The 144,179-nt window shown below is 42.0% G+C and overlaps 4 protein-coding genes across 4 annotated transcripts; 1 reads left to right on the forward strand and 3 right to left on the reverse strand.

Annotated features, from left to right (window-relative positions):
- Positions 1-12,593: 12,593 nt before the first annotated feature.
- On the forward strand, positions 12,594-20,633 carry tecrl2a (trans-2,3-enoyl-CoA reductase-like 2a; the record flags this gene model as incomplete). The annotated part of the gene is made up of 13 exons (XM_079292170.1): positions 12,594-12,632; positions 14,877-14,927; positions 15,267-15,318; positions 15,861-15,905; positions 16,991-17,094; positions 17,433-17,548; positions 18,712-18,817; positions 19,152-19,224; positions 19,336-19,379; positions 19,467-19,524; positions 20,186-20,274; positions 20,370-20,415; positions 20,506-20,633. Exons 1-13 carry the CDS (start codon positions 12,609-12,611, stop codon positions 20,631-20,633), a joined length of 936 nt encoding a protein of 311 aa, XP_079148296.1. The 5' UTR covers positions 12,594-12,608.
- A 1,916-nt stretch (positions 20,634-22,549) lies between these two features.
- Positions 22,550-69,384, reverse strand: LOC306794289 (retinal-specific phospholipid-transporting ATPase ABCA4-like; the record flags this gene model as incomplete). The annotated part of the gene is given in 50 exon segments (XM_079292328.1): positions 22,550-22,669; positions 23,472-23,721; positions 23,878-23,970; positions 24,053-24,156; positions 24,293-24,427; positions 24,918-25,059; positions 25,171-25,277; positions 25,375-25,437; positions 25,542-25,662; positions 25,842-25,971; positions 28,427-28,550; positions 28,638-28,785; positions 34,323-34,438; positions 34,559-34,736; positions 34,922-35,091; positions 35,240-35,251; positions 35,253-35,318; positions 35,450-35,555; positions 35,767-35,799; positions 36,134-36,228; positions 36,445-36,634; positions 36,729-36,827; positions 36,946-37,070; positions 37,351-37,526; positions 38,755-38,809; positions 39,217-39,422; positions 40,081-40,183; positions 40,426-40,604; positions 41,611-41,748; positions 41,912-42,051; positions 42,169-42,300; positions 42,401-42,578; positions 43,177-43,230; positions 43,375-43,452; positions 43,541-43,745; positions 44,183-44,404; positions 45,509-45,731; positions 45,980-46,156; positions 46,236-46,441; positions 52,366-52,563; positions 53,654-53,770; positions 55,852-55,991; positions 56,386-56,620; positions 57,713-57,802; positions 60,718-60,915; positions 61,312-61,439; positions 68,078-68,217; positions 68,466-68,607; positions 68,723-68,816; positions 69,319-69,384. Coding segments are annotated over 50 exon segments (6,747 nt in total).
- Positions 69,385-70,355: 971 nt separating this feature from the next.
- Positions 70,356-103,546, reverse strand: arhgap29a (Rho GTPase activating protein 29a). Its single transcript, XM_079292506.1, has 23 exons — positions 103,416-103,546; positions 101,757-102,154; positions 88,546-88,689; positions 85,433-85,529; positions 84,594-84,666; positions 84,053-84,113; positions 83,482-83,628; positions 81,937-82,001; positions 81,721-81,831; positions 81,532-81,612; positions 80,726-80,935; positions 79,768-79,905; positions 79,415-79,605; positions 77,575-77,744; positions 76,861-76,989; positions 75,702-75,800; positions 75,416-75,579; positions 74,382-74,570; positions 73,721-73,858; positions 73,168-73,403; positions 72,661-72,964; positions 72,421-72,529; positions 70,356-72,287 (listed from the first exon to the last, which is right to left on the reverse strand). The coding sequence occupies exons 2-23, from the start codon at positions 102,052-102,054 to the stop codon at positions 71,350-71,352; spliced, it is 4,092 nt and encodes a 1,363-aa protein (XP_079148632.1). The 5' UTR covers positions 102,055-102,154; positions 103,416-103,546; the 3' UTR covers positions 70,356-71,349.
- Positions 103,547-115,405: 11,859 nt separating this feature from the next.
- Positions 115,406-117,960, reverse strand: LOC306794290 (uncharacterized protein; the record flags this gene model as incomplete). Its single annotated transcript, XM_079292329.1, has 4 exons — positions 115,406-115,426; positions 116,978-117,121; positions 117,395-117,488; positions 117,899-117,960. The coding sequence occupies 4 exons, from the start codon at positions 117,958-117,960 to the stop codon at positions 115,406-115,408; spliced, it is 321 nt and encodes a 106-aa protein (XP_079148455.1).
- Positions 117,961-144,179: the final 26,219 nt, after the last annotated feature.

Raw genomic sequence — 144,179 nt, forward strand, 5'->3', positions numbered from 1 at the left:
ACACTGAGATATTCAGCCATCCGTTCGGACGACATCTGTAACTCCCCTCCAGCATTTTAACAAGTATCATTATTATTAGTATTATTATAGTTATTGTGCTGTTAATAATACAACTGGATTTACAACAATTTTTGTCCTTTCAATTTTCCTTCCAATAGCTGACAATATTTCTGGGCGGCTTTGCTTGCAGAGAGACTTCTTCTATTTTTGATTCATCCAGTTTTTCCTTCAATTGTTTCTCAGTTGTTCTTTACTGTCGACTACAATCTCGTCTGTGAACAATTGATAAATTGTATCTGGGAATTGTCTTTTTCTTCAATACGTTGTCCTTGTCTTGCCTTGTCTTGTGTTTCTCCTCTAAAATAATTCTGAAGTTATCTTCTACGATACTCTTGTTATCTGATGTCTCTTGCTGCCTCTTTCTCTGCCTTCACATGTGCTTCACTCTTTCTCCAAATCTGCTTCAATAAGTGGCATGTTATTCTCTCTCAGCTCTCTGTTACCTTTCTATTTGCTTGACATAATGACGAGTTTTCAGTTTCTGCTTTCTCCGTGTGCCTGAACATCGTGTGACAGTGGCTTTTCCCATTTCCGTCTTTGCTGTTCCATTTTCCTGCTCACCTGATTCTGACCTTTACCACATGCAGCGGTTTATTGCCCGGAAGGCCGTTTCTATTTCCTCATTTTGATTATTTTCTTGCAGTTTAAAGCCGATAGATTTCCTTCCAGGTTGCTCTGTTAACAAGGCAGTCAGAGGATCTCATGGCCTGCTAACAAGCCCGTAGGTCAAAGTCTTGGATTTGATCTTATCTCAAAGTCCCACTGAGCATTCTGAAGCATTGTGTTGTGTGACTATGTTGTTAAGCCTGAGTGACTGAAAAATATATGTATTTGATTTAAATTAATTTAATTATTACTGTACTGACTTTTCAAATATGGTTTCTGTTTTTCTTTCATTTTCATTTCATTTTTTAAAACCTGCGATTACCAACTATTTGAAGTGATAGTTGTTGTTTACGTCGATGGCATAGACAGATTAGTGCTGTTATTTGCTTCACATGGTATTTTATGATATTGTACAGCTTGCTAAAAACTTGCTATCAGCATGAGCAGCCACACATCTGTGCCTTGTTCTGAAAAGAATGAAGAATATCCTGCTGTTTGAACAGGCTGTCATTAAGATGCACCTGTTATTGAGCAAAAATTGGCAGGGATCCCTTCAGGAACATTTGAAAACAGTTAAAACTGTTTAATGATCTCTATTTAACCATTTGATGTATTTAGTTAATACTGCGCTCATCAATATGTCTACATTAACAATGGAAAAATGATTATGAGTAATGTCTGAGCCACAGATAAACATTACCCGACTTTGCAGTTTCCTCAGCTCTCAATGTCATTTAGCTCATTTTTTGGGTTTCTGCAACTTTGCTGTTTATTGATTACTCTATTTAAAGTATACATGTTCTATATTAAGTCTGTGACACAATAATTCAGAATCTCTATGTTCTGTCTTCTGTTCTGCTGCTAGTTGGCCATGACACCCCTGTAACACAGATTCATCTCGGTGAGGTGCGTTCCTGTTAAACACAAGTCATACATAGTAATCTAATGTAAATCCTCTGTGTGAGGCAGGTTCAGTGAGGATGTGGAGTTTATGAATGGACATAAATAATACATTTTTTTGCAGGTTTCATAAAGATTCATTGTTCCTCTCATCACCCTGGTAATCTTAGTTTTTTAAAAGGTGAACCAGGTCCAAGATGAACTCACCTATTTAGTCTGGGCTCTTAACCCTGTAAGATCACAAACTGATGAACGTAATATGTGTTCATTTATATTTAGGTGTGTGTAATCTGAGTGTTGGCATCCATCCTTTTGTTGTCTTTGTTTCTAATCCTGTCCCACTGTAATAAAGACAGATTCATGAGGTACCAACCCTTTTTATGAAGCTCAGCTTAAGTTCAGTCAGGGAGACTCTCTTTACACTTCTTTTCTTTCATAGTCTCTGTCTCTCTCCCTGTGACTGTTATATCAGCTGATTGTGGGCGCTCACCAGTTAACCAAATGTTCTCCCTGCTGCTGTCAGTTGTCGTTGCAGCACAATCGAATGCGACCCTCCTCCAGTCGGCATCACAGTCATGCTCCTCATTCATCATCGGATTGCAGAAACTCCCTTCATGACCACCACCACCAGTGTCTGGACTCCAGGGGGATGATGCATTATGTGACCTCAGCATCCCTACCCCTCTATTATACTACTTCACGATGGAGTCCAATCACCACAGACTTTTCACTATTCATTTATTGTGCATGTGTAATACATTATTGTTTATCCAAATGAAGTCTCTCCTGATTGAAATGGCAAATGTTGATAGAACAGCATAAAATGACATCGTGTTGGGAATAAATATACTGCTTTATGTCTCCCAGGAGAGGTTTCTGTCTCTTGCATTGGTACTGTACCTTTCATGGATCAACAGGATCATCTTTCTTTTGAAAGGAGTCCCCAGCTGCCATGCTTGTATACATTGCAGTATCTAGGCTGTAGTCTCAAAATGAAATCTAATGAAAACATTTTTCACCTATTTTAAACAGGTTTGCCTATTTATGTATAATTTATACATAAATGACTGTATTTCCCATGTCCTGTGCAATTTCCTGGATACCCTAAAATGTACCATGTAATGTCCATTTTTGCTGTGTATGTACATAGATCTAACATTTGCTGATTTTCTTTATTCTAATCTAAGCTAATTGCCGGGCTCTATCTTCATACATGACGTTCAGACATATGAGTGGTATTGAATGTTAAACTATTCCTTCAGTTGAATCGTCAGTCCCCTCTGAAATAAAAGCTGGCCCCATATGGCCCCTTTGGTTTGAATGGGCCACAACTGCCTGTGACACACAAACAGAGTGCAGTAACTAATCATAACCCTGAGAGAACAGACAAAAAATCAGTTTGCCTCTGAATGTAGACACAGTTGTGACAAATATCAGGTCATCAGCCAGTTTGCTCCAGAGAGCATGAAAGAAAGATGAAAAGACTATCTTCCTCCAAAACCTCAAATACCTTGAGGACCCATAGCAAGGAATCAAACTGATCTGGGAGCAGTGCCAGCCATTGAAAGTCACGCTAGGGGAGGCTCCTCCTCACACCTGGCTGACTATGGGTCTGATGGAGGATGTTGAGATTGCCTTAATGGCCTGCAGCCTCATAGCCATAGAGATCATAAACCTTCTCAAAGCCTACTGTGTGCATTGCTGCGGACACTCTATATAACCTTAACATCCCCATCAAAAGAGAAGAAATGTAGGCAAAAGGAAAGTCAAAGGAGCTGAAGATGTGTCTGCAGTAGAAGAAAGCAGAAGCTATCGGGAGAAGGTTTCTCTACAGAGATTGTTACAGAGCAACCAGCAGCAGAGCCTGAAGGGAAAAAGAAGAAGTAGAAGGAAATACTCCCTTGGTTCTATAAAGCAGACAGGTGGAGGAAGACACAAAGGCAGCAACCCAAAGCATCCAGAGCTTTCCACACATTAATAAACATGTTTATAGTCAAAAAGTGCATTAAATACGTTGATTCTGATTTGCACTGGGAGCTAATGACTTGATTGAAGCTCTGGAGTAATATGATCAGATTTGCAGTGACATACACATAATATCACTTCAACAGAAGATTAAAGATGTCGATACTTCCTACACTGATTAGATGTTGATAGGTACTGAAAGCTAATTGTTTCAAAGACATGAATTATTAAGTTGAAACGCTTTAAATTGATATATTTATGAAGGTTTACAGCTTCACTCGTCAATATGTATTTGTAGGTTATGGATCAAATGCATAGTGTGCAATTCCCTCAGCTCTGCAAAGCGTTGTATCATCTTCTAGCTCATTGAAACATGACTCCAAATGAATTCATCACAATCCCTTTGTGAGGTGATATCATGTCAGACTGTGTTTATCGGTTGTTATATTGCACCAAAGGGGCCAAAAAAACAATCATTGCTGGTTTAAGAAATCATTTTAGAGTGCAAACAGTCAGCTCTACTGGTTATCATGTGAAACATGTCACTACACTCAGCCATTCATTCATTCATCTACATATATTTAGTCTAACCCACTTGCCTCCAACATGATAATTGGGAGAGGTCTGGAAAAATCAGCATTCTATCTCATGGCTGACACATGTCTTACATGTACCGGTACATGGACACACCAGAAACTCACCTAACCAACATGTCTTTGGACTGGAGCACCTGAGGGAAGAGCACACAAACTTCAAACTGAAAGGCCCCAGTTGAGACTTGAGCTGAGTTGTTTTGTAGCGTAGACAGCTTTCTCAGTTGCTTTGACTGGAATAGAGGAAATGGGATGCGATAATATTAACAATGTTAGTAGTATTACGATGCCAAATGAATACTTATGTCTTGTACTGCAGCTCTTACTGTAAGTATACATCAATTATGCACGCAATCATACGCAGCTGTTTTACATGATGTAATTATTGTTGTGTATTGGATTTGATTCAGCCAGAATATACCTCAGCAACAAACTTATCAGAATCTGTGGTGTAATGGTCTGCGCATTTCTCCACATATTTGTTTTTTCTGTTGGTGATTTCAATTACTGATTAAAGTTTCCATTGAACCTTTAATAATTTAGAGAATGTAAACAACATGAGAACAGCAACAACAAAACAATATCAATTGAACTCCTGTACACTACGTTTTAGTGATTACACACTACCAGTAGAGCTAATCATTGTTATTGAGGTACATGGAGGTACTTCAGAGAGTCATAATTACAGTAAGAATTACAGTTGTCAATGTAACAATTGACCAAAACCTCATTTTGACTTTACCAGTGTAGGTGTAGTTATTGGTTCAAGGGAGAACAGCTCACAAGAAGAAGGAAAGCAGGCATAATAGGTTTATTATTATTGGCTCAAATCTTGTAAAAGCTGCAGACAAAGAGTCCGACAAAAAAGGTCAGCGCTAATGTGTCTCCCCTTCAGATTGGCATGTGCAAAAAGTAGACTCATCGACTGACATACTGATCTCAGCTCTGCCTAGAAATCAGAAACAATATCCGTCTTGCTGCTGCAGATGTCACAGATCATTTTAGTCCTGTTGAATAATTTAAACTCTTACTCATCCCAGTAATATGACATGCACACATGGCTAGTGCCTGTAAAGGTAATTAAGGAACTGCTGTATCTATACATTCCTGGTCGTTGTCTTGGCTTATAAAGTGAAAGTCACAGACCACTAACCAGACTCAGGCAAGCTAGCAAGTTAATATTACCCCAGAGCTCTATGAAAATTGTCGTAAAAGTTGTAATACTTACTGGCAATACCGTTTTGTCATTTACTTTCTTTTCCTTGAAAATGGAGTGGAGCTCCATTGTTGAACGGTTGAAAATGCTGAATAAAATGAAGAAAGAATCCCCCAAAACAAAGTCAGAATTCTATCAAACCCACACATACATATTATGATCACTTTGTACGGTAAAAATCATATTTACTTTTACTGAAATTGGAATTATTAAGGATAAACATGAAGAAGTGTAGATAGTGCCATTTACGCTGCCGTAGCTGCTGAAGTGCATGAAGTGCTTCACTTGCACTGATGCAGTCACTTGACTGGCTCCAAGCTCAAATACTGGGAAAGAAAACAGCCTAGACATTAAAGTGCTGGATTTCTGGCTCTTCCGTCTCTCATCTTCTGCTCCCTTCTGTCTTAATAGTGTACACTTATTAAAGATAATATGATTTGATTTTATCTCAAGCAGAAATTGTTTGAAATGAATCAAGACCAAATAAATAAATCAAGCATTCAGTACCACACCGCTGTATTCTTGACAGCATGGCAAGAGCTCTGAAAATGCATTAATACCATTGGTAGGTTGGAAGTCTAGGAAGTTTCCTGGACATAAATACAGTTTGTAGTCTTGTACTAAGTACAGGTAAATAGTGACAATGTTCTGAGACAGGTCTTTCACTGTGAGCTAGAGACTGAATTTATAAGCTGTTGATTTAGTATATTGGACGGTGTAAATTATATAGTCAAATAAATCTTGCAAAAAATGCAACCGAACATGTAAGCAAATTTACCAAATAATGTAGGAACAATCCAAATAGTAAAGAATGGGACTGACTCACAACCTCTGTATGTAGCCATTCTGGAGATCATCTCCATTTTATCCAAAGCAAGTTCATTACTCAGTTAAAGAAGATAGAAATTTAAACATTTCTTTATCTAATATCAAAAATAATGATCCTGGGGTCCAGAGGCTGTCAGGTGCTTTGTCCTATCGATTCTTCAGCATCCACATAATCAACGAACACATCCATAGATGTGTACTGAAATCCACTCTCGTGTGGCAAAAACATAAAGACCTCTTTAAAAATAGAGGGGCTGGAGAAGTTGCGCGGTCACTCACACTCTACTCACTTTACTTACTAATCTACCAAAGAAACAGAAACGACGCTGGTTCTTCTCCTCCACAGTCTGGGGGCTGCAATAACACGTTCATAAGGGCTGCCACTGCAACTGATTACTTTACCATGTGTCTGGAAAATGAAGATGACATTACGGGAGTAAAACAAATGAAAACAATGATGTGTGAGTTTGCAGTGACACGTCGTAATATGTCGACTGATTACTTGGGATCTCTTGCGCGGCAACAGTAATATCTTTTCCCTGTAGCTCTCACAAGACAACAAAAAGCAGCGACAACATCCCTCCTTATGCAAGCCTCATATCTGCAGTTAATGTGGCGAAACATTTACTTTGCCTTTGTTGTGAATGCAGACTTCAGTGAGCAACAGACAATATCGTCACAGACTCTCTTGTTTACCCAGTGCAACCTTCTCCTGGTGATTATTTGTAATATTAGAGAGTATGTTTTTCATTTTGTACATTTGATGGAGTCAAATTGTATCAAAAACAATGCATATACAGTGGATGAGCAAACGTAAAGCAGCAGCTAGCAGTGATATTTGCAAAGTATCAAACATATTAAATAATGACCTCTGCATCACCTCTTACTTATTGTGAGATCAGGTCAGATTAGCTCAGGTTCGTGTGTGTATTCTTTTTGGCTGATATGGAATTGATTTAGTCTGCATTAGATGGTGTTGGATCAGGGTACTTTAATTATTTTCATCTGCGGACTTTCATCTTTTGCAGACTGAACACAAATGAATCACTCTGACATTGCAGGGATTGATTTACGTTGATATTTTCCATGCAAATGGATTTTGATGAAGGGTATTTCACAGATTTATTTTTAACAACCCATTAGCTTTCTAAAAACTTGAATGAAAGGTTGCTTTTACATTAATGTCTTGCCACTTCATTTAGTTGCTACGCTGTGGAAACAAGAAAATATTTAAATACTTTCAAAATGTTCTACTTCAATTCTACATATAATCCAAGCTCCTTTGATGATAGATATTCTTGATTTTTTTATTTTACCTCCTTATTTATGCATTACTAATGTATGCATTGATGGAGTCAAAACTACAATGTTTACACTTCACACTTGACTGTTTTGCATCTTTATTCTAATACCCACATGTGACATTCCTTCTAAGACAGACATTAGTAATTACTATTAAAAAATACAGATAAAAACAAGGCATCATTTATTTCATCATGTATTATTCTCTCTTGGTATGTTTTCTTTTGGTATATTATTCACTTGTATTTTGTGTAATGATGCGATGTATTCATTACTCTTCGGTGTACTTGGTTCATGGCAGCCAAAGTGGGAATTCTCCTCTAGTAATAATCAAGTCTCATCCTGATCAAATTCACTTTCACCTACTGCAGACATTTCACTTCAGTTCACTTTACTCAATCTAAACATTAAGAACAGAAGAAAAAGGTTGGCAGAATAGTTGCCCTCGCGAGTTAGATACCTTATGAAAGATGATCAAACAGAAGTACATGAAAGAGAGCAATTTAAGAATTTAAGAGATCCCTGGTCTATCCAATAACTGATTCTGCAGGACACCTGTACTGGCTAGTGCTAGGTTACCATCTCCCCCTACTGGTGAAACACCATTTGTACTTGAGAACACAATCAAATAATGTGCAGTGGACCATGCAAGACTAATATATAGTCTCTCTACTGTAGATTACTTTATCGATTGCAATTTGCAGCAGGCACACTGCAGTGTAAAGAGGTTGAACAGCTAAATTGTTGGACAATACAATTTATAAATAAATGACTTCAAGTTTGCACCAGTTTTAATGCGATACAGACTGTTACAAGTCAGGCATGGCAACTATACCGGGTTCATTTGTATTCCAGTCCATGCCTCTGTAACCCTTCAAGCACTGGCATATGAAGCTCACATGGGGACCAGGTGGGATAACTGCTGCTGGGCCTCTCACCTTTCTCACAAAGTGGGTGGACTGCAATCCAGTTAAGGAATAAGTTACAGATTTTGAATCATTAATGTTTCCTGGGAATACTAATTGAAACTTGTAAGACTATAATTATTAAGGGAGGAGAGGGGAGCTAATGATGTGAAGGATATGATTTCTATTTAAATATCTTATTTTTTCCTTTGCTATACATTTAATAGTGACAGAATCAAAAAGACTTCTTTGGTTCATGAAGGTGCTCTTAGCCATAGGCAGATGGCAATAGTTCTGTGTCTGTGCTGAATCAGGGTTTTTATATTGAGTGCATTGGTTGTGCACATTAGGAGGTCCATTGAGATATTAAGTCCCTAATTTGATTCGTCTCCATGGTGGCAAGCCCATGGTGCAGTTGCACCGCTTGTAAATTAGAGTGGTGCCTTCATGAACCCTTGAGGGATAAATGTAAAACACTTAAAAGGTTTCCACTCTAATACCTTGTACGTAAACATCAATGCACACACACACATCTCATACACAGTGCATTTTCTTCAAGCATCACAACAGTCTCCCCTCTCTTCTTCCTGAATAACCTCAGAGCTCGGCAGGGAAAGTGAAAGGAGACATCTCGGCAGCCAATATCACACCCCTTTACCCAGAACCCCTGCTGTGTGCAGATTGTATTTAGCGATAGCTTCCAGTCCTCTTTTTTTCCAAACTCCACATCATGATACCATACTGTGGGTTGCTCATTTAGAGGGCCTCCCAAACTACAATGAGATGGCATCCACAGAGGTAGGATGGCAGTGCAGGCTGAGGGGGAAGTCAATGACGACCCACCGGACCAGCAGGCGGAATGCCCTGGCTGTTGACTGCAACTTCTGCTCATAGAAGGCAACTGAGCTGTAAACTGCTGAGAAACATTAAGGCTGGATCACACAAATGTTTCCCTGAAAGGTTCTCCTCATTTACAAAGTTATTAATCCACAAAGCTATAAGAATATTACATTTCAACTATATTAAAGGACACAACAATCTTTAAAGATCACAAAATCCCTGCTGATTGAATTGCATATTTAAAAATACCAAAAACTGACAATAAAAAGGCATAGACATGATTGCGGTGACTTTATTGTAAAGATTTATGCATTTGCCTTGAAAGCAACCCAAAAATGAATCATCCCAGCACTTGTCATTAGCTTAGTGGCTTAAGCTTTTATGTGATTGCAAATAGGAAGTATACAGTGGTAGATAATGATCAGTGGTACTGGTCCTACTGACCAGCAGAGGACAGTGTCAACGCACAGGGTGGCAACCTGTGCGCACGTTTGAGGGTGGAGGTGTATCTAATATGTTTTGTATCTGGAGTTAACCTCCATTACTGTATCGATTTTCCTGACACTCTCACGCCATGCAAGGAATGCACATGGAATCTGAAATGGACATGTTTGATCCTCTGGGAAGCCTAAATGTGCTCAACAGGTTTTATGACAGGCTGCCTGTTGGGTTTTGATATTTGTCATGATTGTGTTGCTGGAGGAAAGGTCAGGGCTCATTCCAGATACCTTGTCATAGAAGGAACCGTTGGTCAACTTAACTTTGACCTGATGGTGGTGTGAGACAAAAGATCAAACAGGCCACTGCATAGATTTAACCATAGCCAGACAGTCAGAATCGACATTCCTTTAGCAGTCGCTCATGTGCGAGTGTCCTGAAAGAGTTAACAGCTTATTACACAGTCATTAACGACTCAGTCGCAAACGCAAAGCAAAAGCTTTCTTGGATCAATCTTTTATGATCTATAATTAGAAGTACAATGTGTACATAATATTATCATAGAATCCAGATAGCTACCTTAGCCATGCCATTTCAAAGTCATTTGTCATCCATCAAAGCGCCACAAAGCTACAGCTACGTGTACCAATTAACTGCTATCATGCTTTTTCAAAGTGGTCTCATTTTAAAAGGGAATGGTCTCTAATTTACAAGCGCGCCTGCAATATAATGTTGATTCATTTCACACAGAGTCCACAGAAAGATATCTTTTTGCTGTTTGAAATTGCATATGCGGCTGCCTGTCATTGAGGTGTTTTTAGTTGAGGCTGCACAAGAGGATGAAAATGTCTGCATGTTTTGCCTTCCTTTTTCTCACATACATATGTCACAGAGATGTATCCAAGGAATCTTCCTCCTCTATCCTGACAATGTCTACATTCACCAACACATGTCTCCTTGCTGTCAGTCTCTCCGACTCATCTTTCACGGTATCCTGCCTGCTTTACCTTTGCCTGAGGCCTTCAGGTCCAGCTCCGTATCTACCCTTTTTCCTACAAATTGAATCCCCTCAGGCAGCACAACGACAGAATGAATACATGCTGAACTTGATTTTCATGGTATGAATCCACCTTTGAAGGGGACAAGTGGAGAAAAATGTGTTGGTGTCTACTCATATCTTAGCTCTAAATACATCGAATATAAAGTCATTCGACCATAAACACTCCGTCAACACAGGTTCAGCCTGGTTCGAGCTGTGTATACACACACATAATGTTTAGAACAGACACTTCAAGTTGTTTCACTGTAACAATCATCTTGTTGCCACCCTCACTGTTTTGGGTGGCCTCAAAGTAAAGTCCAAATGTGCATTAAGCTGATAAAGCTTGTACCTTTCTTAAGTTAAATGCACTGAGATGGAGATAGAGGCGACTGAAAATGTACTTTAGTCTCTCACATTGAAGAACCATCAGTTATGTATCTATCCCAAGTGCAATTGTAGGCTACAAATCCCACCTCTTCTTTTATTCAGTCCAAACAAAAAATGTATTGAACACATTGCATCAAACAGCAAGTATAATAAGCTCCTGTTAAACCTGCTAAAAAATATCTAAACCCACACAATCTATTAATAAATGCTCGCTTTCCAGGTGAAACGCTACACACATGAGAAAACAGTAGAAATAAAACCAACACAGAGGGCCATCGCTGGAATGAGAAATGATGGAATATGTGATCCACCCTGAGGTACACAAAACACCAGCAGGCTTTCTCCCATTTCTTACATTTTACAACGACAGAAGAAAACATGAACTAGAGTGTCCAAATACAATGTGTTAGAAACACCTGCTTCTCTAAACTACATTAAAGGAACAACTGAGCACTGAAGAACAAAGAAGAATGCTGTCGGGTTCATGTTCCACAACAATGGCTCGCAAATGCTATCAAATTCCATCAAATTTGCAGTATTCATGATTCCCATAGAAAGTAAATTATAGAGCTGTAGGTGACTCCCATGACAGGATTATTAAGCTAATGGTCAGCTTATCATTAAATTCCCTGAGTGCCTTCTCATGAGCCACAGACTTCAGTCTTGTAATCCTGTTAATATAAGAAAATTGATGTCCTTGTTGTTTACAGCGCAGTTCACCGTCTTTCATAAACTGCATACCGCAACTTTAACTTCATGCATGCTTATGCAAAGTATACATTTCCCTTTTAGAGTACAGTTTGACCCCCAGTAGTTCCACCTCTCTTGTGTGGGGTGTTTTAGTGCTCAGTCCAGCCCTGGTGGGCTCATCTTCTGCTGACACAACTAAGCACTGCAGCTGAGGACGAAGGTGGTTCACGGTCCAGGATTACATTCATGCAATTTACAATATATTAAATGTTTGGTTTTTTGCATTTTTCACAAGTGGATTTAAACAAGGAATCCATCTGCCACACTTGTGTTCGTGCACTTTTTTATTGGGGTAGTGTTCCTAAAGACATTTTAAACTTGTGTGTCATCTATCATCTACTGTTCTTCCACTCTTCAGCTGCCTCAATTTCAGGTACGTATCTGCTTACTTGAGCTGAGTTGGACTCTGCCAAGTGCTTTTCTCCAAAGATACAAACAGAAAAAAAGAGATAGCAGGAAGCAGCAGGAAAGACAAGCAGGGGGGAGAGCATGTGCAGGGTTTCTGGATTGCCTCTAGTGATTCTGTGTCCCTGCACTATCGAGAGAGAGAGAGAGAGAGAGCGAGAGAGAGAGAGAGAGAGAGAGAGAGAGAGAGAGAGAGGAAAGGAGGCAGGGAAGAATAAGGGGTCAGTCCAGGGATTGTCCTCGATAGGAGAGGAACTACTTCTGAATGTGTGTGAGGAATGAGTTTCTGTGTGTGCGTGTGGTGTTTGCGTACTGATGTTTAAGGTCATTTTTCACCCTGTACACAGAGGATATAATAATAATCCACCGCCATGAGCCGGACCACCTTTTTTGAGGTAAGTCTAAATGTAAGGTATAAAGTTTCGTGCCGTAGAATGCATTTTAAATGAACTGAAACTTTTAATTGCCACTTTCCGATAGATGATTTAAAGTTTGAGCTTACTTTGCTTCACAAGGCCTCACTCAAGTATGACAGTCACTCTGAGCAATATTTGGTATGGGAGATCAAGCAGAATTTGGGAAATCATTAATAAGGTTGCATTTATAATTAAGGTGGGGCTTTTCTTGCACACACTGTTCTGTCAGGTAAACTCAGACATTTGCTTGCGGAGCATGATATTGTTTTTTGTTAATGAATGCCTGTCCAGCTGACAAACTACCACATGTTGACTCTCATCTGATCTGAGGACAACACATACTCAGAGTAAACAAAACTGAGCTGGGGCCCTTTTCATGATACATCTATTGTCTTTTAGTCTTGTCACACAAGGCCTTATGAGCAGCCTAGTAATGGAGAAGTAGACAAGAGGCCTTTGAATTCAAGTTCATTTACAACATGCTCTGGGATGTGTGCCATGCTCTCAGTAACTGTCACATAAAGGCTGCATGCCAAATTTGCAAATATTTAGATTAAGATATAGATTTACAGTATTTTTCCACAGTTTAAATGAGAAAATGGAGACCATTCATGTCTGATCTTCTCATCGAACTCTCCAATGAATGTGAACGTGAACGTTAAATCCCACTCACCGACACAAAACCCTCACGAGCACGTACACACGTTCTGTAATGAGCGGTGATGTTATATGCTGTCAGCGGTGCCCTGTGTTCCCAAGGGAGTCTGATAATCACATTTACAAGGGCACAGCACAAACGAGTGCGCACCGTTTTACAGCACACAGCCCTAATGACACCCTTGATGCTCTCCGGGAACACGCAGATGCATCAACATGTGCCTCTAGAATGCAGTTGGGAAGGTTAGCGGATGGAGAGCAAAACAAACCCGTCTCCCAGGATGCCCTCATGAGACGTCAGCATGCCCTGCTCAGATCCTGCAAAGTATGAACATGCACCGCAAAGAGTGACAAGATGTCATACTCATACTATAAATCTATGGGCGCATTGCAGGGTATTTTTCAGAAGCAAGAAATAATGAATGAATGTTGTAAAATAACTCCTGGCACAAGATTAAATGACTTACCAAAATTGTGTTTTTTGCAATGCAAAACAGCAGATGGTGTAGATCTCTTTCTCTCCCATTCTCATTCTCTCTTTCTCAACTGTGCACTCAGCAAATCTTTAGGTATCCATTAGCGGGTTATTACACTGTCCAGTAAGGGAACCAATTTAGCGAGGACAGCTCTGCTGAGCAGCACAGTATGGAGTGCTTTCAGGGCAAATTGTGGGCCGCCACCCACCATCCTCCTTGCATATGCTGTACATCACCACTGACGTGGTCTAATTAAGATGAAAAAGATGTGCGCAAGAGAGCAGCCGGACAACACAAATCCTTTTTTTCCTTCCAGACTCAAACAGCCTCATCATTCATAGTGAGATGACTGTACTTGGTCAGGGAAACTGGACACACTTGGCAGTAGGGCCACTGAGAACAGTGTCAGCTGTGCTTAGCCATTTCATATTTCATTCATATTTCTTTGGTTGATTCGAGAATAGTGAGGAATCGTATTGCTTTTAGAAACAGGTATTTCATGCAGGGACCAATTATTTTTTTCAATTGTCCATATTATGTTCATAGGGGCTGTGATTCGATTTAGAGTTTTTTAAATTGAGACCACGTTTCCTACAATCCCTATTGCTTGTTCTTGCAAAAGTAGCAATCTAAAGTCAGTCAATATGTCAATATGTAGTTCAAACCGTGTATAAGTGATACAATTAATAGATTTTTAATTAAATATTTGTGTATGGAGGCTTTATAAGAGAAGATAAAGTGTTGGATGGCTTATGAGAAAAAGTGATTGTATAAATCAGCAACGGTGTATATATATATTGTGTGATAGAGATGCATATAGAATCAACTTCTTTACATATTATATAAATGTATATTTCCAGCCTTCCAGTAATGGATAGGCCCACTCTTTACAACTTATTCTGAGAGCCAGGTGAAAGGAAGTCAAACGTTTACTGCCTGTGGCTTTTTTGCTGAGGTGGCATGTAGAGTATACAGACCATCATTCTATTTAGCACATTCTGAATGTTCAGTGAATGAAATTCTCTCAAATGTTTGTGTGAAATCTACCTGTTGTGCTTTCTAAAGGCGATGCATCTTGTGTTTTCTTCAGGTGAGGGTCCTGGATGCCAAGACCAAAGAGCAGCTTTGTTTTTTAGATAAGGTATGCTGACATATTGTCATTGCTACACGTTTACCCTTTGGTTTCTCCTCGGGTAGCCTTAAGGTTGGAAAAATAATTTACGACAATATATGTTCTGTATCAGCTTGCAAATCTCAATAAAACGATATTACGTTTACACTGAGTGAAGTATTCCATCCCCAGATTAATATTTTCTGGCATCATTTGAGATACATTTCTGCACATTTCAGCCTGACATATGTCGTATTGTTGGAAACCTTGTGATCTCCACTAGAATTTGAAATAAAACTATTTGGGTTGGAACAGTTTTCGGCTTCAGTGATAACACAACAAGGGTTTAATATTTGGTACCCCGTTTAGGTGGATCCCCATTCAACAATAGGAGACATCAAGAGCCTCTTTCACAAATCATGTGAGTGTTCATGTGTAGTTCTGTAATATATTGTTCAGTGTTTTGTTTTTTTGTTGGTTGCCTTATGTTTTATCTTGATCCCTGATAGTGAGAATAAAAATATCTTGTAAAGTACTCATTTGTATAGAACTTGCCGGATTTTAAAAGTTAGCTCATTCAGTATCCGAGATATCAATTTGAATTGATATCTTACTGTATTGTTTGTTTGCTTTTTTATTGCACATTTACTCTAAACTACAACTTCAATATGGTTCATACAATATATCATATCACACCACCCGAGAGAGAGAGGCCCTCTTAAAAACTATTTCTTAAAAAACGTCTTCCTCTGAAGCCTCCAGTGTGTGTCTGGTCAGAAAAGTCACCAAATGTTTGCCAAAGCCTGAGGCCATCAGAGCAGCCGAGCTCAACGTTATTCCGTCGTGATCAATTATTATTGGGCTTGAGGCCAAAATCTGTGTGTGCAATGCCAGCTCTATCCAACCCTGTATCTGTGTGTGTGTGTGTGTGTGTGTGCGCGCACATGTTTTTGTTCTGCTCAGATCCTCACTGGTATCCAGCAAGACAGGCCCTGCTGCTTGATGCCAGTAAGTAGCCATATTGTGTTCATTTAGTATATTTGTTTGTATTAGTGTCGCATAAACAACATTGAAGCTGCACTTGGCAACTAGTCTCCAAATTGCAGTGGGTGGTAGCTATTTATGTTTAATACTGAACAATTGAGACTTCATCAGCCACAAATACTTCATGGTGGTTCTTGCTACTAGAGTATAGTTTATGTTTTGTCTGTCGACTTTTATTTATTTCACCAGGACAATCTATTGTGTGGGAATATGATGCTGTTGTAGTCCCATAATGTGATTTAGCATCATGATTCCAAGATCTTGTTTATAGTATTTAGTGTGTTTATACTTTGACTTAAAAGCAATATATTTTTCTGCAAAACGCAGCTATAAATGTCTTGTGTAACACAAAACTTGTTTCTATGCAGCTGTAATAATCATTAGAGAGCAAAGTAAGCACAGGCATGAAGTTGTTTAGAATACAGATGGACAAGGGACAGTTACGCTTGTGTTGTTTGTAAAGAGTCGACTGTGAAAAAGGTGTTCTTCCTTTAGTTGCACTGTAAAAGGTAGACTGCTTGATGTTAATCATTTTTTCATTAATTTTAACCTCATTCAAACAGTGAAGGCAAATGCAGCACATTAAGTACATAAAGAGAGACCTAACATGAGGTAGGTAACGTTGCAGGGCTTTGAATGGACTATGAGGGTTATCTTGTCAATAAAAAGCACAGACTTTGGTTAAAAGCCATCTGGGCCAGTTCCCCCCCTGATGATATTCTAAAAATGTCATCCAATTAGCACAATATATTATCTGTGGCCGTGCCCCTGTGAGCTGCAGGTAGAAAGAACGTGTGCTGAAACACTGATCACACATTCAGCCACTGTGCTTTGCACTCGACTGCTGAAATGTGCATATTCATAATGAAACTCAGTATGACTGCTTTTGGAATTCTGTAAATATGGTGATATCTTAATTCCACAAAGCTCGATAGTCTAAAGACAATGTTTTCCACCGGAGAGCAGAACTATTTATAGTACAATTTCTGTTAAAGTTGAATTTGTACAGCCAATATTTGCCAGTGGTTTTTTTTCTTCCTTCTTTTTAGAGGAAAAATCACTCAGAGACGAGGAAGTCTTGCAGAATCTACCTGTTGGGACTACTGCCACGATGTACTTCAGAGATCTTGGTCCACAGTTAGGTTGGACCATGGTAGGAAGAGTACACCCAAATATTACTGATGTAACAGTGCTGAGAAAGCTGAACAAAGAGTTGAGTGTCTGGAACTGCAAGTGTATATACTTAGAGTCGGCTGATAGAATATAATGGGGTAGTTTATTCTGGGAGCAGCTGGCTGATTTCTTGTTTGTAATGACAAGACTATGTCAATCAAGTGATTCATCATTGGTTCAAGATATCTCAAGGTTTAAAAATGTTTAAAAAGTAGAGAGCCCGGAAAGTGTCATGGAGAGAATATGTATATATATATATGGGCTCCACAGTAGTAAGATAGTATGAAGTGTTAACTTTTTATCTGCTCTTGTTTCCAGGTGTTTCTTACAGAGTGCATCGGGCCACTTCTCACCTACCTCCTCTTCTATTTTCGAGTAGCGTGCATTTACTCATGCAAGTATGCCTTTACCTCCAGTCCTCATCCCGTTGTCAGGTAAGTGGACCAAAATAGACTTCCAACTACAGCGCAGGTTTTTACAGGCTGTGGGTTTCAACCTGCAGACAGTAGGCAAGTCTACTTGGATTTCATTTTTTCGAACAATGACCACATTTAAAAGGAATAGTTCCATGTGTTTAGAAAATATGCAAATTCACTTTCTTGTCAGGACAGATGAGAAGATTGATACCCCTCTTGTAGCCGGTTAGCGTAGTTTAAGCTTAGCAGAAAGATTGGAAAAAAGGGTCAAGCGCTAGCCAGGCTAGCCATCAACTAGTCCGGTACATGACCAGCATAGAACCGCAACACTTTCTTGTGCATATTAAATAGAGCCACAGAGCCAGGGTATCTGTCTCTCCCTCTTTCCAGTTGTTGTGCTAAGCCAAGCTAATTGGCTACTTGCTCTAGCTTCATATTTATCATACAGACATAAAAGTGCTATTAATCTTCTCATCTAATTCTCAAAAGGGGTATAATTAGTATTCATTAAGTCTTTGATGTTGTGTTTTTCACTGCATGCTTCACTACATATGGAATTACATCTATTGTGGAGTAAAGGTCTCTGTACAATGAAATCAGCATCTGACAACTAACTGCATTATCTCCTGTCAGTGTGCCACACTGACAGGAGATAATATGACTTTTGAAAACAAAATCTATATTTGATGCTGCTGTTACAGGATGGTTTGGACAATCTCTTCTATTCACGTTGATGTGCTTATCGATCTACACTCTCTCCCTGAGGGTTTGTCATTTTATTGTAGTAGCCTACCTCAAGGAAACCTTACATAAAAGGAGTTTAAATATTGCCATCCATTTTTGTTTGTTTTGACATCTTTTATACTGTGTCAACTCCTCAGTCATTTTCACAAATGTTCTCGACATTATAGTCTTGAATCGAGCTGCGCATGTTTCTATTATTCCAGTGTGTTCTATTATTTAATGTAGGTTGCACTTTCTTTGCTGAATCACAAAAGTGTTGTTGCAACAGTGACCCACTTTGTCACTCATGGATGATTTGAATTTAATCTTTACTCATTTCAACTTTTAAATCTGCTGGATACAATAGTGTGGTTGAAGTCGCACACTACAACAAGAATGTAAGCGCCTGAGTTAAATGTACATACTTACTACCTCATCCTCACCTCTCTGTCTCTCAGACTAGCCTTTGCCTGTCACACCTTCCACTATATGAAGAGGTTGATAGAGACTATCTTTGTGCATCGTTTCTCCCATGGGACCATGCCTCTCAGGACAATAGTCAGGGTGAGGACATGACTACCCTTGAAAAGAAGAGCCTCTGATAATGTGCTCAACTCTTTCTCAATGTGTAGCCCCTTTCCCCTGTCCCATGCAAGCTGTTGTGGTACTGATTTTAGCCTCAGGACAACCTCTGATACAGAATGCTGCTCACAACAGTCTCAGTGCAGTGTCCTGATAAGGAGAGTTACTATTGAGCTTCTATTGTTTGTCTTAGTCATTGAAAAATAGAAATTCTATCAAAGTAAGAACATGTTAATTTCAATTGACAGGTTCATTGTACATCATATAATGTATTTCTTTTTCATATATTCATACGTCTGTTTGTTTCCTCTCTCAGAATTGTGTCTATTACTGGGGTTTCTCAGCTTGGTTGGCCTACTATATCAACCACCCTCTTTACACACCTCCATGTAAGTCAGCCCATGCACACACACACACACACACACACACCCCTACACACACACACACACACACACACAATTGTCTGCAGCTTTTCAACAGCCGTCTATCTCTCTTCACAGCATATGGAGAACTACAAGTCAACTATGCATTAGTCATATTTGTGGTACGTATAGCGGTATTCACTCAAGACCAACTTACATTAAGTGCACATGTATGACAGTAAGGTGTGAAATGCTTATTTCTGATCCAGATGTGTGAGCTGGGAAACTTCTCCATTCACTTGACTCTTAATAATCTCAGAGGAGAGGGTAAGTTGTTATTCTGTTTACTTCCACACTACTTAAAGGCAAGGCAAGGCAAGTTTATTTGTATAGCACATTTCAACAACAAGGTAATTCAAAGTGCTTCACATAAAACCATTAAAAGCATCAAAACATAAGGCAAAAGAAAAGGAGATTTAAAAACAATTAAGAACATTCATTAAAACATTAAAAAACAGTGCAAGAAATAAAATGCAGTAGTAAAATGCAGAAATGCAGGAAATTGATTAATATATCAATTGAATGTGGTTCAATTAAAGGCAGCAGCAAACAGAAAAGTCTTCAGTCTTGATTTAAATGAGCTGAGGGTCTCAGCAGACCTGCAGCTTTCTGGGACTTTGTTCCAGATATGTGGAGCAGAAAAACTGAACGCTGCTTCTCCATGTTTAGTTCTGACTCTGGGAACAGAAAGTAGACCGGTCCCAGATGAAAGGAGGAATTCACCAAGTTTTGAAGACATTGTCCAATCCTGCAGTTTATAACATAAAATTACTAAAACCATCTTAAACCATTTGTTCCCATTTGATCATTTGCTCAGTACTCCATGCCAACACTATTTTGGTTGATCCATCATGGAACATGGATATGGGTTATTATATAAGTTATATTATTAACTTAATCATACATTTTTCACAAAACCATTTCTCAGGATCCAGGGGCAGACGGTTTCCTGAGCCAACAAAGAACCCCTTCACATGGCTATTTTTCTTTGTATCCTGTCCAAATTACACATATGAGGTAATAGAAAGCATTTATAGTCATTCATCAATGAATGTCAACCATACTTGTGTGTTTACCTCTCTGCCTGCCTGTTTATTTGACACATACCGTAGGTTGGAGCTTGGGTGGGCTTTTCCATTATGACCCAGTGTCTGCCAGGTATGTACAGCACATTACGTTCTGTTGATATAAATCCACTTACTGCACCAAAATGTGTTTGTTTTCATACTTCAATGGTTTGTATTCCAGTGGCGTTTTACACATTGCTGGGCTTCATTCAGATGACCATCTGGGCCAAAGGGAAGCACAGAGCCTACAGCAGAGAGTTCAAGGACTATCCCAGCCTCCGGATGGCCATTATCCCCCTGATGCTGTGATAGAGATCAAAACAGGAACTATTGTAGCATATACCGCGTGTATAGTCACTCGCCACAAGTGTTTTTCACTAAAACAAAGAAGTTTGCTGCTGCTGAGGCCAGCATTATGCAAGTTTTTTATATCTATAAGGACTAGGAGTGGAAATGGGAGCAATATACTGGAGTATTTAAACATAGCTGGGGTCATTTGTTTATTTGAAACAATGGGTTTTAGTTTCTTCATGAGAGTTTGATTTGGCATTGTGATTTGAAGTTAATGATATTAGATATATAGTATATACTGTATCTTCAATGCTGCCATAGACTATTTTGTGTTAACATTGGTTACACCATGTTTTTTATATTTGGCTCTTAAGGACGTGACTTAAGGTTGAAAATGGCACCTCGGCATTTTAGCAACCCTTATTCAAACAAGTGAATAGTTCTCATTGCAAGCTGACGTATTCATCTGCAGGTTGTGCCACTTCTTTTCAATTATGAATGCTTACAGCACTGATAAACTTTTCAGGCTAAGTGAAAGAAATAAAACATACTCTAGGTCATAATGAAGTGCCTGTCCGAGCAATCTAACAGATTAGAATTTAAAAGTCATGGCATCCAATTGAAAGTGCAACATCACTTTTAAGCTCTCAGGAGGTAAGCTGATAAAGCAGACATTTAATTATGCAAATATTAAGCCACCATACATCTCAGATTGTGTTCTTCAGAGAAAAGGAAACTATACTGTAGAAGTGTAACTTCTGTCATTAATGTGTAGAGGGCTTATCAAAGAATCTGTGATAATTGCTGTTGTTCTTCGGCCCTTACTGTCTAATCTCAGGTTTTATTAAACTGTCAAAAACTGTTTTGTACAAATGTGAATGTGAGTAATCTCAAGCAATTTTCCTGTAAAAGAAATCAAACAGAAAGTCTTAAGAAAAAAGGCCCACATCGTCCGGAAAATATTTACTTTATTTGACGTGATGCTCCTCTCAGAAACATCACTTTTGTGCAATGACACCAGGTGTTGGTGGAATGCAGATCAAGGCTAAAACATATACATGATAAAGCGCATTGACTCAAAAGACATTGGTGGCAAGAAAATATCACACAATATCAAAATGATTGCATAGCAGGAGGACTTTGTCAAAATCATTAGTTGTATTGCACTAGCAGAACATCTTCGTAAGAATTATGAAGCTTCAGTTAAAGCTGCCTCAATAAAGTGCTTTGACTATGCTTCTCTGAGTGCTTATTACACCCATCTACAGAAGGCAACAATTATCTTGCTTGGCAACTGAAGCAAAAAACACACAGGACCTATGCTTTCTTCACATTCCCATTAAAACCCAATATGTAACTTTTATGAGATGTCATCAATCAAAGTCATGGTCGTAAATCTCGAGCTGTTTCATTTAGTTTGCAAGGCCAACAAGGTGAGCAGAATGTGGAACATATAGCAGGCACACAAATGCTCCACACTTTCCAAGTTCAAAGCCCACTAACCCCAGTTACTAGAAAAGCAAAGTATTGCCACATGTCGAATCATCAGTCAGACATGACATGTGTCATGTCCCATTTGCTGCCTCATTCACAGACTGCCTTTCAAGGCCTAACACCACACAATAGATCAACAAAGACTGACCCATTCCAAAGGCTCCTCCAAATGCAGATGAGAAAACCTGTTCATCCTCTGGGTTTTTAGGATCCCCAAACTGATCATGCACTAGTCGCTTGTCTCTACCAGGCAGGACATCATGATGACACTGTCGAGAATCTTCTACTTTGTTTCATTTGAGGAGAAAGTTTTGCCAACTAACTTTCAGTCCTTGGAAGCACACATACATACTGCGTCAGGCGCATTCTTTCAACAGAGCGGCTTCTAAAATGAATTGAAAACCAAAGAAAGTCTTCCAATTGGGCTCATTGAGATAAGTTCACTTCTCCAAAGACTTGAAGGGTGTGGCTTCTATATATCGCTGTGCTCCAGCAGCTTTTGGATGCAACACAATGGTGTCATCCTCTCTTGACTGTTGCTTGGCGAAATTCACAAACACCTACAAGTAAGTACAGAGAAACATTAGGATCAAGCTATACTATAATATTTGTATGATATACTATATTATGACATTGTTTATGAAATACTATACTATGACGTTTTTATGATATGACTTTTTAATGATTTTTTATTATTATTTACATTAACATTATTAACAATTTGATAACATCAAATATAGTACGGCAGTTTTATGACACTTTAAATTGGTATTTTATGACATAACTACTGTACCTAATACCATATTGAGGGCTTTGAAGCTTCAGTGAGAAATATTCAAAGATATTCAAGCCTTTGTTTACTTTAGTTGTTTGGCTTCACAGTGGCCTTTGACCAACCAAATGTAATCAGTTCATCCTCGAGTCCAGGTGGATGTTTGTGCCAAATTTGAAGAAGTTCCACTTATTCTCAGATATTATGTTAACGGGACAAGACCGGACGGACAACCCCAAAACATAATGCGTCCGGTCATGCCTGTTGCCGACGTAGCAAGATTTGTTTGAACGAAGTTGGAAGATGACGTATAATGAGAAATTCTCAATATCTATCAAGTAAAAGAGCTAATCAAAAAACAAGTGGATCTGTGAGGCTGTATTTCGGCATAGCTGTGTTTCAGCTAAATGCGTAGAGCCAGGTTAGCCCGGCTAAAAGTAAAGAAATAGTGAGTTATTCACAATTTGACTAATTTGACTGGTTTTAAACTTAGCCATCTGATCATCCTGAAATAAGTGTGAAAGGAATAAATGTAAACCCCTGTTCAATTCCCATTTCATAATCCGTCATGTTTTCCTATATGTATTTACCTGGTCAAGGGTGGTCTGTGACACTGAGTAGTCCTCTATCTTGAGCTTGTCTTTGTTAGCAAGGACCATTTGAAAGACCCTCCCGAGGGAGGAGGAGGGGATCTTGTACTGTAGAGTATTGTAGTGTTTCTCTCTCTGGATGCAGCCAGGGAAGGTGCTCTCCATGAAGGCTTCACCAGGGTTCAGATCTGGAGCACACCCGGGCTTAGCTGCCCTGATCTTCATGGTCACCACGTAGCCATCACCAAACCTACGTTGACATTGATGTGACACAAAAGAAAAAATCAAAAATCGGCAATTTTGTAGAATGCTAATATGATTGGATTTGTGTTTAATTGTTTCATGAATGTTACAGAAATTTAAATATATTTAGAAATTTGATACGTGATGAAGTCAAATCACTTACTTGTACTTAAGCTGCTGAATGCTTCCCAAACACTTAAAGGATCCATTAACCATAATTGCTAAGCGGGTACACAGCGCCTCACATTCCTCCATACTGTAAAGACAGATGGCGAAATTAGAGCTCATAAATGTGCATGCACACACACACAGTCAAACACCCACACCAGAGAGTTTACCTGTGTGAGGTGAGAACCACAGCTCGCCTATCCTGGATAACACTCATGATGGAGTTCCACAGAAAGCGTCTGGACAGAGGGTCCATACCTGTTGTGGGCTCATCCTAATACACAGTAATAGTAACAACAAATGCATTAACTTACACACAGAAACATCTAGCATCTTGTCTATCACCTATCCCCGTTCCCCATCCTAAACCTCAAATCCAAACCAAGCACTGTCATAAGGGTGCGCCTCACCAGCAGCACCAGTGCAGGGCAGCCTATCATGGCGATGGCTGTGGAGAGTTTCCTCCTGTTGCCTCCACTGTAGGTTCCAGCACTTTGGCCTACATACTCTGACAGACCCAGCTTCCGGATGGCCCACTCTGCAACCTGAGCATGAGGAGGATACTGTAAGTGCCTCCTGTTGCACAAACCAAATGTGTCAGATGTATGGATTTAGACGACACTATGCACACTATGTCGTTTCCAAATACACAAGATTTCTACCGGGACTTGTTGCATTCTTTGAACGACAGTATTACATTATGACGAGCTGATCATAATGGCTGATTGCTGGTATCTCTCCTCTGTCCAAATCTAGGCATTATTGAAATTATATTGCTGCTTTAATGCCCCCCCCGACGCTCCTCTCTTTATCAGACCGGCTAATTTTTTCTGAATGCTTACAGTGAAAGGATGTGCTACTTTACTCTGCCTGCAATGCAAATAAAAATATCACCTGTTGTATTCGTCTTTTTGATTGACATAATCACAAGGGGTGCCCAATAGTTAACAAGTCATCACATTAATCAAGTCATCACATTAATCATTTCACAGTGCTCTGTACAACTGGTATATCCTGGCAAAAGCTGCATCTCACCTGGCTGATCTCCGACTCAGGAACTCCACGGAGGCGGGCGTAGAGGTGCAGATGTTCTCTACCTGTCAGCAGCTCATCTATGGCATCAAACTGTGGACAGTATCCCATGTTCTGGTGGACGTCAAGGATGTTGGATAAAATGCTGAAGATTTAGTGGAAAACACTTGCAGTAAACAAAGAGAATGCTGATTACAAGCATCAAAATGTCTATCAATTTGTTAGTTGCTATATGTAAAAATAATATATTACTAACCTGTGACCAGCAACTGATGCGGCTCCTGAGGTGACATCAATGTCTCCAGTCAACATTTTAAATGTTGTGGTCTTCCCTGCTCCATTCACCCAAAGTAGACCAAAACACTGCAGAGGGTTAAGAGAGAAAACATGATAGATGAATAATGAAGTGACCAGAATGCTTCCTCTGTGGAGTAAATTGCAGCGGTTTAACCACACAAACCTCTCCAGGTGATACTGCAACACAGATTTGGTCCACTGCAGGGATGATTGTTCCTATGTATGTCTAGTAAGGCGAGATGAAAAGAAAAAATGCAAGTCTATTCTTTGGTGTGAAATCTTTTTTTTGATCATACATTTTAGCATTTTGTCCAAAGACAAATGTCTCACCTTAGATAGGTCTCGTATGCGAAAAATGTCATTTGTTTTTTCACTCCTATGGAGTCGCTCTCTTTCCTCTGCCACATCTACATCTTCGTCCACAATAGGAGGCTTTGGGCGATCTGATATCCTGCCAATAGAAGAATTAAAGTCCAGTGAATCAACTTCAAGTCATTCTATGCAGCAGTCACATCACAATTAGAATGTGTTATCTTGGAATTTTATTACACACATTGTAATTTTGAAGGAGCAATTACTTAAGTACATCTGGCAAATGTTGTTTCTTAATCCAAGCACTACTACACTTAACAGTGATCCATGAAGAAGCGATACTGGAACAAAATGTTGAGGATGAAATAGACAAATCCCTCAACAGCCATGCAAAATAGGTTCTTCCCAATAAAGTCCCAGTTATAGGGGTCTGGACTGTAGTCCTCACCTGATGAAACTGTTGGGAACTAAAGGAGCGTGTTTGGGTTATCAGCATTTAAGAAACTGAATTCTTGACATCAATAGAATTATTGATGTATGTAACAATTATTAATGATTATTAATATAAACGGGGCACCACCCTGCGAACAGGGACCAATAACCAAACGATAAAACTAAGTCTCATAATTAGTAGTCACTCATAATGTCAATAGTCTGCGTATGACTATACATTCAGTGACAGTGAAGGGTTTTAAGTTCGAGCACAGGCTACTACATACAGTCTTATCAAATACATATGCACAAGTAATCACAGACGACTGCTCCTGAAAGTATAACAGAGTTTATTGAATCAAAATAATAAATGATCAAATCAATTAATATTGCAACCAACAAACGTTATCATACAATTTTATATGCCTAAACTAAAGAATGAATAAAATGGATGAGGGTGTATGTCTGTGTGTATGTGTATGTGTGTGTGTGGGTCTGTGGGTGAACAGGAAGGAGTCTTACAGCTACGCTAAAGACTACAAAGATGGCGGTGTCGAGTGACGCTGGCCAAAGGGGAGGGGCCTTAAGAACTACAGCTAAAAACTACAAAGATGGCGGAGTCGAGTGACGCGGACCAAAATGGCAGTTAGGCTGCTGTATGTAATTCACGTGTGCCTGGGCAGCACGTGATGTGAGGCTCGTTTGAACGAGGTTCCCCAGGGGTAGAACTAGGAGCTGTGTGTGTGTGTGTTTCGTGAAAGGAGGAAAGAGAAAAAAGGAGCAAGAACTCGAAGTGAATCACGCTTCGGCGTGCGATGTGGTAGGGAGCCTGCTTGCTGGTTCTATCATGCATAAATATACCGCTGTCGTCTTTGAACTGCCGGTAACTTATGCCGTGATAAACCACGCACCTCAGCTCACTCACCGAGTCGAGTTAATGAAAAGAGAACTTCCACCCGGAGTGGAAGACAATGAATGAAAATAAATCAAATAAAGAAACAGTCATAGTTGATACACAAATACAGCGGAGCTTCTCTGCTCCGTAATGATTGCGTAATACCTCAATATCACGCGACAGTCTTAAACACACAAAATCACGGGAATATCAACATATAAATGAATGGCCTGAATTAAACTTAAGTTAATTTAAGCTAAGCTATGCCCAAATGCCAAGAATCTTACTTGTAGATGCTTCGTTGCAACGTTGAAGGGTTCGTGAGCAAAGTGGTCCGTCTTCCTCGTCGGGAAGGGGGACAGGGGGGGAGCTGCTTGCAGCGCGGCTTTGCAGCGGGCGCTGTGTGTCGCACGGCGTTTGCTGGTGCGGCTTCGGTCCGTTGGCGTGGCTCTGGAGCAAACGCAGGTCCGGTCTGTACTCGCTGCAGGGAGAACAGTTAACTTCGGATGAGACGACGTGTCTGCGCGTCTTGCCGGGAATCCTCGGTCACGAGAGGAGCGAGGCTTCGTCGGGCTCCTCTGTGCCGGTTTGTGCACAAAATAAAAAGAAAAGCGGAGAACGGATCGCTGATGCGGGTTCGTCTCGCGGGCTGGTGGAGCCGTACTCAAAGTGGAACACTGTCGTTTCGTCCAGCAAAACGGCTCGTGACCTGACAGGGTTTGAGGGTTTGAGGGCCGTTGTTTCCTCGTGGCCAGCGTTGCGCTGGCGGGGAAAGTTGGTCCTTCTGTGGCCTGGACGGGGGGTGTCCGAGCGAAGAGAGCGTGGTGTGCTCCCTGTTCGACGGAGGTCGACGGGAAAAGCTGGATTCTCTGTGGCCTGGACAGGGGGGGGGTCCGGGCGAAGAGAGCGGTGTGTGCTCCCTAACTCAACCGAGGTCGAAGGGGGAAAAGCATAGAAGTGTGAACTAAAAACAGTTTTATAGAACATCGGCTGAACCACAGGGGTCCTGGGGTCTCCTGGCCTTCGGCCAATGAGACTGCAGCGGTTACCATGGTTTTTTGGGGGGGAGGGGGAATTCACACCTGAGTGTGAAATTTCACCCAGAGGAGGCTTGTTCTCATCAAACTACAAGTCAGGATGAGACCTGTGCTTGAAACAGTGAAGGCCCGATTCTCTTTGTCCACAGCACATGTTTAAGCCATAGGCCAGAGCCCAACAAAACACATAACATACCTTTCAGTCACGCTTTCACACTTTTTCATTTACATAATGACGTTTCAATACAATCTTAGAATAGTTTATCTTGAATATATCTTTCAGTCAAATTGGTGATTGTAATTGTATTGTAGTAATTCATATCTAGTCCTTTCAACTTCCAAGAGTTATTCTTCACCGTTACATAATCTGTTGCAGAGCGTTTGGTGCAAAAGTGGAGTCTTGAGTGCGACAACTCTGCAGTTGTACGCAATCAGATTTGTGATGCAGCCAGTGACCCAACATTCATTCACAGTGTTGAGATGGTGGCGGACAGCTGGAGGCTGGTCTGTGAGGTGTAAAAGTAGCTGTGCGTACTTACCAAAACGAGCGTAGATATCAGTAACAGCCTGGTTCATGGCCATGTCTATGAGACCTCGGCCCAGGCAGTAATGGGGGAAGATGAGCAGCACAGCCTTTAACAGCTGGTTCAACTTGTACAGAGCCTGAACAGAAATCCAAATTAGGATGATGTGGTGATATGGAAGAGGCATGGGAGATGGGATTTACAGAGACACGCCCTGTGGTCTTACTGTGGTGCTCTCAAAAAGGTCCAGGATGAAGGTGAGGGCACTGCTGTTGATGCCAATGAAGAGGTTGATACATGACAAAGAGACGTAGGCTGTGCTGGGGACACTGAATATGAAGGACATCGGGTACATCATGGGTGTCACAGACCATCTAAAAGAGAAAGAGATCAAAAAGAACATCAGTTAAGCACAATGAACATCATGATCTAAAACCAGACACCAGTTATTCCCTACACAATATACTAGACACACTTGTTTTTTGCAAACCAGCTTTGAGCATGACTGTAAAAGAAATTTTAAAAAACAGGATGCAAATTTTCTACCATGTAAACATATGCATGTGCAGTGTAAAAGTATAGATTTTATAGCATATATCAAAGCTGATATTTTGACTGTTGCAGGCACTGGGCTGGGTGTGTCGGTAGCTATCGTGAGCTTTGGTGTAAACGTGACCCAATGGAGTGTAACTGTGACGAAGGACGACCTCAGACGGGTTGCGGAGAAGCAGCGGAGCAGGAACCGCACAACGCCCGTTGCGGAAGAGTCAGCTGCTCGCGGACTATTATTAACGGCGTGAAGGAAGTGAAAAGGCTTGAACGAGCCAGGCGGCGCGAAATGACGGCCGTGTCTGTAAATAGATTCGTTTATGTTGCTGTTCGGAGTTTGACTCTCAAGACTGTGTGCGTGCAAACAACCAGTAAGTAGATGTAAAGTTTGGTGTTCGTCTAATGTAGTTATAAGTGTTATATTGTAGGGAACGACCGAATTCACGGGGCGTAACCCTGGTGACAGGGGGGGTTAAAGGGTGGCAGGAAGTGAATGTGTGGATGTTTTTTATGGATGGAAGCGGCGGTGTGGTTCGCCCAAACTGAGGCACAGTTCGCCCTCAGAGACATTTCAGCGGACGCGACGAAATATTATTATGTTGTGGCGGCTCTCGGCAGTTCGACAGCAAGCAGAGTGGTGAGCATTCTGGAAAATCCTCCAGAGAAGGATAAGTACAATACCCTGAAAGACCGGCTGTTGAACATTTTCGGGCTTTCGGACTCTGAGTGGGCTCGCCGGTTGCTTGCTCTGAATGGCCTCGGCGACAGCAAGCCGTCGGAGCTAATGGACAAAATGTTAGCTCTGCTAGGTAAACACGAGCCGGAGTTCCTGTTTACGGAACTTTTCTGCAGCAGCTCCCGCTGCAGGTGCGGGCCGCTTTAGCCAACACCAGGATTACCGATTGTCGGGAGTTGGCCGAGGAGGCCGATAAGTTCTTTCTGGCGGGCCAACAAAGCTACACGGCCGCGGTGAGGCCGGCCCAAGCCACGGCGTGGCCGGGGGAGACAACGATTGTCCCCGCAGCAGCAGCAGCAGCAGCGAGCCAACGGCAGGGAGCTACTGGCCTGTGCTATTACCATGCAAGGTTTGGGCCACAAGGTGGCGTTCACCATGCAGTTTCGGCAGGACAGGAAATTCCAGGGCCGGCGCTCAGTGACTGCCATGAGCGTCGGTTGGGAAGGCAGGCTGCTGTTCATCAGGGACGACGTTTCCGGGCGGCACTTTCTCTGCGACACGGAGGCGCAGAGGAGCATTGTGCCTGCATCGCGGGTGGACATGCTGACAAACGGGCAGGGCCCCCCACTGGAAGCCACGAACGGTACCCCCATACGCACTTTTGGGACACGGTGCCTGGAGCTGTGTTTTATGGGGCAGCGTTTCAGCTGGGACTTTGTTACTGCCAAAATTGCCATTCCCCTGCTTGGCGCGGATTTCCTATGCGCTTATGGACTATTGGTGGACGTCAAGGGCCGCCGCCTGATAAATGCTGTGACTTTTTGCTCTTACCCATGTACACTAAGTGGAGCTGGCTCTACCAGGTTGACTAACATGCTTGCAGCGGCTGATGAGTTTCTGCGTCTGCTGGCCAAGTTCCCAGACCTCTCGCAGCCCACCTTCTCCTCCTCCACGGTCAAGCATGGGGTGGAGCATCACATCTCTACCACCGGCCCACCGGTACATGCCCGGGCCCGGCGCCTAGATCCAGCAAAGCTCACCATCGCCAAGATAGAGTTGGAAAACATGGAGCGCCTGGGCATCATTCGCCGCTCCGACAGTCCCTGGGCTTCACCCCTGCACATGGCCCGAAGCCAGGGGGCGGGTGGCACCCGTGTGGAGATTAGCGCCGGCTCAACGATGCAACGATCCCGGACCGCTATCCGGTTCCACATATTCAAGACTTTTCTACCCACTTGTCGGATAGTGTGGTGTTTTCGAAAGTGGACCTGGTACGAGGTTACCATCAAGTGCCCGTTCACCCGCTGGACATTCCCAAGACTGCGTTGATCACTCCATTCGGCCTGTTTGAGTTCTTGAGGATGCCGTTTGGCCTAAAAAATGCAGCGCAGACGTTCCAGCGTCTAATGGACACGGTGCTGAGGGACCTGCCTTTCCTGTTCGTCTACCGGGATGACATCCTGGTGGCCAGTTCATCAAGAGCGGAGCATAGGTCTCACCTCCGGACTCTATTTGAGCGACTCAGCCAGCACGGGTTGATCATCAACCCGGCTAAGTGCCAGTTTGGGTTGACCACCATTGACTTTCTGGGACACCGCATCACAAAGGACGGGGCGCTTCCCCTCCCGGCAAAGGTGGAGGCAGTGACTAACTTTACACGCCCACTCACGGTGAGGGCCCTGCAGGAGTTTTTAGGCATGGTGAACTTTTACCATCGCTTTATTCCCCGAGCAGCGCAAGTGATGCGGCCCCTGTACGAAGCCCTGAAAGGCAAGGCTATCAAACTGCTTGTGGACTGGACTGAAGAGAGGGAACTTGCGTTTTTTGATGCGAAAACAGCTCTGGCAAATGCAACAATGCTGGCACACCCATCACCTAAGGCTCCGATTGCCATCACCACGGACGCTTCGGACTATGCGGTGGGCGTGGTGCACGAGCAGTGGGTGAAAGGGGCGTGGCAACCGCTGGCTTTTTTCAGTCGACAGTTGCGGCCTAATGAGCGGAAATACAGCACGTGCGATCGGGAGCTCCTCGGCCTCTTTCTGGCCATTCGGCATTTCCGGTTCCTGCTGGAGGCTCGGCCGTTCACTGCGTTTGTGGATCACAAGCCACTGACGTTTGCCATGAGTAAGAGCACCGAACCATGGTCTGCGCGCCAGCAGCGGCAGCTCTCCTTCAGAGTTTACCACGGATCTACAGCATGTAGTAGGCAAGGAAAACCTGGTCGCAGACTGTCTCTCCAGGGCTGTCACAGGGGCTGTCCAGTTAGGCTTGGACTATAACAAGATGGCAGAGGATCAAATTACAGACCCGGGCGTCCAGGAGTTGAGGACGGCAGTTACGGGACTGCGGTTGGAGGAGGTTCCGTTTGGCGAAACTGGCGTTACGCTCCTGTGTGACGTCTCCACAGGCCAGACATGGCCGGTTGTTCCCGATGAATGGAGACAGCAGGTTTTTGGTGCTATTCATGGCCTGTCGCACCCCGGCAAGAGGGCGTCGCAGAAGTTGGTCTCAGCAAAGTTCGTCTGGCATGGGCTGAAGAAAGATATACGGAAGTGGGCCGGGACTTGTGTGGTGTTCCAGTGCTCCAAGGTGCACCGTCACATAAAGACCACTTTAGCACAGTTTTCGGTTCCAGAAAGGAGGTTCGATCACGTAAATGTGGACTTGGTAGGACCTTTGCCCCCATCCCGTGGTTTCACACATCTCCTCACGATGGTAGACCGAACCACTCGTTGGCCAGAAGCTATCCCGTTGTCATCAACAACGGCGGATGAGGTGGCTCGGGCGTTTATTCAGGCTTGGGTCGCGAGGTTCGGAGCCCCAGCTGACGTTTCCTCGGACCGAGGCCCACAGTTTACATCAGAGCTGTGGAATGCAGTGGCAGGAAGCCTAGGGGTGAAGCTCCACCACACTACCGCCTACCACCCGCAGGCTAATGGTTAATGCGAGCGGTTCCACTGGTCGATGAAAGCTGCTCTCCGTGCCAGCCTCAAAGACAGCAGTTGGGTGGACAGGCTTCCGTGGGTCATGTTGGGGCTTAGGACAGCCCCCAAAGACGATCTGCAAGCTTCATCGGCTGAGCTGGTTTATGGACAGCCACTGCGGGTCCCGGGGGAGTTTATCCCCAAAATCACAGGCCCCTGATCTGCGACCCAGCAGCGGGAAACGCTCCTGGAAAAAGCCAGGCTGTTCAAACCAGTGCCCACGTCACAGCACGGCCTTCCACAGTCATACGTCCTGTCCAGCCTCAGGTCAGCAGAGTATGTGTTCGTTCGCCAGGACGGCCACCGTGGACCCTTTCAACCCCCCTACGTCGGGCCGTTTCAGGTGCTGGAGACCGGAGACAAAACCTGCAAGGTCGACATGGGCGGCAAGCTGGAATACGTGTCGGTTGACCGCCTTAAACCAGCACATCTGGACCTGGACCAACCGGTACGGTTGGCTGAACCCCCACGGCGGGGGCGGCCTCGGGCCCTCCCACCTCAGCACGATAAGACCCGGAGGGGGCCTTCAACGGTGGTCCTGCCTCAGGCCCCAGAGACACGGAGTCGGGCTGGTCGGTTGATCCGGGCCCCGAGACGTTAATGGTTGGGACTAATCTCGGGAGTTAGTGAATTCTGGGGGGGCGCATGTAGGGAACAACCAAATTCACGGGGCCCCTTTAAGGAAAGAGGCGTAACCCTGGTGACAGGGGGGGTTAAAGGGTGGCAGGAAGTGAATGTGTGGATGTTTTTTATGGATGGAAATAAACGGCCACATGGTGCAGCCAAAGGGAATACTCGCCTCCTTGTTTGTTTCCACGCACCTACAATATTGTGTCATTTGCACGGCAATCTATTCTGATAGTTAGTCGCTCGTTCCTTGTTTGCTAATTGGTGGCTGTAGGAGTCCCGGACCTGTTTATCACGGCCTGTATTCTGTCCCTGTATGTCCTAATTAGAAACCAATGTTGTATAGAGGTATTTACTAATTATTATTTCATGTATGTCTGTTTCAGAACCACACACAATTGCTTGTTTGACTATCGTCAGTAAACCTCTCAAAAGGAACATCTTGTCTGGAGTGCATTCTGATCGATGCCCCCTGGTGGCCACAACTTTTAATGAACCACAGTATAAATATACAGTCCTTTCCCAGTCAATACAACAGTAACAAAAATCCGGCGATGACATTAGCTCACATTAAGGCTGGATGGTGAAAAATATGTGTTTAAGAGAGGCATCTGAAAATATCCATGCGTCCAGAACCAATCAAGCCAGTCAAACAACTGATCATTGTGGGAACAGAAAGAAAAAAGGTAGTAAATCCTGTATTACCTCGTTGTAAAAATCAGCCAGTTGTTGCAGAATCAATTCAAGCATTCGGCTTTAAATTTAATTTAAATGGAAAGATCATTTGTTCTTGATTTTTGACAATATTTCTAAATAGAACAGACCCAGTAAAGCTAACAGAGGAAAATGCTGAAGCTTAGAGACATTTAATTATGTTGCTTTTCTAAATGACAAGAATGTGAAAATATTGCACATTGGCACAAAATATGCAATATTTATTGACAAAGGTTATCGACAGTGTAAACATAGAAGCAAGGCTAGGATATTTTAATTCAGCTTTATAGTTTGGCCCCATTGTACATCCTTTTGACTGAACAAATACAGTTAGAGCTTTCGAAAGACAAATACCTACCCATAAAGCATAAGCAGGGAAATAAGTGGTTGGAGATTGGTTGGAGAGGTGTAGCACTTCTTATCAAAAAAGATGAATATTTCCACCACCATCGCTGCACTGATGGAGTAATTCAACTGGAGAAACAACAATAAAAACAACGCTCATGAAGAGCAGAAAGCCTTTTGACATGTGGGTGTCTTTACCTTGGTTGTTCTTATAAAACATCATTGTTTCATGTAATAGGGTCACTGTACCATGTCCCAGAGGAAGTTGGCCATCCAGTAAACCAATGGACTGACACCACTGACAAACTGCAGGTGTTTGGCCTGGGTGACCCTCTCCTGAATTAAATAGAGGACAAAGCTGGCTGGAACGAAGGACATGGCAAAGATGACACAGATGGCCACCACTGCATCCACTGAGGTGGTCAGGCTGGGGGGAAAGGACAGAGGACAATTTCTTTTTTTAAACTGACTGGATCACTCTGAGCTAATCTATAGGTGTCACACCCATGTGACACTACTTATTAGAAACTCCTTACTTTTCCTTGCAATCTCCTGGAAAAGTTTCAGATTTTGAAATGTAATTGGATACATGTCCAGCCATTGGTCACTTACACAGTGATCTCAGAGAGCTGCTCCTTGGTGAGGTTGAGAGGGTGGTTGATGGCAGTGATTCCATATTCGTCCAGGTTAGCTCCTTTGGGCAGGTTTGTACGGAGGATGGCGTTGTTGGCCACGTTCATGAAAGAAACCATGGCATGCCAGCCCTTATTGTTGTACCAGACCTGTTGAAAGATGAAATAAATGTATGATGTTAATAACACAGACATTAACTATATCATTTACTTTTGAGAAAATGATGAACAGTCAATGAGGCAGATGGATCACAGTGATGCAGGTTTCATCCTGATGGTGAGGCTTTATTGGACTGACCTTGACTGGACTGGTCTTGAGTCTCCATGTACCGGAGGAATACCCCTATGTCCTTCAACGTTTGTTTGGAGCAATTACCCTGCAACCAACAATTGAAGGCCCAATTCCAAAATCAAATCACAGAAAAGCCAGGTGATGAACACAGAGAGACCAGGATAAAAGTGCACAAAGACATACGCATACAGATCATTTTGCATTTTAAAGCCATACCCCAGTAACATTGAGCAGTCGTCCCAGCTGTGCTGCTAGATCCTGGATGGTCTTTGGCTGCAGCTCTAAAACAGGAAGCCGTCCTCCCACTGATATACCTCCATACCTGGACATCACAGAGCAAACCCTGCTGACATCTACAGCTACAGCTACTCAAGCCCAAAGCTGTACCAGACTATAACAACCACTGGAGGGAGCACTGAACCACCACACATAACACATCTGTCCATGTAATATATTTCAAAATGCTTATAAAATATCCCTATTTGGACCCAACTGTAATCAGACAATAAAGCTAGATAAAAACGTGAAATTACCTTTGTTCGTTCACCCAATATTTGCTCTTCAAGCTGAAAGAGATAAACATTTCAACTTTACAAAAATACTTTAACTACTGAAATGAAGACTTTTGTTTCACATTAACAATACTGTACATTTTTCTTACATAGTCACATCTTGGATAAACCTTTGATGTCATAGAATGATAGTTTTTCTCTTTTTATGCGACTATAAATTATTTCAACATTCTAAGAGTTAAGATCAATATGGAGGAGAGAATGTATAGTAAATATGTGATTTGTGATAAAGTATTGACATGCATTTCATCTCAGTTTGCATTCAGTATTTACTTTTTGGACAAGAGAGTAAGTTCTTCCTTTTGAATCGGTGAGCAGAATCTCATACCTTGTTCTGATGAGGCTGGGGTATGTCTTCACCAGGTAGTCAGAGATGTTTCTGCCTGTTAGGTCCATGAGAACATCTCCTGTTGACTGGATCCTCTAATACACCAAATAACGCTCAATGTATATTTAATATGAGAAACTCATCAGCAATGGTGGACCTCCAAATGTATGATTCCCGATACAGAGGTTCAATGCACAATACAGAATGTAATAGTGCACTGCAAGGTTTGATAGTGTGTGTCTGTGTGTATGTGTGTGTCTGTATATACGTTTATTGTGGCCGTTTTCAATATTAGTGAGCCAACCACCTACCTGTGGAGGTGGCAGGCCTCCAGCTCCTGCAGGACACACGGGGAGCATGGTGAGTTTCCTGGGTGTGCTGCACTGACAGTTTGGAGATGGTCGGAGGAAGTTCCATTTTGGGCTGGCCAGCATATCTATTAGGACAGGGTTTATCAGGGGCATCTCCCACTCCGTGGTGATGTTGTTACATGGGAAATCTCTACCAGTGGGAGAAAATGACTGATGTAGTTAAACAAGACAGCAAAGAGCATAGTCTGGGTAAAACATGATCTAAAGTTATGAGGGATACTCACTCCAGTGGTTCATCCGCCATGCAACGAGTCCCAAAGCCAGGATTGTTCAACAGCACCTCACCAAAGTATCTCATCTGAGCATCCGTAGGACGCTCATTACTGCAATGGACAAAATCAGAAGGTGTATCTGGAAACATTTTTGTCCAATTCAATAGAAAGTATTGTCTCCTCATAACAGCTAAATAGTGCTAGGTGACCTCATGTCCATTATTCCCACCTGAAGAAGGTATACTGTCTCCCATACATCCAGGGACTGAGAGTCAGACTTTGATACTCTCCGAAAGGTGGAACGATCAGCGTGAAGGTCAGTGCCAGGAAAACAAAACTGGCTGGTAGCACAATCTACCAACGACAGATGCATAACCGCCATAAAAAACAGACAAAATATGCAACTCTGATTAGGATCAAGGCCCTGGTAGTTGAATATTCAACTCAAACTGAACAAAATATAATACGGCAAGTAACTATGCTTATACACCATTACCAGCCTATTTTTTCAAATTTAGATATTATTCCAGTAAATACAAGTACAACATCCCATATAGCAACTCTTAAAACATGAAATGCTATCAAGATTACTTACAGTGCTGGACCATGGTTTGATCAATTATAGTAAGGTTACCTGGGCAAAGAAGTCTTTGTAGGAGCGTGTTGCGTGATGCAACCTCTTGATCAGCAGAGCAAAGAACTGTTTGATGGTGAGACACAGGCCTCTGACGTGGTGGGATCCCCTGCCTGCAGTACCTTCTGGGACATCACACGGGCCCTGGCCATTGGTGTGCAAAGCCCCATCTGTCTCTGGAATATAGAGCTCAAGTCAAGTTGCAGTCTTACTTGCACAGGGATTGTACATGCTATATTAAAGAGGCCAGCCAGCAAGCCAAGCACGACTTGTGTGACTAGTGATCAAAAAGCATTCACCAGCAGTGTTCTACTAACCTCAGGGATGCGGTTCATCATCTTAACATGTTACAAGTGTGCCAGCGAACGCTCCGGAACTAAATATATATTTATGATGAATAGCCTACATCACCAAGCATAAGTTATCTGCATTACACTGTTGTCAGGAAAAACACATTTGTCAAAACATGTTTTCAGGAATGAATTAAAGAATGTTTAAAAGCAATAGTTTGACATTTTGGGAAATATGCTCATTCATTTTCTTGCGGTGGGTTCGATGAAAAGATTGATTGCACATTGTGTTTGTACAATAGATATGAAGCTAGTGCCAGCAGTCGGTTATCTTAGCTTAGCACAAAGACTGGAAGCAGGAGAAAACAGCTGGCCGTGCTCTATTGAAAGGTAATCCCAAAAAACTGCCTGCCAGCAGCTCTTACTCATTTTGTTATATTGCGTTTGTCAAATGCATTCAACAACAACAAAAAGAAGTGCAGAACCGTTACGTTGTACCTTTACAGGGTGCATTTTTTGGGAATAATAACTTTACAATACATAACCAGTTTTATGCTGAGATTAAGGAAAGAACTATACCAGCTAACAGTCGGTGGCTAAACTAAGCAGCTACTGGCTGTATCATCATATTTACTGCAAAGACATGCGAGTGCTATCAATCTTCTGATCGAACACTTGCAAGTTGAAATTAGAGGGCATTTGCAAAAGTGAAAAATTCTAAATTGACCTTCACTTTTTCTTGTTTTTCAACGAAGGAAGGTTGAATGGTTTCATTTTATGATACATTATGTTCTGTAAACCCTCTTCAATCACGTATATCAATTTGCTTTTCCCACAACAGCATTTGTCCAGAGCTGTTAGCTAAAAGCTGAATGTCACCTTTTGGTGGTTCCATATCAACTGCCACTCTGTTGAATCCACAGAGACTAGCTCGACAGATCTGTCGCAATGATTTCTTGTCTAAGAAAGTTCGAGAATGGAAAACAAAGGATGTAGTCCACATTAGGGGGCTACGAGAGCTACACCTATACATTCAGACACACAAATCAACAGCACGAGAAAGACAACTTAAGGAAAAGTGCTACAAAAACTTTGAAGATTTTTTTTTTTTTACCTGGTATACATTTCCTGTTGGTTGCATTCCCATTACCAGTGACCTTTAGGAAAATCTACAAAGAAATAGCTTATTTTAGTTGTCAGGATCCAAGATTAACAGATGCTCTTCACTACAAAGCCTCATGTAACGGAACCTAATCACTGTAAAGGTGAATGTCAGGAAGTATGACAGATTGTCCCAATAAAACTCTCCTTGCTATCAAATTGCCGTTAAGCAGAAAAAATACATAATAGTTTGTATTTGTAATATAAATCATAATCTGTGTTATTCAGGGGCAGTAATTGTCAGTTTGATCTATTGCCTCGTTTTTTTTATTCCTGGGACTAAAGTGTAAAAGTTATAAACATTAATAACCTTTTTTCATTTTCCTAATGAATCACAATTGCATGTAGTTTTTAAATACAACGCAGTGTGATTACTACAGCTGCTCCCATTTCATTTGTTATTATTTGCATGCACCTCCTCCAGCGATGTGTCAGACACACCAAAGCTGCTGAGGCCAATGTCCACCAGTGTTTCCTCCAGCTCCCTGAAGAGGCTAGCGTAGGCCCTGGGCTGGAAGTTTCGGTTTGGCAGCAAGTAGGTCAGCTCCTGGCCAATGGCCTCGATGAGACGAGCCTCTGGCACGTGATGGTGGATCAGGGCTGTGATGTTTTCCATGTTACCTGGAGATGAGAGGTAGGGAATGATTTTGCTGAACTTCAACTTCCATGACACATTAATGGCTTTGATTGTTGAGTTTAATATCTTATTGCCTGCCCTTTACCTCTCTTATAATGAAAATGTTAAGCAGGCCGCACCAACACTGTTAGTAAAAAGATGCAACTAAGAAAACAGAATATCTGACAACTGACAGGTGACGAGTAAAAATGTGGTGTGAGAAAATGAAGTGTCCAAAATCACAGCAGTGAATGAAGAAAAACCCATTACATTATTAATAATAATAATAATTATAATAACTTTATTTCAATAGCACCTTTGTTGTGCTATTTTCCCATAACACCTTTAAAAAGAGAGTTCACAAAGTGCTTTGACAGACAAAGCAGCAAAAACAATACAGCATTGGTTGAGCAAAACTGATGTTGAGCTTTAAAAGGTCTACAGTAGTACATTGAGTACAGTCAGTAGGTGTTTCTAGGTATGACGACAGCAGTTACAGTAAGTAGACTGACTACAATCCAGTGCAAAAGAGACAAAGGAGTAGGATTGTTGCACAATTCATTTAGAAGTTGTCAAGACTAAAAACAGGTTTAAGGAGATTGACATCAACTTGGCATAACACAGTGATCTCTACAATTACAAAAACAAAATAATTGAACCTACCATCCATCTGTCTGTCTTGAGGCTGGCTCTCTTCCTGGTCCACTTTAAACTTTGAACACTTTGAACATGTACAGGCGCAATCATCTGTACGATCACAGCTGGCCTGCAGGACCAAATGGTATCAGAAACCATAATATATTGTATATACTCATGTATTTCTGGACTCATTAACATACAAATCACTAAATGCTGTTTCATATACTCTTCTAGCCAAATAATAATTAAATTCTAGCACTATAATAACTACATCGTCAACCCAAATGCATCATTCTACTTCTAAAGCTACCACTCTGGACCATTTAAAACCTAATGCACAAAAACACACACAAAGCTCCAAGCTCGCACCTTTGGAGTATTGTCTTTTATTCGTCGTACAAGAGTGAGGTAGAAGCCAGCGCCAAAACAGTTCTTGAGAAAGATGGGGGAACCGCAGCAGTAGAGGCGGCCCTGAGACATGATAGCCACCCTGTCACTGAGCAGGTCAGCTTCATCCATGTGGTGGGTGGACATGATCACTGTGCGCCCTGCAACATGAGACAGAGAGGGATGATGAGGAACGGGTAAATAGAGACACATGAAAGAAGGATAGATGTTTGATGATTCTGATTTTGGACAATCTTTCTTTTTTAGCTCAATCCAGATCATCAAGATTAAAGGCAGCTGAGCTGGCCTGAATGTAGTATCTTAAATTCAGACCAGGCCAAAGAATATATGACATAATTGCTATAGTTCAACTGAACGCATCTTTCACAATTTTAAGACAGAGTATTTTATTGTGTACGTAACAGATTAAGTTCAGAACATTTTTAGAGATCAGTTTTAGTGGAAGAGCTGTCAGACATGTTGTCGACAGTGTCATCAATGATGCGATGTTCAGTGCATGACCCAGGTTGAACTATTTTTGGCCTGACTAGACAAACCTGTCAGGTTTGTTCATCATCTCAGCTCAACATGTTATGTAATATAGCATGGAAAGCTACACTGCTACTTTGTTGATAATTATTTTCACCCCAGATCTCTTCTAATCGGTTTATATGCAAGGTTTAAAAGTAGTCGGCAAGGAAACCTGATAATGCCACCTAATTCATAATCAGAAGGTAAGAATATTATACTAATATCGAAGAAATGACAATCACTTAATTATCTATTTTCCTGCCAGACACCATTTAGCCATTTATTTCAGATACACCATTGTGTTAATGGGACAAAAATGAACTCAAACTTTTGAAAATATTTTAAATAATCCAAATAACACAATAGCATTATGAACTGCAACCTATTTTTAAAAGATGGATGGTGTCCATGGCAAGTCACAACACATTTGGCATCTAACTGTAAGTGCATAATGATTTCATATAGAGCATAATATAAGACAGTTAAAGTTGGCGATTTTAAGGAAAAACTGAAACAGTTTTTTGTCTTTTGGGATTGGAAAACACTTGTGTGTGTCTATCTGAGGGGGCAAGGCCTCCACAGCACCATGACATTAGGGTTCTATACCTTCTTCTAGCCAGCAAGGATCAGTCTTACCTGCACGGTATTTGAGCAGCAGGTCCCAAATGGAGCGCCTGGAGTATGGGTCCACCCCTGAAGTGGGCTCATCCAGGATCACCACCTTGGCCCCACCAACAAACGCCAAGGCAACAGATAACTTCCTCTGCATGCCCCCTGAATTAGAACATCATAAAGTACTAACAGCGCTCATATCATTGTGTGTGTGTGTGGTTTGCGTGGTAGTCAGCATGAATACATTTGTACATACAACTGTTCATACACCAGCATCCTGCACATCAGGATGCAGCTGTTTTGATGAAGAAGCATCTTTACAGACCTGAGAGGTTCTGGGTCAGTTCATCTCTCTTGTGGGGAAGACCCAGATCCTGCAGCATGTTCTGCACTTCCTCCTGGGCCTCTGCTATTGGACGGCCTTTCAACAGCGAGTAGAAGAGGATATGTTCTGCTACAGTCATGCTGACAGAAAACAAATGAAAGATGGGCAAATAATAATTCAGTTACAACAATAGAATTGTGTAAACGACACACAGCAAGCATGTTTTTTTTTATCACAATGTGTTGAGAGTTACATACTGCTGAAAAAGGATGTTGTATTGAGGGCACATTCCCAGAGACAGACGGATGTTGTCCATGTCTGTGCGGATGTCCTTGCCATAGATGGTGGCTGTCCCTAAGGTGGGAGGGAACATACCGGTCAAGATGGACCTAGGATGAGGAGACAGAAAGAGAGAAGTAAATGAAGACTACTTTAAAAATGTTCAGCTCTTACAGTTATTGTCTGCGAGTATGCATATGTGTGACATACATGGTGGTGGTCTTCCCAGCACCATTTTGGCCCAGAATGGCAGTAATCTGGCTCTCATAAAAGCTGATGCTAAGGCCATCCACGGCCAGTGTGGAGCTACCGCCGAACACCTTGACCAGGTTCTGGATACAGACACCCTTCACCAGGTCAGCTGGCTCTGCTTCAAAGAATGGCTGACCTGCATAAAGCAAAGACAACCAGATAACCGACCACAACCAAACCATATTGCAAAAAGTGACAATCGCGTCTACATATCATAGGTCTTTCCCTTTTGTGAAAGTTTAAAAAAATCGAATTTGATCTCACAAATGTTTATGAAAGACACAAATGAGATCAGGGGACTGGAATGCCATAACAGTTAAAAGAAAAGTTTCAATCACTTATTAACGAAGCATGAATCTGAGAAGTTAACAGTATGTGTGTTCACATATACCAGCAAGTGCAAACACACACACAAGGACACTGAGTTCCCACACAATGACTCTGACTGGCAGAGAGGGAAAGTGAGAGCAAACAGAGAGAGGGCTTCAATCCCAAGTGAGATAAAGTGTTTGCTTGGAGAGATATTACATCTACATAATCAATACATTATGTAATGAATTATATATGGAAGAATGCTGTAATTGCTTTTTCAGAATCAAGCAGAGATGCTGATAGGCAATAAAATGCAGCTGTAATGTGCAATAATGAAATTGTGATATAACTGTGCATCTATTCTACCCTGGGGTACAATGCAGCTCTCACAGGAAGTGATGTGGTTATGAATTTAACAGCACCAGCTTTGTACACACCGTCTTTGTTCTGGTTCTGGTTCTCCAGTTTGCTGTTGTCTTTGGAGACAAAATAAAGGATTTTAAAACTGACAGGATAGATATCGGTACATTATGTCACAAGATAACAGTCTCTCCTCTAAGCATACATATTTTATTATGCACAGTACCTGAACAGGAAAAATGGTAAGCAAGTAAGCTTACCTGAAGCAGGAGCCACACTGTTGAGCCAATAACAGGGCAGGAGGGGGAAGTAAAATGGTCGACCAATTCCATACTGGCCTGTAATAAAAAAATATATATAATACATGAGCTACAGTAAATAAATCTAAATAGTATCAAACCCTTCATTTTTCTCTTATACACTGACCAGGGAAGACATTGTCCAGGTACCAGGCCAGCGCAGCATACAGCACTGTATCCAGGCCCATCATGCAGATGGAGGTGAGAAAGGAGAACTCGTCCCCCTCTAGAGGGCTGGTCTGGATGTTGTCCCACTGCAGACCCAGGCCCTGCTCTTCGTACCGCGACAGGTACTCCGTCCCAAAGCCAAACGCCACTTGGGACAACAGACTCTGCGAGGAGAGGAAATGGTAAACTCGTCTTTTTTCTACATTTAAGGCTCGTACTTCTACCAACTGTCTAAAAATGTATTCATTCTGTGTTTAATCGAAGACTATGACCAAGAAGTTTAGACTGTGTGAATGTGTGATGGGCCTCTAAATCACATTTAGTCTCGAGTGTGGCATAGGTATAATGCCTTGGGATCTAATAAATCTGTGATAAGGAACAACAATTAGTTATGTTTTAAAATGTTGTGGTACAATCCAAAGATCAGTTCCTACTAATACACTAATACACGTAGAAGAGTCAAGAATTGAAGATTCTGAGCAGTTAAATCCTGTGCTGTAGCTGAAATTGATTAATTACTGTATATATGGTATTTTTGGTACATTTTTTCAACTGAAGCATGTTCCTTTTATCGTGAGAGATGCTGAGATGGGACACCCACCACCAAGATCTTCATGTCCTTGGTGATGTGGTCTTGCCAGGCGAAGCAGAAGACGTGCGGGAGGTAGAGTGCAAAGTAAATGATGCCGCAGCAGGCAGCTGCTAGGTTGGCCTGGTTGAAGAAGACACTGAGGAGGAAGCATTGCATGATGGTAGCCGTGGTGAAGGTGAGCAAAAAAAGGAAGAGGATGACGCCATTGCTGTAGTTCAGTACCCTTCCTCCCTATAGGCCGGAGACGGAGAGAAATAGGGTTTTCAGTTGCAATTCCCTGAATCTGCATCGGAATTATACCAAACATACATACTCTGGATGTATTTGAAGGCATAGGGATTCATGTTGGGAACCACACATTAAAGCTGTCTTCATATATAACTGATTGGTTGTTCAACATTGATTTTCAAAACAGAAGATTGTCCACACTGTATGACAATGTAACATATTATGTGAAATATGTTGTTATTATTATGTACAAAACTGAGTGAAATATACCAGTCCAGGAAATCATGTTTTGCAATCAATGTGGAATAATCTACAGTGTTCAAATGGCTTTTGCATAATCACTTAGAATCAAACTCATTTTTGTTCATAGTCTATTTTAAATATATAGAAACCGTGTAATGTTTAACAGCATTGTAAAAGTAGTTGCCATGTGAAATCAGGGCTAATACATACCATATTGGTCACACACAACTATACATGATTTGGGTAAACTTAAAACATTGCTGAACACATATCGTCCGCCAGAGGTCAGAATAGCCCATCTTACAACAATATGTCAGATGAGTCACTGGCTGGCAACAAGAGATGACTTGTGACTCTTACAACATAGAGGAGTTAATTATTGACGAGTACATTCCTCCAAAGCTGGTGACATAATTCCCATGATGTCATGGTGTTCACAGTTTTTCCATCAATGATTTACATGTATGCAATCAGTAAGCCACCATCGTTATTATTTCAAGGAAAAAGATATTGTAATGCCTCAGAGTAAAACTGGGTGATAGTTCTCATGATGATGCTGAATTTTTTATTTTAACAGACTGATTAGCTTCACAGAAAAAAATAGGTGTTTCTGACAAAAGATGGATTGTAGTTCAAAATGGTATAGCAAAAATGGCAACTAAATGTAATTTAAGTGAAAATGGTAATCAGAAATGTGACAGGACATAATAGAGCATAGCCTGCACTCTAGGAGCTCCATTCATATACTGTTTACTTTGCATTATCAGTCTTCTACCTACAGTGGCATCAGGTATTCTGCCCAAACAAATTCGATGGCGCAGGAATGAGGATCTTTAGAAGCTTTTTGGGAAAATTCTTCCTCACCATGATTATGGCGGTGAGGAGAGCGGTGCTAGTTCCCATCATAAGGAAGCTGTCAATAAACCAGGTGGACCAGATGACGCTGTTGGTGACCCCCATGGCCTTCATGGTCTCCTTCAATCGGAGTTCCTTCTCCAGCACAATACTCTTGACAATCATGGACACAGAGTAGACCCAGGCCAGTACCATAAAGATGGGGAAACAGCGGTTCAATGTCAGCATGAAGCTGGATGAAGAAGGGGAAGGAGAAATAAGATGATGGAGAGGGGCACAATTACTGAGTTGAGGAACCAGAAATGTGTGATTCTCAAAATCGATCAGGTTCAGTAGTAGTTTACTAAGTGGTGTAATGCTAAGTTGTGACTGTACCTTGAAAATCAAAAACTAGAAGAAAGTCAACAAAACATCAGCAATGGCTGTTAAATCTGATTGAATTTTGTTTAAATTGACTAAATGATCAACTTTTCCACTTACAGATCATCGACATAACAAGGGTAGGGCATCTGCTGTAGGTAAACACCTAGTGGCCACTCCTTTCCCGTCTGAGTCTTGATGATCCCATGTTCTATTATGTCCTGGAGGTAAGCAAAGCCGCCCCAAACATAGCGGAAGTCATCCATAGGATCAGCTCTGGGGCCAGGATCCCAATACCTGAGCAATACACACATAATTAGTCTTTACGCTTATCATTATACTAAACCCATCATTTCCATTTGACCTTGATTCTAACCTGTCTTTGACCTTATTGGTGCGCTCCACTGCATCAATATCTATACGGATCTTGAACTTAACATGAGGTGGGACATTGGTGGTCCAAGGGTGCATATTTACAAAGACAAGGCCTGCCCAGAACTTGCTGTCCTTCAACAAGTCCAAGGCCCAGTAAGTGACGGTGTCTTCGTCAGGCACAGCCACAAACTTATCCAGGAGCACACACTGAGTGAGGGAGAAGGAAGAAGACAGAGACAGTCATATCTGTTGAACAGAATATTGGATTTTACTTAAAAAGAACACAAAATCAGTTTCCCTTTAGATCACTTACTTGAGTCTTTCATACACTGTATCAAAATTGTAGCCATGAAGGTCAACAATCCAGCAATCAAAAGCTATTTTTAGGGATTTTTAGAAACATGTCTAACCTTGATAAATCAAACGTATTAACAATTAAATTAACTTTTAAAAATGTACAGTGTTAACTGTAAACTGATGTGATTACATGTGAAACAAGAGTTAAAGAAAGAAGACCTCAAAATGCCCTCAGTGGTCAATTCTTTGGTTGTAGAATATAGCTAAACCATGGTTATTGGGAATTGTCTTAACAGCCATGCTAGCACCTTTGTGAGGCTGTACTTATTGTAGGCACAGAGGAGCTTTGAGCTAAATGCTAATTCAGCATGATAACAAACTGACAATGACAACATGTACCAGATTTTATATTATTTATGCATCAGACAGTTGCCAAAATATTTCAAGAACACCAAAGTCAATAGAAACTAGAAAAAGCATTTCCTGCTGAAAATGCGTTGGAATGCTGAAAACTGAAATTAATCGCAAAAACATTGCTGAAAATAGATATTAAATTCAAAAACAAATTGCAAAAACCTTAATAATTCAAAGAGTTTAAAGATTACAAATATGAAAAGTCATATCACACCTCTCCTGAAAGAGCTGAACATTTTGATATTTGAACAGTTTCCGTGGCTTAAAAAAATTCATCAGTGGTGATATTTGTAGTAGTATAAGTTTTAGTATAAGTATTATTCATAGAAGTATTAGTAGCATTTGAATAAGTACTAGTAGTAGTGATATTTGTAGTCGTAGTAGAAGTTGTAGTTGTAGTAGAAGTATTATTAGAAGTAGAAGTATTAGTAATTAGAAGAAGTAGTAGAAGACGTAGTATCAGTAGTCATAATAACAGCTGTAGTATTGGTCGTAGTATTTAATATCACAGTAGTAGTAGTAGTAGTAGTAATAGTAATGGCAGTAGAAGATGTAGCAGTAGTAGTAGTACTAGTAGCAGTCGTACTAATAGCTGTGGTAGTATTACTACTTTTAGTAGCATGAATAGCAGTAGTAGTAGTAGCAGTTGTCATATAAGTAATAGTAGTAGTGGTAGTAATAGCAGTAGTGGTAGTAATAATGTTGATGGTAGCAGTAGTAGCAGTAATAGTAGCAACAGCAAAAGTTATAGTCGAAGTAGTAATACTATATTAGCAGCAGCAGTAGTAGTTGTCGCAGTATTAGTAAGAGCATTCATTTTTTTAACAAAAAAGCCTAATTTTGAGCTTGTTTAAATACAGTTAATCCATGGGGCTTTTATTTTGAAAGGGTGGTGCTGGGTAGGGGAGAGGATACATAATCATAATGTCTGACACACATAAACAGAGGTTATTAAATGCCTGGCTTCATCACAAGCATTTCAATTAGAATTCACTCTTTGGGGCTTTTATTTTGAAATGGGGTGTGTGTGTGTGGGGGGGGGTCCTCTAAAAGTCTCTAAGACCTGAATGACTGTATGAGAGAGAGACAGACAGGGAGAGAGAGAGAGAAGAAAGAATTAGTGAGAGAGAGAGAGAGAGAGAGAGAGAGAGAGAGAGAGAGAGAGAGAGAGAGAGAGAGAGAGAGAGAGAGAGAGAGAAGAAAGAATTTGTGAGAGAGAGAGAGAGAGAGAGAGAGAGAGAGAGAGAGAGAGAGAGAGAGAGAGAGAGAGAGAGAAGAAAGAATTTGTGAGAGAGAGAGAGAGAGAGAGAGAAGAAAGAATTTGTGAGAGAGAGAGAAGAAAGAATTTGTTAGAGAGAGAGCGAGAGAGAAGAATTTGTGAGAGAGAGAATAAAGAATTTGTGAGAGAGAGAGAGAGAGAAAGAATTTGTGAGAGAGAGCGAGAAGAAAGAATTTGTGTGAGAGAGAGAGAAGAAAGAATTTGTGAGAGAGAGAGAAGAAAGAATTTGTGAGAGAGAGAGAGAGAGAGAGAGAGAGAGAGAGAGAGAGAGAGAGAGAGAGAGAAGAAAGAATTTGTGAGAGAGAGAGAAGAAAGAATTTGTGAGAGAGAGAGAGAAGAAAGAATTTGTGAGAGAGAGAGAGAAGAAAGAATTTGTGAGAGAGAGAGAGAAGAAAGAATTTGTGAGAGAGAGAGAGAGAGAGAGAGAGAGAGAGAGAGAGAGAGAGAGAGAGAGAGAGAGAGAAGAAAGAATTTGTGAGAGAGAGCGAGAGAGAGAGAGAGCGAGAGAGAGAGAGAGAAGAAAGAATTTGTGAGAGAGAGAGACAGAAGAAAGAATTTGTGAGCGAGAGAGAGAGAGAGAAAAGAATGAGTGAGTAAGTGAGTGAGAGAGAGAGACCTCTAAAGATCCCTAAGACCTGAATGACTGTATGAGAGACACAGAGAGAGAGAGGGAGAGGAGTGTATGTGCGCGTGTGTCTGTGAGTATGTGTGTTTATCAACATCACTAATTGGCTCAATCGTGAACACCTGTGTGCCTGAAGCCATTTGAAAATATTCTCCATAGAGATCCTATTGAAAAAATAAAAAGCTTAATAATTCAAAAAGTTTAAAGGTTAGAAATATTAAAAGTCATAGCAGACCTCTGGTGAAAGAGCTGAACATTTTAATAGTTGAACGGTTTCTGTAGCTTAAAAAATGGAGGAGAAGCGGTGCGACGGAAGAAATAGAAGTTGAACTAGAAAATGCATTTCCTGCTGAAAATGCGTTGGAATGCTGAAAGCTGAACTGAATCTCAAAAACATTGCTGAAAATAGATATCCAATTTAAAAAAAATTGCAAAAAGCTGAATAATTCAAAAAGTTGAAAGATTACAAATATGAAGTTATATCACCCCTCTCCTGAAAGAGCTGAACATTTTGATATTCAAACGGTTTCTGTAGCTTAAAAGAATTCCAGCAGTCGTGATATTTGTTGTAGTAGTAGTAGTAGAAGTATTTTTCGCAGTATAAGTATGAGTAGCATTTCAATAAGTACTAGTTGTAGCAGTAGTGATATTTGTAGTAGCAGTAGTAGTAGAAGTTGTTGTCAAAGTATTTGTAATTAGAAGAAGTAGTAGAAGTAGTCGTATCAGCAGTCGTACTAATAGCTGTAGTAGTATTAGTACTGGTTATTAGTACTGGTAGTAGCAGGAATAGCAGTATTAGCAGTCGTGGTAGTAATAATATTTATGGGAGCAGTAATAGCAGTATCAGTAGTAGTAATAGTAGCAACAGCAAAAGTTGTAGTAGTAGTGGTAATATTATAAATATTAGCAGTAGTAGTAGTTGTCGCAGTATTAGTAAGAACATTCATTATTTCAACAAAAAAGCCTAATTTTGAGCGAAACGTTTAAATACAGTGAATCCATGAGGCTTTTATTTTGAAAGGGTGGGACTGGGTGGTGGAGGGAGGGGGAGAGGATACATAATCATCATGTTTGACACATAAACAGAGGTTATTAAATGGCAGGCTCATCACAAGCATTTCAGTTAGGATTCATTCTGTGGGGCTTTTATTTTAAAATGGCGTGTGTGTGTGGGGGGGGGAGGAGGGGGGAAAGACCTCTAAAGATCCCTAAGACCTGAATGACTGTATGAGAGACACAGAGAGAGAGAGAGAGAGAGAGAGAGAGAGAGAGAGAGAGAGAGAGAGAGAGAGAGAGAGAGAGAGAGAGAGAGAGGAGTGAAAAGTAATTTCAACAAAAAAGCCAAATTTTGAGCTTGTTTAAATACAGTTAATCCATGGGTCTTTTATTTTGAAAGGGTGGTGCTGGGTGGGGGGGAGGAGACATAATCATCATGTTTGACACACAAACAGAGGTTATTAAATGCCTGGCTTCATCACAAGCATTTCAATTAGAATTCACTCTTTGGAGCTTTTATTTTGAAATGGGGTGTGTGTGTGGGGAGGGGGGGTCCTCTAAAAGTCTCTAAGACCTGAATGACTGTATGAGACAGAGACATAGACAGGGAGAGAGAGAGAGAGAAGAAAGAATTTGTGTGTGAGAGAGAGAGGAAAGAATTTGTGAGAGAGAGAGAGAAGAAAGAATTTGTGTGAGAGAGAGAGAGGCAGAGAGAGAGAGCAAGAGAGAGGCTCTGATATCTCTGGCAAACTTTCTCATTTGGAGATTGTCCGATGTTTTATCTTTTACAGCTTACATGACTGTTGTCCTGCTCTGCCATGTCTTTCCTCACCTCTCCCTCTTGTGTCGCGGTGTGTGTAAATGTCACTCGAATCAGGAAACTTATCAGAATACTCATGTCTGATTGGCCGAGATTCAACACGTAACTGCTGCAACAAATCATGTGTGTGCGGCTTTTATTTTAAAATGGGGTGTGTGTGTGTGTGTGGGGGGGGGGGGTGGAGGAGGTGCGAAAGACCTCTGAAGATCCCTAAGACCTGAAATTGACTTGAAAAGTGGAAATTGACTTGCTGGTGGTGGTACAGAAAGTTCAGGTGATCACTAAAGCCATCATGGATTCATTATCTGGGAACCACGAATGTTTGTACAGAATTAAATGGCAATCTATTTAATAGTTAGATATATTAAAGTCTCTCTTACAGTGGCGGACTAATGTTTCCATTGATAGTAGAGCCATGTTGCTGGCGTGGCTAAAAAGGTGAAACGCTGAGAACTGCCAGTGTTGGCTCGAGTCACTGTGATCTCCACTCCAAATCCACATTTGCAAAGAAACTTCAGCAGTGATTGTCTCTTCCCTGCAAAGCGTGTCTGATATAGCCATTCACTGTAGCCTAATGCAAATCGGGAGGGTCGTGATCCAAAAAGAAACACTCCAAACAACAATTCACCCCCTTGAGATTCCATGGACAACTACCCACCAAAACCAAAACACACATTTGCTTTGAAAGAACAGACATATATGCATGCATCCAAAATGCATGCATATATGCATTCACAGACACGATATACACTAAACACACCCAACTAATTATTCAAATCTCAAACACTGCCCCTTAATTTGCCCAAGCATTCACCTACTAACACTGCAGCCCCACTGTGTGGTGTGTTACGCATGCATACCACCAACGTGCAGCCAACCAGCCATCAAGCCCACGGTCATTGTTGTCGCTTTATAATGGATGGTGGTTGGAGTGACAGCTGTAGCTAATCGGCCTCAATCGTTCCCACTCTCCCTGTCACACTCAAGTGCTGTAAGCTTCAACTTGGACAAAAACAAAGAGCACCAACCATCCACCCAGCAATGCCCCAAGGTGCCCCCCATGTCACCCCCCAGTGTGATAGGCCCCTCATCCCGATTAGCCTCTACAAGGAAAGGAGTGATTTAAACTTTGTTTCAAATGCATTGGTCCACTAAATGTGGAGGGCACTCACAAGAGAAGGTGTATGATGTTTTTCTGTTGTTTTTTTTAAATCCTCCACTCCATCAGCAAACAAAAGAGACTCGACAGCTAGTTTGCTGCTCTGGCTCTCGCCCACCTGGGTCGATTTCCCAGTCTCTGAGCGGGCAGACAAATTGCAGAGCCCCAAGACAGCTCATCTAAATGCTTACATAACATCAAGACTTGTATTGAGCACAGTGGTTCGCCAACCAGGGTATTGAAATCAACAAGTGACAAGACTTGGCTTCATTGGATTATTTCATGAATAGGCCTGTCCTAAATCTTGACATCTCAGGTGGAGTGAAATGTGGAAAAACAGCCCACATTCTTGCCTTCAGAGCCCAATGGGAGAAGTTGGCAAAAACAATCCTGACACCTTATTCTCATCTGGAAATGTGGAGCCGGTAGGATTCTGCATTCTGACACATTCCTCAAAATCTAGGCAGCGTTATTTTAAAGAGGCAAGTAATGCCTACTGCAAGACAAGGAAATGCTAAAACGATAGATGTGTTTTACTCACATCCCCATATTGATTGAGCATCCGAATGAACCGGTCAGTGAGGTTGAAGATGTCTCGCCAGTCAAAATCAGGCACGTCGGCCGGACGGTCCTCTGGTGAGCCATTGTACAGGAAGTTGAGGATGTGTTTGGAGGAGAACGGGGCCTCCTCTAGACTCCTGTCAATAAAATCCATCACCGATGGATTGCGGATAGTGTCCTAAACACAAAAGGAGGTAGGGGAATAGGCTTTATTTCCCCTGGGTTTTTTTCCATTAAGAGCAAGATTTTTTTTGAAGGATGATTTTTCTGAGACACCAGTACAAACACAACAAACATTTCACAAGAGCTAAACCAAGAGAAAAAGTGAAAGAAAAAACAGCATTAATGAAACAAAAATGAACTTATTCAAGGGTCTGAGAATAGGTCTGAGATTTTTCTTTCACAAAGGAAAGGGGGTTAAGAGAAGGGTAACTGATTAAAATAATGAATACAAAATGTATAGTTAATGTGAGGGAAGCGAATACGGACAGTCGATGGGGTTTACAGGGAGATCGAAAGGAGAAAATAAGAGGAGTGATAGACACTTAAAGAGAGGCAGATAGATGGAAGGGGGAAAGAGATGGCATATTTGGGTAAGATAAGGTTCTATATTTCAGCAGGAAACTTTGTGAATGATGAGACCTCAGCAAAAAATTTCAGTGAGGAAACGATCAGGATAAAATAACAACATCATCAATCACCGTATTCAAAGGGAAAATTGTTTGGCAATGGTGTCAGCTGTCTCTAGGTAAAAACAATCTGCCTGGAGGCCTGCAGAATTACAAGTGAATCCCTTTGCAGTTTAAGTAAATGGGGACGATATTGTTGATTGTCATAGTCTTCAACCAATCAGATCTTTAGTTTGACATGTTGGGCGTATTCATTGACGTGCCAGAGCCTTCTAGCCAGCCTACAAGTATGTCAGCATTAACGTGCGGCTTGATTGGTCAGTGGGCTAGCATGACTGTTGTGAAACTAGCTAGCAGAAATTTGTAACAGCAAGAGTTAAAGTTTAAAGATATGTAACACATTTTTACGTGACTTTACATTGTCATTGTGTTAATTACATTGATTTTGACTGTATGCATTGCCCGTTAATTAATGACGAAGCATCCCGTCATGCTGCGTCATAATGAGGTTATTAGGAGGTGGTTCAACTGTAGTAGGACAGCCCTGAATGCTCAGGTATAAACAACAGGGCCCGCCACAGGTCCTCATTTCATGTTGCCGTGTTTAAACGATTCAGTCACATTATATTGCGGTCCTACCCGGATCATGTTGATTTGGACTCCATCTTGGAAAAAAGCCCAGATCTGAGGAGCCACTTCCTCCCAGGCCTTCCCCATCGTCCTCAGCCTCTCCAGCTCCTCAAATGTTGTGTTTGCCTGCAGGAGAGATAGAAAAGTGTGTGTGCATGGGTGTGTGTATGTGAGTGTCTCAACATTGGAAGGACAGGAAATTGTTATCAAAAATAAACATGCACACACAACTGGTCTCACAAATGCTCGTATCTGGGTGCACAAAATTCTGAAATATGGGAACACGTCAATAAAAACAAAACGTTTTGCACACATGTATCGAACATGTTGGGAGGGGGAACTTAAAATCCCCTTGTGTATACGCTTGCACGTGTAGGCCTACACAGCATTTAGAAACTCAAAAACACACATTGTCACTGTTCTCCTAATCTCCTGCTACATACCATTCCCACATTAAACTCTCTGTGAAAACAGGCTTTGCAAAGACAACACACACATTCTCACACAAATAATTCCCGCGGGCCTGCTCAGATAACCAGCAACTGTGCAACAAATGTACTCTGTGCCAAATCGTCAAATATTTACTGCACGCTTATCATTAAAACCCTGGATGTGTGTGGGTACAGTGCCTTGTGTAGAAATACCAAAGGCTGGCTATTTCAGTATTCAGTCATGTGCAGTGGGGGATGAAAGCGCTCAAGAGTACACCCAATTAAACGCCTTCCTCTTGTGTGTGTCTGATTTTGGGTGACAATGGGGACAATGGAGCCAGGGTGACAATGGAGGCTGTTGGTGACAACTGGCCGAATGCATTCAGCCTGCCCAGTGAATCCCAGTCAGTTTCCCACAAGTGAGTGCCTTCTCATTCCCCGGGGCAGTTTAAAACAGCAAGCAAAAGCAGGAGGACTGAGGTTTCCTTGAGGTGACTTCTTAAAAGGGGCAGTGGGCCAAGATGTGTGGTATTTTCTGCCTGTATTTTGTACCTAACTTATATAGCTACCTACAGTACATACATATGGTGCAACAAAGTGAGCACTTGTGGAAAGTTTAGTTTAGTTAAGTATTATCTACTAAACTCAATGAAATACCCTGACACACACACACACACACACACACACACACACACACACACTACTAAACAGATGTATCACACCAACATTACACTATGTTAGGCCACTGTTGCCTTAAAGTTTGTACCACATATATATTTTGGTTTTCATTCCGAAAATGTTCAATGTTTTAACTGTACTGTGAAGAAATATCAAGCTTGGTGCATTTATGCAAATCTCAATGATACGGCCTTTGTGTGCCTCCACTGCTTGTTAAAAGTAAAATATCAGTGATGGCAGACCTGCAGAGCTCATCATCACACAAGAGCAGTGAAAAGCATGAAAACACACGTTTAAATGCTTCACTTGGAGTTTCTTCTGAACCAAACCGATGCATGACTGTGTTAAAAGGAAGATAACAAAGAGCTTGTAGAGGCCATGTTTTTGGTCTCGTAAAGTCATGGATGAACCCCTTAGTCGTTACTTTCTAAGTGCAATTAAGATCCCAATCTGAGGGAAGAGGAAAACAAAGAGGGCATTAAAGGTCAGGAAAGAGGAAACACAAGTGTGTGTGTCTCTCTTTGTGTGCGTGATCGCACGTCTTTAAGGACAGACTCTTTCTGCTTACATAACACTGAAAAAGCTGTGGCGCCAGTGGACTGTGTGGTAGCCGATCAGTCCGTGCTCTTCCATTGCAACCAAGCCATCCATGACTGCTGCCCCCCTGAAGGGCTTTGACCAACACGTATCTACATCTCGATACAAAGGGCTGGACATGACATGAGGAAAGCTGATCCCCTTTTGAGGGTAATGCATTGTTTACTGCAGTAGGCTTGCTTGCGCACAAAAAAATCAAAGATACGGATGTCATGGAGTAACAGACATCATATAAAAGGTTGTAATCTGGGGAATCTGTATCTATCTTTATACATTTTTTATTTATTTGCTCAATAATACCAACAACTATCTAGTTCTTCCACCATCTATTGAAAATAATACCCAAAAATGAAAATGCATGTCTTCATCAGAAATTTCAGCAATAGAAAATCAATAATTTGAGGCCTGCAGAATCCTGCCAAAATGAGTTAAGTGTATGAAACCATGGTTCTACACCATGCTTGGGAAAAATGCATCCACAGAGTGGCCAATGCTGATTACATTTCGTATGATGTGCCGGACGGCCTGCGAGTCAGGAGCGTAGAGGATCCGTCCCATCAGCATCGGCTTGACAGAGTTCCACACAATCTTGGTGGCAGGGTTGGACTCCAGCTCTTTCATCAGATCATTGCAGAAAGGAGCTGCAGGGAAAGGTTATGCATTATATAATTAATACATTCTATTGAAAGAGAATATGGGAAGTGGATGAATCATTTTATGCTCATCCAAATATACTATAATTATGTATCATCATTGGCAGTGTGAAGATCGGATGAATAAAGTGTCTCTGAAAAAATACTGATAGTCGTCAATCTTGAAAGAAGGAATAAAGAAAAAAGACAAAACGTTTATTCCTATAAAACACACATTTCAGGAGGGGGCCACGATGATTGGAGCCATAATAAGATGCAGAAATGCCCTCATCGTGATTCTACTTGATCTTTGTTTTGCATATAGGTAACCTTACACTAAATTACCAATTGCTACTCTGACATCTGTCATACTAACATACTAGTAATATATGTGTCTACTCACTGGTGCTGTTGTCATATGTGTAGTGGCCCTGTGCCCTGTGGCTGCTGATGCCCATGAAAGCTTTGTAGTTATTGTCCTCGTACCAGTTAAAGGAGGTGACTCGGGAGAAAGTGCCCTCAGTGTAGCCACATACCAGGCTGGAGGCGGTGGCCATCACCTCCCTGAAGGACAGACTGTTCTGGAAGAGAGGAGTCATGACCTGGAGAAGCTCCCTGGAGCTATTCCTCTGGTACAACTGTGGAGGGATAAGAAAGTAAAACAGAGCGTAAATAACAAAAGAGAAATGTTAAAGATGTGTTAAGAAGCCATCCCAGTGGATTGATCGATACAGAAAATAAGCAACTGTGTGGACAAAAATCTGGTTCATTGATAAAAAGCCAATTTGTCACGGCTCCTTTTAGCACCTCTGGCTGATCACAGAACACACTTGTATATTTGCATGACTACCTGTTTGCCAGATAAAGGAATACAATGTATGCATAGGAATGGGGACAAAGACAGGGGGGTCACCCTGATGCTATGCTTTTTTTTTATTTACATTTTTAGATGAACTGAAGCATGACATGTTCCATTATAAGTTATGAAAAGCCTTAACCTCACTTAATTCCTTACTACACCCCACTTATCGGAAAAACACATAGTCATAAAGCTGAAAATGATGCTGTTGTTGTTGTTGTTGACGACACTATGGAACCTTAAATACAATTATGTAAATATTGTTTTGGTCTTGATCGGTCACACAGTTTCACGTCGTCTGTCTCTGCTATAGACAGTCTGTGGTCAAGACAAAGACAAGTGTCGTGCCAGCAGGATGTCAGACTGTCAGCTACACTAACTATCCCATGGAAACATCCACAACAAACAAAACAACTTATATGGATACAACTACACATATATATACTATATATATATATACTATATTTATATAGTATATATATATATATATATATATATATATATATATATATATATATATATATATATATATATATATATACACATACACACACGATATATATATATATATATACACACACACACACTCACAAACAGAACTCTCAAACACCTTTGACGTTTAACCTTTTCCATGTATAGAGGCTTCACCTGTTCTTGCAGCCACAGTTCTTTCCATCGGGATGGTCCCATAATGATGATGAATCTGTTTTTTTAGGCTTTTCTGGATTTAGCCTTCCTATTAAGCACTAAATGATATCCCCCTACTGTCTGTTTGCACATGAAAAGGCAGGGAGGGGAAGCGACTGTTTCCTGACAGCTAAAATTAGCAGGCGGTGAACTTAGAATGGTACTAGACTGAACCATGCCTTACCTCTCGCAGTTTGTCCGAGACAGCAGAGATGACCTGTACCCAGATTTGAATTTCAATGCCTTCAGAGTGATTATCCAGCACAAGAGGAAGCTGAAGAGAAACGCAAATGCATTCTTTTAATACGAGTACTTTTCTGTTTCTCAAAAGTACTCATTTCTCCTAAACACAATTTCTTCCTGACACAGAGGAAGTGACTAATATCCTGTCTCCTTGGCGTCACTTTGTTTGTTTTCAAGATCAAACAGGAAAGGATGATACCGGCCCTTGATGACAGACGATTTGCAGTCTGAAGTATTCGGCTACATAGTGTTATTAAAATTAAGTTCTGTCTTGCAAATCAATTGAAACTGATGCAGTGAAGAGACATATTTATCTCAGTGACGATCTTGTTTCTTCTATGTCAAATGTCATTAAAATGTGTCATGATTGATGTCAAAACACTTTTTTATAAAAAACGGATTTATACACAAACTATTTTATTAGAATAGGTGAAATTAGGTGATGGAATATGTAGTGACATAAACATGTTTTAGTGGACCAGAGAAAAACACCGGGATCTTCATTATTCATATGTTATATCTGCTGAGCATTGCTTTCTCTTGAGGATCTGCTGGTTTGCCCAGAGATCTTCCCGCCAACTCACAACACAATAGGCTAAAAATTCCAGGAAGCAGCATGAGGCCAAGACACAAAACTGCCAGAGGAGACATCCTCCACGATTACATAGAATCAGAGAGCAGTGAGCATAGACATTCACAACTTTTAAACTCTTTCCAATCCAGCAACAAAAACAAACAATACCAGCAAGTCCCACAAAGCTTACTTTCAGGGATGTCTTTAGTTTTCAGTAGTATTCACGTTATCAATATACTGAAACGTCCCTGCGGTCTGTTGTATATCAGCTAAACTAAACAAGCTCTTAAATTGAGAAGTGCCAAGCATAAAACTAAGCACTAAGGATCTTGAGTATGTGTTCGCACGTCATTATGAACGCAAATCATGGATCGGTCTCTACCCTGAAAATCTGGGGTATTGAAAAGACGTCCTCATCTGCTTTGGGGAGGGGACATTGCAAACAAACTGTTTCCACAGAGAAAGCTATTGGATTTATACACTGAACACAGATCACCCACATAGATTAAATGAGGAAATGCATTTATATTGGGATAGAAGATGGCATTGTATGACGGCAAAATGCATTTTAGCCTTTCGCTGCTGTAGCAGAAGACAGAGACAGACAGAAGACTAAACATATTTGACCCAGTCCCATGTGATTGTGCCTGGATGAAGCTGAGACAGAGGTCAGCCATTGTTGCTGTCTGTCTCATTGTGGCCTGTGTTTACTTAAAGTGCCCTGTGATTACTAAAGAGAGGCGTGTCTCTTCACTCAGTTAATTACAGACAGAAGCCCCGTGTGCCTGCTCAGCTTATGCTCACGGCTGTTTCATACCACGCGTACCTGTTTGAAGCATGTTGGCAGAACTTCAGCAGTCTTAATTAAGCCACTTGATGATGTGATAAGGTCTTCACGGCAATGTATTCTACAAAGTGATGTTAATTCAATCATTTTTGGAGGTCATTTTTTAATGTTTGAAGATTGAAATCACAGGTAAACAACTGAGTTTGACCTGCACACAGTCCCTAAATTATTATTGCTGTTAATATTTCGATAGATCGAAGTTTTTTCATTTTAAGTTCCCACATAGTGTTTTTTATTTGTAGTAAAAGATTATGGCTGTGTATTTTACGTTTTATATTGTTATAACCACTTTGGATATAATCCTTTCGATACAACAACCTGCAGCATCTTAATGCAGGGTGATATCAATATTTTTAAATATTCCAGCGTTTTTTAAATATTAAAATATTGTCACTTGAAATGCATATTTCATGCTTATCTGTAATGTACACATGTGGGTTCTTGTACTGCAAAGTTCTTTGACATTCCTGGAGCATAGTAGACCTTATTTACTTAATACGCATGCCAACTTGCTTTTCTCTGAGAACTATTTGTCCCACCCTGTGAGTCAGAGTCCTTGTGAAAAGATTACCAGCTGTTTATCAACTAGGACTCCTGAACATAATAGCAGTATGATAGGCCTGTGTGGACTTGTTCGGTTTCGTTTCAGGAGTGATTTGACCTCAAACTGCCAGTGTGAAGTCAGACATAAACTAAGCTAATCCCTGAATGTACTAAATATGAGCGACATTTTCTGATACGGAGTTAAAGCTGTGTGACAAAGCAAAAAGGGATATCGTTAAATTATGACGACTCTAAAATAGTAGGTGTACATCTTTAAAACCATCGCTTTAAAATGCGGACGATGAAAGTATTATGTTGTCAATAAGGAATCTAAACTGTTTTCCTGTTTTACATGATGCATTTTCAATTTCCAACATGGGGATGTGATTTATATTCATGGCTCTGCTCCATCACTTCAAAAACAAATACTCCATTAACTTGTCATCAAGATTAATTCATAAATTAGACACATAGGTTTACAAGGCACTGCTTGATAAATATTTTGCAAATGTCATATTCTGCCCAATACTATATTGCCTTATGACGGCTTACTGTAACCTCAAGTCATTCAGCCAGCAGTTGGCTCAGTCTTCGGTGAATAGCCATTGAAAATCTTTGCAAATAAGCTAAAAAAACATGGTAATAGCCCAGATGGAACTCGTCCAACCACTATACTGGCCCTATTGATTCATAAACTAAATGGATACTTATGTCAAAATGTATGCATTGCACTCATTTTAAATGATGTTTCTATGAACTGCATACAGTCAAGACCACGGTGGATGGCTGTGACTGTTGTGAGCAGTGTGTAAATGTGGAAAAAGGGCTCCCAATTAAATGTTGGCAGAATTGAGTTTTTGATTGTACAGCTATTTTTCAGAGCTTAAGTTAGTAAAAATGGTAAACCAATAAATAACTGCATGTAGCTTTTAGCTATAAGCTTTGGCACATAATATATTTTGGTATCACAGCCAACACTGACCAGTCTGAAGAGCTTGAAAAAGTCAACATTAGCATAGAATTTGTCCTCAATGATCTGTAGCCGTTGAGGGGTAAGGATGCACATGGCATTGCGAACAGCGTAGAGCCCTCGGCGGCTGGGGAAGAGGAGGAATCGCTCCAGCAGGGTCAGGCTGCAGGTAATGTCCTTTAAATGCAAGGCTGGAACCCCAAAGACAAACTGCAAAAACGTTGTAAGTGGACAGGACACGTGCATTAGTTTACTTTGCAAGGACTGAAGCATATAATTCTGAAACAAAGAGGACAGCACATGGGTGTTGAACATGGCATATTCAATTCATACAGAACTGCTTCAGACAGCATTACTGACACCATTGAATCAGAGAGGACATGATCCCAGAGGCACTACAAAGGGAGCAAGTCTTCACCTGTAGAAGACTTTCTAGTCATAAGAATTGTCTATCGTGTGGTGTGTAAGATAAAATGTTGGGTGAAGGCTGGCAGATGGTGACAGTCTTCTCTTCATCAGTTGTGTTTACAACTGATGTTGTACAATAATGTTGACACATGTATCCTGAGTTACCGAACCCTGTGGTGCGTGTGCGTGCCTGTGTACCTGTTCAGGCCTGATTTGGGCATTGACTAGCTGATACACTACGGACTCTGTCAGAGGAATGTCTCCAAGCAGGAATGATGTCAGAGTCTCATCGTCCTTCAGGATAGTCTTCACCTTTACTCCTCGGCCTACAAAGAGAGACAGAGGGGGTTCATGTGAATGAAAATGCTCCAATTAGAATGACAGGAGACCAGTCACAACTATAAGAATTTACTACTAGAACAATTTACCCAAACTCTTGTTGTCTGTGCTCGACAAAAGCAAACTCTATTATCAGGCAGTGGATACTGGATAACTTGAAAAAAATCTGGATAGTTAGTGGCACAAGTGGCAAGTTTTGACAAATCTGTTGTATTACAAGGTTACAACATAGGATGAGGACACTCTACCTCTGCACCGCCTCATTATTCCGTGGCCTGTCTGTGCATGAACAAACTTTGCTCTGTGATGCAAAGTGCTGGTGTGGCCTGCATCCAGGTTCAGCCCTAGATAGACTCTAGTTTCTGTTGAAGTTTTCATTCACCCACTTGAAACCACAAAGAAACCAAAAAGCCAAAGGGAGAGGAAATAGAGTGAACATTGATTTCAAACGCCCTAAAGAATTAAAAAAAAATGTACCTGGATACATTTTTTAAATGCTACAGTCCTGTTCCTGTCCAAGAGGTGGTGGGACAAAATTACCTGACAGACCAGTTTGCCAACACGACAAAGTACAAAATGATACCTTCTCTGTTGACGGTAACTTGTTTTTGTGGTGAGGTTGCGCACACCAAGTGAAAATGTATCACGCACGGATAACTAAAACAAAAGTCTCTTTACTGTCATTTGTACACTTTGATTCTTATGTGGATTAAACAAACAAGATAAAACATGTTAATTAGTGAACTTACCAGGTGCTGGCCGGCTAGCTGTTTCCCCCTGCTTCCAGTCTTTGTGCTAAGCTAAGCTTCATATTTATGGGACAAAGTGGTTATTGTTACTGTCATCCAACTCTCTGCCAGAAAGCAAATAAGTGTACTTCGAAAAAAATATATTTCTTGAACAATATCCAAAGTGCCATCACTGGCCATCAGACAGCATGCCTTTCTTTAGGGATAGATAATTATGGGGAATATAACAATAGACGCATGGACAAAGGTGCATGTACAAATAAATTGAACATGTACACCCACACACACACACACACCTGCTCACAATCAGGGGCCTTGCACATAAAACACACATGTTCTTATGGGTATTCTTTCAACAGTTACACAACTTTGTTCTCAACCAAATTAAATTGTCCTTCCTGGGCCTCATGGGAACTTGTGTGGAATGTGGATCCATATCTCTGTTAGGCCATCTACATATTTCTCTGTGAGAGTGGCAGCATAGGGCGCAACCAGACGCAATCATTCACAGGCTGGAATGCACTCAGCCTCATTCCAATCCCATCATAATGGTTGATTTTGCTGGGAAACATACTGTATATAGACAGTGTAGATGTATGTATGTTATATGATGTACCAGTTGTTAGATCCTGGGTACTTCTGGCCCGATACGGGGCTAATTACTGACTCAGCTCTCTATTAAAAGATTCTCGAGCTGGTGTTCTGGCGAGGGAACTCGCCTGGCTCCGCTAACTGCCGTTACTCCCGACGTCTACCCTGCTTCCTCCGGTCAGAGCGCGCTCGGCCGAGAGACCAGTCCTGGCCCCGGGCGCTCCCACCAGTCGCGTCGGTTATGGCAGCTTCCCTCTTATGGATCCGCGCTCTTGGTAAATGCCAGGTTAGGTTTTAACGGCTAGGATTAATTCTTGCTAAAACCGTAAGGGATTGTTAAGTGGATTCTGTCACTAGGATAACCTTTCAGAACTCAGTTGTTAGACATACAATAGCTTTAACTTTTTACTGTCACGAGGAACTCATTACTACTTCGGCAAATTAATGCACTTGAGGATTTCACTTTAAATGCAGATTAGATATTTATTGCAGGTTATATTAGTTAGTTTTGCAAGGGTTACAGCTACAGCTCACATAAAATGTCACTACACATGATTAGTCAATTTAATTATCTTCTTCGATTATACTCATTAGTTTTAGTCGCCGAGACGGCGCGGTTGGAGCTGGATGTCCAATGGTGCGATGAAAAGAGTTCTTTTGGAGTTGTTAGGAGCGAAGGGCCGGCCGGACCCTCGATCCTCCCGCTCCGCAACGGAGCCCGTTCAGCAGTCCCCAAAACTCAGTACAAAGTCTTTCTCAGGCAGCTGCGGCTTCTCCGTTTGTCCAGATGTTAAGAGGCGAGCGGTGGGGAGAGTTAGAACCTTCGTCTTTGAATCTCAATGTCCACGAACAGAGGTCTCTTTTCCGTGAACAGAGACGAAGCCCTCAATACATCAGCTGCAGGCTTCAGTATCTTCTTCCGATGCGCTTGGACGGCATCCGCGATGAAATCCCAGCTTGCAGCAAGCAAACCACTTCTTTTATTCATCATTTGGGCTGTTAGCCCCCCTCCTGCTCAATACATGCTCTCATCCCCCCCACCCTCTGGAAAGGATGTTGGGTTCGAACATGTCCATATAAGTCCAGGCTTCCTGCCTCTGACTCATCTCTTGCAACAGTCTTCTCCTAATTTCTGCAAGTCATCCTGACAAGCACTTTTCTTACATCGCAGCTCCGGTCACACAGAACATTTGTTAATCAGTTTTTACATTTGTTAAATCGGTTTGGTTAGTACACATTTGCTTATAAAATGATTATTGATCTCATCCTTCATCATTATTGTGCTTTGTGTCTTTTCTTCTCAACCATCATTATTTCCCCATCCCTTGAAGCCAACACCCTGCTTACTTCCTCTTTCTCCGTACTTTCTACACTCAGACTGCACTATACTCAGATACACATATTATTATCAGGTTTACATTTGTTAAATCACTCTATGTATTAAACATTTGTTATGTAACGATCATACACTTTATCTTTAGATTACACTTTAACTATTGATTTCTGATTATATGCTTTTTATATCCTGACCTTCCCCTGATCGTGTATGCATGTTTTCGAGGCAGCTCTGTGGGCTCAACTCTTCTTGACATCCCCTTCTTGAGGTCACAGGCTGCCTCGCCTTAGCTAGTAGGAATCTCACAGGAAGCTTTCGTCGGCCGGGGCAGTGATGACGAGCACGTCGTCCTCTGGTGAAGACGGTCCTGATGCCTGCTCCCAGCTGTCGAGCACCACTAGGTGATGAAGGTTAACCTTGTTAACTTCTCCACACGGCATGTACCGCATATGCATGCATCCATAACCTTCACCGGTTTATGGCGCATGCGGTTAAACTCTTTTCTTTTTCCTGTGACCCGGAGTGGTTTCTGGTCTCCGGGTCCCTGCCATGCAACGGCTAGGGTGGTCGGCAGCAGGCAGACCACACAGTCATTCTTAATTTCTCTCCATTGCAACACTTCTTTTTTCTCCGGAGAGAAATCACTTCTTGCACAACCCAACTTCCTCAGGGCTCTTCCTGCCCAGAGCCCCGTAGTACTCCTTCTCATGTTAACCACCCCTTTGACATTGGCCACTCTGACGTAGGGTGGTAAATCTTGTATGTTGGTGGCCATTCTTGAGTTCCTGGTTTTCTCCTAATGCGGAACTGGCTTCAGCTGCCCTACTCCTTGGATTCCTCTTTTCTTAATGGTGAGTCCTCCCCTCCCTTTGTCCTCTCCTTCCTGCGTTGTATCGACCACACAACTCACAGTTTTTTTAGGATTCTGCGGACTTCTTTTTCCGGAATCCAGAGTCGCTGCTTTTCCAGTTCCCTTTGCGTTGGAACGGTGCCTGCATATCCTAGTGCGCCATGCACTGCCTGCACCACCTCCTCCACGCTCTCTTCTGGGACTACCCTTCCTTTGGGCAATTCTTCCCACTTCTCGATCCCAACAAAGACAATTTGTGTCATCTGGACGAAACGATCCACTTCTTCGTTTCCTTGCCAGTGAATTTCTTCTCGCGTGTGGGCCCTCTGGTGCACCACTTCGAGCTCCAGCGCCGTCCTCCTCCTGGTCCGCGCTGCCGTCTGCTGCCGGGTCCTGGGTCGATGTCGCTGGCACGTCCTGCTGAGTCGTCGTCGTCTGCGGGCTGCCTTCGTCGCCATCGGGTCCTCTCTGCCATCCGGTGGCGATTCCTTCATCTGGGCCGCTGGCTCGTCCCGCTGGGTCGCCTCCGTCTGCCGGCCGGTCCCTGGAACATCTGGTCCGTTCTGCTGCACTTGCATCTTGGACTTTGTCTTTGTCTTTGTTGTCTCGAGTCGCCTTCCTCCCAAAGCCTCTCGTCGCGCGTTGAGGAAGGGATGGGATCAGGCTCTGGCCCCTCTACAGGTCGGGCGAGTCTGGTCGATGCTCCCCGTCGCCTGCGGCTTCTCCTGTGCTGGCTTGTAAATACCACACACAGCTTCGATGCGTGGATGTCTCGCCATCGGACTTCTTCGTGGCTTGGGCAGCTTTGCTCCCTACCCCAACGCCTCACCTCAGGTCTTTTCGTACACGAACGACAGCCTCTCTTAGCTGCCGGGGTTCTTCTTTTGGACTCAACGTACTCCTTTTCCGTCGAGCCCCACGTTATGGGCGCCACGTGTTAGATCCGGGGGTTCTCTGGCCCGATACGGGGCTAATTACTGACTCAGCTCTCTATTAAAAGATTCTCGAGCTGGTGTTCTGGCGAGGGAACTCGCCTGGCTCCGCTAACTGCCGTTACTCCCGACGTCTACCCTGCTTCCTCCGGTCAGAGCGCGCTCGGCCGAGAGACCAGTCCTGGCCCCGGGCGCTCCCACCAGTCGCGTCGGTTATGGCAGCTTCCCTCTTATGGATCCGCGCTCTTGGTAAATGCCAGGTTAGGTTTTAACGGCTAGGATTAATTCTTGCTAAAACCGTAAGGGATTGTTAAGTGGATTCTGTCACTAGGATAACCTTTCAGAACTCAGTTGTTAGACATACAATAGCTTTAACTTTTTACTGTCACGAGGAACTCATTACTACTTCGGCAAATTAATGCACTTGAGGATTTCACTTTAAATGCAGATTAGATATTTATTGCAGGTTATATTAGTTAGTTTTGCAAGGGTTACAGCTACAGCTCACATAAAATGTCACTACACATGATTAGTCAATTTAATTATCTTCTTCGATTATACTCATTAGTTTTAGTCGCCGAGACGGCGCGGTTGGAGCTGGATGTCCAATGGTGCGATGAAAAGAGTTCTTTTGGAGTTGTTAGGAGCGAAGGGCCGGCCGGACCCTCGATCCTCCCGCTCCGCAACGGAGCCCGTTCAGCAGTCCCCAAAACTCAGTACAAAGTCTTTCTCAGGCAGCTGCGGCTTCTCCGTTTGTCCAGATGTTAAGAGGCGAGCGGTGGGGAGAGTTAGAACCTTCGTCTTTGAATCTCAATGTCCACGAACAGAGGTCTCTTTTCCGTGAACAGAGACGAAGCCCTCAATACATCAGCTGCAGGCTTCAGTATCTTCTTCCGATGCGCTTGGACGGCATCCGCGATGAAATCCCAGCTTGCAGCAAGCAAACCACTTCTTTTATTCATCATTTGGGCTGTTAGCCCCCCTCCTGCTCAATACATGCTCTCATCCCCCCCACCCTCTGGAAAGGATGTTGGGTTCGAACATGTCCATATAAGTCCAGGCTTCCTGCCTCTGACTCATCTCTTGCAACAGTCTTCTCCTAATTTCTGCAAGTCATCCTGACAAGCACTTTTCTTACATCGCAGCTCCGGTCACACAGAACATTTGTTAATCAGTTTTTACATTTGTTAAATCGGTTTGGTTAGTACACATTTGCTTATAAAATGATTATTGATCTCATCCTTCATCATTATTGTGCTTTGTGTCTTTTCTTCTCAACCATCATTATTTCCCCATCCCTTGAAGCCAACACCCTGCTTACTTCCTCTTTCTCCGTACTTTCTACACTCAGACTGCACTATACTCAGATACACATATTATTATCAGGTTTACATTTGTTAAATCACTCTATGTATTAAACATTTGTTATGTAACGATCATACACTTTATCTTTAGATTACACTTTAACTATTGATTTCTGATTATATGCTTTTTATATCCTGACCTTCCCCTGATCGTGTATGCATGTTTTCGAGGCAGCTCTGTGGGCTCAACTCTTCTTGACACAGTATATATGATATGTTGACATGAACAGAATTGTTTGCATGGTGCATCTGTGTTTTTTCATGGTGAGAGGAGCGTAAGATTGAGGGCGTGTGAATTGCTTTCCCACCAAATAAACAACACATTGGTGGTGAAAGTAAGCGGTTACATTAGGAACCTTTCTTTAACCCATGTTATGTGATCCTGCTACAGGCTTCACAGCTGACTGATGGGAAAATGTGTAAAATATGATATAGACTGTGATGCTGCTTTTGACCAGATGCTTCCATGACTTAACATTTATTTGTCCATTCTCCTCACCATTAGCCCACAAAAGAACCCTATAAGTTTTATGATATCAAAGCCAAACTCTTCATATGTTCTTCCAGGAGGAGGAGACTAAGAATGGCTTGCAATGCTGAGTCATGCTGTAAATTTAGATTTGTACAAACTTCCAACTGAAAAAATTTAGATTTATACAAACTTCCAACTGAAAAAAAAACCTTACTGGGTAATCCAGAAGTCACATCTGCTCCAGTGAAACAACGAACCAGAATGACGTTGGGTTTGTCTCTACAGACAATGATCTTTTTGCAATTTGTTGATGAAAGGCTGGACCACTGACCTGAGATCTGTTCAGGATGGGTGCGCAGGGTGTCCATGAAGTTACTCATAGCATTCAGTTCTTTCCAGAGGCGCCCGAGCTGCAGAAACTCTGGGTCACTAAAAAGAAGCTCCTGGGCATCCGTGTAGAAACGAGCCAATCTGAGGTCAATAACAAATCACCCACATTATTCTTGTTGGACAGCAGATTAACAGCAGATACCGTCATATGATTGTATGCACACACAGATGCTTTGAAAGACCTAGATCATAATCCAGAGACATTTAAACATATTCTCATTGACTTCATTACATAATTCTGCCCTTTCATCTCAGATCAAATGTTGGATAGGAATTCAACACCTCGGGTTTAAAACAACCTCCCTCTACCAGCCCAGGGTGACGCTCACATGGAGTTGTTGTAGTTGGACACCAGGCCGGGAGATTCACCCCGGGTGGGGTATTGAAAACAAGGGTTGTTGGCATTACAGAAGATTCCCTGGATCCATGGCAGGACACCTGTGGAGGGCATGGCCTTGTTGGGGAAGTGGCCTGGGGTAGAGGAGATACTATTGGCTTTCAGTCGTTTACACAAGTCATTTATGAATATTTGTGAATAAGACTTCAATTATTTTTGTTATTTTCTGGTAAAAAGACGTTTGCATACATTCATGTTGACGGTGGAGTGGATTCACTCCTCTTAGCCACACTAGCACCATGAACAGCATAACGGGCCACATAATCTCCATGAAGAAACGCATCTGGTCGGAGAGTACAACATAAACTTTGTAAAACTGCATCTTTTTCTAAATGTTGTTTGAAGGTAGTCAAACAGATGTTTAAGTGTTTGTTGGATGAACAAAAGCAAAATGCATAGATATATCTAGGCCTATAGTTTAATAATTAGTAAACTGGTCCGATTGGCCAACAATGCTCCAGCACTAAGAAATAGCTGAAAAAATAAAACAAGCTCCGATGAGTAGCTACAGTAGAAAGTATGCTACATGATATGATGAAAAGCAACAAAATAATAATAAATCACCACAGTAATGTGTAGGTCTATGAGATATTTTCACGTCACATACATTTTGGAAGCCAAATATTGCTGTCGTCAGTTTTCATTTTAACAAAAAAAAGACACATTAAAAAGGATTTGTGGCCTTTAAAACATATCCAAGAAGTACTTCCTATAGTTCAAGCATTTCAGCTGCAACCCCCAGAGGGATAAATGGAGTGTATAATTGATGGTGGAGTGGATTTTACCCTCTGCCTCCTGCGGATGGTCAAATTCTTCCACAGCAGGAGTTTGACCTCTTTTCCTGCCCCCATGGTCGCTCTTTTTCTACCCCCTCAGGGGCTGGCACCAGCCAACAAACCTGTATTCAACCAGTCCACATTACTCTTACGAGCTTAATGAAGCTACCTCAAGTTCTACAAAAACATTTAGGACTTAAAAAATGATTTGTATTTGGAAAGCTAGATTTTGTGGATGAAGTCCTGTGTCCGTCCATTCGTGCTGTGAGTGCGCCATGCTAGCAAAAGCTCTGCAAAAGCTCTGTAATGAGGTTAATGAGCTCAAGACACTTCACATGGTCAGCATAACAAGAATAAACCTTTCTATTGCTCTGAACGTCCTCTCAGTACTATTCATGGTTAAAGTCACGACACTGAATATCGCACAGTCCCGGTACGTGTAACAAAATTAACTTTAATCTCGGTCAGGAACAACTGTTGTTCAATATTATGGCTACCACATTACTAATTAAATATACATTGAATAAATCACAAAGCATGGCTATAGCCCAGAATGACATAGCACTTACCTCAGAAGAACACTTGCACCATAGAGCGATACCCAATACATAAAGTGTAACACTGCATATTCTACACAGAGTGCTCCTTAGGGTTGCTACACACCTAATCCATGAATGAATTGTTAAGCAGATTGATTTTAATCTTCTCTCTCAGTGCTGGGAGACTACAAACAGATGAGTATTAGCAGAGGCCTACATGACCTAACCACCTGGCCTACGTTATACAGCATAATCCCACCTGTTATAATCCCACAACTGGTAAACAATTAATATGAAACTTTTAATTGCAATTTAACAAATAGTAGCACCTCTCTAGATCCACAGGCTGCCATGCGCTTGGTAAATCAATCAGTTTACTGTATAACATACAATACGATTGCCTAACTTCTAGTAAACATGGAATTAATTATTCTTGGTTAAATAAAGTTGCTGCAAGTTTTACATTTCTGAAGGAAAAAGACAGACTATCATGGAATTTGTCAGATATAGTTTAATAAGTTACAAAAGGGTGTTTCATGTACCTGCTTTTTTTTGTTTGTTTGTTTTTTTACACTGAACCTTTCAACACTCTGTCAATCTTGTACATTACCATGAAAAACAGATACCATTTACCGGTAAATAAATGATGCACTTCCTGTTACAGAGAAGCTGTAAGGTTTAGGTTACTGATAAAACTAATTCAGTTGTAAAAAGAAAAAAACAGCTTTGGCTATTAAGAAATGTAAAAGTTATATCAAAATAAGAACGATAATACCATTGTACAATCCAGTGGCATTTCTAAAAGCTTTTCAGATCAGTGTATGTTGACGCCATACAAGTTCAACAGTATAAAAACAAGTGGATGTATACCCTTTGCAACTGGTGCTTCATAACATCACCAAATGTCAATGCAGATACCCAGTACAGCATTTAACAAAGGTCATTATATTGCTTCATACACAAGATTTGCAACATTATTAATTACAACCCAAATGTAACAGTTCAAAAGACATTCTGACTCCAAGTAGGTAGAAACATTACTTTAAAGATTGGTGGAAGAGTGCCGATAAGTGCACCAAACCTATTTTCAGTGTTGTGGCTACATGCACTATTGTAACAATTCAAACATAGATTTTTTTTGGTATATAAACATACATAGTGAGCCTGTAAGGACTTGGTACAAAATATTCAAATAAAAATGTAATTGCACAGTTTAAAGTTTTTTTAAAATAAATATTCTGACCAGGTGCCAGAGTATACTGGGCAAGGGATTGGTAAATGAAATATCGGTGAATCATGTTGAAGAATATACAACATTGTAAGTGCATCTCGTCTGTTGAGGACCGAAGGTAGATTTAATTGTCCTAACATTGTCCACCATCAAAGCAAATTGCAAAGTCAATTGCAGATGTGTGTTACTCTTTGTATATTAGAATATGGCACACATTGTTAACCTACACATCCTGGGAGCAGTGTTTTGTTTTTTTATATCTCTGATGACTCACACAAAATGAGCCTCTCGACGTTCTACCTCTTGGAGGCGCCTGGGCCTTAGTCTCTGGTACACTGGCTTGGCCTGGTCCGGGCTCAGTTCCTCAGGGCTAGAGCTGGGAGACTGTGACATGGCTCCCTGCTCGGCCTCATCGTCTTCCTCAAGAGGCTCATCTACAGAGACCTCTATCTCAATCCCCAACTCCTCCTCCTCATCATCTTCCTCCTCATCTTCTTCTTCTGCGCTGTTAGCTAATGCACAGTTCTGCAGCGCTTTTACTTTGCTCCCCGACGGGGGCTTGTAGAAGGTCCCTGGGGGGGGCTGTAGAGTTCTGGGAGCCCTGAAAACTGTTGAGACAGGATCGTACTTGATTACATTGTCCTCCCTTCTTAAAGTCCTGCTAGGTCGCACTGCAACAGTGTAAGGCCCGTTCGGGAAGATGGTGCTAATGCGCCTAGTAGTTCCAAGGGAGAAAGATGATGAAGATACGGGTACAGAAGGCGATACGTTGCTGGCATCCACTGCTGTACTCTCTGTGGGAGAACTGGCGACAATTCTGACTATCCTGGAAGCAACATCATGCTTGTACTGTTTGTCCCAAGTTCTGCGTAACGTCTGGGTGTCAATAAATGTACCCCGGTAATGTGTACCCGCTCGCAATTTTGTATTCTCAGTTTCGTCCACCTCTTCAATGGATTGGTCGAGACCACCTCCCTTCCTGTCATCTTGGTCGGTGCTGTTCCGCGTGTTATTCTCGTCTACTTGGCCTCGGTTGAGTATCCGTTCAGCCGGCAGGCTCACTGGCCGGGAGGAGAGTTTGTTGCGAGGGTTTCGAAGCTGGACCCTGGCGACGACGCTATGCTGAGAACGACAGAGGCCAGGTTTCGGGACCTCTGGGACGACTGATGACAAAACCCCATTGAAGGCCTCAAAATCCACTTCATCAACTTTGAATAGAGAGATCAACAATAGGTTAAACATAAACATATCAAGTAAAATGCTGTGGACATATAGACAATATCCAGCAGCCGGTGTCAAAAAAAAGAATTATTGAGTTACCTATCGTTGTACAATACTGACCAGGTTCAAAGTCACTTCCATTGAGGCGGGGCATGGTCTTCTGAACCTCAGACAATAAGTGGGAGGAAGGAATTATCGAAGATTGCCTCTTATACACCTTAGAGCTCTGCTGTAATGGTAAGACAGACAAGAATAAGGACAGAAAACAAAGCGTTAATCTATCATTTAATGTTTAAAGACGAATTGACAAATGTGCTGTATAGGATGTTGATACATGCTACACGCACAAAAACAAATTACCTCCTTAATGTCCCCCAGCGACTTTGAGTGTCTGCTCAGCTGCTGCTCCTTCTCCTGGTGGGCGTGGCGGGGTTGAGCGTCAGCCTCTGTAGGCGAGGTGCGACTCAGTGGACTGAGGGGGGTGTCAAAGATCATCTGGTAGTGTCTGATCAGAAGTTCAACAACGAGCGCCTGATACGGGTAATCCACCAGTGAGGAGAGGGAGACTTCGGCGTCCGCCTGCCTTGGTTTGATCAGGGTTGGGCCAAAGATGATACCCAGGTTGCTGGCTGTCATCTTATTCTCCTCCGATTGCTCCGTCACCCTGGAGAGAGGATGGGACATTGCTTTCACATTATATTTTTTAAATTCTGACCTGTTCAAAGTCATCTTTTCTCTATTGAATGACTTATTACATATTGAGATCTTTAAGCTTAAAATTCACATCCTTACTTGTAAAATGACCGATTAAATAAATGCATTTATCAAAAACGTGATTTATGGGTTATGTGACTGAGGCTGCTGTACCGATGCAGATGCTCAATCATGAACTGCAGTGTCTTGTAATGAACTGGTGGCAGCTGCCTCAGTAGGTCCTTGATCTTGAAGAGGACCCGGTTGAGGTCCACGCTGACCTGGGCCGGGGTCACTGGGGTGGGACTGAGTCTCAAAGCTTCCAGTTCCTCCACAATGATACTCTGACTTTCCTTGGCCAGGCCGATAAAGTCGTTATAATATCGGAACAGGATGAGCGGCTCTGGAAGCTGCAGAGGAAAGTATGAGAGGAAGAAAAACAAATGAAACAAGGAAGTTAATAATAAACAGAGACAATTGAATCATTTGAGTAAATAGACAAGTGGGACAGAATTAGAAAAGAGATAAGCAATTGGGGGATGAGAGGGGGAGTTATGTACCAAAAATAAACACAGACAAATAAACACCACTGCAGTGGTTTTGTTCTGTAAAGCACACATTTAACCAACTCGTATCCTCATTTGGATGACCCTGTTTGCGGGTGTAAGTAAATTTACAACAACCCAATATTTATTCTGCAAAGGATAAGGTTTCAAAGGCAGCCCACCTGTCTCAGATAAAGTTTGAGTACGTTGCTGATGTCGTGGGGATAAAGTTCGGAGAGCTCCACCAGGTCCTTTCCATTCTCAAAGGCCTGGCAAAGCTTCTCTACCCGAGACTTGGCACCATTCACTCGGTAGATACCCTTCACAGCACAAAAACAAAAGCCATTCAACGCAGGAAAATTAGACGCAATTTTTTAGGATCACCACGGCACAACTGGGTTATCTACTGCGGCTTATTATTAATATGATACACTGTACATTATTCAGTTTATGGATTTACAGCAAATGGGAGCAAACTTCAGGTTCAAGAATGCAATGTGGGTCAAAGAATTGTTCAAAATAATTTGAATTTTCAGTTTTAACAAGGAAGCTCATTAGCATTCATTTGGTGCAAACAGCAATCTGGTGCCAGGATTTGCAAATGTAACTAGTACGTCATTATTCCTGAGAAAACAACATTCATCTTGAAGCATTATAATAATCATTGACATTAACACTGACAGCCTCTACCGACCCAACCACTGCATTATATACATTTGTCACAGTATCCTTTTCAGGGACGCCAAAGAGAAACCATTAGAAGAAGCAACATCCTAACAACAGGATTTTAACAGTGAACAATGTCATCACACGTTATTATCTCTCATATTTCACTGAAACTACCTTTAGGTTGAGAGCTCGGTTCTCAATTTCTGATGTACACTTCCTTATGATGAAGGGGATGCAGTCCCGACTGTTCTTAGCTGCCTGAGTGAAGTCAATGCCGAAGAGATGGAGCTTCCCCTGGAGCTTCTTATGGCCGCACTGGATGGCCAGGGTCTCCAGACACTTCTTATGGCAGACTAAGGAACACTGCAAACATGTTGAAAAGTATCTTGGGTTTAAAAGTGGAAGACTTTTTCACACTGCTGACAGGCAGAGATGAAAATAGATGGTGGAACTTAAGTTTGATCATTATAGTAGGAAAAGCAATAGGATAAAACCAGGATAAAGTTTTAAGTTATTAGTTACACAACCATATCTACTCTTTACAGCTTGGGCACAAAGATGTGCACTCAAAAGTAGTTTCGTTGTGAACTACGCCTTAAAATGAAAACAAGGAAAGCTTCATGTCTGGTAACCCATTGAACCAATGCCATGGAAGAATTCCAGAAAACTGCAGAGCCATATTCTTACGTTTTGTCAATGTGTCTACCACCATTACATAACCCATTTAAAAAAAAAAGACGTTTCCAGTAACCGTTCTGTTATGGTCTTTTGTATCATCAGTGTATCTAGTAAATATGGAAAGAAACTGGATCTAAAATAAACAGGGGGGCACAGGGGAGATGGAGGCGACCCCTTTCGAAAAGGAACAAAAAGTCTTCAGTTTCCACTGCCCCGACCCCGACTGAGACCAGTTGGTGGATTTGGTCTCTGAGGAGAGCCTGTGGCCACTTTCAAATGTTTCCCTTCATTCAAAAGTTTTGATGAGGGACGAGGTGGTCTTGCTCTTTTGTTTTTGTTAGATTTTTGCTCACCATGAGTGATAAAGACGCCATTGTGAAACTTTGGCAATGTTCATGTTGAATTTGAAATACTCTGAATGCTGTGGACTCACTACATTTAGTGACGGTCCAAATAGGGGCTCATGGTTGGTGTTTTGTTCCATTAGTTCTAAAAAAAAAAACTAAAAAAAAAACAAAAAACAAGGTTACCTCCTCACACTCTGCTCCATGAAACACCACCAGGCCGTCGCACTCTCGACACTTGGATGGCGCTCGAAGCTTCCTCAGCTTGTGGGTTTGAGCCGCCTTGGACATCTGGGTGTTTCTAAAGGGACCTGGGGAGCTGGCTGTTTCGATTGCCATTTCACTCAAACCTGCAGAGTGGAGGGAGAGAAAGAACAAATCATTAGAAGCCAAGTTCCTTTCTTCTCGTATTTAGTGGAGGAACACGTTTAAATCCCACTGAGAAAGTTTCCAGTTTTCCGTTTTGACTCACCGTTATCAGAGGGTGAAGGAGGCTCTCTATCATCCAGGTCATCAGCAGACGACATGGTGCCGGTGGAGGGGGTTCTGGGTAATCTCCTCTTGAAGTCTCCTGAGCAGTAAGGCAGGACACACCAGTAAGTCACCATCGCCACTGTTATAGAAAGACAATTCTACTTGTTTCTGTCTCATGTGGTCTACGCTGCAGTGGTGGGACTGGGAGTGAGAACTACTGAGAGCTGGACTGGGCCAACTTTCCTGAATTTAAAGTGCCAAGAGAAAAGGCGTGGTCAACTTCATGTTGTTGATAATCAAATTACCAGTGGGGGATGGTTGGCGATTCACACCTCCATGGATTGGTCAGTCATTTCCAAAAGGCTCCATTTTAATAATGTGGTTGATTTTCTAATGAGCCCAATAAGAAGGCTCATCAGGGATTCTTGATGTATTGCTAATTTACTCATTTAATATTTAATCAGTGGAATTTGTGTATCTTTAAGTGTCAGCTGTAAAAGCCCACCTGATAAGGGAACACAATATAAAACTCAACCTGCACCAAAACTACCATTTCATGTGTTTGCGTGCGTTGTAGACCAGCAGAGTTGCTGTTCAACAAAGAGGCACCATTGTCAGTAGTTGCTAAGCCACTTGACTCTGACATAACAAAGTTGGTGAACATCGAGTTCATAGAAAAAGAAATGTTTGCAAGCCCCAGGGGCAATTTCAGACAGTCAGCGCTGAGGAATGCCCGTCCTGTCTATCTCCTGCAATGTGTGGTGTCTTTGGCAATGACACAAGGCCGACACTACCTTACAATTTAGAAATAGGTGTTGTGCAACAACCGGGGTAAACCAAGTGATTTGGCTTTCTTGACTGGGCGGTAAATGTGTTTTTTTTGTCACCTCAAATGTAACAGCATGTAAAGATTTATGCAGAAGATCAATGCAGTTATATAATTAGTCTCTTCATAAGCTATCAAGAAAAACAAACCCCAATTACAACATAGTGTATGCAAATGTGGTTGAAGCCAATAATCAATTCATAAATTACAAACATACTAGTTTTAGTCATTTAAAAAAAGCTAAATTGAACTTATAGGTAGACAAAAATGATAGTTTGAGGTGAACTTTGGGTAACTCTTAAATTAAAGCTGCCGTCCTGAATAACCCTACCTGGGCTTGCAGTGGGTGAGTCCATAGACCGGGATTCACTGCTCCCTCCAACACTTTCCGAGTCGCTGCACATACCTCCACCCTGGCTGGCCGAGGCCCAGGGACGAAACGAGGCCTGAACCCGGAGTCCTGGATGAAGACAAATTTAAACGCTGTAAACACGATATTACAGCCCACTCGTGTTGTAAAAATGTAACTTTTGCATTTCTTCCTTCATTGCAGACAAAACATAAATGTTACTGAAATCTTGGTTTTTATACAAATAAATGACTTATGACCCTTGAAATATAAGTCATAACTGGACTTGTTTTAGTGGGTATGCAATGTGCATATCTCTGTTTTTATTGATTGTGTTTTCTGGTTACAGGCCTACATAGAGTTCCTCAATTTCTTTCATTTGATCAGAGTGTTGCATCTCTAAAACAACACCTAAATGACCAATAAGCCTCCAGAGTGCGATCGCCAATTGTCAGTAGTTTACTTCTGCTATCTTTTCACTTAAAATTGGCCTATTTCAAAATGTTTGCAAGTTACTCATAAAGCAAATTGTCTAGTCTAGTACATGGCTGCACAACATGTTGGGCAATGTAGAAGATATGATCTCTGTCTGTTCTTCAATAGTCTCTCTAAACTAAAACAACAGGTACTTGCTTAACAGATTACAAGACACTATATAAGAACAGGAGCTATGAGGCTAAATGTAAACCTGCGTACCTTGGATGTCAATGCTACTGTTGGAGTGCCTTTCGGCAATCTTGGCATGCTGGGCAGTGATAGGACTCTCCATGTCATCTGCACCGAGGAGGTCAGAGGTCACAGATGCCTGTGACAGGTTACTGTGAGACGAGTGGCTGCCACTTAGCAAGCGCTTGTTGAATAGCATCCTTGGGAGGAAAATGATGGAATGAAAATAATTATTTAACTATATTCTTTGGGACATTCTACCCTATAATAAAAAACAGGTTAAGTCAATTTGGACAATATAGAATAAAATAATAAATGTGTCACAGAGGGCTTTACATAACATATACATCAACTTAACAGAACAAAGTAAACAAAAGTACAATTCCATTTAATCAAATTTCTTACTGTTTTGTGTCAAAGTATATGACATTTCACAGCATTCACATTTGAGCGCAGCAATAATACAGTCTAGAATTGTTGTCTTACAATTACATCCCTCTCTAGATTAATTTAAATTAGAACTGTATCTGTATATACCTATACACCTATACTGCGGGATCAAATCACCGAGCATATTTCCTAATTCCGTCAGTACTGAACAGAGCACTGAATAACGATGATATCCTGAGATCAGCCCCACCTCAATACCAAAGACAGCCGTTAATGTGTGTTTAACGATGATTAGCTGATAGGCGTGTAAATGGCCGATGTGCAATCCAGGCCAGTCATTGTTACCAAAGTATCCCAATGTTTCTCACAATATAGAGTATGTAGGTCAGCGGTCTATAATTAACCTTTTGAAAAACAATGCTGTGGATGCATGCGAGCATGTGTGTGTCTGAGTTTCATTTTCTCTCACCCAAGCTGAATTCTTTTGATCAGAGGGATCAGAGTTGAGGGGTGAGGGGAGAAAACTAACTAAGAACAAAGCACTCTCTCATTTCCATCAGTCTGTGTGTGCGTGTGTGTGTGTGTGTGTGTGTGTGTGTGTGTGTGTGTGTGTGTGTGTGCATGACAGACAGAGAGAGAGACCACAAATCGGTGTCAACTCACTCAAAGGGGGAAACACTGCTATTTTTAACCACGTACCACAAGAACTGGGTACTGAACAACACCCAAATGTAAAATGACCACCATGTTTTCCATGGTGGTCAGAAACAACGTTGTGTATTTAACTTGAAAGCTCCAGAAAACGAGAGGTGGTCACAGGAGTGAAGCGAAACTGATGATAAGTCCACCGCAGTCATTTCCGCAGGAAGCCCTGGCCACCCCAATTGTTTTACGCTTTCCAAAACAAGCGCTCTCACTCAATCACTCAGCTCTCACCTACAGGGCTACAGTGTCACAGGCTATTACAGTTATTTGACTGTATCTACAACCACTTGTTTACCATGTTCAACTTTGAACTTTCCCACAGAATCCTAAGATGCAAGCTTTAAGCTGTTGATATAAAAAACATGACTGAAAATCTTTTTAAATTGATAGAACATTTCAAATGAATTAAATTAGATTGAAATAAACTGTTAAGCCCTCTGTGAGCCACCAATGTATCTGTCTCACACAAATAACTAAGTCCTCTATAATCAGAGAAAGTAAATATAAACACTGATAACTAAGAGGGCTTACTTATAAGCATCCAATATTATTATGTTCATTATTGTATACCTACCTACTTTGTAATATGATGGACTGTGATTAGGTTTACACATATACGTTCTCAAAGTGAAAGATTCATTTTACTGCACAGTTTAACTTTTAGGAACAGAAAAAAACAATCTGAGTTTAGTATCTGCTTAAATGGCCTGTAAACCCCACAATGATAACACGAGCCACTGAACACGTGTGTTGCAGCAGCGTCTCGATGTCTCACCCTGTGCTTTGTGTGACGGCAGAATCAAACGAGTGGGACTCCAGGCGAGGCCCATCAGTGGGTAGACCCCTGACAAAGTCGATGTAGCGCTGGCCCGGCTCGTACAGTTTGGCATTTTCACACAGACTCTGGTGGTTGACAGGAAGGGACACAACCTGCGCCTGCTGGAGCTGGAACCAATTGACCGTCATCTGAAACAAGGACCATGCAACATTAACCTGTGCCTAAGGCATTGAGTGCCACCTCCTTAGTCTGTCCAAGATTAAGTATGTCATTTCTGTTATTCAAGTTGGTCTACAATTTTAAAAACAACATTTGTGACAAACATTTTCAGTAAACAAATCGGAACTTACGGCCTTGAGGGTGAGGTCGCACTGGGAGACCATCTCTCGGATCTGAGTGATGATCTCACTCTTGGTGTTGGCCAGATCGACTCTCTTGTCCCCAACATCAATCTGACATGCTTTGCAGTGCTCCCTGGCCTCATCAGCCTTCAACAGAAAGGAGACAAATCATTAAATGCTCAACTCTATGACTGATCACATTTATATGATTTGACTTGAGCCAGTTTAGTTCCAACTGCTGTAAGTCACATGGTCTAAAGTTGATGAAACAAATAAATGACTAAAGATCTTGAGAATGAACTTCTATCTTTAGTGTCACAGGAGAACAATTCCTTTAAGTCCGATAGTTTGCAGACCAGACAGATCCATTTGTCTAAACTCCAATGTCTGTTTTTTTCTTTGTCTTCAAAAAAACAGAAAACTGAGAGCTGATAATGAGGTCATAACGAATGCAACAGCTTGTATAAACTCTGACCTGGCTAGCAACAGTTTAATTGGCATTATGTAATTGAATAGTGCAACTGGGATAGTCCCTGTGGTCTGGGGAGCCTGATTTGTGGCAATGGCATTAAATGTTGGAGCTTGGCCCAGAATCCTCGTTATGACTTTCCACCTTTTTCTGTCTCTCTGTACTTTCAATGTCGAATACATTTCAACAAAGAACAGCAAAACATGAACGTGTGAGTCGTACTTGGGTTCCTATTTTATGCGTTTAGTTTCTGTCAAGTTGTTGTTAGCAGCTCTACCGGCCACATCACTATGCTTCTGAGTAAAATGGACTTTTGAAATGCCAAACAATGCTACTTAGGTCGAATCATATCATTAAAACCAACTTCAACAAACAAAAACGTCATTCATCAGAAACAACATTTTTAAAGAAGCCTACAAGATTAACTCAGGGGCCATTAGAAATCTACAATGTACGACATTAACAGGGCCACGGGGCAAGCAGGGAGAGGTGCTGTACCTTCTGCTGGGCCTCCTCCTCCAGCCTGCGCCTCTTCTCTAGCTGTTTGACCGCCGCCGCCGCCGCCGCCGCCGCTGCTCCTCCTCCTCCTCCTCCTCCTCCGATCTGCTCCTCCTCAAGGCGGCTGGTGGACACCTTGGCCTTCTCATACTCCTCCTGCCGCTGGACCTGCAGCAGCCGCACCTTCTTCAGAGCACCGTCTGCCTCGTTCTGGAGACACACACAAATTAAGTTAAAACACAGATGGACAAACAGAACTATATCTCTGCCTCCGGATCCGTCCAATAAAACAGAATCCACTACTAGTCAAACAACGCTAACAAAAAAAAATATATGTCAAAAATATGTCTTTTAAGTTTATATCCTCTTTTAAGTTAATAATAATCTGTAATAATTACTTAACAACCATTGAAACAGTTCAATTTTATCCAGAACCATTGAAATGTATACAGTATTACATACAGTACGCAACAATAGTTCAATGATTGGTTTTATTTTGGAATGACAAGTGTGGGCGCTGAACTAATTAAATGTTTAATTTAATTGAATTAGTTAAATGCTAACCATTTACAATTGTAGAGTGTTATTAGCTTAGTTAATGATGCTTGTTCTGTCATATGTGGAATGGAGTGATTGTCTGGCAGGCTGCATGACTATCGGGCAAACCAAAAGCTTTTGCTTTTGCATACGTTAGGTTCAGGCATTTCTAGAGCTACCTTGGACCGAGCCCCCGGGTCAGGGAAAGATTCTGTGTGCATTTGTGTGTGGCCCTCTACAGAATAAAGCCTTCATGGCAATCGACTTACCATTTTCTTTTGCCCTCTCTGCCACTGCTCTTTGACCTCTTTTCGTAGTTTGTCCAGCTCATTCTTTCTGGCCAGGAGAGGCTGGAAAGAAAGACACCACACACAGTCAGTCTGTCCTCTTGTTTCCATTGTACAACCCCAACAAGTGTCCGTTCAGAAATGCAGCTGGAGTTTGCTTTGCTGGATTACCTGCATGTATTTGTTGCTTTGGAGTACTGCTGCAGTGTGAAGTACCAGCTGGCTGTATTCAATGTCATTTTTGAAGGCGGCCGTGTAGATCTCACGAAAAGGCATGAATTCCTTAAATGAGAAGAAGAAAGTCGAAACGTTAATCCCTGACAGCGAGAAGGCGGCAGCAAAGCTGTGATGTCGGTGCAAGTCAAATTACCTGCATCATCAACTTACCTGTTGACTTGCAAGTGTCTTGGCAGATTCTGCCATTTTGGCGTAACTCTTTGCATACTCAACATCTGCAAATAGACCACACAAGTTTAGTTGAATTTCCCAACATATACAGCACTCTCTACTGGCATACAAACGGTCAATTATGTGTGTGCATATATTTGCAGTGTGCCAAAGTTCCGTTATTGTATCAACTCGTGGAGCTTCCTTAAAAACGACTACCTGAAAATGATTTAAGCATTTGCAGATTAAAGCACACAATGTCCTGGAGTCATGATACAAATTGATATAATTAATCAGTACATAAACCATGAACCAATGTTGATGTCTTTAAACAAACAGCAGGTATGTTTGCCCGATAACAAATGTTCTGTACGGCTTGACTGAGTGCTTTGTGACATTGTGTTGACTGGCCAACTGACTAAGTATGAGACTGAGAGCATTCATTAACCGGAGAGCCGAACAAAAGCCCTCACACTTCACACTCAACCTTGAGCCTTGAGCCTTGATAAGACTTCTAAGTCCAGCTCAGGTGATCGAGAAACATTTCTCAGGAAGTTGGCCCCTAATTAAACTCCACATTTGTGGTTCTGGCTAGTTTAAAGGGATAGTTGGGATTTTTCGAAGTGGGGTTGTACGAGGTATTTATCCATCGTCAGTGTATTGCGGTTGGCATAACCCTAATTTAGAGAAGTATTCAGGAGTAGCAGCAAAGTTATAATTAGAATATTTTCACCCCTTTATCTTGCAGACAGCCCTTTCAGACGGGGAACATAAGTCACTAACTATGCTCTAGTCAAAGCCGCCAGACAAAGGTGGTACAAAAACAGTAATTTCACCTCACAGAACACGGGAGATGCTGGTATAATGCTGCCTCGATGGGTTAGTTGTTTTTTGTTATTTTGTGACTTCAGTGAATCACCTACTGTAGGTAGTAATACACCGATTATGGATAAGTACCTGATGCAACCTCTCTTGAAAAAAATCAATGAGCAATGCTCGCGACTAACTGAACAAATGAACCAAAAACAGCTGAAAAGTAAACGTCTCTGAAATTGAACAAAGCTTAAAAAGAATAACAACATTTTAATATTTTAGATGAATCCAAAATTGGGTTTCATTACTGAAAGTAAACACGTAAACTGCCGGTAAAAACAACTCCAAACTCAAAGCACAAAGATGTGCTTTGCTTATTGTTCCGTCACTTGGATGTTTGAGCTTCACGGTGCAGAATGCTGTACTTGCAGTTTGAAACTAGAAGGATGTTTTTATCTCTAAAAACACATCTGTAAGGTGTCCCATTAGTCCCAACAATGAGAAACCTCTTATTACTTTTACTGTAGTGTTTAAGATGTTGTGCATGACCTACACATGAAAACATCTCGTAAAGATTCCCTGACGTGACTACCCAGACTTATATAATGACGTACTAAAGTTAAGTACATGGTCCATGACACTAACACATGACAGCTGACTTTTGATCAGTGTGATAGCCGCTACTTCACTGTTGCCTCCCTTACATGTCAGAAATGCTGTGCCCCAACTCACCTATGCTGAGACGCTTCTCCACCCACGCCAGCAGCTCTTTGGTGTACTTGGACCAGGCCTTGGCGTAGAGCAGCGCCGACTCCACCCCGCTGTCCTGCCGCTGCAGCATCCCGTCCACCTCCTCTGCCCGAACCGGCTGTGACGGCCCTGTGAAAACCACAGCGACCCCCACCAAGGATGTTGTAAAAACCTGGGCTTAAGCATGACGGTCAGCGACCAACGCTCATGCAACTATCACCACTGCTGCATCCGTGTCAGCGAGTCACCTTGGGTGAGCGCGATATGAGCTAATACCATCTGAGGATAATTAATGCTGACAGGACTCTGACTGCTGGATGTATTCATAAGTGATTGAGGTGGCTGGAAATTAAGACTTGAGAGTTAATTCTGCTCTTACCCCAGATAACCCCACAACACTTCAGTGAAAGTGAAACAGCCCAAACAACACAGAATGATGAAGCAGAAACAGCAGATCAACGAATTGCATTTGCCAGGATTACATTCTTCCCCCCCTCCCTCCCCCGCCCAACACTTTCGTAGAGCAGTGCCAGAGTATAGAGATCTGTCTTACCTGGCGGATCATCTTTCTCAGGGCCGGATCCTCCAGATTCCGCAGAGAGATTCTCAAAAGACTGAAAGGAAGACGGATAAAAATCAATCAACAATGAGGAGGATTAATTTCCCACTCAAAGCACGATACGCTCTGCTAACATACTTTAAACAACTCTTATCAGAACAATGACCTCTCCTTAGAGATGTTATGAAACCTACAACAGGAAAACAACAATTCAAAGCATCAATTCATCATTTCCAGCTAGACCATTTTGGAAACATGCGTCAGCCAGCAAGCGTTCACTTAACCCCTAAACTCTGAACTCTGAGGCAGTAGGCCACATCCTGGAGTTCATGGGATATTGAATGAACTAACAATAAACGTATGTTTAAGTATGACGGCAATATGAATATACTATTATCAGCCTTTGAGTTGTGATGCCAAGTAGAGTTCTGGTGGGGGTTAGTGACAATTTGATACCTCACTTGTGCTGAATTAGTAGACCGTTTGTTTGGGGGTGATGGACAGAACTACACAACATATATTGTACTTTTCTTACCCTGCTTCTCTTAGTTAGGGGGAGCCCCAACACCGATCCATTCTCTACATCTCCCATAAGGAAGTCAGACACTCTGAAGGAAAACAGAGACACAAATCAATAAACTGAGTTGAGAAAGTATGAAATTGATTAAACATAAAGATTTCCAGAAACCATTTACGTTTTAGTTTAAAGGTGGACTCTATTGATCTTCGATAAAGTAGGTGGACTCACATAAGAGGTTAAAAATGGTCTAAATAGATTCGGCAGAGGCTGAGATATGCTGACTTTTAGTCTCTAGCATACACAAGCCCCCAAAAACATGGGATCCTACAGTTCCCATAATGCCACTCAGCAGCATGTTTCTTTAGACCTTCCCTGCATTCTAAATGCCAACTTTTTTTTCAAACTCTTGCAGTTTGTAATGAAAGACTTATGATTAAAAATGTAAAGCTTTAAGCCCAATCCAAAATGACATGGGTTCATTTTCTTAACTTTGAAAAGCGTAAAATCGTTGGAGTGCCACTTTAATTCTGAAATGAAGAAACATGCAACATATTCATTAGCCTGGTATTTACACAGAAATAGTTGTAGTTCATTCATTCACTAAATGTTATGACTATTGTGTATTAAATATTTGTGCTTTTATGTAACCCGTTTACTGTCTTGCTCTGGATTGTTTACAATGAGCTATATGAATGCAAATGTACCTAAATTATGAATGCAATTGAGAGGGAACAAATACATTTGGAACATTAACAATAAAAGTACAACTTGTCTGCAGTTTGATTGCATAAGAAAGCCCACAGAAGTGAAGTAAGCAATGGTAACTGCAATCCCAGTTATGACATAATACTTACACATTGCCAAAGGTGAACGCCAATGTGTCAATAGCAGCGTAGATCTCTCCGAAAAGCTTGTGTTTGTTCTCCTCGTTCACCTCCTTATAATTCACCCCTGTCAAATAGTGAATAAGTAGGGTTGAGCAGGTGGAAACCTGAACCATACATTCAGAAGACATCTTGCACTGGCACCTCTGATAGAGCTGTGTTGCAGGTATGAATCTCATGTTTCATGACTCAACAACCTGTGCATGACGTCAACATGCACAGGTTGGAGTCAACACAAATATGTTCTTCAAATCATGCTAAGATCTCCATATCTCAAATGTGCAGACATTTTAAAATTGAAAATCCCTCAGAGACATCCCAAAACAAATTGTGCCTTAATTCAGAAAAGATAAGCAAAGATAGGCAAGTGTATATATTCAGCTGTAATCGGGAGAGGCAGTAGTTTCCTGCTGTAAGTCTAAACACAGTGATGACTGAAGACAGAATGGGGGAAAAACACCAGTATAAATACGGCTGTAATCAGTCTTCACAATAAACTTCCTGTCCTGACTGAGCAGAGAGAAAATAAACTGGGAGAGAGATGCTCAGAAAATGCGTCCAAACACCGAGCAATAAATCAGTGACGTCACTGACCACTCTGCTGCCTCCATGATTTCCTCAGCCTTTCCTTTCCAATAGAACAATGGAGATGTCTAGAGTTCAAAGACCCACAGAGTAGACATTTTAAATACAAAACCAGCTGTCTTCAGTTAGCTTAGCTTTGACCTGTTTGGAAAGTATCTTGTCTTTGTAACGGAGGCAGAAAAAAGGAATCAGTTGAGAAACCTCAAGCTGGGATGAGTCCACCTCCAACTTATCTTGAATAGTTTCTCGAATATCTAAGGAAGACTGCTCCCAACAGCATCAGCGCTTAAAATCTTCACTCTTTAGCAGAGTCCTTGAAAGTTGAAGAGCACCTGCCTACCAACGCCTATCGAATGATAAGATGCTTCCTCAGGAGCCTAAACGCATCGAATACAAGTCTTTCGGAAAGAGTTTTATGTTGTGCTACAAATGACAAAACTACCAATTACCCACCTCAAAACTTTCTTCAGCATTACTTCTGTTTAACAGAAACAAGACACCTTGATAATTACAGTAACCAATACTTCCAGGTGATTTTTCTGTCCAAACACTTTAAACACGCCACCAAACAAGTTATTTTTCTTTACGGGAATCCAAAAAGTTGTCTGTTCCTCTATCCATCAAAAGGAGCACTCGACAGAAATAAATCCAATGTATAAATTATTCACTCAGAGGCACAGGAAGTGTTAAGATTATGTCGGAAGGGTGCAAAAAGGATCCAAAAAGGAGGTCCAGTGTCCATGTGGCCCCCAGTCCAGCTACGGTAGCCACCACCATTCAAAGCACACAACTCTCTTGTGCGGTTACATCTCCTCCTCTTCTATCCAACCCCTACCCCCAACAGGACATCCTGAGGCCTGCTGGAATACAATGCTCAGGCCCCAACCAGTGGTCCAAACGTGGAAGTTACATCACCGGGGGAAAATGGTATTGTTTCAGTGGAAAAGCACAACACTCTCAAAAACGCTCGTCAGCTGCAAAGTCCTACGCGGAATTCAGGTCCAGGAGGAAATTCTCCTCCAATGCAGACTAATGGGAATGCACAGCAACTTGGGCATGGGACTGGATATGAAGTGTCACAGGATGGAGGAAGTGATAAAACTTCCTCTTGTGTTGAGGTGCACCTTGGAATGTGATGAAGTAGAAATGCAATACATACTCCACTGGCAAAAAAACTAAATCACAGGATTCTATTATATGTAAAGTCACCTGGTTGTGATGTGATTTTAATGTTAGAGAAAAGATTAAATGTGTACCAAACACAGCCTGCTGATCACATGACACACCTCCATGAATAGAGACATATCATTTTACAGCAACACATTGTGTAACACCCGCAGCGTTGAGATTTGTCTGTGAAAAATATTGGCGTGTACATCTGATATCACCTTGTCCCGGTGTGAGGGTCAAGGAATGAGCGGTTCAGGCCACCTAGTGGCAGAAAAGACGTCATAGCACGCTTCACTGCACAGAATTATGAAGACGACATGATTACAGATAGTGTAACTGTTAGCAATATTGGCTGTTTACCATAAGCACTTGTTCAATAATAACACTGAACACCTGTGCCCTTAAACCAGTTGCTATTAATATGACAAGTTTGAAAAACAGCTGAAAATTTTACTCTTCTTAATTAAGTCAATATCAAAGAGCCGACATCAAAAGCCTTTACAGAACGCCTATTAAGCTGTCAATTCTAGGGCTTCGTGATTGAAAAGGTCATACTCTTGTGCATCAACATCTTTGAATGGCACACAAATGGTCACGGTACTGCAAAAGGAGACTTGTGTGCACATAATCGTTTATGGCACACACCCATGCGTGTGTGGACATAATCCAAATATTTCAGCTAAGGTGAGCTTCATTCATACACAGAGCCTCTTCAGGCTTTGTTCACTTCAACATGTCACCATTCCCCATTAAGTGAAAGCTCTTCAAAAAGCCTCTTCATGCCCTTCTTTGCAATGCAAATTGAGACGAGGTACACTCGGGGGATTCTTGTGTGGCGGCCAAGTTAAGAATTGACCTGCACGCCAGATCATAATCTCAGAATGAGATTGAATAGGATTCCTCGCTGTAGTTCCCTCTGGACTGGCAGACAAAGCACAATGGACACCCGCTTCTCCCTGCCTCCTCAGTGAGGTATCTTACTCCCAAATATTATTTTCTTCCTCTCTATATGGGGTTTGAAATGCATGCTGCTGCATTCTAAGCACTTGAGTGACTTCTGAGGGGCTACATTGCTTTGAAGCAATAGGAAAACTATTCAGAAACATTCCCTGGAAAGTTCTTTGTCAGACTTGGGAAGACAGTGTGAGAGAGAGGACACGGCAATCGTGAATGTCCAGGAGAGAAAACTGCCATTAGAGAAGGGGGGGATTAGATAAGCAGAGACAGAAAACAGGCCGAGGGAAGAGTGGAGGAGTGGTTGGTATGTTTCACAGGAAAGCTGTGAGTTATGCGTGTGTTTTTAAGGGAGATCTGGTGTTCATGCTCACCTTTGACCGTGGCGATGACTGTTCCAGCTGTACTGAGGATGTCCACCGAGTTGAGACTCTGGTGTTTGTCGATTATGGACTTCAGAACTCGCAGCAGCTCCCCGAGACGCTCGTGCGCCGCCTGATGGAGGCAGTCCTGGTGCTCTGGAAAGTTATAGACACTTTTAGCGAAACAGTTAATGTATACGTCGCATTCAGTCTATCTTGTAATAAGCACAGTGGGGCTGTCAATTAACCATTTAACGTGATGGAATTGGTGAAGACGGTAAAAACATCGTCTGACAGTGTCCACTGAAATATCATTGACAGCTACTACATCATTATCCATTAGCCTGGTTAACCTTCGACCCATGAGATGATAAGAGATCAGTGTTGTCCAGTGTTTCTCTGCTACACGTCATTGAGCAATTGGCCAGGTTTGTTATGCTGTAGAACATGGGGCGTAAATGGCCTTTCAATGTACTATTTCCTGCCATGAATTGTGTCTTCAGTCTGAAAAATGATGGGACTTGTACCGTATTTCAACACTGAGGCTTAACAATGACTCATGTGCTATAGAACCTGAGCAGACTGAACCTAGATCCCAGCTATTTAGAACTCTCCCTGCTTTACATGAATGGTGCAACATCATTGGAAAAGAGGATTACTACATGACATTCCAGCTTTGTTGGTTGAAAGAGTGACCGTGGCAGCCATGACAGATTGCTTTATGGTGTAGTTGCACAGACAAATAGTAGCGACGGCGTAGGGATTGCACACAACTCAGCAAACCTACACAAAGAACTGAAATGGTGCTAGCCTAACAGCCAAGTGCATAACTAAACACGACCTACTGTGCCATCTGTCTGCAATTAGCAGTTGGTTAGCTAGTTAACCAAAGGAAACATGGCATCTCAGGTATGTGGTTGAGTGGAGTAGATGCAACTTTACGAACAGTGAGTCACCACCATTTACAAAAAGGGACAAAAAGCACTTCGCTATCAGCTGACCTTTATAATCTGCTCTTGACATTCTTGAGGAATGAGGTCATGAATGAGGAAATGGAAACGAGTACATGAACTACGGTTCAGGTGTTTTTTGTTTGCTACTCATTAGAAACATATTGAGTACTGCAGGGTAGTGTCACAGGGGTCTGACACACTGACACAAGAGGGAACTGGAGACACACACAGATATTATTGGCATTTTGCTCAAATATGTTTCCGGTCCTATAGCTGTAATCTCACTTAATACACAGTAGGCTGCTCGGCAGGTTGTTTGTCATGCTTTAAATGTGATTATCATCGTTATGTGTATAAATTAGTTTATTCTTAGTCAGATCTCTTTCTAGTAAACAGAAAAAAGTAAGGTAAAACACAGACACACGCACGCACCCACACACACACACACACACACACACACACACACACACACACACACACACAGAATGGTTACAGGCAGTCAAAGCCACATTTTGTGCTGACGATCGCCCCCTGGATTACCCCTTCATGGTAGGGGGATCAGAAAGACTTTAGCTGTCTCCCATTTAGTCTTTTATTCATTAGCCCTCTTTTTTGGAGTGGGACAAATAGTGCCGCCAGTGGGGCTAATAATGCTGCGTCTGTGTGGCCGCCATGACAATACTAGCTGAGTCCTGTCCTGGAAATCCAGCCAACTGACCACCAACTGACCAGCAGGTGACAAGTTCAAATTTGACCAACAGGTCAGAACAATGACCTAACAACCAGTATGAAGCGCAGACAATGTGCAAAATCTCCCCGCAAACTGTCAACAAAATGCTGTAGAGCACCATACTTATATTTATATTTTCTGTTCACATGTTTCAACTTTCTTATAGCACTATGGCAGGCAGCCTCTTTTTTCTCTCAATGAATGTGAATGATAATGTGCCAAATGGCTATACACGCATTCAGTCAACACACCCTGCAAATCAACAATGGGCCACTTAACATAAACCCAAAGAGCTGGAGTGATTGGGTACGGTGCAATGACTCAGAGAAACAGTACTGCAAGGTGGCCACAATGTAATTCCAGGTGAAGATCAAGCACTTGCAAAAGATCAACACAAACACACCAACTGAAATCACAGGACACACCAAAATGATTACATAAGACCGGCACAAATCTCAGACTGTTCCACTACCACATGCCAACATGCGCTGTTGCCTTTAGCTTGCCAAAAGCTTCAGGACCTGGAGAGTCCTATCCTTCACCATAGCGACCATCTTCATCCATCTTCATCAGATGTCGTGCACAGCTCCTTCTAGTGCCAAGGACCTAGTGGTTTTTGATGATGAAAGCCTCTCGTTCTTTTGTTTCAGCTGCCCAACTCCCCACGAGGCAGGAAAACGGCCAGTGTTGTGCTTCTGGCACAACCTCACATCAAACTGAGACTCAAAACTTCTATACAATCAATGCAAATGGGCGTATAGAGAAGGTCATTCTCTTCACTGGTCCCTTGGATTACAGATTCAGCCATTTTCTAATTACAATCTCGTGTAAAAGAGAAAGAATGTGCCAAGTGATTTTGTAGTGGTATGACATGTACTCTTGTATTCAGCTCCCAAAACAAACCTTTTGAACAGTGTTTTCTGAATAATATGGCTCAAATTCAACAAAATCGGAACAGGAAGTGGCATTTACATAAAACACAAAGCAGATTTCATAGTTGTAAAACAATTACATTTTAAAACAAACAAAAGTATTTTATTTAATATTAAAAATGATTTAATATTAGAAATACATTTCATATATACATTTCCCTTAACTTCCTGTTTTTGCAGCGTTAATCCTTTACTGTAACAGAACCAGTCTTCCCACAGCCTTATACAGAGACCTGGACCCACAAACATTTGATATGGGTCAAAGTTTACAATGAGCCGCTTCAACCAATAAGCCCTTAATTGGTCCTGGTCAGTTTAGATCCCATTTATGGACATTATCCTTTCAATGACAAAAACACACAATGGCCTAAATCATCCCTACACAGGCTATACACCCAATTCATCGACCGAGTAACTGAATCCAGAGTCCTGGAGGCACCAAGCCTGGGCAAGCTAGAGGTTTATTAAGGACAAGCCTAAACCATGAATGCCCACGAGACAGAGGGTCTTCCTTTGCAAAGCTCCATGGGCTCCAGTCTTCAATGGCGGTTGTGTGGCCTATTGGACCATCCTAAATGAAGGCTAATTAGCAAGACATTATGGTTGCGTCCACCGGCCCAGCAGGACACAGGATAATGTACAGAGACTGATGATTTAACCCTTCAACTGCCATTCTGCACGAGACACAAAGAAGAAGACTCGTTCCCACCAGGGAGGGGCGGTTAACGGAACATCTGACCAGCACAATACGTTTCAGCAGTGGTATTGCCAGGAAAAATAAAGTTTGGAAAGGAAAATGTGGTGGAAAAAGTTGCAATGACAGAAGATGTTTCAATTGGCAAATATCTTTCTGAAAACTGGAAAACAAACAAGCTGCTGGGAAGATCGTTCTGCTTTCCCCTGGGAAGACCACTGAGTTTTGCATGAGTTGTTTAAGTGCCGAAAACTCACTATTGTCCCTGGGGCCACTAGCAAACAGTGGCCTGGTCGCCTCATGGGCCTGCCACATGAAGCATTTATGGAACAATAAATCACAACGGCAGCTTTTCACTTTTCACGGGAAAGAGGGATTGGAGTGTGTGTTTGTGGCTGTGTGTGCGTCTTTGTCCATGTGTGATGGTTAGTGGTCGGAGTGATAGGGGAGGAGTTTTGGTTGGTATTTGGGGTAGTACGCTCCCTTGGGATTTGTCCCAAATTTACCCCTGCACCCCACATCCCTGCTGTAGTGGGGGTTATGAGAGAAGGAGCGAGTGAGAGACATTCCTGGGCATAATAAGCTCTGGTGAATGAAGGCTACAGAGGGATCAGACCTGATGAGAAGGAGGCCGCGGATCAGGAGCTGCTCTGGGTCTGCCAGTAAGACATTGCCAGGTTTTTACTTCATTAGCGTCATGGAAACCCAACATTCCAGCCTCTTGTTTGGGAGTGGGGACGGGAGTTGCAGGAGCGAGGGGTGGAGGGGGATCCATAATGAAAACATTGTCGGATCACTCACCATCGAGATGACACCTCAATACCAAAACATTCTGATGCTCTTCTGGAACAGAGACTCTCCAACCGTTAAATGTTATGGAGCTACACATATACAAAGATAAGGCCGTAGACTCACGATAGTTGATTCAGTCCATGCAGTATGTGGGGAGGCGATGTTGGAGAGCATGAAACATGGAGCCATAGTACTATTCTCCAGCTCTATATTCTTGACCGCTGACCGACAGGCCACTAGAGTGTTATAATGTAAAATTATATCTTTGGTATCTCACCCAAGTACAAGTCTTTCTGCAGGTCCAATATCAACCTGCATGGTTGTTGATGTTTTTTTGCATTGAGTCTTTACACTGTTTGTTTGTTTAATGGTTGTGTTGTGTTGGCATTTAGGCAAGGACAAAGTATATTAGACCAAAGCATTCAATGTGAAAAGGTTTGTAACTGCCCACAAGGTGTAGACTACCATATAATAAATATAGTTTTTGTTGTTGCGCAAGGCCATCAATGCTAAAAAAGATGCCGTTGCTCTTTGTTGATGTGCACCATGAGGAAATGTCTCAGTTTGGAGACTTGGCATCACTGACTTGATTCTTTGTAGCACAAAACTTCAACTAGGGCCTGACACAATATGACTTGGCAACATTCCTTTCGCTCTGGACCTAGCTATGCTCAGTCATGCATTGCAAATCATGGGAGCAATGTATTATCTATGCTTAAAAACATTTGAGGGATCGGAGGGGTGCTTATTTTCACAAAGCAAGTGTGAAATCACTAAACATGTTACAACAGGGTCTGCAGAGGTCCGATCAAATGGAAGCGGTTAATGGCAGAGGGGGCTAAATAGGATGTTGGACAGGCTAGCCATGACCAATGGCAATCAAAACCTCTCAATGTGTCCTATTGAGTCAGATCACAGCTGGACATTCCAGCTACTCGCCCCTAAATAACCAACTAGAACTCTGTAGTAGCAGTTGTTTCAAAGAAATTGTGCATTCATCAAAAGCTGTGGTATGGCTAGGTTTCAAGGGGCTCCTTTGAGACTTGCCCCCTTCTTGAAAAGACAAGCAACCAAATGTTTCAATCAATCACTACGTGACTCAATAACCTTTGCTTTGTTCAAATGGATTCTTCTTCAATGGGCTAGGGTGACATGCCACATTCTTTCATATTACCCACTCACCAGTACTGCATCTTTAATACGGTATTTATGTGCGTTGCGAAAACATTCCTTATTGTTTCAGTCGAAATTTGACCTATTGTCCTGACTATAAGTGGGTCTCGCAAAATCGGTCCACTTAACCTTTAACACTTGGGCAGGGTCACTGCAATGGGTGGCCCATACAACCCTTGATATCCTCCTCCACTTCCTGTGGTCAGTGCCCTGGTCCACCTCTGTCGACAGACCACCGGCGGTCCACTCGACGGATTAGCAGATTACATGCAGCTGGTAAAAAGGCAGGAGAACTTTGACTTCCCAGACTTCTATGCTCATGCCGAAGCATTCCCTGTTGTTTCACCTTTGAAGCTCTCTTTCCCATGACTGCATGCACAAAGAGCTGGTGTTTAAAAATGAGCCCCAGGCTAGACACACAGCACCTTCCACCTAGGTGGGGGGCTTTTATGTTCCCACTCTGCAGGCTACTGCCTTTGTGAGGCTTGTTAGCCATTAGCTCAGAGGACCAAAAGTAAATGAAAAATTATGTATAATGGAAGCTGAATTTAGGAAATGCAGTGACATTAAGTTTGACTGCGAGAGAGGAACACAAGATATAAAAACACATTGCAAAATTCATTAATAACGATATAATAACCAATTGACAATCATCCTTAAATCCAAGTATGGCCAGGCAAAAGGTTCCAAGATCTCTTTCTAGTCAACAGACACGTTTACCCTCGGATATTTCTCACTTTAGTTTTTTGCATATAAATGAGATACCCAGTGCGGAGTGAATAATTTGTTTTCCCCCCTTCTTTCATTTCTCTTTGGAACCGTCTGTCACAGTGAGGAAAGACAGGCAACCTCTCTCTCTGGATATCCCCCCACATCACCACCTTCACCACCACCATCACTGTTGATGCAAAGCTCTGAAGTTTGGCATTCCAACTATGCTTTCTTTAAGAGAAACTGCAAATCCCCCCACTGTTGAACCTCGAGCTGCCAGCCAAACTGGTCAGGCATTAGGCTGAAGAGACTACAGTTGCTCCCCAAGATGTGTAATGCAGGCAAAGGAACATCAGCAGGCCAGAGCGGTGGGAAAGCTGTCCACCAAGTACAAAGATGGGCCCCTTTAGTATACCTGTCAAGAGGCAGAACTGGGAGGTGAGGGGGCTGAGGTTGGGGGAGAGAAACACAGCATTGAGAACAAGAGGACACTGTTTAGCTTTACTTGTATCCTAATCCTGAGAGAATTGGCTTTGTGTGATTGAAAGCTTGCACTAGAAAAACTTACTCTCATAACTGTCAAGGCATTTCATTTGGTAAAATGTTTATAAGAAGGGAATTGGGACAGAATTTGGGACAGCATTTTAAGGATAGGTTCAGTTCGAAGATAAAGAAGAATTCAAGAAAAACCAGTGCACATGGCACTGTTTTGTTTCTTACCATGGTTACAATTAATAGCTTGGAGCAGACAACGGCCTTACATGTGAGTGAAGGTATTCAGGGATGAGGAGGCACTGCTGATCGACACCCGCTAGTCCTATGAAAGGGACTAAACATCTAAAGCCATGTGGCCTCCTGCATATATGAGCCCTTTCTCCATTCATTGCTAGTTATGAAATATGCAGATTGAGAAGCTCCTACATTCTGTCCTTTAGATGAAAAGACACGGTTTGTTCCAGGAAGCCATAATCAGTCCGGAGAAGCAGATTCAAGAGAGTGACAAGGGTATTGCTGCGTGTGTTTCGTGCGCTTTGGCAAGTTCAATCACACCCCAATAGGTCCACTTTCCTCCCTTGCCCTTTCTACACCCCAATGTGGCCTAATTTGAGTCTCACAGGATAGGACAGACTCCAATTGGTCCTGGCTCTGCTTCACGCTCAGTCTGCCTACCTCCACATCAAACAGGGACTCTGTTCCTTTCACTGAGCACAGCAACTGGGTTCCTAAACTTACAGAATGTTGTGGACAAAGACAGCGGTTGGTTATCCTCCTCTCCTCCCCATCAGCTCCATTGGTCTTTAACGAGTTATGAGCTGTACACAGCATGGGGCTGCCCCGGGCACATGCAAGCATGCCCTAAGGTTGGCTCTGGTGAAAAACAAGGCCAATTATGGTCAGAATAGCCCCTCGCTATACAACAGATTACAAACTATTTACCAAAATCTCACTCTAATGCCAGCAAATACAGAGGCTGGGATGCTTGTGTCATGACCAGAGTAAACACAGTTAAGCTAGTCTCTATGTTGTTTGGCCGTGTGGTTTTCCATATGACATGAGCATGATAAACCCCATTACTTACCTCAGTGACATGCTGAAACTGAAAAAAGCAACGGTCACCTAGGCCATAACCAGTGAACTATGGCTGATGACTCTTCTGCACAAATTCTCCCTTGCGAAGCTGACTCACCAAAGACACAGTTATAGTGAATGGACAGTGGACATACCTCTCACCACATGGATATGCTCTTACACAACAATACACATAAACTTAAGAAGCTCAGGGCAGCCCATGTTTTTGCTTCTCGATATAGGGATTTGTGATCTACATCACTTTTGCTGATCTAAGAATGGGTCGGGCTTATTTCAAGTGTAATGCATGTTTAGTGACCTCTACTTTATATACAGAAAAATGTGCATCTTCTACAAAAACCTTATCTGGGATGGCCAGAACAAGAGCCAGAGTAGCTATTTTGAATGTTTGTTGGATTTAAGATTCACATAATTTAGCTTCGTTTCAAATTGAGGTTTAAACAACATACAAGAAAAGTTTTGTATGTTTTGAGCTCTTAATGATAAATGAGTTGTGAAAAATCAGAAACATTGCCAAAAGTAAATGAAGGACATTCCATAAGCTTTACATCCCTACCAGTGGATGTTTCTAAATCAAATGAATGTATAATTTGCACCACAGATGTTTAAAAGTGCAGGATGTCAAATAAAGTCTGCCTTGTCTAATCCTAGAGGACTTTAATCCAATGCAGGGATAGAGGCTACAGATTCAAGGGCTATTTAATCTTATTCAGAGGATAAATTTGCCATCTACGTTTCAAAGCCTTAATCCAAGGAGGAAGAGGGGAGATCTTCTGATCACACAACCTATCTGCCATACCCAATACTGAGAATGCTTCCATATTCAACATCCCTGTTACTTCACAGAAGCCTCCATTGCCGGGTTTAGACAGTACAGCCCCATCAGCGCCCCCCCCCCCCCCCCAAATCCTTGGCTTCTCATTTGTAGTGTGGGAATCCTGAAGCTTTATCTTAGTGTGGGGCAGACATCGACAGCCTCCTGGAACAAAGCTGTCCCAGCAAAAAAAATAAAAAACCAGTGGCCATAACCGTAAATCTTACCCGAGGGAAGGAAGGAGAGAAACACACAGAGAGGGAGCTCACTTGGGTTACAACTTGAAAACAATGTACAAATCTTAGAGTGCAGTGGGGCAATTAAACTTGACAAGTCAACATGGTTCTGCCACCTGTATGCGGCGTGACACGATTCGCGCATTGTGCATTGCTACAAGAAAGATTTTCAGCTACAGTTTATGATTCCATGGTTTCTTTCCTCAGTCAGAGGAGATTAAATGAACCTGCCATATGTCACAACACTCTGCACTTTAATCCCAGGCGGTAGCAATCCAGAGATCTAACCCTAGCACGGCATAAACTAATGTTAAGACAATAGCTGTGCTTTTAAACATAGATCACCCCAAAACAATTACGGTAATGTAATGAATCCTGTTAGGCAGCTTAGTTGGCTAGATAAGTGTACAGAGTATGATTAAACCAAGACTTCCAAAAAAAAACAATGTAACTTGATCTTCAAGAGAAGACTTTAAAAGTAAGGAAGGCTAGTTGTCTTGTGCTTGAGGTAATTTACAGGAGGCTTTAAATACGGGCGCAGTAAAAGAACCATAAAAGGAACTTTTTGGAGGAAAGAAGAAGCTTGCAGGGCTTTACAGTGGATCCCAGACCCAGTGGGACAGACTGTCTAAACAGAGCAGTTACAGCCATTAAGAAGGCCTGGAATGGTTAGTGAAAAGCCCAAGCAGGGCTAATTTTAGGCTGGTATTTCACAAGGGGTGATTTAGGATACAAATCGCGAAAATAGCATTTAGGCATTCTCTCAGAGGACCCAGACCAGAATCACTTTCCCACAAAGCTTTAGCATCTTTGCAAGAATACTCAACAGGCTTCCAAAAAGAGAAAAAGCACTCATTTCCCACAGCACATTTCAACAAAAGCCACAAAAATGAAGCCAAAAACGCAACTAAAGTTGAACATCAATGCAACCATTGTACCATTTTCTTTACTGCCAATGATCTGAAGATTAAGAAAGAAAAAAAAACATTTTGGGCTCTCTGCCATCATGTTGTAGCTCAGCGAGTGGTCAGGTGCATTACAGTGAAGAACATTACACGACACCTGCGGACCGTTTTTAGTAGAAACCTGTTAATCATTAAAACCCAGAATCTTCCATTCACAAAGCCAATACTGATTTACTGGGGACACGTATGAGTCAGTGCATTGTGACTCACAGTAAAAACACAGCTGATATAAGTACGAGTCACACATTAACGCTGACAAATTAAAACTGTGAGTAATGACGATGGAGCTGTGACGGAGCCTTGCTTCCATGCATGCTTATTCCACATCCATCCTTGCTGTGAAGGAGGCCTGGTGGGATTGCACAATATTTAGGAGTTTGTGAGACGAGGGAGGTAGAAGGTGAAATGAAGCAACTCTGGCTGTGTGTATGTAAATTTAAACTGAGGAAAAAAATGGAATAGCATTAAGTTATTACATTGAAAGAAACCTGACAGGAATGTCACACATCGGACCTCTTTCAACTTGATATCAATATCCTGTAATCATACAACTGAAACACCCTGTCCTCATTTATTGGTGCAGTGTTCATTCCTAAGCAGCTGAAGCACAAAATTGGCCGTCATTCTGTTTGGCAGGGCAATGAAAGCAGCAATGACACACCTGTCCAAGTCAAACAGCCACATCAACACAACCTCAGTCCCAAAATAGACGATGTTGAACGGGGACACGCTACGGCCAGATGTTTACTACGCTAATCTTATGATGGAGGTGCTCCAGAGGACTCATTCACCACCAAACACAAAGGCCACACAGGGACCAGCTCCACAGCTCGCCTGGTCTCCAAACGTCCTCTGTGACCCCAGTTAAGACCAATCTTCTAAATAATAATCCCCTCCACACAAGGTCACGGTCACATCAAGGAAGAACACAAATATCTGGGAAACGCTGGCCGGACAACATTGAGAGCACATAAACAATTTCTTCTCAGGGAACACAAAAAAAAAGAAAATATCCAGTCATGCGTCATTGCCTCCAACCACAAATGAGCAGCAACGGTACTATACTTGCCATTTAAGGTTGATGTTCATTGATGTTCATTGCTGCTGCTGCTGCCCCCCCCCCCCCCCGAGGGAGAAATCCCACAAGCCACAGCTATTCTTGACTTGGGAAAGTATCATTCATGCAAAAGCTGCCAGTTAGCAGCAGCATGCTAGTCTGCCGATGCCTGGGACAATGGGTGTCTGACTCACATCGCTGACCGTGAATGCAGGCACTGTTGCGAAGGGTACGAGGCTCTAAGCTGAATATTGAGCTTGACTATTGGCCCTGCGTCGTAAAAAAAAAAGAAAAAGCAGGGTTCGGTGAGCGGCCAGGGTAATGAGAGGTTTGAGCCATTGTGAGGCGCTGCAGAGACAATACGGTCATAAATTAGAGGGGGATTTAAATCACATCCAATCACAGCACAAGTCAGTGACTCCCAACAATCTGTTAGCAGGCCCTGCTAAAGCCCAACAATGACACTTTGAAGATGCTTATTGACGACAAGCACAAACCTCCTCGATATGGCCAACAAAACAATGAAATCCACAGATCTCAATACATGCATGGGATCAAGTGTGTCCCAATGTCAAAATCCCAGATTTTTCAAAACATTCTCCTCAATTTAACTTGTTTTTTTTCCCCGTGCCATTTGAAATTCCTTGGAGACACAATGGTCTCTTTGCTGCTTTCCTCAACAGCAGACGGTTTTCTACAACGTAATCAGCCTATTTCCCCAAATCTGCCCTTTCCTGTATTTAGCCAAAATAAGCCCGCTAATGGGAATACTCTTACAAATCATGTGTTGGCATCTCAGCCACAGCATTTGCAGAATTGAGCTTGAGCGTACACGTAATAGTGTGCAGCAGACAGTCGCTGAACTGTTTGTCCTGAGTTCATTTTGTTTTCAGCCCATTTAAGGTACGATGTTCTTAAGCTCTATGCTGTTGTTATTTGGAGATGTCACAAATTATAAAACCGGTTTCTTAGTGACAAGCAGCGAGGGCAAAATGTCTAGTATGACAGCTATGCAGCCTTGGCACATAACAACAACCTGTGTGTGCATGCTTTGGTGTTGATCACTTTGAACAGACCAAAAGAACAACTGTATCTGTGGTTTGTTCACGCTCGACTAAGTCTGAAACTGAAAATGTGGAGCCGGGAAAGCTTCTTGCTTAGATCAAGCCTGCTTCTGTTCCGTAAAGCTGCAGACATGGATCTCTTGCTGCTTTGATCCTTGCCGTGCTGACAGGTCACTGAAAAGTCTCTCGAGCTTCAAAAAAAAAAAAAGGAAAGTCCTATTCTCTGTAATGCTGACGAGTCCAGCCGGGTCAAGCACCTTCACTGACCTCTCCAGACAAAAAACAAAAGCCTGGGATTCCTTCTTCTTTCAGGGCTTGGGAGTCATGGCACGGTGGTAATGGGGGGGAAGAAAGAAAGAAAACTAAAAAAAAAAAAAAGGTACCACCAGCACCGCATGCATCTTCACCTCATCATATTTAAACCTGCCTTACCAGGTCTGGGGATTAACAGATCTGGCTCTGATCCAAACGCCAAACTAATTCAGGAATGTGATACTCACCCACACGAACATAAACTGCCGCACAGACATGAGTAAGTCTCTAAACTCCACTGTGGTTTGGAAATGATTTAATCACTGATGAAGAGAGGCCTATTAGTCACCGCCTTAGAGGGGGTTTTATTCTGTCGAAAAAGCTTTGGGAGTTAAATGTTCCAGCTGCTGTTGTTTAATGAGGCTTCCGTGTAATTATGAACATTTCAAAGAAAGCATGGATTTTTTGATTTTTTTTGCACAGTGTAAAAAAATCCTTATGTCGCATTAAAATGTCTTTTCAGGGTAATTTCCTCTGACTGCTCGGCCTACGCTGACCAGAAAAGGCTCATCAGAATATTGAGAATTCTTACCGTGTAGTCATTTATCAAATCCTCCATTCATAGCTTTTAGAGAGACTTTGTAATTGTTTGTATTGTTTTGTTTTTTTTACAGTGCGGATAGAAACACGGAGGGAAAGAACCAAACTAAAAAGGGAGATAAGGCCGGTTGACTGACCGCTCAGCCAAGGACGCAGCGGGACAAACCAGGTAGATAGACCTGAGACTGTGTACACTGTGCTGAAAGCAACCGTGTGTACACAAGAGCTGACCGGCAGATGTGTCCCGTTAGAAATCCCTTTTGGCTGTGCTTACAGTAAAACCCCGTTTTTCCCACCTCTACACTGCCACAAGCTCAGATTGTGAGAGACGTATACATCTTATTCATGAGTCAGAAATAATAACTACAAAGCAGAGAGGGCAGGGTTTAACCACACTGGTGTTTTCATGTTATCACAAGCAACAGGGAAAGAATTTAGGACGTTATACGCGGAAGCCCTTGCAGGTGTAATTATCCAATAGGCAGCGGTTAGTATTTATCTATTAGTGTGAATAGAACTGATAGGATTGGTTAGAAGAGCATGTTGTGTTGGCCTCTTTTTATCATCAGCAGAAAGAGCAAATAACAGAATAGGACATAAAGCTGTGCGGATGTTTGCCACATTCGCCTTAATGCCAGTGTCAACTCTTGAAAAACATACCTTTGGAGTTGAAAACTTCTTTGAGTTGTAGAAGCACGTCAGCGAACTTGCGCACATCGCTGACCAGCTGCATGATATAGATCGGGTCCGAGGCGGGAACATCTGGGCTCCCCGAGCTCCCCGAGCCGCCTTTGGAGACCCTGGCGGGGCCTGCCGAACCCGAGCTGGAGTTGGAGAGTCGGGAGATGCCTAGAGCGAGTTTGCTTCCACCACCACCACCGTCGCAGCCTCCGCTGCTGTTGCTGCCGCCGCCTCCCGATCCTCCACCAGAACTCTGGCGCAGCATGGCAGCCAGCATGTCTTGTTGGTCCAGGGGCCCTTAGGCCTGGAGACCGTTATCCTGCAGTTCAGCTCCCGTTCTCAGACCCAGCACTGCACCACAACAGGGATGAAGGCGTCTGCCAAAGAGAGAGAAGACCATTTGGAATAGCACGACATTACTGACTGCATCAATCGTGACGCGTCACCAGATGTGTTTTTAGCAGGACGACGAGCACAGCTGGACTGCTCGTCATCCTGCTCACACACCTCTGAAGTAAATGAGGTGTGTAGCTCGACAGTTCCCGAACAGAGCTGCTGTCTGCCTGGGACATTTCACAAGCAGTGTAGTGTTTTGAACAATGTGTGAGGTAATACAGGCAAGTAGTTGTACTGCTAAACAAGTCCCAGCATTCTTGATCTTAATACAATAATGATACCAATTACAACCCCAAACATAATCTGACAGCGACAACCAGTCTTTAACTGCGATTTACCTAAAAATAAAAAAGTGGAGTTATACATCAGTTACACTTGGCCTATGTTTGGCTTATAAATACATAATATAATTAATTAGGAGATACATTTGAAGCATTCATATCGTATTGATCTAAAGTCTATATGTGGCCTTGTTTAATGATGTAAATGATGAAAACATGGTCTGCACATTAATTAGATTAGATTTTAAATACAAGCCAAACATTCGTTGGCAAAAAACAATGTGTCTATAGAGCTAGATGAAAAACACAGTCGATAAAACGACTTCAGCGCATTCTCCCATCTACACTCTGAGTCTCCGCGCACCTCCCCGCGCACAGGTAACGTTAAATAGAGAACACGACACTGCGGGTTAAAAATCCCAAAATGGGATGATTTCTTGCTTATTGTTGAATACAAAGAGACGAACTTAATCCCCATTGAAACCTACCGGGTCATTAAGGTCGGCTACTTAATTCGGCATCAACACATTCTACCAAGCAGCACTTTTTGTCATGAAATATCAGAGTTTTGCAACCAGTCTGACTGCTGGATCTCGGTTAACGTTACCGTCCGTGTTTCACTTCGCTCGGACTCGAGGAACAACCTTAACGTTGGGCTTTTGTGGTAGAAACACATGCGTCGTGTATTTAAGTTATGCCGAAATGTTGCGTTCAGAGGAAGCAAAGTGTTAAAGTAATTCCCCCTCAAGAATAAGTCTATTTTTTTACCGGTAAAAAGGCTTCACTGAAGTTACTTTAGGGTACTAAATATGAGTTCTGGTGAAAACGTAGTACTAGCCTATAACATAACTAACTTACACTGACTATAGGAACATCTGTCCTCAAGTGTGTGCTCCTCAACAGCAATTTGTTTTGTCGCAACACAAACAAATGTTGCAAATGATCAGACAGAATTACACACCTGCAGTCGGATCCTGAAACATTTCACCCGCAAGAAATCCTGATGCTTGAAACTGTCCGCTGGCCAGTCTTGAAAAAGACAAATGTATTCCACAACCTCTGCGCTATCCTTATCTCTCACAGCCGTATCCCAAAACCCCTCACTGTCCTGCTCGGCTCCACCGGCTTGAATCGCCTCCTCTCTCCGTGTGATGTAGGCGGTAACTTGTGATTGGTAACTCTGTCTGTGTGTGTGTGTGTGTGTGTGTGTGTGTGTGTGTGTGTGTGTGTGCGCGTGCATTTTTTTAAAGATTTCGTGCGATGTCCTCTCTTAACAACAGGTGTCTGGATTTGTAAAGTAGCAAGGAACCCTCAATACAGCGTTGAACATCCGGTTATGCCTTTCAAAATAAACGTACAGCAACAACATGCCAATGTGTCGATGTCAGAACCTACCAACCTAAAATGTGTGAAAGATTAAATATCCGTATTTCACTGAAAGAGAGCAGACTTGATAAAAGTCCAATAATATGCAGTTAGTAGCCTGATCAGCATTTACTTTACCTTACAGAGATAGAGATGCGTGCACCACTGCTACAGAGGCTGCAGGCAGTTGTTTGCCTTGGTTGTAAATCCCTGCAGTTTATATAGAGGACTGCTTGAATAGCAAGTCTGTGCTGCAGCCACAGTTTGCACCGCTCTGCCGCCTGTACTGCGTTTCTTTGGAGCAGAAGCGCAAGTAACTTTTAGATATGGGGACATTCTCCTGAGAAAGACACAACTCTCTGTCCTTTCTAAAAAATATAAAGAAATTACCTTTCTGATTGCTTTTTATTTTTATATCTTCCTCAACTTCAGAAGTTATTTAGTCTTTCAGTCTTTTATCCAGTTGCTCTGAAAATAAATCTGGAGGATTTAAGTAACGCAGTGCACATCACTGACATCTGCTGGTGAAATGAATGTAGTTCAGCCAAATAAGGCAGAAGCTCATATTGTCAAGTGAGGGAATCTTGATATTTTACAACAAATCAGGCATAGCTGTGCTTGGGATATATATGTCATATATATATATATATATTTGACATATATGTGGGATATGTGATTGTCACTCACACACAATACTTTAGAAATAATTCTAATGAGATAAATATGGCAAAAGCACAATCATTTGTTAGAAAAGACTGAGGAGCCTCCAGGATCGTGTCTGACTTGACATATTCACACAAAACTAAATCTACACGTATCCTGTGATTTATTCTACAGTAAAGTACATGTGATATATACAGTACGTCCATAGTTCTGACTCTCCTACAACTAAAGACAATAGTTACAGGACATATGTATCAATGACAAATGAAAGAGTGATGAATATGACTTTAATGATGTAAATTACGGCAGGTCATCATCAGCGTTAAACCAGCAGGAACAAAAGTGGTCACGGTTTTGAGAGTGATTATTATTCACATTAATAACTGTTTTATTATTTTTTATTCTGGTCAGTATTTTGTATAACAAAACAAAAATTGAAACCAAATCTCAGACTTGGTTGAAAAGAAGTTTAGGGTCACGCAAAAATATGCTAATTTTAGGTAAGTATGCTAGCTAAACAAACAATTGTTGAGAATAGTTGGCGCCAGTAGATAAACTCACCGGCGACAGCCGCTCTGTACCCGTCATGATTGTGAAATAATGAGTGTTTAGTGCCTTCAAGCGGCCAAAGTGTCGAGCTGCAGTATATTCAATTCATCAAGCTAGCGTCAATGCTGACATGATTACGTAATAGTACTTCTGGTGAATATTTTCAAAACATAGTTGTCAAACTGAATCAATAAGAAATTAACTAACAAATTATGATAAAACGACAATGTTCATGCTTCTTGACAGTGGTCACAATACAACTACACATTCTTCAGTGGAAATTATATCGATAGTTATGCCGGTTATGCTATCATTACTTATTTATATTCTTTAGAAGTAACCATTAGTGTTGATAGTGCAGATATTACCCCTACATTTTACAAACACTGTGTATTAGATTTGCACTTATCAGACAAAATAAAGAAATATAATATTTAACATTTGTGCAATAAACAGCCCTGAAAGGATTGTCCCTTCCTTTTAGGGGTTACAGTACATATAATACCACACTAACAAAATATGTAACAGAATAAAACGTTTAACATACAACGCTGTAGTTGTACACTATGACCACTGGGGGGCAGTGTACACTAATGATCTGTTAATGCTTTGTTTCTCAGCCATCAACAATCCATGGATATATGGTATCCGCAGACACAATATCGTGCTACGTTTTCCGGTGAATATTTCAAAGTAAAACTGTCGATGTGGTAGATGAATTGCTATCGTGCGCCAATGGGGCGTTTAGTTAATTGCAGGAAAGATTGCATTTTCCTAAAACTATGCTGTTGATGTAGTAGTAAGTCGCAAATTGATTGTTAAATTGGTGTTACGTGAACAGAGTATTCCCTTCCACTAAAAACACGCAGAGTGCACTGGGCTCGTTACAGTTGTAGCACCACCGAATACAGATGCTTTTTTTAAAGCACATTTATTTATATTAACGAAAATAAGAAGGCTACAGTGACAAACTCAGTGCTGTATAATTCAAGCAATGATTCCTTACCAAACTAAAATCAAACATAAGAAAATCATTGACAACGTAACGTTACGTAACACTAAACACTTTTTTACGGCCACTTTTTTTTTCATGGATCTTTTACGGCAAACTATTTCTAACCACTACATAATGAACAGTCTGTGGTACACTACGATTCAAATATTCTGAATCACTGTAGTACAAGACAAATTGTGGTGTAAGAAAAGTGTAAATGTTCTACAAGCTGTTACAGGAGACATTCCTCATTTAAATGACCTTGAGTCATGTCATACAATATAAAAATCCACTGAGCTTCACAGTGAATCTGTATAAGTGGTGGATCACTTTTTCCAAACCTCCACACCTGAGTTGGGAAACAATATGATTGTTTTCTTTCATAAAGTGAGGAGCTTATCGGCATGTCTGATTTATGTTGTGAGATTGATCTTTATTGGTGACATGGCTGTTCATTATGTAGTTGTTCTGTTGTTGTCCGTATTGGTTTGAAATTGTTCTAGATTTGCCCTTGAAGTCAGTTTCCTAAAGGAGTCGTGTGTAGGATTTAGTGGTGTCTCGTGGTAAAGTTGCAGATTGCATCCAGCTGAACACCTCCGCTCACCCCTCCCTTTCCAAGCGTGTCAGAGAACTACGGTGGCCTTCAGGTAGCGTAACAGCAGAGATGGGCAAAGATACATCAAAGTGTATTTTGATACAAAATACAAAATACCCCTCAAATAAATGTATCAAAATAAAATACAAAATACTGGTGCCAGAAAATGTAACAAAATACAATACATGTATTTTGGATTTTAAAAAAAAATTCTGGATTTTCCGTTTTCTCACAATTTGGTGAAGCAGAGCATTCAGGTTTGGGCTATATAATATAATATAATTACATATAATGTACACAAAGCTTTGGTTCACCCCACAAAGAGGAAGAACAGTCACCGAATGTCAGTGTAACAAAGCACATCTGTGCTTGTTGATGGTCCTTCTTGAACATCATCTTGCTGAGACATGCTGTCCACCTGGCCAACTGTAGAATGTATGAAATAATAAAACTAAGAATGCTTTCATAATATGCCTTTTAAATTAAATAAATAGGATATTTAATGTGTTTTTTTTTTAAACAAATGGACATCTACTGTCATAGCCTGGCTAACTGTGAACTATATTATCTGCCAGTAATTGATATGGCATTATGACATTCACATTGAGAAGATACAGCATAACTTGAAATACAGTGCAAGATTAGATGGTCAGACGTCTCTTGATAAGGTTATCATGAATACAAGCTCCCAATCTCCCTCTTCCTACTCGACTGACAAGTTAACTTGCTAAACACTGGCTGGCGTGCCCACCATCTAGTGTTCGGAGGTGGAAGTGAATTCTGTGATGAGTTGATTGTGCAGAGAGACTCCTACAACCAATACAGTGTTTAGAATCGCGTCATCTACCAACTGTGCAACAAATATACTGATTTAGTTTATTAGAGGTAGAAGACAAGGGATTTCATCATTGCTATGAAATGAGACGTCATGACATTCTGTGCTCGCGACAAAGTATGTTGTTGTTAAAGACTACTCAGCACAAAAGCTTTGGAAGATTGATGGAATGCATGGGGGAAGGATGAAAACAGTTGAAATGTTGTCTGTCTGTCTGTCTGTCTGTCTGGCTTTCTGTCCGTCCGTCTGTCTCTCTGACTTTCTGCCTGACTCTGTCTGCCTGACTCTTTATTCACACCATAAAGGAGAGATTGATAGTTGATAAAGGGTTGCATATGACTCCCTATTAAGTCCCTGGATAACCTTCTATGAGCCTCTGGTGGGGGTAGGTCGGATAAAGAGGACTTTTGTAACAGTTTGATAAACGGCCCAATGATTACAATCTCTCTTTACTTACTCCCTGACCACCAGCATTAACGCATCATTCTTACACCCACTCTCTGTCTCAAGCGACGCATAACGTGACGTTTATTTACTGCGCTGCTGCCTTACTACACAATCATTTGTTCTCTACCTCAGTGTCGTTGACTTTTATGTGTTCTTACTGTGGCTACCTCTGACTCTCAGGGACAGGTTTTTGTTCTGGTGTTGTAGTCTCGTGGCCATTGTGCAGTTTTTCATTGAATCTCCTATTTTGTGGTTATTTTTTACAAGGGTCGTGCAATCACATTTTTTGTTTATTGTTGTTCCGTAGTTCTTGCTATCACGTCGGTACTCCTTCGTGTTGTTCTGCTGTGGAGCTTTGTTGTTCCTTTGACTTTTGTTCCCATATTTTGTATTATCTGCCTCCTATGCAACAAGGTTTTGCTAATGCCGGGAAGGGAGGCCATAAGCATCCGTTGGCCTACTTCAGCACGCAGCTTGACTCCACTGTCAGAGGCATGCCACCCTGTTACAGGGGTCTGGCATCTGCCGCCTATGCCAATGAGAAGGCCTCTACCATAACCATGGGTCATGCCCTTACGTTGTACACCAGTCACGGTCTTCACGCGCTTCGGGTTATGACGTAATTCTGTTCGCGCCGGAAGTGACAATTTCTCGGTGCCATACAGTTAACCCGGCTGAACGGCTTACTCTTCCACATGAAGGTACTCCTCACGATTGAGTCGCAGTATCAAGCAGTTTCCTTAAAGCACGGGTAGATTTGGAGGCTGTGACACTGTGACACTGTGTCTCTCTCTCTCTGACTATCTGTGCAGAGAGACTCCTACAACCAATACAATGTTTAGAATCGCGTCATCTACCAACTATGGAACAAATATACTGATTTAGTTAGTTAGAGGTAGAAGAGAAGGGATTTTATCATTACTCTGATATGAGACGTCATGACATTCTGTGCTAGCGCCACACTATGTTATTGTGAAAGACTCCTCAGCACACAAGCTTTGGAAGATTGATGGAATGCATGGGGGAAGGATGAAAACATTTGAAATGTTGCACAAATATATTTAATGTATTTTAATGACATTTGATTGGCATCATATATTTGACCATCTATCCTTTTTTCTGCGGTCTAACATGACTTCAACCTATCCTTTCCTGCGGCCTATAGAGATCCCCTCTATCATTTCTGGGATCAGTTGAAGTCCCACTATCCTGTTCTGCGGTCCATCGAGTCCATCGAGACCCTACTCTACTTTAATCTGTTTCATTTGTGAGTGCACATTTGCGCTGTTTATGCTTGTTATTTTGTTTTGATTTGTTTGTAAGCTTTTTATAATCTTTTCTATATTTTATCCTGTAATAAATACTTAAAAGACAGAAAGCTTGAGATACTTTTGATTTCTCTCAAGGAAATACCTTCATTTCCACCACAAACTATCATTTCGGGAGTTATTAGTTACATTTCATCAGATTTCTAGGAAATACAAAAAGCTACGAGTCTGTAAAAATAACTTTAATGTCACACAAATACAATTTTTAGCAGTAAACCAAATAATAAAGTTATAACTTCAGTTGTATGATATTGATGAAAAATAAACAGCAGAGAATTGGTCGAAAAGTCTTAAGTTTTACTGAGGCTTGGTCTCAAACAAGGAAAAACAGGCATCCAGCGTAATACACACTCTTAGTAAAGAGTCAAAAACAAAAGCCAAACAATGTAACAAGCTCTGCACCAAAGACAAACTGGTTTAAAGAATCACAGGAATTACATTTCATAAGATTTCTAGGAAATACAAAAAGTTATGAGTCTGTCAAATAAAATGTTACAAAAGTTTCAGTAACACAAAGAAAGAAAAAACAAACATTGATGTAGTTTCTTTAAGGCTACATCCACACTACATTTGAAAACCGAGTTTTAAAACTAAAACGATCTCCGTCCACACGTTTCAGCACCGTTTTCGAAATCTCTGTCCATACGAACGACTGAAAACGAATATCACGTGACTCTTCACATACACTGGGCATGCGCGTGGGTGTCGATGTAAACAGGAAGTAGATTGGTTGCTTAGTTAAAACAAATATGACAGAGTAATGACTCGTCTTTAATCATGAAAGGTCGTGTTTGATACTTAAGATCTTCTCTAAAATCTCTCTATGAACTCAAACAGACACATTTCGTGGAAAGTTTTGGAAGTTTTATTTTCAGACTTAACGTTAGTTACAGCGCTGCAGGTCTTTCTCACACATCAAATTCACTTCAAAATCAACACTTACACATAATAGTTTACTAGCTTATGGATCCATAAATGTGGTCAACACACGTCTCTCACTCGTTCCCTCTCGGTTTCGTTGTTGTCGGTAGATCTCACTCGTAGCTCTGCTGGTGGCTGAAGTATCTGTCCTGCTGGAGAGCAATTACTGCTTTTGTTCCTTTACATTGTATCTGCGGACTTCACAACAGCTGTGCAGAACAAAATAAGCATTAATAAGGACAGGAAAGTCCTCCGTTTTGTGTCCATCACCCTCCCTAAAGCCGCCAACTGTGGCTTCAGACGTCCGCTCTGTAGATCTTATAACGCCGCTGGACACGCTGCTCACTGATCGCTCCAATAGCAGCTGCTTCCTCCGTAATAATGCAGACTTTAACTGAACAGTTGCTAGTAAAGACAACAAGGTCAGTACCGCCTGTAATCAGTTGTCCATGTTAAATTAACCTGGTAGTCGATCGGTAATCAATGTTGTTTGACTTCCGGGAATCGGTCACGTGATAGGTGTGTGACGAATCAGGGAAGGACACGTCATGACTGTTAAGAACCAATCAAGTAGCGAACGTGGGTGTGGGCGTCATCGTTTCCAAACGTATCCGTTTCAGACCGTCCAAACGAATAAGCAATCCCGGCGTTTTCAAACTCCTCCGTTTTCGGTGCTTGAAAATGCCAGCGTAGTGTGGGCGCTCAGTGTAAACGTAGCAAAACATGTGGTTTCAAACGAAAACGGAGTAGTATGGACATGGCCTAATACAGAAGGTCTCCTATTCCACCTTGTTAGAGCCAAATATGGCATTATAAATACCACTGTATTTCTTTCTTTGTACATTGGGTGGCGCTGTATTTCTGTCCTGGGCTCGGGTATATAGGTCCGGAAATTGCTGTGTTCGTCAGGTGTTTGACTCCGGAAGGGCAAACGGTTTTGACCGCAATACGTTACGCATTTACTGCGGTGTGGGAAAGAGTGGCTTTTGTGTGCATTGTTTCCACGACGAAAATAAATGAGCTACAGATCATACAGCAAAGGTCTCTGTGATCTGTCGAATGCACCACACCTCACAGGTAGTTTAGCCTGCCGCGAGCGCGTCAACCAGGCGACTCCGGAGGGAGCAGCACCTCAGGAGCTTACAGCCACACGACTGGGCTTCTTTAACATTCGTCAAAACCTGGCTCCCAAAAGTTGGAACTTTGGGTGGAAAACATCAGCACGTTTGAGACGTAACGGAGGAGAATCCAGTGGAGGAGGAGACGGCTGCGCGGAGCTGTTCGGGTCTCTGGCAAGGGTTGGAGGACGGAGCTACGGGGCTAATGCTAACACGGCCGTGGAGCATCGGACCACCGCCCGGCGCCCAAGGCACAGAGAGGTATACGTAGCGCTACTCTGTATGGCCATTTACATTGTGTGCGCACATAACTGGGCATAAACCCAATGCATTGGTGGCCGAAGCGTGCGGACAAGAACACTAGACTTTGCATTTGACATGTGGACTATTTATCATGGAGAGCCACGAGGCGGCGTTGGACGAAGCTACCAGGACTGGTGTGCTAACTGAGGGTAAACCCAGCACTATGTCTGGTGGTATGGAAATGCAAAAACGTGTAGTTAAGCTCACTGCAAAAGCGCTTGCTCGCAAATTAGAAACATTGCAAAATGGTAGAAAAGTTAAACGAAATAAAGCAACCGCGATAAGAAAATCAACACAATATTTACTGTCTGGGGATGATAAAACACAGGTATCAAATGTTCTTGGAGGATTGATTGAGGTGTGTGATGAAGCAAAATGCATGCATGAATCTCTGTTGGGTTTACTACCGTGTGACGAGAGGGAAAAACATGAAACATTGTTTAAAGCAAAAATGCTGTTTAATGATGAATGTATTGCTGCTACAAAACTGTGGGTTTCATCCAATGAAGGTGCTGTGTATGAAAATGTTGAGGACTGTATTGATCCAAATGACAGTGTATCTAATGCTGGTGGTAAACATTCAAGTCAAAGGAGTAATAAAAGTGGTAACTCCAGTACCACGTCCTCTGCACGGATAAAGGTGGAGGCACGTAGCGCCGCACTTATCACTCGCATATCAGCTTGAAAAGAAAGACATGCTTTGGAGGAGCAGGAGCAACAGCTCAGGAGGAAAAGAGAGCAGCTTGATTTGGAAGCCGAACTCGCTGCTTCCAATGCTATGTTGGCAGTATATCAGGCCTCTGATCTGAACAGTTCTCAAGGACCCTCAGATGGCATGGCTTCCTACTTCGAACGGGAAAAAAGGAATCTGTCAACTGCTTAAACCCTATGGCAAAGGAATACAAACCGGAGGCAAAATCAAAACCACAAAACGACTTGACAGAATGGCCATTGCCACCTGATAAACCACGATCAACGGATGTGCGACCAAAGGAAACTGAGCAATGGGTTAAGGCTGCTTCGCAACCCCAATGAACAGCAGGCTCAGTTAAAGAAGGAAGACAGACATGCTGCAAACCACCATCAAGTCACTCTAAATCCGTCTGAAGACATACTTGCCATCATGCACAGGCAAAATGACATAACAGCAGCTCTGGTGCACCAGCAGCATTCATCATCTCTGCCACCACGACAAATTCCTACATTTGAAGGGGACCCTCTCCAGTAGAGCCTTCATCAAAGCCTTTGAACAAGGAGTAGAGGAAAAAGCAGACAGAGCAGATTGTTTACACTATTTGGAACAATTTACAGGAGGACAGCCGAGAGAACTGGTGCGCAGCTGCCAGCATATGGCTCCGGAGCGTGGCTATGCAGTGGCTAAAGGACTTCTCCAGGAACACTTTGGAAATCAGTATAACATTGCAGCTGCATACATGGAAAAGGCTTTGGCATGGCAAACGATAAAATCTGAGGATGGCAAAGCACTTCAAGCCTATGCTTTATTCTTGCAGGCTGCTGCAACGTCATGGAGGAGCTCCAGTACATGCAGGAACTGGATATGCCTGTACACATGAGAGCCATTATATCGAAGTTACCATTCAAAATGAGGGATCAATGGAGGACTACAGCTCATGGCATTATAGAGACTGCTAACCACAGAGCTCACTTCATGGACCTGGTCACATTCATTGAGCGTCGTGTCAGAATTCTTTCTGACCCTCTGTTTGGTGACATACAGGACCCATCAACCAGTGTTACTGGGACAAGGATGTTGGGATCTAAAGGAGCGTGTTTGGGTTATCAGCATTTAAGAAACTGAATTCTTGACATCAATAGAATTATTGATGTATGTAACAATTATTAATGATTATTAATATAAACGGGGCACCACCCTGCGAACAGGGACCAATAACCAAACGATAAAACTAAGTCTCATAATTAGTAGTCACTCATAATGTCAATAGTCTGCGTATGACTATACATTCAGTGACAGTGAAGGTTTTAAATTCGAGCACAGGCTACTACATACAGTCTTATCAAATACATATGCACAAGTAATCACAGACGACTGCTCCTTAAAGTATAACAGAGTTTATTAAATCTAAATAATAAATGATCAGATCAATTAGTATTGCAACCAACAAACGTTATCATACAATTTTATATGCCTAAACTAAAGAATGAATAAAATGGATGAGGGTGTATGTCTGTGTGTGTGTGGGTCTGTGGGTGAAAAGGAGGGGGAGTCTTAAGAACTACAGCTAGAGACTACAAAGATGGCGGCGTCGAGTGACGCTGGCCAAAAGGGGAGGGGCCTTAAGAACTACAGCTAAAAACTACAAAGATGGCGGAGTCGAGTGACTCGGACAAAATGGCAGTTAGGCTGCTGTATGTAATCACGTGTGCCTGGGCAGCACGTGATGTGAGGCGCTCGTTTGAACGGGGTTCCCCAGGTGTAGAGCTAGGAGCTGTGTGTGTTACGTGAGAGGAGGAAAGAGAAAAAGGTGGGGGCTCATGAATCAAACTTCTGCGTGCGGTCCGCGTTGTAGTGATAATGGGGGTCGCTGGCCGTATCGTACACAACGTGCCGTTGTCGGTAGAACTGCCAGCAGTTATGTACGATAGCCGAGATTCCACACTTCACTCACAGAGCTGATTGAATGAGGAGAGAATACTACACGAAGTGTAATAAAACAAATGAAAAGAAATCAAATAAATCCAAGCAAACAGTCACAGTTAATACACGAATACAGCGGAGCTTCTCTCGTCCGCGAGGAGTTGCGCCATATCTCGATATCACGCGACAGTAACTTAAACACACAAAAACACGGGAATATCAACATATAAATGAATGGCCTGAATTTAACTTAAGTTAATTTAAGGTAAGCTATGCCCAGACGCCATGAACTCTTACTTTGAGATGCTTCGGAGCAAGGGAAGAGTGTTCGTGGAAGAGTTGGCCCTTTTTCCTCGTCGGAAAAGGGGGGGGGGCAGGCTGCTTGCAGCGCGGCTGGTAGCGGGCGCTGTGTCTCGCACGGCTTTTGCTGGTGCGGCTTCGGTCCGTTGGCGTGGCTCTGGAGCAACCGCAGGTCCGGTCTGTACTCACTGCAGGGAGAACAGTTAACTTCGGATGAGACGACGTGTCTGCGCGTCTTGCCGGGAATCCTCGGTCACGAGAGGAGCGAGGCTTCGTCGGGCTCCTCTGTGCCGGTTTGTGCACAAAATAAAAAGAAACAAAAAGCAGAGAACGGATCGCTGATGCGGATTCGTCTCGCGGGCTGAGTGGAGCCGTACTCAAAGTGGAACACTGTCGTTTCGTCCAGCAAAACGGCTCGTGACCTGACAGGGTTTGAGGGGCTTCCTCGTGGCCAGCTTCGCGCTGGCGGGGAAAGCTGGTTCTTCTGTGGCCTGGACGGGGGTGTCCGGGCGAAGAGCGTTGTGTGCCTCCTGTTAACCCCGGAGGGAGAGTTGGAAAAAGCCTTGAGTTGGGGGAAGCAGACAGTTTTATAGAACAGGGGTCGAACCACAGGGGTCCTGGGTTCGCCTGGCCTTCGGCCAATGAGACTGGAGCGGTGTAGTCAGGTGACTTCAGGAACCATAGGTTTTTGGGGGGGGGGGGGGGGGGAATTCACACCCTAGTGTGACATTCCTTTGCTCTCCTCAAACTAAAAATCAGGATGAGACCCTTGCTTGAAAAGGTTGAGGCCTGATTTCTCTTTGTCCACAGCACATGTTTAAGCCATATGGCCAGAGCCCAACAAGGACTTATGACAGGTTTAAATCCCAGCCCAGCAACAGAGTGAGGGGAAATGTTGTTGCCACTACAGTAACCTCTATGGACTGGCCTGAGGAAGCTATGGAACCAACATCAGATACAGGGAAGGCCGAAAAAACTGGATGCCTGTGCTGTGCCCATAATCACCCATTGGAGGAATGTAAACAGTTCAAAGGAATGAAGCACAATGAAAAACTTGACTTTCTTAGGGAACAGGGAGGTTGCTTTGCATGCTTGTGTGTTGGTCACATGAGCAGAGACTGCGAAAGCCGCTTGTCCTGCAAAGAATGTGGTAAAACTCATCCCACCGTGCTTCATATCAGAGGGCAAGTACCAGTCAACAAAACTCTCTTTGCTACAGGGAGTGTAAAATAATTTGTCTGCAATGCACTTGGTCATACCTTAACATTTTGGCTCCTTTGTTGTATTTTGTTTGAATTGTTATGTCTGTCTGGGTTAACAATTAGGGGTCGGTGTCTTAGAGCCAAATATGGCATTATAAATACCACTGTATTTCTTTCTTTGTACATTGGGTGGCGCTGTATTTCTGTCCTGGGCTCGGGTATATAGGTCCGAAAATTGCTGTGTTCGTCAGGTGTTTGACTCCGGAAGGGCAAACGGTTTTAACCGCAATACGTTACGCATTTACTGCGGTGTGGGAAAGAGTGGCTTTTGTGTGCATTGTTTCCACGACAAAAATAAATGAGCTACAGATCATACAGCAAAGGTCTCTGATCTGTCGAATGCACCACACCTCACAGGTAGTTTAGGCTGCCGCGAGCGCGTCAACCAGGCGACTCCGGAGGGAGCAGCACCTCAGGAGCTTACAGCCACACGACTGGGCTTCTTTAACACACCTATTACACTTTTAAAATACAATCAGTTTGAATATGTATCGATTAGACATTAAACTAAATGTTGCAATTTAAATACATATATTGCCCCTGATGAACAAAGTCTTTGGTTCCTGTTTTAGTTTCCACCATCACAGACCTACTGTGTGTTGTCATTGATTTGAATGTACTTAAGATATATATATATAATGTTTGGAAACACTTCCCCTTTCTTCTCCTTTACAAACAAAGACGAAAATATAAGAATGAAAACTGCAGTGGTTCCAGACAACATATTTATGTAATTCATCTTTCACAGCAAAGTGAAGATTTTATCCTGCGTGGATTCTTGAGTGTTTCTTCAGATTTCTCTGCTCTGTAAATTTTTTCCCACAAACATCACATCCAAATGGTTTCTCTCCTGTGTGAACTCTCATGTGTTTCTTCAGATTTCTCTGCCGTGTAAATCTTTTCCCACAAACATCACATCCAAATAGTTTCTCTCCTGTGTGAACTCTCATGTGTTTCTTCAGATTTATCTGCACTGTAAATCTTTTCCCACAATCATCACATACAAATGGTTTCTCTCCTGTGTGAACTCTCATGTGTGTCTTCAGATTGCCCTGCTCTGTAAATCTTTTCCCACAAACATCACATCCAAATAGTTTCTCTCCTGTGTGAACTCTCATGTGTTTCTTCAGATGTCCCTGCACTGTAAATGTTTCCCCACAATCATCACATCCAAATAGTTTCTCTCTTGTGTGAACTCTCATGTGTTTCTTCAGATTTCCCTGCACTGTAAATCTTTTCCCACAAACATCACATCCAAATGGTTTCTCTCCTGTGTGAACTCTCATGTGTGTCTTCAGATTTCCCTGCGCTGTAAATCTTTTCCCACAAACATCACATCCAAATGGTTTCTCTCCTGTGTGAACTCTCATGTGTGTCTTCAGATTTCCCTGCGCTATAAATCTTTTCCCACAAACATCACATCCAAATAGGTTCTCTCCTGTGTGAACTCTCATGTGTTTCTTCAGATGTCCCTGCACTGTAAATCTTTTCCCACAATCATCACATCCAAATAGTTTCTCTCTTATGTGAACTCTCATGTGTGTCTTCAGATTTCCCTGCACTGTAAATCTTTTCCCACAATCATCACATCCAAATAGTTTCTCTCTTATGTGAATTCTCATGTGTGTCTTCAGACTTCCCTGCTGTGTAAATCTTTTCCCACAAACATCACATCCAAATGGTTTCTCTCCTGTGTGAACTCTCATGTGTGTCTTCAGATTTCCCTGCTCTGTAAATCTTTTCCCACAAACATCACATCCAAATCGTTTCCCTCCCTTTTGGATTATTTTCTGTGAATGAAAACCCTTGTCGAAAAATCTATTGCTACACTTGAAGAAGCTGAAGGATTTCTTGCCAGCGTTACAGACTACATCCCTAACAATGGTTTCCTTAACTTTCAGAGCATGTGTAGCAGAATCTGGTGCCCTGGTCTCCTTCCAATCACTATTACTGTTCTCTGTTTTTGATCCAGAATCTAACAAAGGCTTTTGCCAATCATCAAAACGGACTTCCATCTCAGAGGAGTCAGAAACCATTTCATCATTAGCATTCGGTTGTGCAAGACGATCTGGATCTAGGTTCCCGGCTGGTCCTGATCCTCCACAGTCCTCTCCATCAGTAGCTGAGCTGCTGGCTGGAGGCTCTGCCTCTCTGTTATCCTCCTTTTGACGATGATGAAGCTGTGAAGACTGAGGTATCTCATCGTCATCTTCAATCTTCACACGAACAATATTGAATAGGAACCTGGTGACATCTGCCTCCTCCAGCCGTTTGAGGTGCTCTGCCTCCAGACTGGTCCAGAGTTCCTCTGGTTCCTCTTTTATGGAGAGGGGCTCTTGGTCCTCCTGGTCCTCCTTTATGCGGAGGGGCTCTTGGTCCTCCTGCTCCTCTTTTATGCGGAGGGGCTCTTGGTCCTCCTGCTCCTCCTTTATGCGGAGGGGCTCTTGGTCCTCCTGCTCCTCCTTTATGCGGAGGGGCTCTTGGTCCTCCTGCTCCTCCTTTATGCGGAGGGGCTCTTGGTCCTCCTGCTCCTCCTTTATGCGGAGGGGCTCTTGGTCCTCCTGCTCCTCCTTTATGCGGAGGGGCTCTTGGTCCTCCTGCTCCTCCTTTATGCGGAGGGGCTCTTGGTCCTCCTGCTCCTCCTTTATGCGGAGGGGCTCTTGGTCCTCCTGCTCCTCCTTTATGCGGAGGGGCTCTTGGTCCTCCTGCTCCTCCTTTATGTGGAGGGGCTCTTGGTCCTCCTGCTCCTCCTTTATGTGGAGGGGCTCTTGATCCTTCTGCTCCTCTTTCATGTGGAGGGGCTCTTGGTCCTCCTGGTCCAGGCTGGGGCTCCACTCAGGGGGAATATCTTCCTTCATCACCAACAGCAGCTGAACATCTGCAGGGAGAACATTATAGACAACTGTGAGGTCACACTGATGTCTCTGATATCATTACATTATGTTACTGAGATCTAGTGTCACACATCATACCGATACTAAAGAAGTGTCGCAATACCCTGCTGTTAAAAAACAGTTCAATACCCCATTTCATGTACGGTTACTTTAAGAATGGCAGTACTTTATTAAGAGCCGTATTCCACTCGCTACAGACGTAGTGGGAGTGTTTTTCTCTCATATGTAAATACAAGTGTCCTTATCTAATGTCCACGGCTCGTCTACAAATACGACAAACAGTGAAATAGGGCTCTAAAGTGCTGCAGGGTTTTAATTTGTGTCTATATTTATCAGAGAGGCTCAGTCGTCCCCAAGAACCAGAGAATCAGACAGCTTTACAAAATGTTAAACACATGGTGGACTAGTGATTACTGAATGTCTTGGGACACAGTCTACTGTACAGGCCTATTGTACTGATTGTTAGAGCCAAATATGAGATCATAAATACCACTGTATTTCTTTCTTTGTGCATTGGGTGGCGCTGTATTTCCTGTCCTGGGCTCAGGTATATAAGTCCCTAAATCGCTGTGTTTGTCAGGTGTTTGACCCCGGAAGGGCAAACGGTTTTGACCGCATACGCTACACATTTAATGCATTGTGGGAAAGAGTGGCTTTCGTGTAAATTGTTTCCACGACGAGAATAAATGAGCTACAGATCATCATACAAAGGTCTGTGATGTGTCGAATGCACCACACCTCAGGTAGTTTAGCCTGCAGCGAGCGCGTCAACCAGGGAGTCCGGAGGGAGCAGCACCTCAGGAGCTTACAGCCACACGACTGGGCTTCTTTAACACTGATCATTGGACTCATTTACACAGTAACACAAGCTGTGTCTCAGTTCAGGGGCTGCATCCTTCGGAGGCGGCATTCGTAGACCAGTTCCGTCACAGCGCTGCGACTAGGCTGTCCCATATCGCATGTTTTCGAAGACTCCTTCAAATGCAGCTGACGAATGCGGCCTTCAGCTCCCAGATTCGGAGGACACAACTGATGTATCCTTCGCGGCCCACCGTATCCCAAGATGCACTGCGTGCCGATGAAAATGTTATTTTATCCAACATGGCGGTGATTGATGCGGGAGCCGGAGAAGTAGCAGGATTCACTTTTAAATGTAAGTACTGGGTTTCAACTCACTCGAATGTCACCGATACCAATGTTAAAGCAAAATAAGAGCTCTTATAACATCACGTGTGCTAAAATAATCCGTTAAGTCATGTGGCGATGTCTCATTAGAATGTCTGTCCCGTCAACTTTCGATGGTACTACTCCGTAATATCTTACGGAGTTTGTGATGATTTTACAGATTATTTATACTTCATATCATGTACATAAACGGACCAACGTGAGCTCAGGTAGACTGGTTGTGAACCTGAAATATCACTTTAAGACCGGTTAGGTTACAAATGTTGAGATTAACTACACGAATACACTGAATGAGTATTTTGCTGATTCTGTTCGTGTTTTGTTACAGAGAGCCAATAGCTGAGGAGAGAACGATGGACAAACATTCAGCAACCGTAGCTTTGAATTAAGACATTAGTGCATTTGTAATATCTCCATTTGACCATGATCCTGTACTTAAGGTTACAGTTACATGAGCTCTCATCCTGTACAAAGCCTTCACTAATAAGACAACCAGTAGATCCTTCTGATGTGTTCATGTTGCCGTCAGAGAGATGACAGTTGTGATGTCATCTTTTTATTTTATTTATTTAAATTGAAATAAGACATCCATGTAAATTGCAATTTTTGCCCCCACTGACTGAAATCCAGCAGCATTTTCAAAAGATTGGGGGCACTTTTTGAAACTTGTGAAATAATATTTAACCGTTGTTCAAAATAATAAATATACTTAATTAGGCTTACAGTATATGAGCAATTGTCATCAAATGGCAATAATAAGACTATTAGGCAGTGGCCTACAGATTCAAAGTGTTTTCTTAGATTTGTTTAAACAAAAAACAAACATAAATCAGACAATCATATTCAATTTTATTCTTATTTCGTTGTGGTTATTTATTGTTATTAAATTTTCTAAACAACTATTAACAATTATTAAGTCAACGATGCCTTGATTACATATACATCAGTCATTCTATGGAATTATTGAGAAAATATATTTTTGTAGCACCTCAAATATTGTGATATTACCCATTTTTGTCCTGAACTTATGCATTCGTCATTGTGTGAAATATTTGAGAAAAACATTTTTATATCACCATAAAAATAAAAAAAATGTGCCATTTGAAGATACAAATTCAGTTCAGTTTTTACTGAGTAAAATATCTTAATTGACTGTCAGTCAGGTATTATTCATTTCCAGCAACCCTCAAATCACTTTTAGGTGTATTTTACCTTTAACTACAAATACTTAATGTGAATATAATTAATTTAATCTAATTACCATTATGCAATATGTGTACTTTGTTGGCATCTTATTCTGAAAACCGGATGTTCGTCTGAAGAAACAGGATGTTGTCTCACGTTAATCTTTCCGGTAACTTTCAAAGGCCTTCACTCGCTCCCGATCTGCGCCGTTGAATTTACCGTGAATTTCAGGATATAGGTGCACTAACATGTAAGTGTCTGCTGAGTTGACCGCAGTCTCGCAGTCACAGGTCGAGAAAGGGCAAGCTCAAATCGTGGCAGCGGCAGCTAGTACAGGCACTTCCTGTTGCAAGCTCAGCTGCCACGACTTTCTGTGGCAGCTGGGCCTGCAACAGGAAGTTGTCCGTGGCAGCTGGGCCTGCAACAGGAAGTGATTGCCACTGTATGTGGTAGCTGCCACTAGCATCTTGTGGCAGCTGCCAGCATTTCAGAGCGGATTCCGCCGTAGTTTAGCCTTTATTTGTCGTTATTTGACATTATGTGACCAAACATTAAGGTCATTGAAGGCATGACTGTTGGTAGTTGGAATTAGTTTATTAAAAAAAGACCGAATTATCATGGTATGGCCACTCGTTTTTGTCAACAAGCTAATTGCGGGCTAACTTCAGTTGAAACCTGTTACCCATGGCAACGATAAACACTTTCACGCTGCAGACTAAAGGAATGCAAATTATAAATATGGATGGATATGCATTGTACTGTTTAGAGTGATAGCAATCCATATAACCTATTGACTTGGATATATATACGCAGTATATAGATATATATACAGTATGCAACAAGTTGTTGCGACAGTTAACACCGTTGTGTGGTACCTGCCACTACTTTTCGCGACAGTTTTCACTGTTTGCGACTGGTACCACTAGCATCTTGTGGCAGCTGCCAGTGTTTCGGAGCGGATTATTTTTCTCTTTATATTTTTTACCTTTCAGTTATATGATTGTGCTGTACAATCTTTTGTTATATTCTGTAGGTGGTGTCCTTCACTTTTCCTGTTTGCATGGCGTTGTCTACTACCTCAACATTCTATTCTGGACGGAGTCAGCAAGAGATCACACTGACGGGCTGCTGAGTTTCAAACACTTTCCCACCTGTTACATTTCCGATGTAGCTGGACAGGTTGCTCGCCACACTAACAACCGCACCAAACAGCTATTTTTCCAACCTTATGATGGAAGACTCTGTGCCACAACTTCCGACAATCTGAAACTGGCGGCTGAGAAGGATTTGCGAGTTGATATGCAGTGGGTGAAGAACCTGAGGTCCCCATTCCCACTGCAGGAAACACCGGATAGCGACAGGATGGCAGCAAAGCATCCAATCACAGGGACGTGTGAAAGATACTCTCTGTATGATAGATTCCACCAGAAAAATCAGAAACGCCCAGAAGAGAAGTTGAGAAGCCTCAACATCTGCCCCACCTTACGGAGAGAAGTAAACTCCTCCGTTGCAGAGCAGTTCAATCGGGAACTTTCATCAGTAAAATATTCATTGTGCCAAATGAATGAGCCACATTTTAAACAAACTCTTAGGGTGCTGATTGACCTGCATAATAACAAAATCAACAGGACATTTAAAACAGAAATGGAAAACATGTGCAACACACAGTTGTATATCGGTCTGCATGGGATGCTGGGACTGCAGTCTGCTGGTAAGTTTGATGAGTTTATGATATAACATAATAATGATTATTAACAATAAGTTGTGGAAATTGTAAAATAATATCTAATGTGCCATAATTTACAACTGTACCTAATCTTATTAATCCTTGTTTTTCTTTGTTATTTTGTCAGAGGGAAAGGCAAATCCTCTGCCTAGTTCAGTGGGCAATCTTAACAAGTCCTCATTCGTAGCACAATCGTATGCTGTCAGTGAAAAGGACAAGGTAATTACGGTCATCAATATCTGTGCTATTTCACATTTGTCTGAAATCAAGTTATACATTACACAGTTCTGATTTTGTTAATATATGTGTATTAAGGAAAAACTCAAGGAGCTGTTCTCAGGATGTCGTAATGAGACGGAAAGGCTGACTACCATATCAAGGCGATATCCAGTTTCAGTGAAAGATATGCGCAGTGTTTGCCCACCTGAATTGTTGGGACAGTCCTCAATTGAAATGCCATGGCTGACTGATGACGTAAGTGGAGATAAATTATCTTGCTTAAGAAGTAATCTGAAATTAACTGAACTGTAATGACAGTTACAGCAGTATTATAAAGCAGAAATATTTTTATCACAAACTCAGAGTTCTATTAAAACACGCCTTTTCAATTCCAGGCCGTCAACTATCGAGTAGCACAGCTGGCTCAAGAAAACAAGGTAACAGATTTCAATTTCCTTCATTTATGATTTTTAATGCATTTCAAGGTTCACACAAATATTAATTATATATCTCTATTATAGTTTGGTGCTTTGGGTACCTTTGATTTTGTCTTGTGGCACCGAGAATGGACAAACTGTGGAGCAGTCAGTGACCAGGTCGTCCAACGCATCCCTGTAGGTCCTTTTAATTACTTTTTTTTTGCATAATAGAAGTGTAGAAATTAACAAAACACATTGTTGTAAAACTTGATATTATTGTTGTGCTATAGGTCTCAGACAAGATATTTCTCCGAGGGTTGTGGGTCATACTACTCCAGAGACGGGGAATCATTTTATTCTTTGGGTGAGCAACCATACATTTTAAGGTTTTGTTCTATTATTTGTCTTTTACAGAACTGGACAGGTAAACATGTTTGTATTACATTTTTGGTGACTGTGGTTTTGTTCAGCAGTCTACATTGTCTGTTAACATAAGGTCCACTGCCAGAAACTTGGTAGTACCATTTCATTCAGATTTAAGCTTCAAACCACAAATCAAAAAAATGTTTCCTTCAAATTAAAACCATCTCCAAAATCAAAAGAATCCTCTCTCACCCTGACCTGGAAAAAGTCATTCATGCATTCATCTTTTCAAGACTTGATTGTAACTCCTCCTTCTCTCTGGCATCAACCAAGTCACTCTCTGGCCTCCAACTAGTTCAGAACGCAGCAGCTCGGCTTCTCACTGGGTCTAGCAGACCACATCACATCGCCAATCCTGGCTTCTCTCCACTGGCTCCCTGTTTGTTTCAGAATTGATTTTACATCACTTTTACAGCACGTATGGGTCTGGCCCCAACTTATATAGAGGAAATGTTGACTCACTATGAGCCAGCTCGCAGCCTTAGATCCTCAGGTGGGGCCCTCTTGGCTGTTCCAAAGTTGAGGCTTTGGAACGACCTGTTGATTTTAATAAATTATTTTACTAAATAGTTTTATTTTAATTATTATTTTGTACATTTTTGTCGTACAGACTTACATCAGTTTGTCTTGCTTTGTTGGACCTCACTTTCTGTTGTTTTGTTGTCTTGCCTTTCCTGCTTTGTCCATCAAAACACTTTGTAAACTCAGTTTTTATAGGTGCTATATAAATAAAGTTAATATTATTATTATTACATTAAATTATGCAGAAACAGCAACATCCCACTTAGACAATTAACTACTTTTAAGTTATATGTCAGTCGAGCTAAACTTTTTTCATGTGTTTTGGAATGTAGTTATGACAGATTTAATTTCCTTGTAGGTGTTTGACTTCAAAGCCAAACAGATCCGAATCTATGATTCACTGATGCGTTACCCTAAGATCAATGATCCTGACATGGACCTCCTCAGGTAAAGGGAGAGTCACAGAACATTCAGCATTTATCATATCTTGTAAGGTGAAGTGACAATATGATCATAAAAAACTATTGTCACTTTTTTCTTTTGTAGAAATGCCTTGAGATGTTCTGGTGGCCTTCAAGGTTGGACTGTGACATGTCCTCCACAGTGGAAGCAGCAGGACTGTGTTAATTGTGGAGTTTTTGTGTGTTCTGTAAGTTGCCTGTTCTGTGAGCTGCTTGTCTGTTCAGTGCATGTGTGGTCTGTGGGGTTGATTAAAGTAAATTGTTTCCAACTAGGCCGCTGAAAATGAAGTGGAAAATCTTGAGGTCACTGGGGAGGCTCTCACTCTCAACCAATGCAAGACTCTTCGTCTGCACCATGCAACCCACATGATTAAAAATGTGAATGCTGAGGTGAGATTAATAGATCCCTTATTATCTTAAAATATATACCGGTAATGGTAGTAAGTGAAATGCTGTGATTACATCAAAGGTCTTTCTTACACAGGACTTCCCACCTACTGCGGAAGAAATTGTGGAGATGAAAATCAGTGAAAGTAAACTACAGGAAGCCGAAGCAAAAAAGAGAGACTCCAGCAGCCATTGCCTGGCCTGGAAAAAAATGTCATGTTGGTTCCAGCGAGCAACTGGGACAACCAGGTATGTGCAACATGAGTGGCAACTCAACTCTATTTTATTTATATAGCACTTCACACACAACACAGTGAAAAGTTCAGTTTTATGTAAGTAACTTATGATTCGAGGGAAAATACATTTTGGAATATTTGCAATTGACTAACCTGATGAAATGATTGTGGAATATTGGAAGTTGTCCCACCTCTGTTTTTTCATAGGGTTTTCCATGACCACATAAAGAAGTACCAATGGGTTCAATGCTCAACTTGCAAACATTGGCTGCATTTTGAGTGTGCTGGTGTGGAAGGTGACTGGACATCAAAGGATTTCTTTTGTGGATGCAACATTGTCCCAGATGTGTAAGAATCATCTCATTCATTCATTGATTGATATAAAAGTGACAATTGTTTTAGTTGCGTTTGATATAAATTAGGGAAGAATTTCCCTTAGTGTCTCCAATAATTTTCAGTTTTATGTTCTATATTAAAGTGTCATATATTTAACATAATTCATGGATCACTGGAGTTAACACATAATAACATTGTAAAATGAACAAATAAATAAATAGACAATATAAAAAATACTGTTAATGACAAAGAAATATACGATAACCCAAACAACATTCATAGCCTTTAGCGATTTACAGTATATACTGGCAACAAGCTAGTTATATATACAGTATAACCAATGTAAAATTTGATACATGGTAATTAAAGGTGTATGTTGTAAAACTACAACATGTAAAGATTTTCGTCAAATTCAGGCAATGCTTCTGTCTTAAACAGAGACAACATCTTGGAGTCTGTTAAAGCAGAGGAAATTCTTAAGGATGAAGAAATAAAGGTAATAACATACATCGTACATTTTCTCCAGTGAGCTGTACAAAGGTTTTTCACATAAAAATGGTATTCACTAATTATACATAACACTGAATCTACAACTACATATACATCTTATATTTCAGGACTTGGAAAGAAATCTGCAGAGTGGGCATTTTCTCTCCAACAGAATGTATCTGTGGAAACACAGAGGATTGGATGCAGCCCTGCGAAAATATCACAGTGAACATTTCACTTTATTCAGTGACATGAAGGTAGAGTGTGCTCTTTTTGTCTTATTTGTACACACAGCATTTTAGGCAGAGGAGGGGAAAAGGTAGGAATAGATTGATAGAGAAATGTTACCGTGACATTTTCTTGTTCTCTTTCAGGATGGTATACAAAAAGTGTTTTATTTGTTTCTTATTTACTTGTTTTCCCAGACAGAACAGATTATCCAACGTCTGGAAAGACTACTGTCAGTGCCTGGAACTGTAGCTGAGAAGCAGCTATTCATCACAGAGGTCATTTTGCCAGAGGTGAGCTATTGAGGATGTGTACCAAATTAACAATTACCGGTAGTTTAAGAATTACGTTTACAGCAGAAAATTAGTGAGTTATTAATGGCATAGGCCTCCGAGAGATACAAGTGTCAATAGACATTTGAGAACACCATTTGGAGAATATAAACCAAAACTACAACTGGAAGAATAACTTAGTATCAATGTGCTAACTTAACTGGGTAACCTGGTACAGGTAAGTATCAATTTAAATGAAATATAAATGTATGTATGTAATGACTGACAATTAACATTTGGTAAAAACTGTCAAATTGATTTAACATACTTTATAATTATTATTATCGATACATTTTTGTAGGTTGTGATTCAGTGGTTGCAAAAGACCAGCAAGATGTGCAGATACCAGGCAGAATCTGTGCTGCTGGAGAACACATATAAAGAGAAAAGGTAGACCACATGACTTGTGTTTGAATTGTGGGTGAGCATGCATATGTGTAACATCACGAAATCCATTATGCTAATCCTGGCTAAGAGTGGTTTTGCATGTGAAGTTGACATAACTGTAATGACTGAATGTGGCAGTGGTTCATTTACAGATAATATATTTTTTTTCAGTGCTCCAGAGTTGTCAACAAGTGACAGAGAAAGCACAGAAGAGGTAAGAAATGTTAAAATCTTTGCAGTCAGAGACACAGATGCTGGTGCGTAGTTTGATTTACAGTGGCTTTATTTCTGCATTAAACAACAAAGCAGAGTATATTTAATTTACCGTAATCCACAAGACAAATTCTATTTTTTGCTGAAATAACTTTTAACGGATTCATGTGCTCAAGGGCGACACCTGATGGCGGAAACCATGCAGCACATTCACAAACATCAGAACTTCATATTATGTATTGCATGCATGTACAGGAATAACAATTAAGCTGAATATAAACCGATTAGATGAATGAAGTAGATTCTTTAATCCAAAAATAAGAAATAATAGATTTTGGGCTGCCTGATAAACAATAAAACAAATGGATTAGCATGAAATACTAAAACTGTAAATATAAATGAATGTCATTTAGCCTTTCACATAAGATCCATCATGAAGGTATTGTCTGTTGCATGATCATAAGACAATATATTACATTACAGTCATTACAGCAATTTTGGGGTTAAGTGTCTTGCTCAAGGACACATTGACATGCGACTAGCAGAACCGGAGCCAGGGATTGAACCGCCGACCCTCTGATTGAAAGACGGCCCTGCTATCCACTTAGCCACAGTCGCCCAATATAGGATCACTTCACTACTTAAATTAAGCAGCTTTTGTGAACTCACAGGATATCTAATAAGATTGGTACTTAATTATGTGCATGGATTAAGCTCTGGCTAGAATTGGTTTGCAACTATTTATTGTCAGCATTCATTTACATAAATAAATACAGGTAAATCTTATTATATACTGCCATTCAATTTGAAAGGCTCTCGATGGAACCCATCCAGCATTACTGTTTGTTCTTTGTTGCTTATTTCTCTAAATAGAGATTTGACTTTTAGATGTTGAATGACACATGTTGACAAAGACAACATTTGTTGTTACAAAACATCTATTTGTTAATTAGGTACTGTAAATGCTGTACAAGTTTGAAGTATTAGTTGGTTACAACACCAATATACAATAAATACTTTGAGTACACTTTATTCTTTACTGCAGGTAAATGTTCTTCTGAGAGACAGCCTGGCTGCAGCTGACTGGTGTCGCAAGACACAATTTGATGGAGGATTTAAAGTTCCCGCTGTCCTTTCCATGGATGAAAAGGAACAACAGGAAGCCCTCCAGGAGCTGCACAACTGTGAAGATGACCCAAGTGAAGAGTCTCCAGCAGAGCTTTTCACTTTCGTTTTTGATAAACAGAAGGACTATAACAAATTCTGCACAGCCCTTATTGATGAAAACAATTTTAAAGTGTTTTCGAGGTTTGAGGAGAAATAGTTACTCTACATGTGCTTTACAAGTATTGTAACTCACTAATCTGTCACTGTCAATGTATGTTCGTTTAAATGTCTGTATTTTGCTGTGTTATTATTGACAATACGTCAAATTGTTATTGTTTGTTCAATACATTTTTTTTTAAATAAACCATTGACCAAACAGCCGTGTCACCTTTCCCAAGACTTGTGACAACCCACACGTTATATGGATTGCTATCACTCTAAACAGTACAATGCATATCCATCCATATTTATAATTTGCATTCCTTTAGTCTGCAGCGTGAAAGTGTTTATCGTTGCCATGGCCAACAGGTTTCAACTGAAGTTAGCCCGCAATTAGCTTGTTGACAAAAACGAGTGGCCATACCATGATAATTCGGCCTTTTTTAAATAAACTAATTCCAACTACCAACAGTCATGCCTTCAATGACCTTAATGTATTGTCATGTAATGTCAAATAACGACAAATAAAGGCTAAACTACGGCGGAAACCGCTCCGAAACACTGGCAGCTGCCACAAGATGCTAGTGGTACCAGTCGCAAACAGTGAAAACTGTCGCGAAAAGTAGTGGCAGGTACCACACAACGGTGTTAACTGTCGCAACAACTTGTTGCATACTGTATATATATATCTATATACTGCGTATATATATCCAAGTCAATAGGTTATATGGATTGCTATCACTCTAAACAGTACAATGCATATCCATCCATATTTATAATTTGCATTCCTTTAGTCTGCAGCGTGAAAGTGTTTATCGTTGCCATGGCCAACAGGTTTCAACTGAAGTTAGCCCGCAATTAGCTTGTTGACAAAAACGAGTGGCCATACCATGATAATTCGGTCTTTTTTTAATAAACTAATTCCAACTACCAACAGTCATGCCTTCAATGACCTTAATGTATTGTCATGTAATGTCAAATAACGACAAATAAAGGCTAAACTACGGCGGAATCCGCTCCGAAACACTGGCAGCTGCCACAAGATGCTAGTGGCAGCTGCCACAAGATGCTAGTGGCAGCTGCCACAAGATGCTAGTGGCAGCTGCCACAAGATGCTAGTGGCAGCTGCCACAAGATGCTAGTGGCAGCTGCCACAAGATGCTGGTGGCAGCTGCCACATACAGTGGCAATCACTTCCTGTTGCAGGCTCAGCTGTCACGGAAAGTCGTGGCAGCTGAGCTTGCAACAGGAAGTGCCTGTACTAGCTGCCGCTGCCACGATTTGAGCCAGCTCCTACTGCACAGGTCTGATTAAGAAGCGCTCCATTTTTTTATTCGTTTAGAAAGCATTTTTTGCCCCTCTCCTGGTGATATCAGGGGCAAAATTTAATTTCTTAGGGGCAGTTTTGCCCTTTGCCCTCATGTATTTCCAACACTGATGTAAACATATATGTATCTGTGAATGAAATAAAATAAAGTTATTGATAAATACATTGTTTTAATTACTAGAACTAGAACTGATTGAAAATGAGTTATTTAACATAGTAACTGATTTAATAATTAATTTAGAAAAACAATATTATGAGAAAGAACTATGAAAGGACGCGGCCGACGTAGAGCGTGAAGGCGGGTCCTCCGAAGGATGCAGCCCCTGAATTGGGACACAGCTTGTCTCACCCCTAAACTTTTATAGCTGTGGAAAACCAACTGACAAATCACGACATGGTCAAATGTGGATATCTGAAACACCAGGAAAGGAAGCCAACTCCAAAGCGGATGATACACGGATTACATCCGTCTCACCTGACGCTGTTTGGAGAGCGCTGCCTTCTCGGAATGGAGGGGCTAGTGCAGCGGCCGATGGGCCATCGCTAGTTTTCCCAGACAGGGTTTTACGGTTGCCTGCAGGCCGAGCCGCAGCATGCCCTGGAGGGACTACCAGCGCTGGAGCCGAGCCTGGAAGCTAAACTGACGGCCGGGAGCACCGCGGGTTTGTCGGAGGCTTCGTGCGTTTCGACATCGAGAAATGAGGCGGACACTACACTGACTGAGCCACAGAGTGTTCCGACCACTAATGACATCTGTTCAGGCAATACTACCAATTATTAGTTCGTTCATTTAAGCTTTGCACTACTGTTTAGTGTATTTAATATTATTATATTTTATTGTATGTATTATGCATTTTTGATTGCTTACTTTTATCATAAATTCTGCTTTAGCGAACAAATTTCAGCTTTTGGGATTAATAAAGTATCTATCTGTCTTAATTCACCTTTCAGATGAAATGTTCCCTTTGTTTTTGTTTCTTTTCAGACATCATTTATAGCCGCACCGCTCCACAACCCGGAACTACATCTTACCAGTGTACGTGGGACACGTTTAAAATATGTTTTACTGTATGAAGAGGAGCAGCGACTCCGAGACGCTCGACATGTCTAAAGCCGAGATTCTGAGAGGAATAGTTACCGAGAAACTCACCATGTCCGCGCAGGAGATCTTGGCGGTGGTGGAGAGGACCGTGGCCGGCTACGAGGATGAGGCGTCGGGCTTCAGGCGGGAGATCGACCGGCAGAAGAAGCAGCTGGCGGTCCTCCTGCAGCCTCGTGTCTCTCTGGAGAGGAGAGGTCTGTGGCGGAACTCCGTTCATCATTTCACTTTGTTTGCTTCCTGACGAATAGTGATGTTACGAGATGTGCCGACGCTTCGAAGCGTGTGTCGAGTAATGGAGGGGGCGTTTCCTTGAAGCGCGTATCGAGGCTTGCTTCATGTAGGGGAGGAGCCAAAAATGATGACGTCCGAAGCCTCGCTGCCCGGCTGTACCACGTGACTGCTTCGGGAAGTGGTTCAGAGTTTGCCGGGAGGTTCGACAGCAATATAAACCACTCAGGCTCCATTCAACATGTGGGTTGTTGGTGGAGAGTTGCGGTGAGTTGAGAGTTTGGATAGTTTGGAGAGTTTAGAGAGTGAGGAGAGAAGGATAGGTGATAAGATGGAGCCAGCTCGGAAGAGGAGGATTTCCCCTGTGTGGGAACACTTTGATTTGATAACTCCTAATAAGGTAAGCTACATCTAACTCTATTTCAGACACATTAGGTTTGCTAATCAAGAACAAAAATTCCTGTATCAAAATGTATATAGACTTGCTCTTGCGTTTTTGTGCACGCCAGCATCTTCTGTAGCCTGTGAAAGGGTGTTTTCAAAGGCCGGAGAGGTTGTGTCAAAAAAAAGGAATCGTTTAAAACCAAACACTGTTGAGAAACTGTTATTTCTGAATAAAAATTAATAAAATGTCCCGTGTCCTGTACATCACTGTCCAAGTTACACAAGCATATTCAGTCCCCTCTTCCTAGTTCCACAAGCACTTTCACTGTCCTCTGCCTGCTTAAGCCCATGCAATTTTCCTAAAGTGACATAATAACATCATTACACAACCTGCCATATCATATGATACTACCATTTTGGGAAAATGTACACACACAGAATACATAAAAAAAATATTTTATTATGCACATATGTCATAATTTATGTACAGAAATTATTTGGTCATACATTTTTGTAATTCATAGTCATTCCCAACAGCCATAACAGACACAAAAATTCAATGCATCACATTATGTGGTTCAGATACAGCTGCCTGTGATTATACACTTGGCCAGTAGGTGGTATCGTGTGCACATGAAGCATCGAGTAATGAACCCTTTCTCGAACCAATTGGCTGAAGTGTTGCGAGGCCTCATGAGGCTTCATCTCGCCATCACTACTGACGAAGCTGCAGACTTCAGAGTACATCAAATAAAACGCGTACACACTTTGTGATGATGTGGTTCACAACTCGGAACACATACAGTTGAACAAAGTAAGCCCGTTTTCCACGAATCAATGTGCTAATACGGTGAAATATCTTTGCGGGACCGTCGTGTGTGTCTCACTCTCTTTTACTTCCGGTTGGAAACACGAAGCTCTGTTTCCGGATGAGGTGGTTGTTCTGAGTGAGTGAGGAAGGGGAGGAGTCACGGCAGTCACGTGAGTTACTTTATAAGTATTAGTGAAACTATGAAAATATAAATAATATATCATGTTCCTTCAGAATCAGAATCAGCTTTATTGGCCATGTATGTGTGCGCATACATGGAATTTGACTCCGGTTACACATTACTCTCATCGTACATACACACATATGAAATATATACAATAAACAAGAGAAATGTAAGAAAAACAAGGACATTTAACAGCTATATACAATATAAGTACAACTATATCCACCACAAAAAGTGTATGTATACATATACAAAATACAGGAGTATTTTTTATATTGTTCATATATAGTTATTGTTCATGAGAGTGACGGCCAGTGGAAAGAAGCTGTTCCTGTTTCTGGTGGACTTGACGTACAGAGCCCAGTGATGCAGGAAGTATTCAGGTCCTTTACTGCAGTAAATGTACAAATAACACACTATAAAGTAGAAGTACTAGTACTACACTGTACAAATACTCTGTCACAGTAGAACTACTAATACCACACATCTAAGGTACTCTGTTGCAGTGAAAGTTCAAAAACCACACTTTAAAAGTACTCTCTCACAGTAAAAGTACTTTGTCACAGTATAAGTACTCGGACCCTCACTTAAAATGTACAGTAGAAGCGTTTTGAAATAGTGAAAGGAGTTGAAGTGTCTGTGATGAACTGAACTGGGAGTGGTGGTCTGAACTGGTCCAGCTGTGGAGGACACTGGGAGTCTGGGCCTCCTGTGGTTCGATAAGGAAGATGACCTCCAGACGGAGACGAGAAGACCTAAGGACCCGGACTACCAAACCACTCAGTATGTAGCATGCTAGTTAGCTTAGCATGCTAGTTAGCCTAGCACCATATTACTATTTCAGTAAGCTTAGCATGCTAGTTTTAATGTATATTGAAATAAGTTCACGGTCTTTTATTTAGTTGTTCAGCCGAAGGTTCATTTTCCCCAGAGGCCGGTCTGACAGGAGAAAGCCCGGCAGACCTCGGCGCACTGACACATAGATCCAGCTGGTCCTGAGGGTCTGCGTCCTGGAGGACTCTTGGACCGTCGTGAGCTCCGTCGTGCAGCCCTGAAAGGATTGTCCCTTCCTTTTAGGGGTTACAGTACATATAATACCACACTAATAAAATATGTAATAGAATAAAACGTTTGACAAACAACGCTGTAGTTGTACACTATGACCACTGGGGGGCAGTGTACACTAATGATCTGTTAATGCTTTGTTTCTCAGCCATCAACAATGCATGGATATATGGTATCCGCAGACACAATATCGTGCTACGTTTTCCGGTGAATATTTCAAAGTAAAACTGTCGATGTGGTAGATGAATTGCTATAGTGCGACAATGGGGCGTTTAGTTAATTGCAGGAAAGATTGCGTTTTCCTAAAACTATGCTGTTGATGTAGTAGTAAGTCGCAAATTGATTGTTAAATTGGTGTTACGTGAACAGAGTATTCCCTTCCACTAAAACACGCAGAGTGCACTGGGCTTGTTACAGTTGTAGCACCACCGAATACAGATGCTTTTTTTAAAGCACATTTATTTATATTAACGAAAATAAGAAGGCTACAGTGACAAACTCAGTGCTGTATAATTCAAGCAATGATTCCTTACCAAACTAAAATCAAACATAAGAAAATCATTGACAACGTAACGTTACGTAACACTAAACACTTTTTTACGGCCACTTTTATTTTTTCATGGATCTTTTACGGCAAACTATTTCTAACCACTACATAATGAACAGTCTGTGGAACACTACGATTAGAATATTCTGAATCACTGTAGTACAAGACAAATTGTGGTGTAAGAAAAGTGTAAATGTTCTACAAGCTGTTACAGGAGACATTCCTCATTTAAATGACCTTGAGTCATGTCATACAATATAAAAATCCACTGAGCTTCACAGTGAATCTGTATAAGTGGTGGATCACTTTTTCCAAACCTCCACACCTGAGTTGGGAAACAATATGATTGTTTTCTTTCATAAAGTGAGGAGCTTATCGGCATGTCTGATTTATGTTGTGAGATTGATCTTTATTGGTGACATGGCTGTTCATTATGTAGTTGTTCTGTTGTTGTCCGTATTGGTTTGAAATTGTTCTAGATTTGCCCTTGAAGTCAGTTTCCTAAAGGAGTCGTGTGTAGGATTTAGTGGTGTCTCGTGGTAAAGTTGCAGATTGCATCCAGCTGAACACCTCCGCTCACCCCTCCCTTTCCAAGCGTGTCAGAGAACTACGGTGGCCTTCAGGTAGCGTAACAGCAGAGATGGGCAAAGATACATCAAAGTGTATTTTGATACAAAATACAAAATACCCCTCAAATAAATGTATCAAAATAAAATACAAAATACTGGTGCCAGAAAATGTAACAAAATACAATACATGTATTTTGGATTTAAAATTTTTTTTCTGGATTTTCCGTTTTCTCACAATTTGGTGAAGCAGAGCATTCAGGTTTGGGCTATATAATATAATATAATTACATATAATGTACACAAAGCTTTGGTTCACCCCACAAAGAGGAAGAACAGTCACCGAATGTCAGTGTAACAAAGCACATCTGTGCTTGTTGATGGTCCTTCTTGAACATCATCTTGCTGAGACATGCTGTCCACCTGGCCAACTGTAGAATGTATGAAATAATAAAACTAAGAATGCTTTCATAATATGCCTTTTAAATTAAATAAATAGGATATTTAATGTGTTTTTTTTTAAACAAATGGACATCTACTGTCATAGCCTGGCTAACTGTGAACTATATTATCTGCCAGTAATTGATATGGCATTATGACATTCACATTGAGAAGATACAGCATAACTTGAAATACAGTGCAAGATTAGATGGTCAGACGTCTCTTGATAAGGTTATCATGAATACAAGCTCCCAATCTCCCTCTTCCTACTCGACTGACAAGTTAACTTGCTAAACACTGGCTGGCGTGCCCACCATCTAGTGTTCGGAGGTGGAAGTGAATTCTGTGATGAGTTGATTGTGCAGAGAGACTCCTACAACCAATACAGTGTTTAGAATCGCGTCATCTACCAACTGTGCAACAAATATACTGATTTAGTTTATTAGAGGTAGAAGACAAGGGATTTCATCATTGCTATGAAATGAGACGTCATGACATTCTGTGCTCGCGACAAAGTATGTTGTTGTTAAAGACTACTCAGCACAAAAGCTTTGGAAGATTGATGGAATGCATGGGGGAAGGATGAAAACAGTTGAAATGTTGTCTGTCTGTCTGTCTGTCTGTCTGGCTTTCTGTCCGTCCGTCTGTCTCTCTGACTTTCTGCCTGACTCTGTCTGCCTGACTCTTTATTCACACCATAAAGGAGAGATTGATAGTTGATAAAGGGTTGCATATGACTCCCTATTAAGTCCCTGGATAACCTTCTATGAGCCTCTGGTGGGGGTAGGTCGGATAAAGAGGACTTTTGTAACAGTTTGATAAACGGCCCAATGATTACAATCTCTCTTTACTTACTCCCTGACCACCAGCATTAACGCATCATTCTTACACCCACTCTCTGTCTCAAGCGACGCATAACGTGACGTTTATTTACTGCGCTGCTGCCTTACTACACAATCATTTGTTCTCTACCTCAGTGTCGTTGACTTTTATGTGTTCTTACTGTGGCTACCTCTGACTCTCAGGGACAGGTTTTTGTTCTGGTGTTGTAGTCTCGTGGCCATTGTGCAGTTTTTCATTGAATCTCCTATTTTGTGGTTATTTTTTACAAGGGTCGTGCAATCACATTTTTTGTTTATTGTTGTTCCGTAGTTCTTGCTATCACGTCGGTACTCCTTCGTGTTGTTCTGCTGTGGAGCTTTGTTGTGATTTTGTTTCTCCTTTGACTTTTGTTCCCATATTTTGTATTATCTGCCTCCTATGCAACAAGGTTTTGCTAATGCCGGGAAGGGAGGCCATAAGCAGCCGTTGGCCTACTTCAGCACGCAGCTTGACTCCACTGTCAGAGGCATGCCACCCTGTTACAGGGGTCTGGCATCTGCCGCCTATGCCAATGAGAAGGCCTCTACCATAACCATGGGTCATGCCCTTACGTTGTACACCAGTCACGGTCTTCACGCGCTTCGGGTTATGACGTAATTCTGTTCGCGCCGGAAGTGACAATTTCTCGGTGCCATACAGTTAACCCGGCTGAACGGCTTACTCTTCCACATGAAGGTACTCCTCACGATTGAGTCGCAGTATCAAGCAGTTTCCTTAAAGCACGGGTAGATTTGGAGGCTGTGACACTGTGACACTGTGTCTCTCTCTCTGACTATCTGTGCAGAGAGACTCCTACAACCAATACAATGTTTAGAATCGCGTCATCTACCAACTATGGAACAAATATACTGATTTAGTTAGTTAGAGGTAGAAGAGAAGGGATTTTATCATTACTCTGATATGAGACGTCATGACATTCTGTGCTAGCGCCACACTATGTTATTGTGAAAGACTCCTCAGCACACAAGCTTTGGAAGATTGATGGAATGCATGGGGGAAGGATGAAAACATTTGAAATGTTGCACAAATATATTTAATGTATTTTAATGACATTTGATTGGCATCATATATTTGACCATCTATCCTTTTTTCTGCGGTCTAACATGACTTCAACCTATCCTTTCCTGCGGCCTATAGAGATCCCCTCTATCATTTCTGGGATCAGTTGAAGTCCCACTATCCTGTTCTGCGTTCCATCGAGTCCATCGAGACCCTACTCTACTTTAATCTGTTTCATTTGTGAGTGCACATTTGCGCTGTTTATGCTTGTTATTTTGTTTTGATTTGTTTGTAAGCTTTTTATAATCTTTTCTATATTTTATCCTGTAATAAATACTTAAAAGACAGAAAGCTTGAGATACTTTTGATTTCTCTCAAGGAAATACCTTCATTTCCACCACAAACTATCATTTCGGGAGTTATTAGTTACATTTCATCAGATTTCTAGGAAATACAAAAAGCTACGAGTCTGTAAAAATAACTTTAATGTCACACAAATACAATTTTTAGCAGTAAACCAAATAATAAAGTTATAACTTCAGTTGTATGATATTGATGAAAAATAAACAGCAGAGAATTGGTCGAAAAGTCTTAAGTTTTACTGAGGCTTGGTCTCAAACAAGGAAAAACAGGCATCCAGCGTAATACACACTCTTAGTAAAGAGTCAAAAACAAAAGCCAAACAATGTAACAAGCTCTGCACCAAAGACAAACTGGTTTAAAGAATCACAGGAATTACATTTCATAAGATTTCTAGGAAATACAAAAAGTTATGAGTCTGTCAAATAAAATGTTACAAAAGTTTCAGTAACACAAAGAAAGAAAAAACAAACATTGATGCAGTTTCTTTAAGGCTACATCCACACTACATTTGAAAACAGAGTTTTAAAACTAAAACGATCTCCGTCCACACGTTTCAGCACCGTTTTCGAAATCTCTGTCCATACGAACGACTGAAAACGAATATCACGTGACTCTTCACATACACTGGGCATGCGCGTGGGTGTCGATGTAAACAGGAAGTAGATTGGTTGCTTAGTTAAAACAAATATGACAGAGTAATGACTCGTCTTTAATCATGAAAGGTCGTGTTTGATACTTAAGATCTTCTCTAAAATCTCTCTATGAACTCAAACAGACACATTTCGTGGAAAGTTTTGGAAGTTTTATTTTCAGACTTAACGTTAGTTACAGCGCTGCAGGTCTTTCTCACACATCAAATTCACTTCAAAATCAACACTTACACATAATAGTTTACTAGCTTATGGATCCATAAATGTGGTCAACACACGTCTCTCACTCGTTCCCTCTCGGTTTCGTTGTTGTCGGTAGATCTCACTCGTAGCTCTGCTGGTGGCTGAAGTATCTGTCCTGCTGGAGAGCAATTACTGCTTTTGTTCCTTTACATTGTATCTGCGGACTTCACAACAGCTGTGCAGAACAAAATAAGCATTAATAAGGACAGGAAAGTCCTCCGTTTTGTGTCCATCACCCTCCCTAAAGCCGCCAACTGTGGCTTCAGACGTCCGCTCTGTAGATCTTATAACGCCGCTGGACACGCTGCTCACTGATCGCTCCAATAGCAGCTGCTTCCTCCGTAATAATGCAGACTTTAACTGAACAGTTGCTAGTAAAGACAACAAGGTCAGTACCGCCTGTAATCAGTTGTCCATGTTAAATTAACCTGGTAGTCGATCGGTAATCAATGTTGTTTGACTTCCGGGAATCGGTCACGTGATAGGTGTGTGACGAATCAGGGAAGGACACGTCATGACTGTTAAGAACCAATCAAGTAGCGAACGTGGGTGTGGGCGTCATCGTTTCCAAACGTATCCGTTTCAGACCGTCCAAACGAATAAGCAATCCCGGCGTTTTCAAACTCCTCCGTTTTCGGTGCTTGAAAATGCCAGCGTAGTGTGGGCGCTCAGTGTAAACGTAGCAAAACATGTGGTTTCAAATGAAAACAGAGTAGTATGGACATGGCCTAATACAGAAGGTCTCCTATTCCACCTTGTTACAGCCAAATATGGCATTATAAATACCACTGTATTTCTTTCTTTGTACATTGGGTGGCGCTGTATTTCTGTCCTGGGCTTGGGTATATAGGTCCGGAAATTGCTGTGTTCGTCAGGTGTTTGACTCCGGAAGGGCAAACGGTTTTGACCGCAATACGTTACGCATTTACTGCGGTGTGGGAAAGAGTGGCTTTTGTGTGCATTGTTTCCACGACGAAAATAAATGAGCTACAGATCATACAGCAAAGGTCTCTCTGATCTGTCGAATGCACCACACCTCACAGGTAGTTTAGGCTGCCGCGAGCGCGTCAACCAGGCGACTCCGGAGGGAGCAGCACCTCAGGAGCTTACAGCCACACGACTGGGCTTCTTTAACATTCGTCAAAACCTGGCTCCCAAACGTTGGAACTTTGGGTGGAAAACATCAGCACGTTTGAGACGTAACGGAGGAGAATCCAGTGGCGGAGGAGACGGCTGCGCGGAGCTGTTCGGGTCTCTGGCAAGGGTTGGAGGACGGAGCTACGGGGCTAATGCTAACACGGCCGTGGAGCATCGGACCACCGCCCGGCGCCCAAGGCACAGAGAGGTATACGTAGCGCTACTCTGTATGGCCATTTACATTGTGTGCGCACATAACTGGGCATAAACCCAATGCATTGGTGGCCGAAGCGTGCGGACAAGAACACTAGACTTTGCATTTGACATGTGGACTATTTATCATGGAGAGCCGCGAGGCGGCGTTGGACGAAGCTACCAGGACTGGTGTGCTAACTGAGGGTAAACCCAGCACTATGTCTGGTGGTATGGAAACGCAAAAACGTGTAGTTAAGCTCACTGCAAAAGCGCTTGCTCGCAAATTAGAAACATTGCAAAATGGTAGAAAAGTTAAACGAAATAAAGCAACCGCGATAAGAAAATCAACACAATATTTACTGTCTGGGGATGATAAAACACAGGTATCAAATGTTCTTGGAGGATTGATTGAGGTGTGTGATGAAGCAAAATGCATGCATGAATCTCTGTTGGGTTTACTACCGTGTGACGAGAGGGAAAAACATGAAACATTGTTTAAAGCAAAAATGCTGTTTAATGATGAATGTATTGCTGCTACAAAACTGTGGGTTTCATCCAATGAAGGTGCTGTGTATGAAAATGTTGAGGACTGTATTGATCCAAATGACAGTGTATCTAATGCTGGTGGTAAACATTCAAGTCAAAGGAGTAATAAAAGTGGTAACTCCAGTACCACGTCCTCTGCACGGATAAAGGTGGAGGCACGTAGCGCCGCACTTATCACTCGCATATCAGCTTGAAAAGAAAGACATGCTTTGGAGGAGCAGGAGCAACAGCTCAGGAGGAAAAGAGAGCAGCTTGATTTGGAAGCCGAACTCGCTGCTTCCAATGCTATGTTGGCAGTATATCAGGCCTCTGATCTGAACAGTTCTCGAGGACCCTCAGATGGCATGGCTTCCTACTTCGAACGGGAAAAAAGGAATCTGTCAACTGCTTAAACCCTATGGCAAAGGAATACAAACCGGAGGCAAAATCAAAACCACAAAACGACTTGACAGAATGGCCATTGCCACCTGATAAACCACGATCAACGGATGTGCGACCAAAGGAAACTGAGCAATGGGTTAAGGCTGCTTCGCAACCCCAATGAACAGCAGGCTCAGTTAAAGAAGGAAGACAGACATGCTGCAAACCACCATCAAGTCACTCTAAATCCGTCTGAAGACATACTTGCCATCATGCACAGGCAAAATGACATAACAGCAGCTCTGGTGCACCAGCAGCATTCATCATCTCTGCCACCACGACAAATTCCTACATTTGAAGGGGACCCTCTCCAGTAGAGCCTTCATCAAAGCCTTTGAACAAGGAGTAGAGGAAAAAGCAGACAGAGCAGATTGTTTACACTATTTGGAACAATTTACAGGAGGACAGCCGAGAGAACTGGTGCGCAGCTGCCAGCATATGGCTCCGGAGCGTGGCTATGCAGTGGCTAAAGGACTTCTCCAGGAACACTTTGGAAATCAGTATAACATTGCAGCTGCATACATGGAAAAGGCTTTGGCATGGCAAACGATAAAATCTGAGGATGGCAAAGCACTTCAAGCCTATGCTTTATTCTTGCAGGCTGCTGCAACGTCATGGAGGAGCTCCAGTACATGCAGGAACTGGATATGCCTGTACACATGAGAGCCATTATATCGAAGTTACCATTCAAAATGAGGGATCAATGGAGGACTACAGCTCATGGCATTATAGAGACTGCTAACCACAGAGCTCACTTCATGGACCTGGTCACATTCATTGAGCGTCGTGTCAGAATTCTTTCTGACCCTCTGTTTGGTGACATACAGGACCCATCAACCAGTGTTACTGGGACAAGGATGTTGGGATCTAAAGGAGCGTGTTTGGGTTATCAGCATTTAAGAAACTGAATTCTTGACATCAATAGAATTATTGATGTATGTAACAATTATTAATGATTATTAATATAAACGGGGCACCACCCTGCGAACAGGGACCAATAACCAAACGATAAAACTAAGTCTCATAATTAGTAGTCACTCATAATGTCAATAGTCTGCGTATGACTATACATTCAGTGACAGTGAAGGTTTTAAATTCGAGCACAGGCTACTACATACAGTCTTATCAAATACATATGCACAAGTAATCACAGACGACTGCTCCTTAAAGTATAACAGAGTTTATTAAATCTAAATAATAAATGATCAGATCAATTAGTATTGCAACCAACAAACGTTATCATACAATTTTATATGCCTAAACTAAAGAATGAATAAAATGGATGAGGGTGTATGTCTGTGTGTGTGTGGGTCTGTGGGTGAAAAGGAGGGGGAGTCTTAAGAACTACAGCTAGAGACTACAAAGATGGCGGCGTCGAGTGACGCTGGCCAAAAGGGGAGGGGCCTTAAGAACTACAGCTAAAACCTACAAAGATGGCGGAGTCGAGTGACTCGGACAAAATGGCAGTTAGGCTGCTGTATGTAATCACGTGTGCCTGGGCAGCACGTGATGTGAGGCACTCGTTTGAACGGGGTTCCCCAGGTGTAGAGCTAGGAGCTGTGTGTGTTACGTGAGAGGAGGAAAGAGAAAAAGGTGGGGGCTCATGAATCAAACTTCTGCGTGCGGTCCGCGTTGTAGTGATAATGGGGGTCGCTGGCCGTATCGTACACAACGTGCCGTTGTCGGTAGAACTGCCAGCAGTTATGTACGATAGCCGAGATTCCACACTTCACTCACAGAGCTGATTGAATGAGGAGAGAATACTACACGAAGTGTAATAAAACAAATGAAAAGAAATCAAATAAATCCAAGCAAACAGTCACAGTTAATACACGAATACAGCGGAGCTTCTCTCGTCCGCGAGGAGTTGCGCCATATCTCGATATCACGCGACAGTAACTTAAACACACAAAAACACGGGAATATCAACATATAAATGAATGGCCTGAATTAAACTTAAGTTAATTTAAGCTAAGCTATGCCCAGACGCCATGAACTCTTACTTTGAGATGCTTCGGAGCAAGGGAAGAGTGTTCGTGGAAGAGTTGGCCCTTTTTCCTCGTCGGAAAAGGGGGGGGGGGGGCAGGCTGCTTGCAGCGCGGCTGGTAGCGGGCGCTGTGTCTCGCACGGCTTTTGCTGGTGCGGCTTCGGTCCGTTGGCGTGGCTCTGGAGCAACCGCAGGTCCGGTCTGTACTCGCTGCAGGGAGAACAGTTAACTTCGGATGAGACGACGTGTCTGCGCGTCTTGCCGGGAATCCTCGGTCACGAGAGGAGCGAGGCTTCGTCGGGCTCCTCTGTGCCGGTTTGTGCACAAAATAAAAAGAAACAAAAAGCAGAGAACGGATCGCTGATGCGGATTCGTCTCGCGGGCTGAGTGGAGCCGTACTCAAAGTGGAACACTGTCGTTTCGTCCAGCAAAACGGCTCGTGACCTGACAGGGTTTGATGAGGGTTTGAGGGGCTTCCTCGTGGCCAGCTTCGCGCTGGCGGGGAAAGCTGGTTCTTCTGTGGCCTGGACGGGGGTGTCCGGGCGAAGAGCGTTGTGTGCCTCCTGTTAACCCCGGAGGGAGAGTTGGAAAAAGCCTTGAGTTGGGGGAAGCAGACAGTTTTATAGAACAGGGGTCGAACCACAGGGGTCCTGGGTTCGCCTGGCCTTCGGCCAATGAGACTGGAGCGGTGTAGTCAGGTGACTTCAGGAACCATAGGTTTTTGGGGGGGGGGGGGGGGGGAATTCACACCCTAGTGTGACATTCCTTTGCTCTCCTCAAACTAAAAATCAGGATGAGACCCTTGCTTGAAAAGGTTAAGGCCTGATTTCTCTTTGTCCACAGCACATGTTTAAGCCATATGGCCAGAGCCCAACAAGGACTTATGACAGGTTTAAATCCCAGCCCAGCAACAGAGTGAGGGGAAATGTTGTTGCCACTACAGTAACCTCTATGGACTGGCCTGAGGAAGCTATGGAACCAACATCAGATACAGGGAAGGCCGAAAAAACTGGATGCCTGTGCTGTGCCCATAATCACCCATTGGAGGAATGTAAACAGTTCAAAGGAATGAAGCACAATGAAAAACTTGACTTTCTTAGGGAACAGGGAGGTTGCTTTGCATGCTTGTGTGTTGGTCACATGAGCAGAGACTGCGAAAGCCGCTTGTCCTGCAAAGAATGTGGTAAAACTCATCCCACCGTGCTTCATATCAGAGGGCAAGTACCAGTCAACAAAACTCTCTTTGCTACAGGGAGTGTAAAATAATTTGTCTGCAATGCACTTGGTCATACCTTAACATTTTGGCTCCTTTGTTGTATTTTGTTTGAATTGTTATGTCTGTCTGGGTTAACAATTAGGGGTCGGTGTCTTAGAGCCAAATATGGCATTATAAATACCACTGTATTTCTTTCTTTGTACATTGGGTGGCGCTGTATTTCTGTC

The sequence above is a fragment of the Melanostigma gelatinosum genome, assembly GCF_949748355.1.
Source record: "Melanostigma gelatinosum genome assembly, chromosome: 20".
Classification (NCBI taxonomy): Eukaryota; Metazoa; Chordata; class Actinopteri; order Perciformes; family Zoarcidae; genus Melanostigma; species Melanostigma gelatinosum.

Coding starts and splice junctions, on each gene's coding strand:
- arhgap29a (XM_079292506.1), bottom strand. CDS start 102,054: ATGCTGGCTGCCATGCTGCGCCAGAGTTCTGGTGGAGGATCGGGAGGC. Junction 80,936..81,531: donor AGAGAGGGCAAAAGAAAATG/GTAAGTCGATTG, acceptor GTGTGTCTCCAG/AACGAGGCAGACGGTGCTCT. Junction 75,580..75,701: donor TCCTTCACCCTCTGATAACG/GTGAGTCAAAAC, acceptor TCCACTCTGCAG/GTTTGAGTGAAATGGCAATC.